Source organism: Odontesthes bonariensis, chromosome 24, assembly GCF_027942865.1.
Source record: "Odontesthes bonariensis isolate fOdoBon6 chromosome 24, fOdoBon6.hap1, whole genome shotgun sequence".
NCBI lineage: Eukaryota > Metazoa > Chordata > Actinopteri > Atheriniformes > Atherinopsidae > Odontesthes > Odontesthes bonariensis.
In genome coordinates this window covers 22,758,239-22,902,417 of record NC_134529.1, presented here as the reverse complement: position 1 = coordinate 22,902,417, position 144,179 = coordinate 22,758,239, and the positions used below count along the sequence as shown (strand labels likewise).

General features: G+C 41.2%; 3 protein-coding genes across 4 annotated transcripts; 1 reads left to right on the top strand and 2 right to left on the bottom strand.

The window, feature by feature from the left end:
• Window positions 1-59,410: 59,410 nt before the first annotated feature.
• Window positions 59,411-82,578, bottom strand: LOC142375676 (uncharacterized). The gene is made up of 5 exons (XM_075459819.1): window positions 82,478-82,578; window positions 81,700-82,370; window positions 80,886-81,035; window positions 80,344-80,424; window positions 59,411-79,739 (listed from the first exon to the last, which is right to left on the bottom strand). Exons 1-5 carry the CDS (start codon window positions 82,576-82,578, stop codon window positions 79,621-79,623), a joined length of 1,122 nt encoding a protein of 373 aa, XP_075315934.1. The 3' UTR covers window positions 59,411-79,620.
• A 4,879-nt stretch (window positions 82,579-87,457) lies between these two features.
• Window positions 87,458-130,903, top strand: vsnl1a (visinin-like 1a). 2 transcript variants are annotated; one of them, XM_075458946.1, is made up of 4 exons: window positions 87,458-87,777; window positions 96,606-96,773; window positions 126,556-126,771; window positions 128,708-130,903. In XM_075458946.1, the coding sequence occupies exons 2-4, from the start codon at window positions 96,612-96,614 to the stop codon at window positions 128,903-128,905; spliced, it is 576 nt and encodes a 191-aa protein (XP_075315061.1). In that variant the 5' UTR covers window positions 87,458-87,777; window positions 96,606-96,611; the 3' UTR covers window positions 128,906-130,903. The 2 variants fall into 2 exon arrangements, with proteins under 2 accessions (XP_075315061.1, XP_075315062.1); XM_075458947.1 differs by lacking the exon at window positions 87,458-87,777 and adding an exon at window positions 90,845-91,585.
• Window positions 130,904-132,813: 1,910 nt separating this feature from the next.
• Window positions 132,814-136,202, bottom strand: sf3b6 (splicing factor 3b, subunit 6). Its single transcript, XM_075458661.1, has 4 exons — window positions 136,073-136,202; window positions 135,264-135,382; window positions 133,576-133,714; window positions 132,814-133,383 (listed from the first exon to the last, which is right to left on the bottom strand). The coding sequence occupies exons 1-4, from the start codon at window positions 136,100-136,102 to the stop codon at window positions 133,294-133,296; spliced, it is 378 nt and encodes a 125-aa protein (XP_075314776.1). The 5' UTR covers window positions 136,103-136,202; the 3' UTR covers window positions 132,814-133,293.
• Between the last annotated feature and the right edge of the window lie 7,977 nt (window positions 136,203-144,179).

Sequence of the window (144,179 nt, the reverse complement as noted above, 5' to 3'; positions counted from 1 at the left end):
CAGTATCTTTGTCGCACCACTGTAGCCCAGGTAAACAAACATTGAACGTGTATGTAAACATAATACGTCCGTCGTGTGTAAAACAGAAGAGAAAAAAAAAGCCTAAGGAGCTTATGTAAGATCCAGATGAGGGAATCGATCACTGTGGCACCATCTTATTAGTGGTATACTGCTTCTGTTTTATGTTTGCAGTTGGAGAGGTAAAATGAAGAAGCTTTAACTCCGAATTAGCTCGATTTGAGTTTTTTATTGGAAAGAACATGATAGCAGGGGCAAGAACATGTTTTTTTTTTTTCCCTTTTCTTATAATGCAATCAATAATATCACATAATATCTTTCATCTCAACTTTGATCAGAGTGGGAAGCTACGCTAATGCATTATGGATTAAGTGCAGTGGCAGAAGAATTGTATAGAGGAACATATAATAAAGAGTGAGAGAGTGAGCGACAAGGTTGTGTATTTAGTCACTGAGTGAGTGGCCGATGCACAGTGAATGAGTAAAATGAAGTGAGAGAGTGAGTCTGTGACATGAATGATAAAGGAGTGAAGTATTTAGTGAATGAATACTGCAATTATTTTGCAATAATGATTCACACGTGTTTGAGTGCGTATTCTCATACGTATATCTGCAAAATCCCTCACTAACAATGTTTTCTTAAAAGATCTGATGTTACTTTCCCTCAACTGCTAGCAAAAAGATAAAAGGCCCATTTGTCAAAGTCTTGTCAGCATAGGTGTATTGCTCAGTGAGATATGTTTGACTGGTATGTTGGAGGATCAGGTTTAACTTTCTAAATTTTGAATGTCTAATGCTTTTTTGTTTGCTTTTTCTTCAATCAGCCGCTGTAGCTCAGGAGGAAGAGAGGTTGCCTGCCAACTGCAAGGTCATTTGCTTGATTGTTGACTTCACCAGACCACATGCTGAATTCTCTCTAGGTAAGCCAATTAGAAAGTATCCTTGGGTAAAACCCTGAACCCCGAGTGGTCTTTGATCCGTTGGTGGATACCGCGATGAAAGAGAAAGGACTGTGTAGCCAGTAGGGCTGTAGAGACTGATGCTGTATGAGTTTGTGTGTGAATCTGGCTTGTATTGTAAAAGATCTTTCAGTGATCAACAAGCCTATTAAAGCGCTATATAACGCAGTCCAGATGACACCAGTTCACAACGAAAGTCTGCACTTACAAGGGAAAGTTTACAAGATCAGTACCAGCCCGAATACATACAGTCCAATTTATTGTTTTTAATCCAATTTCCAATTATTAATCCAATTTCAATCCCGTTCAAAATTACTGTGTAAAAGTTGTCGGGCTAAGGAAGCCAAGAGATCGCACATAATCTTCTCTTAATGATACAGTCACCTTTCCTGAGCATCCGCAGGGTAGTGGGCGACAGTAGAGAGGAAGAATTCTCTTTTAACTTGAAGAGACCTCCAGCAGCACCACACTACTATCACAGACACTCACTGCCTCCTGCAAATGTTTCAAACTAAATGCTTCCATGCCATGATTTTGGCTTTCTGCTGTTATCTCCCAATTTCATCTTGTGTTTCTCAGTCTTTACCTAATGTGTCTGTATCCGGTTTTGCGCCATATTCTGTTGTCCCTTCCTTTGTAACTTTGATGATGACTTTCCCTGTGCATCTTTGGTAATTTTACAAATTTTTTGACCTGTCCTTTTGAATCTTTCCTTTTGAAAGTTATTTTTCACATCTCTTTTGTTGGAGATTGCCTGGACTAACACCTGTGGATTCTCGGCTATATTTTGTTGTTCAGCCAGCTTCTGTTGAACACCTTTTATTAGAATCCATATTATTTACATGTTCATAATTTTTTGGGGTAATTATCTTAGTCCGACTACAATTACAATTGTTGCAGCATCTCCTGTTAGCTACTCTCTGGCCGTTTCTCAATATGCGTACTTGTCTATACTTGCGTACTTGTGTACTTCTGAAACGTCATCACCGAAGGACCAAGTACTGTTTCAATTCAAAGTTCGCATCCAGACAAGTATGCTCCACATTCCCAGATGTGTGCTTGCTCCGCCCATTTTATCGAGTTTGCTTCTGTGGTGACTTGTGTAGACTTCCGATAGCTTGCTATCCCAGAAAGCAGTGCGGCACGAGCGATGAGGACGCTTCCGTTCCAAATGCACAATGAGCGTACTTGTGCTCAGAAGTCCGTACTTCTGACAAGTCCATACTTAGGCCTAAAAAAAAAAAGTTTGGTTCCTGTTGGTTGTCAGTTGATGTCATGGGTAGGTAGGGAATTTATTTTATTTTATTATTATTTGTTTTTTCCAGTGGCAGTTTAATTTTTAATTTTTTTTTTTTATTACAGCAGCAATGGATACTCCCAGCATGTTACACACACACACATTTTATATGAACAAAATATGTAGTCAATACAACCTGGACCATTGGCATTGAAGACATCTCAAGCAATATTTCATAAATAAATCTAATAGTTTAGTTAAAGTGTCACTCTGGTGTTCTGCGACTCATAGCCCTGTTGTCCAACATTACTGCCTGCTATTAGTAGGAAACGTATAATCATTGTTATTTTTAGATCATTATCATAGATCTATCTATAATAGGATAATTCAAGCCATGTTTAACCCATATCGTTTTCCTGAGGGTCTCCCAGTGTTGGGGTGACCCTTTAATCTGATTAAAATCTGACCAAACCGCGGTCTAGATCTCCACAGAACGTCAGAAGTAGCCTAGTGTTTTTGTCTCTCGTGTGTAATTATAAAAAGTGTAATGAAATTGATTTATTTAAGAGGGTAGCACATTTTGATAATCCAATAACACCCTGTCAAATAATGCTCTCCCTTCTCAATGCATTCTTGTAAGACGACTTATCACCTCACTGCCACTGTAGGATGAATGGCAGCATGTTCATAACATTTTCTAATCAATATTTAAGAGGGTAGCACATTTTGATAATCCAATAACACCCTGTCAAATAATGCTCCCGCTTCTCAATGCATTCATGACAATGATGGAGCAGAATAAAGACAGAAGTGTCCCAAATACAAAACTCAAATGGTGAATGACACCTCATTTGTGCATGTTAAGCTAACTGCTTGTTAATGCGATAAGTGTTTTATTACTTTGCATGTCTTCCAAAAGAGAAAATAATCAGACGCAGGTAGCAAAACATTATCGGTGTGAAAACAAAACTTAGAAAATCGGCTCGGCGCATGCGCAAAACCACAAAGTAGCAATTCTCGACAAGTAGGAGAAATCGACTGAACACCGGCTGCTGACACAAATGAACAAGTGCACTGCTTGACTTCTTCAAGGACATTTTCGAAAGATTTCCTACCCAATCTTACAATTTTGTTTGTCATGCTATTGCATGGACAAACAATGGAGACCTCGCATATATCCATCTTTCTCCCGCAACCATATAACACGCGCTACCGATCCAGTCTGCATTCAGATCTCACGTGAAGTCGTTGTTTTCACGAGAGCATGCGCTCATCCTTGTACAGGATGAAGAGGTGCTGTACAAAAACGTAATTATAGTTTGCATTAAAAAAAATGTATTTGTGTTCTTTTTTTTTTTTCTTCCCCAAGCTCATAAAATAATTTGAGTCGCACGTAAATTGACAGGGTCGGTCGGAAACCGGAACCTTAAAGGCCTTATAAGCACGCGAGTACGGACTTGCGTACTTGGGTATTGAGAAACGGCATCTGTAGTACTTTGTTTTAGGTCCTGTCCCTTTTAAGGTACCCCTCCCAAAAAGCCTAGTCTGTTCTGATTGGTCAGCTCGTTTCTGGTGGGGGGCATCTTTGTTTCAAGTTGTGCTAAACTACTGCATTTTGTAAACATGTTTCTTAGTGATGTCATGAAGAAAAGGAAGAGAAACCTGGATGGCAAACAAGATATTTCAGGTTGTTTCAGAGCATTTTGTTGAAGGTTTTAGTAGAAGAGAATAAGTGTGACGGTTCGCTGGTGGGCGGACCCAAATGCTGGAGACGAAACTTGGGAAAAAAATGTTTATTAATAAACAAAACAACTCAATTAAAGGAACTGCTCCGGGCAGGAAGAAACTAAAAACACAGCCTACGGCTGGAAACAAAGTACAACGGAAAGCAAAGTGACAACTGAAAAAGGGAATAGTAGCAACATAAAATCTCTGCAGGTGGCTGGAGGTCGGCACTCACGTAGAGGCGGCAATCTGAAAAAGCCCAGGAGATACAAATCCCTCGACTGGTACAAAAAAAAAAGAATAAACAGGCACAAGGAAAACTTGATACGCTGCCACAGACTGACACATGCAGAAATTATCTAGCAGTGCAGGAGAGTCTCAGGCAGCTTCTTACAGTTTGGGTGATTTGATCAGCTGCAGATGTGCCAGTCTGGGTCCGCCTCCAGCCAACCTTCCGCCCACAGGTGAAAACTAATGAAAGGGAAAAAACACAGAGGGAGAAAGCAACAGAAAAAAACACAGGAGCTAGAGCCATAAGCTCCTTTCATGTGGACTATGGTTTTTAAACTTTGAAGACCTTTCACATGCACTAAAAGATACACTATATTGCCAAAAGTATTTTTCAGAGACAAAATTTCTGATCTTAGATTGTCTCCTTTAACCATTATGGATCCAGTGGCCCCATCAGTCTGCCATGCTGCCTTTAAATGTTTTGAGCCCATGTCTCTAAGTAAACTGACTAAAATTGTTAAACCGTAAAAGCCTTCTTCGTGCCCATCAAACATTATTCCTAGTCGTTTGTTTATAGATGTTTTTGATTGTATTGGTCCCAGCATTGTACAAATGGTGAATGCTTCTCTGATGTCTGGCTGTTTTCCTACTGCTCTGAAACATGGTGTGGTCCATCCGCTCATCAAAAAGAGCAACCTTGATTCAAATGTGCTGTCTAACTTTGACCTATTTCTAAACTGCCGTTTGTGTCTAAAGTCTTAGAGAAAGTTGCCTATGTCCAACTGCAGACTTATCTAAATGAAATTGGTGAAAAGTTTCAGTCTGGTTTTAAATTGCGTCACAGCACTGAAACTGCCTTTTAAAAAGTTTTTAATGACCTTCTTTTAACTGTTGACGTGGGGAAATCGGCAGTCCTTTTGCTTTTAGACTTGTCTGCAGCCTTCGATACTGTGGATCACAGTATCCTTCTGACCCGCCTGGAGACACTTGTTGGCATTAAAGGTACAGCACTCAATTGGTTTCGGTCCTATCTCTCTAATAGGAGTTTTTCTGTAAATCTTGGACGGTACTCCTCCTGTATATCTCCTCTAAACTATGGTGTACCCCAAGGGTCGATATTAGCACCTGTTCTTTTTGCCCTGTACATGCTCCCCCATGGTTCCATTTTTAAAAAGCACAAAGTCCTTTTTCATTGCTTTGCAGACGACGTTCAAATTTATCTGCCTGTAACCACCAATGACAGCCAGTCTGCAGTAAAAATGCTGCAGGATTGTCTTGGGAAGGTACAGGCATGGTTGAAATTGAACTTTCTGAACATAATTAAAGATAAAACTGAGATTCTGGTGTTCGGAAAAAGTTATCCCCTGCATGGACATGACAGTGTAATTGGTCCTCTGTCCTCCTACTGCTGTCCTTTTGTTAGGGATCTGGGTGTGATGGTTGACCCTCTGTTTAAATTTGATAAGCACGGGGGGTCGCTTCCGGTAGCAGAGCCATGTAGACGTGTTTTTGGGGAGCGCCGCTAGAATTGACCCTATGTATATAGTTCACAAATCAATGCAAGGTCAATTGTCGCCAGTCGAGGGATAACGCCATATTTAACCTGCAAGACTACTGTATTTTACTTTAAATTGTCTATTTCTTCAGTTATCTTCAGTTATGTCGGCTTGTGGCAGATCGGCTAAGCCAGCTAACACCCTGATTAGCATGGCTGGCTCGTCCGGACAAGATCCAATACTTCAAGCGATTGCATCTCTGAAACAAGAACTTTTGGCGAAAATCGAAGAGAAAATGGAAGCTCAGACGGCAGACATCACAAGTCAGATGGACCAGGTTAGGGAGGAATTGAGAGCGGGTATGGACAATGTAAATGGGAGAATCGGTGCTTTGGAGCAGCAGTTCCAAGAAGTTGAGGAGGCGGCTAACGAACATTCCACCATAATCGGCACCCTTGAACGTGAAGTCGCAGAGATGAAGAAAGACATAACCAAATTGAAAGCACGAAATGAGGACTTGGAAAATAGATCACGTCGCTGCAATTTGCGGATAATCGGAGTGAAAGAAGGGAGAGAAGATGCCAAGGGGACGGTGAAATATGTGTCTCAGATGCTTGGCGAAATGTTGGAGTTGGAGAGAGCACTCCTGCTAGGCCGAGCACACCGAGCTCTGCGCAACATCGACCAAGGAGATAGTGCACAGGAAAACTTGTCCAGAACTGTCATTCTCCGATGCCACTACTGCCAAGAGAAAGTGGAGATTCTCAATAAGGCGGCGGGGAAACTTCTAAAGATGACCGATGGCGACGACAAAAGCATCTTTCCCGACTACAGCCTGGAGGTTAGCAAGTGCCGAGCCAAGTTCAATGACGTGAAGAAAATGCTGCGAGATGCCAAAATCGCAAAGCTCCGATTTGGCGTTATGTATCCTGCTGAGCTGAAAATTACACTTCCAGGCGGTACGGTAGAAAAATTTCTAGACCCGAATAAAGCCAAGGACTATGTTACTGAGAAAATAATCAATGCTGCAATTATGGCAGCTGAGTAAGAATGCATTTGGTGGGCTGCAGTGGTTTTGTAACAGGTTTGACATGATTAAAGTAGCTACAAGGTTACCCCAAACTGGTGTGATATAAGGACAGTTGAGTGAAATTACACTAATATTGTGGACATTTCTAACGTTATCCTAAATGTGTCAGTTCTAGCGTGAGACATGGTAAGCTTTCTCCCATTCTCTGAATGCTTTTAATCGCATTTGGGACTTATGGAGCATCCTATGCAGAGAAACCGTTTCGTTTCTCTTTGTGTTGTTATTCCACACTGTTCTATTTTTGCTTATTTCTATTATTATTTTCGTTTTTTATGTTTGTGTCCCTCTCCCTCAAACTATTATGTTTTTGCAGTGACTCTTTATAGAAAACAATTGTGGATTACATACCCATGCTATACATTAGAATTCTAACACCCTATGTCATCGCATGATCTGAGTAGTTTGCCCATGGCTGAGCCAAAGACAAGGTTGGTCACATGGAATGTCCGCGGCATTAACCACCCTGTTAAATGCTCTAAAGTATTTGCCTATTTAAGGACAATGTCTGTAGATATAGTATACTTGCAAGAAACTCATTTACGCCTTAAAGACCATGGAAGACTGCATAAGAAGGGCTATTCATGGGTATATCATTCTAAGTTTAATTGCAAATCTCGAGGGGTAGTCATTTTAATACGCACAGGGGTCCAATTCACAGAAAGTGAAGTTATTTCAGACAGAAATAGTAGATTTGTCATAATTAAAGGGAGACTATTTGGTTTGCCAATGGTGTTAGCTAATATATATGCACCTAATTGGGAAGATGCAGGTTTTTTCCAACATTTTTTTTCTCTCCTTCCATCTATGGACTCGCACAAGTTGATACTGGGGGGTGATCTGAATTGTGTTTTGTGTCCAAAATTAGACCGCTCAAATCCTACCACCAAAATGGTTAGTAAGACAACCCAGGTTGTAAACTCTTTCATGCAAGCATATGGAGTTATTGATCCTTGGAGACACCACAACCCACATTCTAAAGTCTATTCTTTTTTCTCACAGGCACACCAATCATATTCCAGGATAGATCATTTTCTGATAGATAATGCATTATTGCCTTTGTTTAGATCAATTACTTATGACGCTATTGTAATCTCAGATCATGGCCCTGTTAATATGGTACTTAGCTTCCCTGGACAAGTTTCAGCTCAGTTAGTTTGGCGCTTAAACCCACGATGGCTTTCAGACGAGGATTTTGTGATATATTTGTCAAATCAGATAGATTTTTTCCTACTGACTAATAACTCCCCTACAGTGAGTAGATGCACACTTTGGGAGACTATGAAAGCTTACATTAGAGGTATGATTATTTCGTATACAGCAAGTGAAAACAAGAAGTATACAGCAAGTGAAAACAAGAAATTATATACACGGCAGAAAGAATTGCAGGACAAAATAAAGGAAATTGATAAACAGCATGCATCTACACCCTCCCCTGAACTTTACAAGGAGAGGCTCTTGTTAAAAACCGAATGTGATATTTCAACAACAAGCCAAATGCAGGACCTGTATGTGCGTTCTCGTAGTGAACATTGTGAGCATGGGGAACGAGCGGGGAAACTGTTAAGTCATCAGCTTAAGAAGTCTGCCTCTGCAAATCAAATTACAGAAACAGCATTGGATGATGGTTCAGTTACATGTGATCAAAGGAAAATTAATGGACAGTTTAAGCAGTTCTATAAAAATGTATATACTGGTGAAACTCTTAATGATGACTCCATAAGCAAGATTTTGGATGGTCTGGAATTTAAAGACATTGAAGAGTTTGACAAGGTGACTTTAGACCGTGCGATAACCCAAGAGGAAATTGTGAAAGTTATAACATGTCTGAAATCAGGTAAAGCTCCAGGACCGGATGGGTTCCCCATTAAGTTCTATAAGAAGTTCTCAGCAAAATTGGCCCCGATTTTATTAGAGGTGTATGAAGAATGTTTTAACAATGAAACTTTACCTCCAACAATGACCCAAGCAATAATATCTGGGCTGCTCAAGAAGGATAAGGATCCTTTACAGTGCGGCTCTTACAGGCCAGTGAGTCTACTGGGATGTGATTACAAAATACTTACCAAAATCTTGGCCTCCAGACTTGAATCTGTTTTACCCAAGTTTATACACACAGATCAGACTGGCTTTGTAATAGGCAGGCATTTGTTCAGCAATTTGCGAAGGTTGTTTAATTTACTGTATTCCTCAGATTCATCACCTGTCCCTGAAGTTCTTCTTTCACTAGACGCGATGAAGGCGTTCGACCGCATAAGCCATAATTACTTGTATAAGGTCCTGGAGAAGTTTGGTTTTGGGTCTATATTTCAAACGTGGGTTAAAATACTGTATGCTGCCCCTCAGGCGGCTGTACGCACTGATAGAGTAGTGTCAGACTATTTCCCCATTGGTAGAGGCACTAGGCAGGGATGCCCACTATCTCCCCTGCTTTTTGACATCGCCATCGAGCCACTTGCTATGGCTATTAGGAGTTCCCCTTTGATCTCAGGGGTTAAAAGAGGGGAGTATATACATAAAGTTTCAATGTATGCAGACGACTCAATGTTTTTTCTTTCAAACCCAAATAGCTCACTGCCTGAAGTATTACGAATAATATCAGATTTTGGACGGATTTCTGGTTATAAAGTGAATCTGACCAAGAGTTTGATTTTTCCTATGAACAAACAGGCTAGTCAGATGTCTTTTGACTCATATCCATTTCAAGTCATACGTGATAGTTTCACTTACTTAGGGGTTACAGTAACAAGTCAATTTAAATATCTCTTTAATAGAAATTTTAAGGCCTTATTGGATGAGACTAAAATGGAGTTGTCTAGGTGGGTAACCTTGCCATTGTCACTGGCAGGGCGAGTGAATTCTGTTAAAATGGCTATCTTACCCAAATTTCTGTTTTTGTTTCAGACACTACCTGTGTTTATTCCTAAGTCATACTTTAAAGAGTTAGACCAGCTGATATCTTCTTTTATATGGAACAAAACTATTCCACAAATCAGGAAAGAGTTTTTACAAATACATAAAAAGGAAGGGGGTTTGGGATTACCAGACTTCATTAATTACTACTGGGCTGCCAATGTACACAAAATCCAGTTCTGGATGTCATCTAGGCCAATGGAAGAACAACCACTGTGGGCATTGATGGAGCATAGTGTGAGTGCCCCTGTGAATTTGGCTGCACTAGTATGTGCCCCAGCACCTCTTAGTAAGAAATATTTGACTACTAATCCAATAGTGAGTGCTACACTTAGAATTTGGTCTCAGTTTAGGTTACATTTTAAGCACACGACTAGCTTACCATCTAGTCCAATAGTAGCAAATCCACTTTTCCCACCATCTTTGTTGGACACAACTTTTCGGAGGTGGAGTGCGGGAGGCTTAGCTTGTGTGAAAGACTTTTTTGTTAATGACACATTTATAACTTTCCAACTAGCAACCCAACAATATTCAATCCAAAATTCACATTTCTTTAGGTATTTACAGGTGAGAGATTATATTAGGAAAAGCTTCCCTTCATTCCCAGACCAGCCAGATAAAGATTGGATTGATGAGTGCCTTCACTATGACCCATCATGGAGGGGATCTGTGTCTAGGTTGTGTCAAATAATCCAAAGTGTCAACACACCTACACTCGACCGTATTAAAGAACAGTGGCAAGAGGAATTGGGAATAGAGATATTGGATGTGAATTGGCAATATGCAATTGAGAGAATACACTCTTCCTCTATATGCGTCAGGCATGGTCTAATGCAGTTTAAGATACTTCATAGGGTTCAATTATCAAGGGCAAGACTGGCAAAGATATACCCTAATACTGATGCAACCTGCCTTAGATGCCACCTGGCTCCAGGAACATTGTTTCACATGTTCTGGTCCTGTTCTAAATTGCGAACATTTTGGTGTGATATTTTTGTTTTGGCCTACTTGAAATTAGAAAGAATGAGGATTGCCTTGAGAGGCTCAGAAAGGAAGTTTTGGAAAGTGTGGCAACCATTTATAGATTATGTGGAAGATCATTTCAGACCTGATATATAGTTCTGGGATGGTGTATAGTAATCACTGCAAACCCCCCCCATTATTTGTTACATTTTTTAGTCTTATCGTTTTTTTTTGTTTTTTTTATATGATTATAATTACTGTTTTTGTCTTGTATTATTTGTTGAGTTTTATTTTGGTATGTGCGTTTGGATCTTTGTTTTTTTCCTGTAATTTCTTAAATGAGGTCCTCACTGTTCGACCTCTTTTGTTAAGCACATTGTGAAGTTTTTGGTGTGTTTGATGTTTGTTTGATGTATCTTCATGGACACTCCCTGAATGTAAAGATTGTAAGTCAACTTTTGACTCATATGGAGACCTGAAAAAACTCAATAAACATAATTTCATTTATAAATTTGATAAGCACATCAGCGCTGTCATCAAGGCCAGCTTTTTCCAGCTGAGGACTCTTGCAAAGATTAAATCTTATCTTCCTCGGGCTGATTTTGAAAGAGCAATCCACGCATTTATAACATTGCGTTTGGATTACTGTAATTCTTTGTATATAGGGTTGGACCAGGGTTCTCTGCAGCGTCTACAGGGCGTCCAAAATGCTGCAGCCCACCTGTTGACCAGAACAAAGAGGCGCGATTCCATCACCCCAGTCTTGTGCAGCCTTCATTGGCTCCCTGTCGGCTTTCGATTGAAATTTAATGTTTTATTGATTGTTTTTAAGTGTTTGAACTCCATGGGCCCGTCTTACTTAAGTGAGCTGCTGCAGGCCTACACTCCACTCAGAGCATTGAGGTCAGCTGACCAGCCCCTGTTGGCTGTTCCCAAAGCCAGGCTGAAGACGAGAGGTGATAGAGCCTTCTCTGTGGCAGCACCAAGACTGTGGAACAGCCTCCCATTGTCTGTCAGGTCCTGTCAGTCTTTAGGCCAGTTCAAATCCAGACTGAAAACATATCTCTTTTCCCTGGCCTTCCACTAGCTGTAATGGAGTTTACCTTGGCTTGCTACTTTTATTGTTACTGTTATTGTTATTTTATTGCTAATTCTATCTCATATTTTATTTTTATCTGTGAAGTTATTCTTATTGCTATTTTATTGATGACTCTCTTAATGTGTGATGCAGTTGCTATTGTGAAGCACTTTGGTCAGCTGAGGTTGTTTTAATGTGCTATATAAATAAATTTTGAATTGAATTGAAAAGTATTCACTCATCTGTCTTTACACGCATATGAACTTAAGTGACATCCCATTCTTAATCCATAGGGTTTAATATGACATCGGCCCACTCTTTGAAGCTATAACAGCTTCAACTTTTCTGAACAAGCTTTCCACAAGGTTTAGGAGTGTGTTTATGGGACTTTTTGACCATTCTTCCAGAAGCGCATTTGTGAGGTCAGACAGTGATGTTGGACGAGAAGGCCTGGCTCCCAGTCGCCGCTCTAATTAATCCCGAAGGTGTTCTATTGGGTTGAGGTCAGGACTCTGTGCAGGCCAGTCAAGTTCTTCCACACCCAACTCACTCATCCATGTCTTTACAGACCTGGCTTTGTGCACTGGTGCGCAGTCATGTTGCAACAGGAAGGGGCCATCCCCAAACTGTTTCCATAAAGTTGGGAGCATGAAATTGTCCAAAATGCTTCGGTATGCTGAAGCATTCAGAGTTCCTTTCACTGGAACTAAGCGGCCAAGCCCAGTTCCTGAAAAACAACCCCACACCATAATCCCACCTCCACCAAACTTTACACTTGGCACAATGCAGTCAGTCAAGTACCGTTTCCCTGTCAACCGCCAAACGTAATTCGAGATACGTAATTCGTCATTCCAGAGAATGCGTCTCCACTGCTCTTAGAGTCCGGTGCCGACGTTCTTTACACCACTGCATCTGACGCTTTGCATTGCACTTGGTGATGTATGGTGTGGATGCAGCTGCTCAGCCATGGAAACCTATTCCATGAAGCGCTCTACGCACTGTTCTTGAGCTAATCTGAAGACCACATGAAGTTTGGAGGTTTGTAGCGATTGAGTCTGCAGAAAGTTGGTGACCTCTGCGCACTACGTGCATCAGCTGACCCCGCTCTCTCATTTTACGTGGCCTTCCACTTTGTTCCCAATCGCTTTCACTTTGTTATAATACCACTCACGGTTGACTGTGGAATATTTAGTAGCGAGGAAATTTCCCGGCTGGACTTGTTGCACAGGTGGCATCCTATCATGGTACCACGCTGGAATTCCCTAAGCTCCTGAGAGCAACCCATTCTTTCAAAAATGTTTGTAGAAGCAATCTGCATGCGTGGATGCCACGATACTGGTAATATAGTGTATTATACAGAGGGGGAAAGGGAAGAAGTTAGCTTTTGTCGTCACACATCCAACCTTGTGCCTGGTGCCCTGCATTGGGATTCTCATTTGAAACTCAATACTCCAGGGAAGAAAGAAGCAATGCCTTTATAAAACATCTTCATAAAGTTAAATGCTAATAGGGATAAAAACAACAAACTTAAGCCAATGCATTTAATTACTGAGATAGAACAGCAGTGTTAAAATGAGACCCACAGGGGAAAAGAGTGCTCAAGTATGACACGACTTCATAATGTAACTAATCCTGAATTGAACAGGACGACAAGAAAACACCCAGCAACAAATAACATCCCAACCGGCGCATCTATTATAAAGCTACTTTGTAAGCGCTTATTTAAGAATTTATGATGGAGGCTGCTGCAGACAGAGTCATGAAATAATTAGTTTAGTTTAGCGACTCAGTTTTTATTTAAAGGGACTGAACAAGTGAGCAACAGAAGCTACAAAACAAATGAGAAAGGAAGTGAGTGGGTGCGCAAGTGTCAAAGCAGCAAGTGAATCATGGACTATCAATGAGCCCTGCAAGTTAAATTCTAGTGTTGACGTGTGAAGAATCAGCTTGCTGCAGCAGCATTTCAAGTTTTGTGTTTGAAATACTTTGCTAATTGAGATGAGATAACCACACACAGTTTGTGCAAACTCTCCCTCTGTGTGTTTAACCCTCCATCCACAAATACAATTCTGTCCTAGCTGTCACAGTCAGAGACAATCTCTCTTGTCATCCATGTTTCCTCTGATGATGCGAGAATGGAGAAGAGAAGAAAGGGAATGAATGAAATGGCAAAAAAAGATTTAAGATGAAAAAGTACAACTGACGGAATAAAGACATGAAAACAAATTGATAGAAGGGACACAGAGAATGGGACTGGGGTGAAAAGAGTCCAATCAAAAGACTGGAAGAAAAAGAGGAGAGACAAATTTTGATGTTTCTGATGCTTCAAGAGGAAGTGGCTCTATTCAACTCCACAGCAGAGAATAATAATAATACAGCACTAAAGTAGCTGCAGAGTGCAAAGTTACATAAGACTGTCATAGATATTTCTTCTCTTTCATTCAGGCCCTGGAAAAGTGCATTCATGCCTCTGTAGCCACTGAAGAGTGAGACATCCAGCAACTCTGAGGAGAATTTCATTCAGTGCTGTGATACATTATTTAAAAATCTTTCAGCGGCACTGTGATGTCACCGTTGTCATCTGAGTATTATAACTCAAGAAAGTAATGAATACAAAATTGACAGGGAGAGCACAATGTTCTTGAGCTGCCGTGATTACTGCCGCCATGCTGTCTTTAAGACCAGCCCTTTGTAGCCACTGATAGGATTTCTCTGTATCAGCCGCTTCATTAATGTGACTGTGGTACATGACGTGCAGAGGCTTATCTTTCCATGGTGGTTATTCCTCAGCTTCACTGGGTTTCGGCTGTTTGAGACACTCAGCAGCTCATCACATCACTGTGGGACATCTTCCTCGTGTATTCCTGAGGCTTACATGTTCACGAGTCATTGGCATCCCTCTTTCCACTTAATGTACAGTCTCAGGGTGCCGGACTTGAGGTAAAACTCTGCTTGAATTGGGAGGAGCTTGTCTTGATATCAGCTTCTGTTTCCTCTTTTGGCCGGGTTACTGTGCCAGTGGGATATTTGATAACTGGTAGGATATATGTGTTGATGGCTCAGACTTTGCTCTTCCAGTTTATGACTCTTCAGGAACTGCCATACTTTGTAGGTAGTTGGTGGTGGCTGACTTCATTGTGGCCTCCTCATGGTGTGACTGTGGGACCCCAAGGTATTTGTAGCTGCCCTGAACAACTGCTATGTTGCCCTATAATGGTACCCTTCACTTGTGATCATCTAGGCTCTCATGCGGCTGCATTCATCTGGTCAGACTTACATTCTGATATCCTTCTGTACGGTGGCTTGCAAAGGTATTCACCCCCCCCCCCCCATGATATTTTTCTGATTTCATTGCCTTACAACCTGGACTTAAAACGGATATTTGTGGGTTTACAACTATTCTCTTTAGGGTCTCTTAGGGTGTGTCTTTATTTGCATGGCACATGTAGCAACTGGTAATTTTGTCCATTCTTAAAAGCCAAACTGCCCTAGTTCCTTTAACTTGGATGGGTTCCTGCTGATGTGCGGTAATATTTAAGTCATGCCATGGATTCTCAACTGGACCAAGGTTTGGTCTTTGGCAAGGCCATTCCAACACATTTAAACGTTTTCTCCCTAAAAACCCCTCAAGTGCTGTCTTAGCAGTACCTTTAGGCTCATTGTCCTCCAGGAGAGTGAACCTCTGTTCCAGGGCTGGACTGGGACCAAAAAAATGGCCTGGGCATTTTTGGCCGTGGCGGCCCACCTTTGAATATTTATACTATCACACAAGTAATCTCATCATTTTCTGTGAAAAATGCAATTAAATCCTTACACAAATGTATTCATTTAAATAAATCTCCTCACCTTACAAAAGCAGTTTTTTCATTAAATCGCTCTTCTCTGCCACTCTGTCAATCACTGTGTCAGTATCAAGGGACACGAGAACATCTTTCTCGGTGGCCATAAACATAAAGGCTTCCAGTTTGCTGGCAGAAAGGCAACTCCTCAGTCTGTGTTTGATGTAGCTGAGGGTTGAAAATGACAGAGGCAGGAATATTAATTCCGTTTTTCTCCGGTTACCTACCAATCCATTTCAGCAAAGCAATGTTTCACTAATATTACATGGGCAACTGTAACCTGTAACACCTGCAAACAATATAGTTATTACAAGCTAAAGTAACACTGAACACTTGCGAGAGTGTGTGAGTGTCATAAACATTAATGACACACTTGATATCTACGACTGATGTCATTGGGTATTTGCAATATCTGCACACCAGTCAAGTTTACATAAGCCTACAAAATGGAATGGCACTAGATACGTTATAGCCTTGCCTACATTAATGATGGTTTAAGTACTGTAATGCTAATGACAGGCGCATGTCACTTTTACACCTTCAAATAAAGTAAATCTACTCATAGCATTAGTTGAAAATAAAGACGCGCACGCGCAGACACACACACACACACACACACACCACAGTCGGTGACCACCTAACCAACAAGGTTGTGCAATAAACAGGCTAGGCTTTTTATTCATGTTCCAGCCTGACTGGATAAAATAAGTAATAATTTCAGCATGATCAATTCCCCCCATACTGATGTAGTGAAGATGTAGGCTACCAGTCGTTTATCTATAAATACCTAATTTAAGTCTCCACGCACACGGAGAGCCCTCAGTCCTCCCATTATAAAAACATTTCGTCATTCTGCTAACATTTCGCCTAACATTAGCCTACTTCTTACCGGGCTGGCTATTCTGACCTCCTCAATCTGTCCCTGGGTCACGTCTGTCTCCTCCTCCACCTCTGAATCCACCTCGATAGCTTCTTCCTCTGTGTTTGGCCTACACTGTTCTACGGAGACACTTGTGCACTGGGGGCTGCTGATGATGTTGATGGCCCTGCACCCGGTGCTGTGGTCGTGGTGGAAGCACTTGCAAACATATCAGTAAGCTTCGCACATTTTGCTGTTTGTAGGCTTTTTAGCCTTTTATCTCGCAGCTTCTGTGCACCACCCTTTCGTTTCTGTTGTTTATCCATTTCGGTTTTTGACTGTTCTCTCCTAGTCCGTTCAGCTCAAATGGTAGGATTGATGACCTGGGTCAACGATGATGGGAGGGGCGGGCCAAAGAGGTGTTGAGAGATTTCATTGGACTAGCCCAATGTCCTTCGAGAAATTCTACCAATGGCCACATTTTGTGTTGCAATTACCATCACGGCAGATAAAATAATAATAATATATTTTTCAAAATAAAATTAGGATGGCCCCGGCCCAAAAACAAGTGTCGGCCCACTGGGCATTGCCCGGTAAGCCCTATACCCAATCCATGCCTGCTCTGTTCCAGTCTAAAATCTGGCAGGTGAGGGTGTGTGTGTGTCTGCAGTTGTGTAGTATACTTATGTGATCTCTTATCCAATAGGTAAACCTAACTGCCGAAGCATTACTCTGGCCAGCAAACAAGATTCAGATTCACCATCATGATATGTGATGAGAAATTAGATAATTTTTTTGTTACACAACACAAGGCTGAATAACAGAATTAGAGACATAGTCTATAGGTCATCGAGATAACAATCAAACAAAAACATCATGACGGTTAGTTGGTTGTATAAGCAGGGAAAGATGGTCCAACACACCACAACGGCTATGTGGGAGGTTTGGAAGCTGCCAAGAAGGTCCAGGTTATTTCTTCCTCTGGGAGGCAAGTGAACATGTTGTTGAAAACTGAGTATAACGGTTCTCTGGTCTGTTTGGCAAAAACTGCCATCTACAGCAAAATACATCCCTTGACAAAAACAATGCTTTGTGCTAATGACCTTGTTGAATACCTTTGGAAAAATCTTTCAGTTTGAGAAATGTGAACAGCAGTATCATACTGTGGAAAAAAATGTTTGACTGTGTTTGAGCACCAACAATCAACCGTGTCTCGAACACACACTGCTCCATTTGTCCATATGAGTCAGGTCTGTTGGACAAAAGGTAAAAAAAGATTGTCAGCAATCACCAGCAAGATGCTTCATGATTGCAGCAAAAAAAATGTGGAGTAGGTCTACAGCAAACGATTATTTATGTTAGCAAGGATTCTCTTGATTATTCCATCAATTAATTGATTAATCAAATAAGTGATAGTTTTTTTTTTTTTATAAAAGAGCAAAAATCAACGAGTCACAAGTGAAAAAAGAAGCTCTCTTAAAGGGGAACTCCGGGGCATTTGAAGCGTGTTTCCATTGCTAGAGGTTGTCAAATAATGATAGTAGGACACAGAGAGGTGCACATCTGCGCTCCCTGTGTGAAGATCGCTCTGTCCGCACAGCATGTCATGCGAGGCTAATACGTGGTGGCTAAGGGGCAAGTGCTAACCCTTCCACGTAAAACAACAACTTGCACACTGCAGAAACGTCACACCACTTTATAAACCATCCGACAATAAAGTCACAAGCCTTACCATCAAAACCATATGCATGGTTCTCACATTACTGGCATGGGGACGTTACAAAACAACTTTATAAACAGCATGTCACTCACCGGCTGGTTGTAGGCTCGCGCATGTGAAAGCCCAGAAGAGTCGATGGAGAATAATCCCATATACAAAACAATTATCTTCTCTAGAAAAACTGCGTTCAAGTATTTAAAACATTACAACAATACATGCCCAGTAATATTCTTGTAATGTTTTAAATACTTGAACGCAGTTTTTCTAGAGAATATAATTGTTTTGTATATGGGATTATTCTCCATTGACTCTTTTGGGCTTTCACATGCGCGAGCCTACAACCAGCCGGTGAGTTACATGCTGTTTATAAAGTTGTTTTGTAACGTCCCCATGCCAGTAATGTGAGAACCATGCATATGGTTTTGATGGTAAGGCTTGTGACTTTATTGTCGGATGGGTTATAAAGTGGTGTGACGTTTCTGCAGTGTGCAAGTTGTTGTTTTACGTGGAAGGGTTAGCGCTTGCCCCTTAGCCACCACGTATTAGCCTCGCATGACATGCTGTGCGGACAGAGCGATCTTCACACAGGGAGCGCAGATGTGCACCTCTCTGTGTCCTACTATCATTATTTGACAACCTCTAGCAATGGAAACACGCTTCAAATGCCCCGGAGTTCCCCTTTAAAACGAACCAGTCATTGGTTACTTTTTCAGAGAATGCTGCAAGTTACTGAACTGTATCTCAAAGGAACAAAACCAATTTGTGCATTTAAGTGCCAAATGACAGCAGTTTTGTTCCTCATTGTTTCCTCTGGTTTCTTCCATCATGCTACAAACGCAGCATGTAGGCATGTTGTGTAACAGTAATAATTGTCCGTGTGAAACAGGGTGACCGCCGAACGTATTTGTGTGAAGTAAACGATGCGTCGAAGCAAACAATTTGCATCACAGATTTTTCTTTTCTTTTCTTAATAAACTATTCGAGTTACTCGAGGAATTGTTTCAGCCCTAATTTAGGAGCTGTTATTATCAGAAAGTTTCTGATTTCATAATATGGATATTCCAAATTTGTTGTTCAGGGGTGCTTTTAATGCTGATTGTACAGGTGCTTCATCTCCTCTTTTACTGGTTAAAACAGTCTGCAACAGCCATTTGAAAAACTTTTGGATTGGTGCAAGATTTCTTTAAAGATATTTCTGTTCCCTCTTTCATCAGTGTTCTTCCAACTGTAAAGCCTCCAGGAGTCTCACAAAGCTTTCTGCACTGCTGCTGTATGCAAAGCAAACAGGACCCAAAAGATTGAAAATTTTATGTGCATTTTCCCATTTTCTGCCACATGAGACCGAGGGATTCTTCTGAGTTTTAAATGAGCAACCTGAATTCAACATGCTCAGTCAGGCTGGAACTTTCCACTGTGGCAAATTTGCAAGCAGCCAAAGCACAGGAGATTTGTTGTGCCCTCGGCCATCCCACACACAGTGTGTGATGCTAAAGTATTGCCATAATAAATTTTTTTTTAAAAAGATGCAGAGCAGAAAACGGTATGCATGAGGAAGAATGTTAGCTTAAGCACAACACGAGCTCACGTTAGCGTGCACAGTTAAACGGGATCTCAGTCATGTTGGTAACACTTAGGTTAAAGAACTTGTCGTACACGGTAGAGTGAGCAGTTCTGTTCAGTTGTGTATGACAGGGATTCACCTCTGAATCCAACACCAGAGCAAAGCTGTAGTTTGGATGTCAGCTCAGCTTGCTGCTAAACTCCCGAATTTTGCTGCTGTCAGTTTTTCACATCTCAGCAGAGTAAATCCATTATAATGATGACAAAGTCAGTGGTAAGATTCTGTTGACATTCTCAGAACATCATCCCTATCTGCAGCCTAAAACTGAATTAAAATGTCAGCTTTTTTTTTCTTTTTTTCTTCTAACCTTTGAGTACTTCCTCCTTTCCTCATAAACAAGCTTGCATGCCTAATGGATCAGCCCAGCTTTTTAATGAAATATTCAAACACACTGGTTAGATAACATGCTCAACATCAACCTTATGTCTGTGAATTATGTATTGGGCCGTACTAAGTGGGTAATCATCTTAGTCTAGCAGATAAACTCGAGAAAGGGGGGGGACTACAAAGCCCCCCCCCCCCCCCTTTTTTTTTTTTTTTTTTGGACACTATTCAAAAGCAGTCCGAGAAATACCAACGACTTTAAAGCTCCCCAATAAACACATCCTAATCCTATCTCAAACTTAATCTTAATTTACAGAAATGGAGATTAATTGTATTATGTTTTTTATTTGATGAAACTTCTGGAATCTAGTAGATAAAATTAATTCTTAATATCAGAAATCAGATCTTCAGGCAACATCTCCACAATATTTTGAAGATTCTGAGTCCACACATTACCAGTCAATTTGCTTACTACCCCCCCCACCCCCCCCCACCCCCCCCACCCCGCCCCCTTTAAAGGAGCATTTTGTAGTTTTGAGTCATCCTGGGAGTGTATAGACATTGTTATTAACCTTGGACAGACTAAGAGATTCTGCAAAATTCAAACTATCTAAGTACAGTATATTCATGATATTATATATTATGTAATATAATCTTTTTTTAAGATATTTTTATTGATTTCACATATAAAAATTACAATTTAACATTGAAAGCTTCAATTTTCTTTTTTTTCTTTCAAACAAACCCTTTCAATCCCCCCAGCCTCCTCTGCCCTCCTCACTACATACAATAAAACGTATATGTAACAATTTGGTTAAATAAGCTACTTTCAGAGATGCATAAACATATGTCCAATCAACATACAATCAAGAGGGGGAAAAAAACAAAGATATAGACATCCTCTAACTGGGCACATATGAGACAGCAGCACCAAAAAAAAAAAATACAAACAAAAACAGTAGAAAAGTTGGTTAGGGAGTAAGATAGTAGGGTCAGATTATACTCTACCAATGCTTAAAGGGGAACTCCGGGGCATTTGAAGCGCGTTTCCATTGCTAGAGGTTGTCAAATACTGATAGTAGGACACAGACAGGTGCAAATCTGCGCTCCCTGTGTGGAGATCGCGCTGTTCGCACAGCGTGTCATGCGAGGCTAATACGTGGTGGCTAAGGGGCAACTGCTAACCCTTCCACGTAAAACAACAACTTGCACACAGCAGAAACGTCACACCACATTATAAACCATCCGACAATAATAATACATGCCCAGTAATATTGTTGTAATGTTTTAAATACTTGAACGCAGTTTTTCTAGAGAATATAATTGTTTTGTATATGGGATTATTCTCCATCGACTCTTTTGGGCTTTCACATGCGCGAGCCTACAACCAGCCGGTGAGTTACATGCTGTTTATAAAGTTGTTTTGTAACGTCCCCATGCCAGTAATGTGAGAACCATGCATATGGTTTTGATGGTAAGGCTTGTGACTTTATTGTCGGATGGTTTATAAAGTGGTGTGACGTTTCTGCTGTGTGCAAGTTGTTGTTTTACGTGGAAGGGTTAGCAGTTGCCCCTTATCCACCACGTATTAGCCTCGCATGACACGCTGTGCGAACAGCGCGATCTCCACACAGGGAGCGCAGATTTGCACCTCACTGTGTCCTACTATCAGTATTTCACAACCTCTAGCAATGGAAACACGCTTCAAATGCCCCGGAGTTCCCCTTTAAGGATCTTCAAGTGTTTTTAAGTTATTTATGTATTCTAGTGCCGAGTTCCTCGTTAATTCAAATTTCTCAGAAGCCCCTCTTACATTGTATTTAATTTTTTCGAGACTAAGAAACATCATGAGGTCTTTAAGCCATGTGGCTGTTGTAGGGGCACGTGGTGATTTCCAGCCCATTAGGATTCTTCTCCTCACAAGTAGGGATGTAAAAGCAATAACATTCTTTGCCCATTTTGTGAACTTCTCATGATTTGGCATTATCCCAAAGACAGCAATTTCTGCACTTGGTGGCAATGTAAAATTGAGAAATTTGGACATATGGTGGAAAACATTAGTCCAATAATCATGGAGACAAGGACAAGACCAAAACATGTGTGTCATCTTAGCTGGAGATAAATTGCATCTATTACATGTATCTCTAATATTGGGATATATCTTGGCTAGTTTAGAGTTGGTGAAGTAGATGCGGTCACTTTAAGTTGTATTAAATTCAGCCTTGCACAAGATGTACTACCATTAACTTTAGTGAGTGCTTCCTTCCAATCATTGTCAGCTATAGGGCTACCCAACTCCTCCTCCCAGTCCCTTTTTATCTTGTCAAGCCCAGTTTCTGTGATTTGGGATATTGAACCATATATTTTTGAGATTAAGCCTTTTTGAAATGTTAAAGATCAAGTCAGCAGCTGTATCAGATGGGGTGTTTGGAAAATCCAAATTCTTCAGCTTAGCAAAGTTGCGGACCTGAAAATAGCGAAAGAGATTGAGATTGAGGAAGGTGAAATCTTTCACAAAGGACCCCATTCCCCCATATAAAATAATAAAATAATTTATCAGCTGCAGTAAAATATGATTTTGGCAAAGAGATTGGTAAACATTGAAAAAGATATAAGAAGCATGGGAGTACGTTCATTTTTAAACAATTTACCCTACCTGCAAGTGTTAAATGTAAGTTCTTCCATCTATCCAAATCTAGTTTGACCTGTTCCATTAAAGGTAGAAAGTTGATTTTAAAAATGGTCTGTAAATGTCCGCAAATATTCACCCCCAAGTACCTAAAACTGCTTCAGGACGTCTTGAAGGGGAGATCACCATCAGTAATGCATGGAGCTGGGTTATTTACTAAGAAGCATTCACTTTTTGAATAGTTTAATTTATACCTAGAAAAGGTTCCAAATCTATTAAGTAGCTCTATTACACGTGGAATTGTGGTTATAGGGTCAGAGACAAACAGTAATAAGTCGTCAGCATAGAGTGACAGGATGTGTTTAGAACCACCTCTAGAAATCCCCTGATTATAGCTGGCTGATTTGAGTGCTATTGACAATGGTTCAATTGCCACAGTAAACAGTAGGGGGCTCAGGGGGCACCCTTGGCGTGTGGACCTGGAGAGTGTGAAGTATTGCGATCTCATTCCATTTGTATTTACTGAAGCTTTGGGGGAAGTGTAAAGTAACTTTAACCCTAATCCCTGATAGGGGACATTTTTGTCCACTTAGGGTGAACTTTCTCCTCTAATTTCACACTGTAGATAGTGATACTCATCATATTTGGTCCAGTTGTGTATTTTTGACTATTTTTTCGAATTTCAAACACACATCATATACAATGCAATTTTTCATTGTGTAAAAAAAAAAAACTCCTTAATTTCTGAAAAGGGACATTTTTGTCCCCTTTTAAAACGACCTAAAAACATCATATATTAATATTTTTTTCCACTTTTTTTTCATAAATCTTTTATTCCACTTCAGTTCTGATCATAACTACCAAGTTTTCAATTATTTAAAAAAAAAAAAACCCTTTACATGCCAATTTGAACTTTTTAGCCCAATTTTGAAGCCTTTAGGTGCCAGTATTTTCAAAATGTGGAATGCAGAGTGGAATTATTGAGTAGGGATAATTAGGGTCTGGGATATGTCAATGATTAGCAACAACATTGATTTTTAGGGATTTTTAATTTTTTTGTTATGCCTGATTTAAAAAAAAAAAACTCCTTCATTTCTGAAAAGGGCCATTTTTGTCCCCTTCTAAAATGATCCCCAAAATACCATATGTTAATATTTTTTCCATTTTTTTTCAGAAATCTTTTCTTCCACTTCAGTTCTGATCATAACCATCAAGTTTTCAATTATTTTCAAAAAATTAACCCTTTAAATACCAGTGTATATGAGGTAAACACCAATTTTCGTTAAAAAACAGACACAAAAACTGCTGTATTTTCAATATATGCAATGCAAAGTGAAATATTCTATGGGGGATTATTAGGTCTGGGATATGTCATTGATGAGCTACAACATCAGTTTTATCAGCTTTTTAGTTTTTCTGCAATGGCAGATTACAGAAACGGCTCCCATAGACATCCATTATAATGAATACAGCATTAGTCTATGGCACACGCACGCACGCACGCACGCACGCACACACACACACACACACACACACACACGGACACCTGTGTGACCCCAGTGATGTTATGAGGTCGTCAGACTGAGAAATAGTTTGGGTTTCTTTGAGGTAACATAATAAAATAATTTAGGTGTCTTTGAGGTAACATGATGAAAGCACCCTCGTTTGTCAACGACAGATCCACGCGCATGAGAATTCGAGAGCTGTGCACATTTCTCACTCTCCTGAAGGTTGGAAGGCATGGCACAAAAATTCAGCGTTGCCCAAGCCGTGGAGAAAGTCCTCAGACCAGGGCACAGCGACTCTCTCTATTCATCCTCCTCTGATGACTCCTCAGATGAAGAATGGGAACTCACCCTACCTCCAGCAGCTCTGATTATAACAGCACGGAGGATGAAACTGATGAGACTGCTGGCCTGGATATTCTGTTGGTGTCAAAAAATGGCAAGATATCCTGGTCTGACAACCACGCCAACACCCTCCGATACCTGCCTGCACCCTGTGCTCGCCCTGGACCGACCACCTACGCATGCGCCCGCATAACCGATGTGAAGCCCACCTGGGATCTTTTTCTGACTGATGAGCTGATGGAGCTGATCATTCAATTCACCAACCTGGAAGGCAGACGCACCACAGAGGCCTGGAGGGACACCGACAAAGGAGAGCTGCAGGCCTTCCTCGGGCCGCTCATCCTCGCCGGGTGCATCACTCACGAGGTGAGAGCACCCTCAGTCTGTGGGATGCACTGGATGGGCCATGTTCAGGCAAACCATGGCACACACAAGATTTGAATCCCTTGTTTGATGACCAGCTGACACGACCCCATCGACAGCGAGAGGGCAAACTGGCTCCGATTGCAGCTCTCTGGGAGAAGTGGGACAGCCGACTCGCCCGCCAAAGAAGTCTGCATCGATGAGCAGCTGAAGGCCTTTCAGGGTCGCTGCGCGTTTTGGCAGTATATCCCCAGCAAACCCCCAAAATATGGCATCAAAGTGTGGGTTGCCTGTGACGTGCGCAGCTCATAGCCTTCCAAACACATCTAAGATATGAATGTGTGGCATGTATGTTGCCACCGCGGGTTCACCCAACACACACTCAGAGACCGTTTCTGAATTCTTAATGGTTTTTTTATTCTCAACACAATGATCGAGGTTCCCAGTGAACGGCAGCAGACGATCGTCGGTCCCTCTGTACTGCTCGTCTGCTACTCCTCCAGTCCTCTGGCTCTCGTTCTCGATCCTCCTCTCCCCCCCCTTGACCAGCACGCTACTGATAAGGGGAGAATGATTAGCCGACGATGTACAGGTGTGCCAATCATCTCCCCTCCCACTGTCCTCTGAGCCCTTCCCACCTCTCCTCTGCACCTGATGCACCACGCCCCCCTCCACATACCTCCACCGCCTGACTTAGGCCGGGGAGCTGTCCGGCCTAACCTACTCCCCCCCCCCCCCACCCCCTTGTGGGAGCGGGACAGGAAGTCGGCCACGACCATCTGCGTCATGGCTGCAAAGCCAGATACCAGTGGGTGATCCGGGCATTAGTATCCTTCATGCGGTGGAGCCACTGGAGGGGAGCATGGTCCGAACAGAGGGTGAATGGGCGTCCCAGCAGGTAGTACCGCAGAGCATCGACCGCCCACCGGATGGCCAGGCACTCCTTCTCCACCGTGCTGTACCTGGCCTCGCTCTCGGACAGTTTCCTGCTGATGTAGAGCACCGGGCGGTCGACACCCCGCACCTGCTGGGACAGCACGGCCCCCAGCCCTCTGTTCGATGCATCAGTCTGCAGAGTAAACGGGAGAGAGAAGTTAGGGGTGTGGAGAAGAGGCTCCCCGCAGAGGGCCTGTTTTACCCTCTCAAGCGACACCTGGCACCGCTCCGTCCACTGGACCGGATCTGAGGCACCCTTTCGGGTGAGGTCGGTCAAGGGGCTGGTCAGCTCGGCGAAGTTGGGAATAAAACGCCGGTAGTAACCGGCCAGCCCCAAAAACCGCCTCACCTCCTTTTTTGTCTTGGGCCTCGGGCAGGCTGCAATCGCTGCTGTCTTGTCGACCTGTGGACGCACCTGCCCTCCGCCCAAGTGGTACCCCAGATACCGTACCTCCCTCCGTCCAACTGCACACTTTTTCGGGTTGGCCGTGAGCCCCGCCTGCCTCAGTGACTCGAGCACTGCGGCCACCTGCTGCACATGCTCCGCCCAGCTGTTGCTATGGATGATAACGTCATCCAGGTAGGCGGCAGCATATGCAGCATGCGGCCGCAGCACCCGGTCCATGAGGCGTTGGAACGTGGCTGGGGCCCCGAACAACACGAACGGAAGTGTCACAAATTGGTACAAACCGTACGGAGTGGCGAAGGCCGATTTTTCCTTAGACTCTGGAGATAGGGGAATTTGCCAGTAGCCTTTGGTCAAATCCAGCGTCGTAAAAAAATTGAGCTGTGCCAAGGCGATCCAGGAGCTCGTCGACCCGGGGCATGGGATAGGCGTCAAACCGTGAAACATCATTCACCTTGCGATAGTCCACACAGAACCGAATAGACCGGATGGGACTACACCAGGCGCTGTTGGACTCTTCTATTACCCCCATTTCCAACATGGCTTTCAATTCCGCCTGAACCACTTTTCTCTTGTGTTCAGGTAACCGATAGGGCCGTGAACGCACCGTCACGCCCGGGTGAGTCTCAACATGGTGTTGAATAAGGCTTGTGCGTCCTGGCAGGGGGGAGAACACATCCGCGAACCGCTGCTGCAACTTGGCTACATCTGTTTTCTGTGACGGAGAGAGGTGGTTTTCACAAAGGAGCGAGGCGGGATTGGTCGATTTTGGCACCTCGGGCCCCAACTCATCTCTCTCTGCAATTGTCGTCACCAGAAAAACAGACTCTGCCTCCCTCCATGCTTTAAGGAGGTTGAGGTGATAAATCCGAGTCGCACCTCCCCTGTCAGATCGCACAAGCTCATAGTCAACGTCACCTACTCGCCGTGTGACCACGAAGGGCCCTTGCCACTTGGCGAGTAATTTTGAGCTGGAAGATGGGAGTAATACAAGCACTTTATCTCCCGGTGAAAATTGTCTCAGCCTCGATCCTCTGTTGTACAGCCGCCGCTGACGTTCCTGGGCCTGGAGCAAATTCTCGCGTGATAACTGACCCAGTGTGTGGAGTTTTGCTCTCAGGTCCAGGACGTACTGCACTTCATTTTTACTGGGGCTCGGACCTTCCTCCCAGCTTTCTTTTACCAGGTCCAAAACCCCCCGTGGTTTCCTGCCAAACAGCAGTTCAAAGGGAGAAAATCCCGTGGAGGCCTGGGGAACCTCGCACACTGCAAACAGCAGAGGATCTAGCCACTTATCCCAATTTGGTTTATCATCGTGCACAAACTTACGGATCATGGACTTCAAAGTCTTATTCAGGCGCTCGACGAGGCCGTCAGTTTGCGGGTGGTACACACTGGTTCGAATAGACTTGATGCCCAATAATCCATAAAGTTCCCTCAGTGTTCGTGACATAAACTGGGTGCCTTGGTCAGTCAGGATCTCTTTCGGGATCCCGACTCGGGAGATAACCTGAAACAGCGCTTGCGCCACACTCTTTGCAGATATGCTACGCAGCGGCACTGCCTCTGGATATCGAGTTGCGTAATCCACGAGGACTAACACAAATCGGTATCCACGTGTGCTCCGGTGAAATGGCCCGATGAGGTCCATCCCGATCCGTTCAAACGGGACCTCGATCAGTGGTAGCGGGCACAACGGCGCTCTCGGGATGGCCGGTTGGTTAACCAACTGGCATTCAGCGCAGGACGCACACCAGCGGCGAACGTCCGCTCTAATGCCAGGCCAATAGAAACGGGCCATTACCCGGTTCAGTGTTTTTTCGTACCCCATATGCCCAGCCATTGGGTTGTAGTGAGCCGCCTGGAAAACCATTTCCCGGCGGCTTTTCGGTACCAGCAACTGGGTAATTATCTCCTCAGTCTGAGTGTCACGACTCACTCGGTATAACCTGTCCCTCCGTAATGAAAAGTGTGGATATGATACCGCTGCGTCAGGGCGCACCATATGACCATCAATTTGTATCACTTGGTCAAAGGCAAAGCGTAGAGTATCATCACGAGACTGTTCAAGTGGAAAATCTTCCATGGAGTCAAACACGGGAACCTGCGGCGCCTCCTGAGGAGGCGCTGCCAGCTCCCCCTCCCCGTCATCAGTGTCGGACAACCTCGCGTCACTGCTGAGCACAGCGCACATATCCCATGTCCCTGTTGGTCGTGAGCGCACCCCCACACACTGCCCCACTAACTTGTCAAACCCCGGCCAATCAGTACCCAGAATAAGAGGGTGCGCCAGGCGGGAGCTAACCGCAGCCTTTACACTATGCTTTTTCCCCTTATAACGAATTTCCACTGACGCAATAGGGTATCTGTGAATATCCCCATGCACACATTTAATATCCACCCAGCTCGCCTCTATCAAACCCCCGGGCCGAATCAGATTCTGGTGAACCATGGACTGCATGCAGCCCGAATCCACCATCGCCTGATGTGTACCCCCCTGAATCCTTACCGGAACGCTGTACGTCCCTCCCGGACCGGCGGAGGGTGCTGCAGGGCCGACAACCCGGATCACCTGACCGACCTCCATGAGTGGGCACTCCCGGCGAAAGTGTCCGGGTCGTCCACACCTCCAGCACTCCTGCACTGCCGCTTGAGGGACCGTCTGTGGGCTGAGGACAGTGTCCGCAGCGCGCTGGCCCTGTGGCGGGAGAAAAGGAGACAGCTGGTTAGACCGAGGAAGCGGGGTGGGTCGGGTGGCTGAGCTGAACAGTGGTCCGGGTGGCTGCGGAGGCCTCCTGCGGGGTGCTGGTGTGGGACGGGCGAACGGCGTCGGCCGAACCTCCTGCGCTAGGTCACGGGCGTGGACAGCCAGGTGGTCCTCCGCCAGCGTGATGGCTGTCGCCAGGTCCGCTGGGCGATGACACCGTACCCAGGCTGAGGTGCCGCTTGGGAGCCCCTCAGTGAACTGCTCCATTACCACCTTCTCCAGCATCAGCTCCTCTCCCGCCGACCCCCCAGGCTGCAGCCACCTGGTTGCTGCGTCCTGTAGCTGCTGGGCGTACATAAACGGCCGGTCGTTGGGCCCCAGCTTTGTCCCCCGGAATCTCTGCCGGTGGTCCTCTGTGGAGAAGCCGAGGCGATCCAGAACAGCCCGCCTCACGTCCCGGTACCGCCCTCGGCTGGAGGCTGGCAGGCAGAGCACCGCCGTCTGTGCCTCCCCTGACAGCAGTGGTAGCAGCCGCACCGCCCACTCCGACGCGGGCCAGCCACACGCCGTCGCTGTCGCCTCAAACATGTCCAGGAATGACTGTGCATCGTCCTCTGCTGTCATTTTGTGCACAGTCATTCCTGAGAACGAGGGGCCCGGTGTGCTCGTCCCCGCCCGGGACAGCATCGCCTCCAGCAGCCGCGTCTGCTTCCCTGCCTCCGTGTGCAGCGCTGCCAGGTGCTGCCTGTTCGCGGCGGCTTGGTCCTGGCTCATCCTCGCGATTTCTGTTAGCATTCCTGCCAACACGTTCACAGGCTGTTCCGGCTCTGTCATCCTGTGTGTCGGGGTTAGTTGGGCGCCAGTGTGGCATGTATGTTGCCACCGCGGGTTCACCCAACACACACTCAGAGACCGTTTCTGAATTCTTAATTATTTTTTTATTCTCAACACAATGATCGAGGTTCCCAGTGAACGGCAGCAGACGATCGTCGGTCCCTCTGTACTGCTCGTCTGCTACTCCTCCAGTCCTCTGGCTCTCGTTCTCGATCCTCCTCCCCCCCCCCTTGAGCGTGCTGGCTACTGATAAGGGGAGAATGATTAGCCGACGATGTACAGGTGTGCCAATCATCTCCCCTCCCACTGTCCTCTGAGCCCTTCCCACCTCTCTTCTGCACCTGATGCACCACGCCCCCCTCCACAGAATGATATGAATGTTTCAGTACGGTCGTACATCGGCCGTTTTACCGATGAAGGGTTTGGGAGTGGCGAGCTTTAGACGCTGTGTTAAAATGTATCGGCCTACGTCGTGGGCTAAAAAGCTAAATAATAATATATATATAATAAGCTAAATTGCTATCTTCAAGTATTGGAATGAAGATCTGCTCAAATGAAAACTCGCCATGGTTGGGACCATTAGAAGGAATAAGCCTGAGTTTCCCCCAGTCCATCTGCAGGCGAGCCACAGACCTGTGCGCTCCTCAACATTGGCCTTCACTGCAACACACACTTTTTGTAATCTGCATATCGCATGTCATATGTGCCGAAGAGGTGGAAAATGTTCTCCTCCTCAGCACAGCGCACAGGGACCCAGTGGTCAGCGAGGATGAGCACCGAAAACCCCAACTAATCCTGGACTGCGCGTGTGTGTGTGCCATAGACTAATGCTGTATTCATTATAATGGATGTCTATGGGAGCCGTTTCTGTAATCTGCCATTGCAGAAAAACTAAAAAGCTGATAAAACTGATGTTGTAGCTCATCAATGACATATGCCAGACCTAATAATCCCCCATAGAATATTTCACTTAGCATTGCATATATTGAAAATACAGCAGTTTTTGTGTCTGTTTTTTAACGAAAATTGGTGTTTACCTCATGTACACTGGTATTTAAAGGGTTAATTTTTTGAAAATAATTGAAAACTTGATGGTTATGATCAGAACTGAAGTGGAAGAAAAGATTTCTGAAAAAAAATGGAAAAAATATTAACATATGGTATTTTGGGGATCATTTTAGAAGGGGACAAAAATGGCCCTTTTCAGAAATGAAGGAGTTTTTTTTTTTTAAATCAGGCATAACAAAAAAATTAAAAATCCCTAAAAATCAATGTTGTTGCTAATCATTGACATATCCCAGACCCTAATTATCCCTACTCAATAATTCCACTCTGCATTCCATATTTTGAAAATACTGGCACCTTAAGGCTTCAAAATTGGGCTAAAAAGTTCAAATTGGCATAAAGGGTTAATTTTTTTGAAAATAATTGAAAACTTGGTAGTTATGATCAGAACTGAAGTGGAATAAAAGATTTATGAAAAAATGTGGAAAAAATATTAATATATGATGTTTTTAGGTAGTTTTAAAAGGGGACAAAAATGTCCCTTTTCAGAAATTAAGGAGTTTTTTTTAAAATCAGGCATAACAAAAAAATTAAAAATCCCTAAAAATCAATGTTGTTGCTGATCATTGACTAATCCCAGACCATAATTATCCCCCCTCAACAATTCCACTTTGCATTCTATATATTGAAAATATAGCAGTTTTTGTGAGTTTTTTTTTTTTACAGAAATTGGCGTTTACGTCATATAAACCAGTATTTAAAGGGTTAAATGTTTGAAAATAATTGAAAACTTGGTAGTTATGATCAGAACTGAAGTGGAATAAAAGATTTATGAAAAAATGTGGAAAAAATATTAATATATGATGTTTTTAGGTAGTTTTAAAAGGGGACAAAAATGTCCCTTTTCAGAAATTAAGGAGTTTTTTTTAAAATCAGGCATAACAAAAAAATTAAAAATCCCTAAAAATCAATGTTGTTGCTGATCATTGACTAATCCCAGACCATAATTATCCCCCCTCAACAATTCCACTTTGCATTCTATATATTGAAAATATAGCAGTTTTTGTGAGTTTTTTTTTTTACAGAAATTGGCGTTTACGTCATATAAACCAGTATTTAAAGGGTTAAATGTTTGAAAATAATTGAAAACTTGGTAGTTATGATCAGAACTGAAGTGGAATAAAAGATTTATGAAAAAAAAGCGGGAAAAAAAAGGGGACAAAAATGTCCCTTTTCAGAAATTAAGTTGTGTTTTAAATCAGGTATGAGGGTTATCCATGATATAAATTTGGGGCCTATACAAAACCTTTCAAGGACATCAAACAGGTACTCCCACTCCACCCTGTCGTACGCCTTCTCCGCGTCAAGTGAGACCACCACTTCTGATATGTCAGTAGGGGCAGGAGATAAAAGTATATTTAGCAGTCGAATATTGGAAAAAGAATGATGATTTTTCATAAATCCTGTCTGATATGATGTCTGGTAAAACAGATTCCAATCTCCTTGCTAGTATTATCATTCAAGTGACTTAAAGACGAAGTCTGTGTGGGGCTTTCGGCTACGCTTACATGCACGGTGATCTACTACAATTAGAGGTGATGGAACGTCTCACTTACTCCACAGTGTCAGACATACTTCAGTCACTGACGTGATTCTGCTCACCTGCAACTATTTTGTTTTAAACAGCAGCTAACTGTAATGTGTTACTAGTGTCACAAGATGGCGGTAATGTACAGTGCTGTTTGCCATTGGAACACGGGTCCAATACAAACTTTACCAACTAAAGCTAGCATCGAATAAGTTTACCATGACTGTGCACTGTTGTTTCAGAGTGAAGCACCTGCCGCACATTTCTTTTCTTTTTCTTAATTGATGGATGAAAAAGTTTGCGACATATACGACATTGTATGACACATTTCGTGCTATATCGACTGCAGTTTTGCATTGCTATAGAATGGGATTACAAAACAAACACGCCTCGTGAAAAGGACGAGTGGCCGTCACAACGCTACACCCTTTCCCTGAGCTATACATACATGTGCATTAGTCGAAAATGGTCAAATAAATTTCCTCTGACTTTGAATATGATTTTTTTTTTTACGTGAACTGCGCATCCCTAATATCTCAACCAGCACTGCTCCTGAACTGAATGTGACATCATCAGTCCAGATGCTGCCAGGCACCCTGATATGTGTGTGTTCACTCGGGAGACTTCAGCCACACCTCTCTTTGCTATTCTTTCAACTTGCCAACAATTGTTCAACCATTTCATCCTATGTATGTTTTCACTCGCTAAATTTACACTGCTACTATCTATTTCTCCTTTAGCTATTAGAATTAGAATCTTCAGTTTTGGCTGTACAGAAATCTCCCTCCAGAGTACCAGCAAATAATTAATTTGAGCATCTGTTTGTTCTCCATTGCCCCCCCCCCCACCCGCCCCCCCCCACCCCGTAAAAAATGCTGCGATTAAACAGCATCCTTGCTCTAGCTCTTTTCCTAAAGTATAGACACAGGAATACTATCTGCCCTCTCGTGTAACATTGTTTATAACAGCAATGCTCCAGCTTGTGTTAACTTTTAGCTTTTATGACTTGCTTTTTAAGCAAGAAAAGCTCGTGCTCGGATGGTGTTGCTGCTCTTCCTCACTACACCTACACTTGCAGTCGATAGCAAAGCGCGCCCTGAAATGAAGTGAGCATCCCTGACTGATGAAAGGCACAGCAGTTAAGTGCAGAGCAAAGGCTGATTTCTGCATCAAATCTAAAGCTATAAAGCTTTGAAGGACCTTCTTTAACGAGTGTATGTGAAAATGGGTTGTCATGACCTATTACTTCTGCTTTAGCAAGTTTTTTTTCATTTGCTGGAGCACACCTGCCAACTTTTATCGTTCGAAAGCACAACACATTTATTTCACCCCTCGAGTTTTTGTGTGGGCATGTCCCTCCACTTCGTTGAGAGTAGGGTGACAAAGCTTTCCTCTCTGGCTCACTTTGAGGTTCAGAACCAAACAAACTGCTCAGTGGGAAACATTCTGTTTTTTTGTTTTTTTTTCTCCCCTTCTTCATTGAGTGTGTTTGCCCTTCTGCTCCTTTGCTGAAAATAAACCACAATCACACAGCGAGGCACGCTTATGATTTTCATATGAGCAGCGGAGGGAAAGAAAAACTGCAGAGGAGAGAAGATGCACTCCTTGTATGTGATGCTATTCAAATGTAGTTGTATTATTTTCATGCCTCACAGCAACGCGTTCAAACACTGCTCTGCTGAATGTAGGAGAAGCACAGAATGAGTGTGTGTATTTGCATCAATTTTTGTGTTTGCTGTTGTGTGATGTAATGGATAGGAAGGTCATAGATGGGACACCGTCGAAGCAGTGGAGGTCAGTCAAGCTGTAACGCTAGTGGGAGAATTCTGCACACGGGAATCTTGTGTTTCTCTTGTTTTCCCGCATCCTGGCATGCATGGAGTAATGGATGCAGGCACTCATGCACCAGCAAACACACACACCCACACACACACACACACACACACACACACACACGCATGCTGTGCGGCTACAGTGAAAATAAATACTGGACTTGCTCACAGCCTCGGGGTCTCAATTGTTACTGGAGGAACTGGATGAGAATGCAGGCGAGGTTTGATAGATTATAATGTTGATCTATTAGATCCATTTGAGAACAGTGCATTTGACTTTCCATTAGGGAATTGGGAAATCTTTGCAATTTCTAATGCAACCCAGAGGGGAGATTTCATTTAGTAGTATCAGTCACGTCTGCTGGCAGCTCAGTTAGTATTTATGACCAATTGTGACTCCATCTGAACAAAAATAAACATAACATGATGTATGGAACAACACCGCCAGCAAAGAGTTTGCACCGCTCACGTTAAACAACAGCTGTGCCAACAACACTTCAGTTAACAACATAGTGAAAAAAATCCTAATAATTTAACATAACTCTATGTTAAAGCCCCCCCCCCCCCCCACACACACACACACACCCCGTTTCTATAAATGTTTCTGTAATCTTTGTTTTTGGTGGCGGACCGCTCTCATAAGTTGGCATTTTTGAATATTTTGCTTTCCGGTCATGCGTATCCAAACAGCTCAGTCAATAAGAATTCAATTCAATTAAGTTTTTTCATATTGCGCCAAATCACAACAAATGTCTTCTCAAGGCCCTTCAGTGATACATGTGCTTTCTTTGTTTGGATAGTGAAACAAAAGACAGCATACAGGCTGATGTAGAGCATGATTTTATTCTCTCCCTTACAAGTTGCCTTACAATATAAATCATATTACATTTATCTAAAAACACAGAATAAACTGCTATACGAATGAACACCACCAACCTTGTCAAAGTGTCAATATTAGAGGCTGAGAATGCTTTAATGTGACCTGCTAATGTTAGCATGTCTGGTTGCGTAAATGCAAGTAAACGTTGCGTTACTTTAAAGTTAAATCATTAGCCACTGAAATCCTTGTCGCAAATATGAAGTCCTTGGGATATCTTCAGTGAAAACATTTAGTTTCTCAGCCTGACATGAATGTGGAAGTGAAGAGGAAGCTAACTATTTGTCTGTGATCTTTAAATTCCAAAGCGTTTTCTGTATAACATGGTCCTGAGATAATATCATGCATGCAGGCATAACACGATATTCAAGACCTAAAAGGGAAGTTTTTCATTGATCTTTTTGTCAATGAAAAAGTCAGTTAGAGATTATCTTTTTATCTTTTCCACTAATTTACTAAGTTTAATGTTGATGAGCTAGTTTGATTAAACTGTTGGGTTAGATTAACTAGTTAGCGCTAATAAATCAAACACCAAAAACCGTCATTTTAGTCATAAAAAAAAACACTTTTTAATTGACCTGTACCTTTACAAGGCAATACCCAAGACTTTTTGATCATTAAACACTTATCAACTAAAGTAATAATAAAAAAAAACTTAATTCTGCACTGAATGGAAAGAATGTGCAATGGGGAAACTGAATAATGGATGAATTGTCTCATTAAATAAAAAAGCTTGTCGCACCATCATGAGGTGTCCCTGTCATAAAGTCAACGTATCATCCACCAGCTCTTTTCTCGCTTCATTTTCTCTTTGTCTGGCTGTAATTACGGACCTAAGCAGTCATTGTTCCCCTGGTGCACCGAGTCTCATCCAAGCCCTCGTTCACATTTCCTCGTCAAATTAGACTGGTGTGTGATTAGATCTGCAGAGTGGCGCTCCACACACTGGCTGTCAGGATCAATCAGAGTGAAGTTTGGCCTTCTCAACATGCACAGCTGTGTTCCCCCCCCACACAAAACGTGTGTTTTACATATGTTTGGAATGTATGGACAGATGGAGGAAAATAGAGGACGAAGAGTAGATGTTGTGAATTGTCCACACCTCCTGTTGAGGGTTATCTGGTGGTCCGAAAGACCCTTTTAGGGGAAAGTTTGCTGCAGAGCTGGCTTCAAATAGAACAGGACTGTCTTACCAAGGTTAGCTGTCAACTGACTGATTCAACTTAGCAACATACTAATAAATGGAAGGTTATAACAGTTCAGTGTTTGTCAAAAGCCACATGGTTTGTTGTATTTTGAGCAGCATGTAAATACATTTTCTGGCATAACCTGCTATGAACAGATTAAGCTTCACTGTATTGACAAGCTAATAACTGTGAGGCTGTTTGGCATGCAGAAAATCAGCCAGACAGTGGATTTCAACAACCTCCTTTGGAGCGAAATGGACTGCCTGTTGGGCTTTTATACCTTAAATTTGTAATGGATTTCAATTTGATAACTCTATCTGAATCTGTGATTAAAATGTGACAGTGACAGCTTTGATTTGACTTGGTAGCCAAATTGAAAATTATAGGCTGCTGATTATCATCAGAGTAAACCGTGGTCTTTACATTTTCTTTTTGAAGAATAAATAAATGTTAATAAAGTGTAAACATAAAAATATTGCTGTCAGTTATATAACCCATAAACTATCAAGCAGACCTAGTAGCAACCGTATACTGAGCATGAAAGCATGAATCAATATGAGATGAAATTTAGGTCTGAGCTTGAGAAAGTAGGCTTGACCAGTGCAATATGTAGAAAGTTATCACATCAAGAGGATCGATTGTGCAAATGAGTCAAAGCACTTATTCAATCTGTGTCAAAACTTTGTTCAAGTCGGATGAAATGAGAAAAAATATTCAGGCCAAACTTTTCAAACTCAAAGTAATAGGAACTGCTGCAGCGTGTTGGAGCTTGATGTTAAGGTAACAAAGTCTTTTCAATGAGCGGTTTGTCTTTGGTCTTGATGGAGGGATCGTACTATAACTGGTCAAAAGTCTGGAAGCATGAAGGATCATTAGTGAAATGTTAGACCTGAAGGTGGATCGGTTTTTCACTGCACTCATTGGTACGAGAGAAGTCTTTACTTTCGGACTAGATGGGAAGCAAAGTGAAATACAAACCTGTGGCCTCACATTGGACTCTAGAATACTTTGGTATTCAGAAGAGTTCATGGTTGACTCACAACTGAAAGCTTCAGAACCACAAACTGCCAAAAATCTCTGCTATCATAAAAGTTCTCACATCTGATGAGCAATTATTAGGTGCATTTGATTAGCAGCACCTGACTGCTACTTACCCTCCTAATTCCCATGGAATCAGTAAAGGTGGACTGACACAGAACTGAAGTTCTCGGTTTGTTACTTGGATGAAAATAAAAACGTTTTGTCCAACCACCCAGTATTCTGGCTTTTTTTTTTATTGTTGAATCACTACTGATAAGGTATAATATGTGATGCTTTCCTGTTCTTGTGTGGTTGCATTTACCTAGTTATAAGACCTGGTCGGACGTTTTTTATTTTGAATACACAAATTCTCAGCATTGAAAGGGGGTGTACTCTCTTTTTATATATTACTATATATTGCCAGCATCAGTGAAAAAAGAATAAAAATGCTCAAAAGGATTTATTTGGTTTTTATTTTGAAAAAAGGTTAAGTGATCGGCTAAAGCGAACCAAAATAATATACACTTATGTTATAATATGATATAATATTCACCAGAGAGCACCCAGTGACAACAGGGGTCTGATCACTCATTAAAAAAAAAGTTCATTTCAGATGAGTAATATGAGACCAAGCTCACTGAAATGCTTTAGCTGCATGATGGGCCAAATTCAGCAGACCAAAAAAAAATAACTAGACTCAAGAATAGTATGAATGTCACTCCAGTATTAGTTCAAGTACACAGGCTTGGGTACATGTGTTGAAACTGAGTAAGGTCTATATTTTGCCCAAATATAGGTCACTCTGAATGTTCCTTAATCTAAATGCAGCTATATATGCCAATGCTCAGCTCACATTGGTCCCAACTCGACACACATCAAACCTAACCAAATCTGGCAACAGCTGCCGGGCGAGAGTCTTTGCTTACTTTGGTGAACTACTACAGAACCGTGAAGTGTTCCAAAAACTCTCCATTCATCTTGTTACCTGTGTGCCCTAAAACAACTGTCTTTTGTAAATCCAACTTTAAAACGTGCCCTTTCCCAGCATGTTCAGGAATTATACCTCAGTCTAAAACTCACACTGTCTGGATCTCTTTCCAAGGCACATTTTAAACGGCTTCCATTCATTTGACCTCTTTAATGACGCACTCTGTTTATTCTGAGCAGACTACGGTAGCAGACATCCAGGAAGCCGACACCTCTGATAAAACTGCTGGCACTTTTATAGTTGATTTAAGTTGGGTGAATAAATGAGTCACATTGTTATCGGTGGTTTGGGGTTTGTTTTGAGCCCCCGCAGCACTAAAGGAGAAATACTGGAAGTGACATTTAACAGAAAAATCTATAGCGTGATGACTCAGTCCTGTTGGGTTGGGAAAGTGGTATTGTATGATATGTACATTCATCTTTTTTTGCTTTTGAAGTACTTTCCAGACAAAAGAGAATTAGCTCTAATTTTGTTTTTAAACATAATTAATTTGTCTCGATGGTTTTAATGAGTGGGCAGCACTCACAGCAAGAGGGTTCCAGGTTTAACTTCCGGCTGGGGCCTTTCTGTTTGCATGTTCTGCCCGTGTATGTGTGGGTTCTCTCTGGGTACTCCGGCTTCCTCCCACTGTCCAAAAACATGCATGTTAGGTTAATTGGTGTCTCTAAATTGTCCCCTAGGAGTAAGTGTGAGCTTGTGTGTGGTTGTTTGTCTCTGAGTGGCCCTGTGATGGACTGGCAACCTGTCCAGGGTGTACCCTGCCTCTCGCCCAATGACAGCTGGGATAGGACCCGACAGCTGGATTAAGCGGGTATAGAAAATGGATGGATGATTTTAAAGAGCTACAAAAGTCTCTTGCAGAGTAGTAAACACCACAAATAGTCGTTGGCTGCTTACAAGTTACTGTAACACACATTACAGGCATATATCTATATTCTTGTACAAGAAACAAGACATAAAATAGATCATACTACCTGAGAGAGTGTTCATCATAGTGATTACAGGCAATAGTGTGAGGCTGTCAGCAGCTCAGACTAAAAAAAGCATCATATCTCCAAGCCTTCATCGGTTTAAGCCATGTTTCATAATCATGTGGAAACAGCCTTGAGCAGCAGTGAACTGACGGTACCTCCACCCCCAACTGTCCTGCCACTCTCCCTCAGCGGGTGGCTTTATCGCTTCAGTTGCCAAAGCACTTTTTCAAAATGTCATTTTCAGAGTCTGATGAAACAAGGGACGAAACAGCTGACCGTGAGCTACTCTTGCTGTGCTTTCTAGGCACAAGAGACTTAGCATGTGAGATCAGAAGCGTTAACAAGAATCCTTCCACCTTTTGGTTTTCCCCTTACTACATTACAAAGGGGGTTTATTAGTCCTGTTACACCCAGCCAACAATCAGCCATTGGGCATATCTGAACATCTCTCTGTTGTCTTTTCAGTGGGTGGGCCACATCACCATTGCCTGGCTTAGTCAATGTCTTTTTTGGCAAACTTACGACTGCCCTTCCACAGTCTGGTTCCACTGGAGGGTGTTTGTTTTTTTTCTTTCCACCAACGCCTTGTGTACGCTCAGGACAGGGAGTTCAATCGAAGACAAATTTTGATTAAGTCTACTGGTTTTCCTAGCCAGGCAGTTTTTGTTAAATCGGCATTCATGAACTGGACTGATTTGGAATTTTTATGAATTTGACTTGATTAGGTTATTATAGTGATATACAATGAGTTGGATTGCAATTTACTTGAACTGGACTCTATCTTTGAAGTGCCTTGAGACGATATTTGTTGTTATTTGGTGATATATAAATAAAAACTCAATAGAATCTAATTTAACTTAATTGAAATTATTGTCTACCTAAAAACACACATCAAGGCAACTATTCAGCTTACCTTTCATCTCCCACAAAGTCCTCATTAATGACAGCAGTACTGCTTATATATGTTGATCATTGCTGAATAACATAATGTGCATATTTGGAGCAAGGGCAGACTGCATTAAAGTGTAACAGTCTTTAAAATGACAGTGTTTGAACCCATTTCCACCACTAAGCCCTCAGTGTTGTTGGCAAAGTAGCAACAGAAATTCAGTCATTATGCTATTTTGATAAATGTAACCGAACGTCATCTGTATTTATGGGACAGTCTGCTGTAGCAACTTGTACCTGAATTCATTCAGAGTTAACCAAGAGTTCCTTGTATACTTGGATGCAAATAATATTAGATGCACACATGGCCAAGGGGTAAAACAGTTGAAAAAAAACAACTTCTTTCATAAACACAGATTTTGTTCACTTGTAAATTCTCAATCACTCAATAATTAAATGACTCATCCATAAAAACTCTATAAAACTATATTTCATCATTCACATTTTCATAATTCGGAGATTTTAGTTTGTGGGACCTCAGAAGACCATCGGAGCTACAGACGTTTTGAAGCTAACACCTAGTGGCCGTCAGTGGTATTGCTTCTGCCTCGACTTCACGTCTGATATCAAATGGCTGCGTATATTTCTCTGCAGTGTATGGTTCCGCTCCAGCTGTTGGAGCAAACTCAAATTTATGCTGAAATTGAAATTGCACATTATAGCTAGAGGAAAACTATTATCAGTAGTTTATGCAACAAATTTGCTTTTGTTTTAGGCCTTAGAATTCCCTGTCCTCTTCCAAACAAAATGCACCACTGAAACAGCCACAGATAACATGAGGCTGTGGGAGTTTAGATTAGAAAATCAAGGGAGCAACTTTAATTTATGAGCATGACCTCAGGTGTACCATAGCAGTAAACACTACCTGCCAATACCACTTGTTCCAGGCTTTGTATTTAGAGAACCCAGCTACATTAATTCATGCAGCAGCTTCATATATTTAGTTTTGAATTCCACTTTTCTGTGGAACAAAGGCCATGAATTTTGGCCCAACACTCGTTTTAAAGGCAGCTCTTTAAAGCCAGAAGGGACAAGAGAAATTACAACACGAGCCTAATCAATATCCATGAAGTCAAGCAAACTTTTCAAGTCTGAGTAAAAACTGAAGGATTTTCTGAGGAGGCCGGCAGCACTGAATCAGGCCGCGAGGCCCCATTAGCTTTAAACATTATTGTGATGCATTATAGCTGTCAGAAGTATGGACTTCGTACTCATTCAGATTATCAAAACCGTTATAGATTCCCCCGCAAAACCATCTTATAAACTTTAAGTCAAGCTAGGTTTAAGGCAAAATGAAATAGATGGATTTTCCTTGCAGATCTAGAAAATTCCAAGGTTTTATTCTCCAGCCTCAATAGATATTCTGTTGGTGAAGGATGGTGATAAAGATGCACGTGTTAATAGGTATTTTCTCCCCCAAAGCAGTGTTTGTTTATCTCTCTCTTTCCTCCAACATGCTGTTGTATGTAATTTTCATGGGGCTCTTATTTTTTTTTTTTTGTACTTGTAGGGCTGTAATGGGGGTGTAGGTGGTCAGTGGTGTAGAAGTGGCTGTGAGGGCTGTTGTTAGCGAGGCAATGGAAATAACCTTTCAAAGCAGCAACAATAGTGGTAAGGTCTTCAGGAGATCATTAATATTCATTGAGCGCAACACATCACGAGCAAAACACAAGGCTAGAGTGGTGGAAAAACAAACGTCCTGAACAGAAATGGAGTCTACGGGAAGTCTACGAAGAGCAGATCTATGCTGGAGCTACAGGCTGCTGGTATTTATTGCAAACGCTACAGATCTTGAGTCGGGCTGAGATTCAGAGGGAGAGAGGATGTCGGAGGTCACAATGCTGTGTTGAGCGCAAATTTACACGTGGGTGAATCACCGGAGGCTTTTCTGTTGTTAGTTGTAAGTTGCTCCCACATAGACATCAGAGGAGAAGCTGCATTTTCTAGAAAAAAAATATTAGTGAGATCTGGTGGGTTTAAAGCAAACTTAAAAAAAATAAATAAAAAAATAAAAAAGCCACCATAGGAATAGCATTCTGCACATGGTAACTGTTTCAAGAGTGTGAAAATTGAATAAAAAGGTTCTGAGTTCCTTTTTGAGGGTCTCACCCTCTGGTACATGCTGTATCTCTGTGTCATGATCTGTGTTGTGTTGATGTTTTTTTATGTCTGTTTTCAATTCTGTTTCTTGTTTGGGTTCTGTCACTTCCTCACTTGTTTCCTCAGCAGCATATTCATCAGCTCCACTCCCTTCACCTGTGTTCACTCATCCTCAGTTACATTTATTCACCAATCACCCTCCTCTGGATTTAAACTCCCAGTTTCCTTCGCTCTTTGCCAGATCCTCACCGTTACCCCCTCCCATGCTCTTCCTAGTTCTTTGTGTCTACTTTTTGTCAGTCTAGTCCATTCCGGTTTTCTCAGCATTTTGATTTTGTTTTCCCGTGTTTTAGTTTTATGTATTTCCAGCTTTGCCTTTATTTAACATAAATAGTTTTGTTTAATTTCTGGCTCTTGGTCAGTGTGTGCACCTGGGCCCTCCTTCCTCGCCTCCACCATCGACACTCTGTAAGTTCTGATAATGAAAAGTTAGTGGTAATGAATTGAATACAAAACTAATTATTTCTTCTCAGCTGTTGACAGAATGGTGCTAGAAGTGTACAGAATAATTATCAGTGACTCAAGTTCACAAAACAAAACATTTCACAAAGCACTTACACAACACTGCAACGATTAAACAAAACAACTTTTTTTCTTCTTCCTGGGGACCCCAGCGGTCGCCGCCCTGCATGTTTGAGATGTTTCCCCGCTGATTCTGATGAAATGGTTCTTCCCAAAACTTTATCCTCAAATTATGCACAAGTCTCTGAATGTCCTTTTAGTTTGACCCAGGTGTATTTCAAGCAGGAAAAGCATAACAATGCAAGGCAGCTACACCTGAGGACACTGTGCTAGACGAAGGCTTTTAAGTGAGCGGCACAGTAAAACTCTACATTCATTCATATATAAATTAAATGACAAAGTAGGTAGATAAATATCGCACAATTTAAAAACACATATCCTCTGTAAGGTTTTTTATCAAACATTATCCTGTTTCAAATTGTAATGTTTCACATCAAAAGTTTCCATTTCACATACAGTGCACAGTAAAAATGAGTACACCCCTGTTGAAAAGTAACATTTTGAACAATATTTTAATACACACACAAGTTATTCTCAAAACGTGCATAGAGTAAGTTTAATACAACATCTGTTCAGCTTACAACAGAAAAGAAAGGTCAATAATATAACTTAAATGACCTATTTGTCCATTTTTGTGAAATTATGCTGGTGCAAAAGTGAGTACACCCCTATGTTAAACTCCCTGAGAATGGGCCGTGTTGGCCCGAAATGTCATGAAATGAAAAGGCATTAAAAGGGAGGTCATCGTTGTGCGTTTCATCCTTGCCTTACATTGAAATTTTACATTTTGAGTCTGCACCAGGCTAAAAGAGACGTGTGTGAGATTTGACTGAAATCCTATGGAGAGTATCATGATCTGCTTCAGTAGTCACAGGACATGGTTCCAGCAATCCATATCCTTAGTTTGTTTGTCTCTGATGACACCAAGATGAACAAATTTGCTTTAGATGGTGTCAAGCATGTGTGGTGGTAAAAAGTGATTTGTACAAAGAAAAGTGCCCCATGCTTAAAGTCAAGCATAGTAGTGGGAGTGACATGGTTTGGGGCTGTATGGATGCCATCAACAGTAGGAAGCTGAATTTCACCAAAAGAAACATGCTTGTCAACATGTACTGTGACTACTGAAGCAGATCATGATACTCTCCATAGGATTTCAGTCAAATCTCACACACGTCTCTTTTAGCCTGGTGCAGACTCAAAATGTAAAATTTCAATGTAAGGCAAGGATGAAACGCACAACGATGACCTCCCTTTTAATGCCTTTTCATTTCATGACATTTCGGGCCAACACGGCCCAATCTCAGGGAGTTTACCATAAGCCCTATTCGGACGGGACTAGTTTAATGGGGGGACCTGGGGTAAAGTAATAATAACCGGGAAATCTAGTCCCGTCCGAACGCGCCATGTCAGTAAAGATAGCGGAGTATGTCGGTAAACTTTGCCGAGAATTCTACCTCCTGTGAAACGGTCCGGAGTATCTACCATAGGTAATACTAATCCCGTGCGAATGCGACCTTCGGTAATAAGTACGGAATATATCGTCACATCCTTTTAAAGAGAGAAACAATTAGGTGTAAAATAGAAAATGACACTTAAGTTTCGTTGTGCAATCCTTTTTTTAAACTATACTTTACATTCAGGTAAAATAAGTATCCTGAGCAAAACTTTTGGTGAACAGTACTTTACATTAAGGTCAAAAATGAATAAATCTTCTGTTCTGTTATACTGTACAATACGTTTTAGTAATACTTATCATTCAGGTAAACAAACAAAAAAGTCTTCTGCGTTTGTATACAATAATTTTGGAGCAGAATGCTTTATATTCAAGAAAACTCCTCCCATGTTAGATGAATATTACAGGGATTTCTTGTCCCGTCCAAATTGGTCATTTCTTCTCCCTGGCGTCGTCTGGTTAACCAACATTACCACACGTCCCCCCATTGAACTAGTCCCGTCCGAATAGGGCTATAGGGGTGTACTCCCTTTTGCACCAGCATAATTTCACAAAAATGGACAAATATGTCATTTAAGTTATTTTATTGACCTTTCTTTTCTGTTGTAAGCTGAACAGATGTTGTATTAAACTTACTCTATGCACGTTTTGGGAATAACTTGTGTGTGTATTAAAATATTGTTCAAAATGTTACTTTTCAACAGGGGTGTACTCATTTTCACTGTGCACTGTACTGAAGTGATGATTAGAACTTCGGTGTCATTAATGCCTTAGCTCAGCAGAAATTCTCATTCAGTGCAGCTTCCCATAAGCTTTGGGACCAGAGGAAACCCACAAAGGGTCATCCCCAGATGGTGATAATACCAATATGTGTAGCTATAATGTGACCCATTGATATTTTGTTTCATTGGCAAAATCGGCTCCGTACCAAACAACTCAGCACAGCTCCTTCCTGCTTTATTTTCTAGGACGGACAGCATCCCTTCAACATGGACGGTATCAAATGTTTATCATTACAGTGTGTGGGAAGAGATGAGATACAATACTTTGATATGTGTATATATGTTTATTACATTATATCGATTTAGCAGATGGTTTTATCCAAAGTGACATACAAGTTAGCAGTCTTGGGGAGTATATCGGAGTTATTAAACTGAATGAGTTTGCAACCGGGTTTTGGTTCAGAAGGGTTTGATTATCTTTCTACAAAGCTCGACTCCAGTAAGCAGAGAAAAAGAGATCAATCTGTAAATCCACACTCGCGGCTCATTGACATGCTCATGTATTCATTAGTCATACACATATGCAATCTGTGCACACAAATGAGATTTCTGTGATTTATGTTGTGAATTGCAACTTTAAAAAGTCTGCTGTGTTTCCAGGTCACTTTGGGGTATTGGCTTGGCTTGCTTGGAACCTCAGCTGAGGTAGTATGAGAAAAATTTAAGCCAGTATCAGTTATTGGGTACCACCTACAATGCAGAATTAATAAACCAAAAAAAAAGTAAGCCAAACCTCACCATGTCATGAAAAAACACAGAAATGAACTACAGCCGTTCAATAATACATACTAATAATCTAATACAATCTAATCCCATTGTTATACAAAGGTTATCTCAAATCTAAGAGATGATAAATGACATTACTTTATTATGAAGATTTGCAATTAAAAAGGGAAATAGAATTTAAAAACTTGAATATATTGCTAACACAGGGTGCTCACACTCGCCCCCGCCCCCACATTTATCCACATGAATCTCAGTAAAGGATGATCCAGTGTATCCTGTGCCAGAGGAGTTCTTGGAGCTCTGTTTTTTTTTTTGTTTTTTTTTTAGCATTTTAAGAATTCGAACAATTCTTATTCTGGATGCTGCTCAGATACTACCCAGTCGTTTCTCTCAGTTTGGAAGGTTCCTAAGCAAATGGAACTATTGACCGGAGCCAAGCTCTACAGGATGAAACGGGAAGTAAAGCTGGCTAGAACACAGAGCAAATCCTAAATAGAGAGATTCACAAAAGAAAAGGACCCAATGAACCCTTTTTTCCATTAAAATACTTAATGAAATGTAACATTTGGAAATGTGTCTGCTCCAAGGCTGTGTACAGTGAAGCAAACACAAGTTTCTATAGTTGTCATAGTTTTTTTTTTCTTCCTTTTTTTTAAATTGACTTGAACTTTTTGAAGGACACTTGTACACTTACGAGTGTGGCAAAAACAGACTGTTCTGAATTTTATTAAAATACAAATACTTTAGACTTTTTTTCCTTCAACAAAGACTCACAAATACAGGCACTCTGCACATCTCTAAGCAGCTAGACTCAAAACTCCCTTTGAGTCATTATGTAGTATCTAACTAAGACACATTAGTCATTGGTATACACTACTGCCGAGTATGAATTTTGCTTTTTCACTTCAGTTTCCGCTGCAGTAACTTCGATTGGAAACAGATGTTTTGATAGCCTGGGAGATTCTTCACTTCAAAAACTTGTCTGCTTTGTTCAGCAATCCTATGCCTGGCATTGAGCTTTTCTGGCTTATCAGGAATGAGAGACACATAATGCACACACACACACACACACACACACACACATACATACACACACACGTGCATTTTCCAGTATGATAAAAGTTCAATTACAGGTTGCCTCTCTTAATGTTCCGAGGAACCTCATGTTCAATGCAGTTGGATGATACCAGTCATTTAATACTACACTGTACCACTGCTGATTATGGGCAGGTTACTTACTGTTCCTCATGTTTGTGCCCTAACTCCATGCAGTGCAACGGGATTGGTTGAAAGTAATTAATTTTTTTTACAACCTAATTTTAGTTTCATTTATTTTCTTTGTCCTCTTTTCTTTTCTTTGCCTCAACCAGGATACAGTGTTTTCATCTTTTGTCCATTTGTTATTCAAGTGGTTTATGTTGACTGTCAGGGGTCCAAATCAGAAATTTGCCTTTCATTGTGAAAATGGGCCACAAATCAGTTCCCACTGAATTGTTATTGGACATTGATGTGATTTCCTTATGGAAAAAATGTCGCCTGCTGACTGTTATGTGATAGTATTCAGTGAAGCGGCTCAGAATGTAGATGAATGCTGGATCAATGTCTAGGTATTATTCCCAGCCTATGCAATCTTGAGAGGCAGACCTAAGGAAAATCTGAAATAATGAACTCAACATTGTAACCTAGAAAGCTGCTGTGGCAAAAAGGTGACTGACTTGAGAATTATGAGCAGGCTGTATAAGACTGACAGATGTTTTCACACCTGATATGTAGATTGATGCCATAAATACTTAACATGAATATTTTTTTTTTATCTTTATTTGGTTCTCCAAAGGTATGTAGTTGAGTAAACATAAATCTGAGCAGGTACCACTCACTGGCAGCTCAGTGCAATATTTCCATGATAAAAAACAAGCACTCCAGAAAAGTGTAAGATTTTCTTGCACTTTTACTTTCTATGTACCATTAAAGAGATGTTCTGTTTTTTCTCTTGGGGTTGGGTGATGGACTTAGCAGTAGTCAGTGTCAAATCCGCAGTAAAGAGCTGTGCCAGTTCCAAGAATCAGAAAGGTTTCCAGATAGGCAAGCCAGGCTAAAAGCATCTCAAAAGGTGGCCGTGAGAGCAGCTATTTTTTTTCGCCTTACGCAGTGGTTTAAGTGAACAATATCCATATTGTGGCTTTGAGTGCAACCTTAGCTCTGCATAGAATAGAATAGAAAAATACTTTATTCATCCCCCAATGGGGGAAATTAAAAAAATTTGGATCACATGGTTGGACAGCCTGGGTCTACATTGCACGGTTCTGTTGCCACAGTGTTTCTTGTGATGTGACAACCAGAACTGCACTGCAACACAGTCACGCTCCATGGTTAAGAAAATGGAGACAAAGTAAATATTGCAGCAACAGTGACCCAGTGTCCATAATAAATCTACAAAATAGTTGTCATTCAAACATCTTTGAAATTTTTGAGGTTTGAATGGTTATAGATGGCTTTTCATTCCCCCTTTTGAGTATCATAAGCTTGATTAGCCCTCCACGATTTGTTTCTAATTCTCCAGAGAGAGACGACTCTGAGTGCTTCACATCGTTAAAAAAAAAAAAAAAAAAAGCAATTTGGTTTAATTTGGACACTGATGCATATGCTGCCCTGAAAACAAGAAGAAAAAAAATGACTGAAATAAAACAAGCTTTTACTTCACAAAGCATGTCCCTGTTTTACATAGATTACATGGGTGACAGAAGTGGATTAGAAAGGACTTTCTATACCAATAAAACAACAACGACGCTGTACATTTTGGGTAACAGTAGCCAATCTGTAGCTAGTCTCACTAGCATGTAGCTGTCAAGCTAACATTTGCTAACACAAGCTAACATAACAAACAAAGACTCCATGGGCTGCAGTAGTTACACAGAATAAATGATCTCCATCAACAGAGTTACAGCAAGAACTCATATTAGTTGCTCTAACTGGGGCAACCTGTGATCACAAATCAAGCATCAATCAGTCATTAGATGACAATCACAGTAATCGTGGCTCCATAAGATGGTGGAACATTCGAGTCAGTCATGGGATTTGTCCATAGAGTAAAGGATGTTTTGTCAAAAGGGAAGTTAAGCGAGCCAAAAACATCTCAAAATTACGCCAGGACTGACCAGAAAACTTTTGTTTCCAAAATTTAACTATGCCAAGTATCTCAGTGACAGTTTGGAATGTGTTTGGAATCAAGGCATGTCACAATCAATGATGTTCCTTAGTTTGTGCTGTAAAATGCACATATAACACCAAGTGATGCTAACAAAAGCTACTTACAGAAACTATTCGCTAAGTATTAAATTTATTAGATGAAAAACTGATGATCCAGTGTTTCCAGAGCACTGACGCTGGAGTAGTCTGTAATTGATGCTGTAATTAGAGGCCTCATTAGCACAACAGATTATATTTCATATGTCATGGTGATTATGAGGCACATTAGGAAACCCATTAATAAATAAGATGCGGTGTCATTAAACTGCAAGGTTAGATACACTTTATAGCAGTTGTTAGTGTTGTGTCAAATGTGAATATTGGCACTAATCAACACTGGGAAGAAATGTAAGCATAAGCCTTTTAAATCTGTACAGTCTGAACTCTTATTTAAACTTCCTCAACAAGATGTTTTTACATTTGAACCAAGTTAGCATAGGCTCAATTTCCAACATAATCACTGATAATCAGAAGCTCATCAGACCAGGATGTGGATATGAAACTAAATGGAAATGTACGAGCGCTGTAGATGAGTATGTTTTTCACAAAGTTTGTTGTCTGGTATCATGCATGCATTAACAACTGAAGGGAAAGTCAGAGGGGGCTTTATTGGAGGTTGAAATGATGAATTAATAGATTTTTCCACATAAATTCTTCCAGTGCTGTTGATAACCACAAGTACACTCTTAAAGCTGCAGTCTGCAAGATTTGTTGCTGTCATACGTAAAGTTCTAATTTTTGGCATTTTAAGAGTTTACATGATCTATCAGAACGCTTGAAGTTGAAAACGGTGACCTCCGTAGTCGCAAAATGCAAGAAATGCTTATTTTTTAACCGAAAAATAAAAAGTTATTCAACTTCCTGTCCCGCCCCTTCAAAACACATGAGAACTCGTGCACGTCTACGTGCACGCCAGATGCGCCTACACGACTCCTCATTCATCAACTCACCTGTCATTTGCGATCATGGAAGACACAGTAAGTAGACTAGCCCGTAATGAAGTTCAATAGTCCAGATAAATAAGCGTGGGGACGAGCCTACCTTGTATCGCGCGTGCACAATCGGTGATTCACAGGCAGCAGAGCCCAGCTCGTAACCTGATTGGTTACCTTTTTCCGGTCTGCAATTTTGTAAACAAACCTGCTGGCTTTGGAGGGACCTAGCGGGACATATAGGGGACCTATATTTAATGTACTACTTTCAGAATCCCCGGACAGTTCCAGGCATTATGCTTGAAAAAGAGTTGCAGACTGCAGCTTTAATATAGTGGTCCCAGAGATTTTTGAGATTGAACAAGTAATGTAGGATCAGAGTTGTTTGCCATGTATGGTCCCATTTTATCCAGACACATCAGTTTTGATTTGCTCACTGTGCATGTGTCAGGAGGAATCACATCAGCCAGGTATTAAGCCTGTCTATTCATTTGATAATCTCTGTGTGTGGTGTTTGAGTTGGACATGCATGAAATGTGTTTCGTGTCGTGCAACAAGGAATGTTACCCGTTGATATTCTGTCAACTTCTTTTTGCATCTTCTACTTCACTAGAACAATGCTAAAAGTGGCAGACTAGCAAAGGGCCACCCATAGCACCTGACATCTCGCTGCAGGATCTGGTGAAATGTTGACGAGAGCACCTGCTGCCAGAAGCTTTGAATGTGAACCAGAGGCATTTTATGCTTTGAGAGGAAAACAAAGGCAGGAAAGAAGTTTGCCCAACCTATTATCATAAATCTTCCCTCGCAGTGTGAACACTTGCTGGCTCATAATTTGCTTTGGTGCCATCCAGTCTCTGTGCTAAAATATGTATGTTCATGCTATATGGGTCTCTGGAAATTTTAGTGAGTGCTTTTGTGTATTTATGCTCCAGGTTATCAATGGAAATACACACTTCAGAAGAGGCTTCTGCATTTCTTATTTATATGTTGCTTGGCGCAGTCAAATTTGGTTTGCTCTACTGAACACTACAGGTTTGTTATGGGATGTTTAAATCATAGCACAGTTCCCTAAACAGTGAAGTATAACATTTTGGAATATCTAACTGGAGGGAGTTTTCATTCCATGCTGTTAACAAATAAAAAGTTAGAGACACATTTCAAGTTTTTGCGTGCATGCGTGTGTGTGTGTGTTTTTCAGAATTGGCCTTTATCGACATATTCACCACAAAGTGAGAGTGTGTATGTCACAACAAGGCAGTGTGTCCGTACAAATAAGCAGACTATCAGACAGATTGTAAACAAGCCAACAGTTTATCCAGATCATTTTAATCATTTTGCCTGAAATGTAATGTGATGGATTTTAACTGCAATGGATGTTTGGCCAACCTGAATGCTTGTTGAAATTTCCCAAATTACACAAATTACAAACACCTGCTCACACTGTTACACTATACCTAAATCTTAGCAAACAAACTGAAGAACGTGTTGTTATTATTTCCAATAGGAATCATGTCCCAAACTCAATACAATCAAGACAAAAAAGGCAGAAATATTTAAGGCTAAAAAGTGAAACCTTCTTGGCAAGTGGCAGCTCCTGAAATGGCCACCAGAAGCTGGTTAAAAAAAAGTCAGTTTCGATAGACCCACATATAAAAATGAAGACCTTAACACCATTTATAAACATGTTTAAACCCATTCTCCTTCTGAGAGTGTAATGTTCTTAAAAAGAAAAAAGTCCACATTCTGCCATAAAGTTTATACGGTCACTTGAGGTGTTTAAACTCAACAATAAACTCGCACAACTGACCGGCATCTTGCTCTAAATAATGATATGATATCCCAGATACTCCCAGAGATTAAAGTAATTTCTGAAGAATTCTCCATTTTCATTTAGTACCTCAGTAGTTTATTTTGACTTTTCCTCCTTGAGGTTTGTTTTCTGGTTCGTACAGTTACTTCTTCTACTGAATTACAACCACAAGGAACATATACAATTCTACTGTCCTTTGGCGAAGTTTATTTGTTTGAAACCAGTCTTGGATAGGTATCTGATCTACATTTATTTTTGTGCCCTCTCAGATTGGCTCATGTTTGCTTTGTTAGTGAGTAGAAAGTGAAAGTGGAAAAATAGCTTTCCTAAGGTGGTCTCGAAAGAGTATGTTTGTAAGTATAGGGACTATACCCCACCTTTCATACAGCTACCTTTTTTTTATCTATCTTTTTCTTTCCTTTTTTAAGATGGTCAAACCATATCTTAAGGCAGTGCTGCCCCTAAACTTTGGTTCAGCCAAAAAAGCTGGTCCGGGGGCAAGTGTACCACTGTACCCAAAGACTGTAAACATTCAGGAACTGAGGAGCCCTGTTGCTGTTGTTTTGAAACCCAAATCTTCTCATTATTGCTTAATATAGGATTTCAGCTGCCCAACAGTATCATCCTCAATGCAAAAATAATCCAAATGACAGATAGTAAACCTTTCACAAGCAGTTCTTTCATAATTTGATATTTATGAATTTATGATTTCACTTTCATGACATCTAGGGCAAACTTTAGATGATCATCCTCCCATTAGTGAGTTCATTGTGAACATAGTTTAGCATTTTAGGAAACAATTTAGAAAGGCATTACTTACTTTGCCTTATTTAGAAAATAAGCAAATATCACTGATTAAATGGTACACATATAAAATATATTTTTTTACATATTTTTTTTTAACTTCAAAATGATGCTGTTACCTAAAAGCAGAGTGACTGCTGTGGCATTATATAACTGAGCATAAAATGCGAATAGAAATTGTGCACAGCAAGGGGACGGGAAGCTGGTAGTTTGTTTGCTGCACATATAAAAGCAAGCAGACAAGGAAGTAAAAACAGTAAAACTCACTGACATTTTGCTTACTAACTGCAATTCAAGAGGTGGAGTGGCTTGTGTTGTTTCAGTCTTATTTTTCCCACTTGAGAGAAAAGTGAGAAAAGGCTCCATCATAAAGGACAAACACTTTTTTTCTTTTACTGGATAAATGACTATTTCTCTCCTCCCACTTAGGTCAGGTCCGGTTCGCCATTAGTCATCAAAACATCAACAGGTGTGAAAGAAAAGCAATGAAAAATACACTTTCTGTTGGCAAAAAGCCACATAATTCATCATCAAATGACATACGATGGCATAATTATAACATTTTTCTTAGAATTTACCATTTCCAAGTGGCCCACAAGAAGCCCAGTGTTCATTACAAGGGAAAACCTGCAAACATATGAATCCTGAGATGAATATAAACCTCTTGCTTTGTCATAATTACCTTCTCACTGTAGTAACACAAGATGCTATGACAATGTGTAAATACACTACTCAATTTCTCTGTTGAAACCTCAACAAAATGCTCTGCATTGAGAATACTTTTCTGTCAATGAAAACCATGATAGCAGAAAAAAAGAAAAATCTAACTCAAACAGACCTTTTTTTCTTTGAGTTGCATTCTTGAACTTGTGCCCAGGCACAGATGTAAATTTGAAGAGTATACAATTAGGGTTGTACCTCTGATATGACTGACGGATTCAGTTTCTGAGCTGACCTTAGTCCATAGAACTCTCTCCCAGAGGACCTTCAACAAAACAGGGGTCTTGGGGCATCTACCTGTACGTGTATGTCAAGGAATATGCACTTTATATATTACTAGGTTTTAGACTTGGAAAAAAACATCGCACAGAGACGTCTTCAGATTCTCTGAATCTTTTGATGGATATCATGTACTTCAGATGATGGAATATTCAAAGTCTTCAAAGAACATTTTTTCTGACATTGTTCCACAATTTATAGATGTATTTTTTGAGCATATTATTGAACATCTGTCCATCTTTACTTCCCAGTTATGTCACTGACGTTTTGCAGATTAAGCTGTTAGTTGCAAAATGTTCTTTCAGCTAAACTCCATAAAATAAAGTCAAATGTGTACATTATGCACTCACGACTGGAAGATTGGAATTCCTTACAATCTCTCCACAGTGTATACAGCCTCAAAAAGCACAGATAACAATTTCTGGGTAGAGAAGCCCAAATACTGCAGAGTTCTGAATTATTTGTGCCTGAATTCTCTGACAGCTGTAGGAATAAATTAACCGTCAGCCTTTCAAGATGAGCGGCTGCTTTCTCCAGATGGGGTGTGGGAACCATGACAACAGTCCTACCTTTGAGGGTTTTTTTTAAATTTTTTTTTAATTTATTTCAAATTTTCAGTTAAAATGTACTCATCTATCCTCTTTCGCTGCCATTATACAATAATAGGGCCTTAATAAAAAAAATTTAAGCTAACATTTTCTTGCATTTTTGTAAGAAAAATGGCACATACAGAGAAAGACAAAGAAAGCAACCATTTAAAAATGACCAGAAAAAGTATTATATATTTGAAGAAGCCTTTTTCAAAATGATCATAGAATAAATGTGTATTATACTGGGATGCTGCAATATAAAGTATTGACACAGAGAAATGAAACATATATAGATGAAAAAATATGAAACTGAATAGGTTTTATTGCTGATGATATCAACTTAAAAGGTCGGACCAAATTAGACAAAGATTGTGATTGCTACATCTTTTTGAAAAAGCCTTTTTTCTCATAAGCTTTAGCAAGGTATTCTCAGCTAGATGAGAAAATTTAAGCCACTACTGACAGCACTCCCATGTTTGTGCCTAAAATGCAGGGCTGATTCTGAAAAGTCAACCGTCCTGGCTCTAATATTTAGCAAAAACAACATGCTAAAGAAACGTGTTGGTTAGCATGTTGATTAGCAATTGGTTTCATATAGTTGGCGCCAAGCTAGCAACTCCCTGCTAAATAAGCTAAGTCTGGTTAAAATAAAAAACACTTAATATCGCCACATGACATAACGCGCCAGTTAGCATATACATGGTGGCATTACGTTACATTTACATTTTGCTGCTCTTTTTTTTTCATAAAATGGTGATTTTTCTTTTCTTTAACTTGTCAAATGCAGTGTCACTAGACAAAACTACCATCCATTTAAAACGATGTCTGTTGTTTCTGTCACTTTTTCTCACCGAGGTGTGTGAAGTAGCCAAATTTAGTGACAAATTTGCTAAGCTGCTATCACTGCACAATAATGGTATTTGTTACAATGTTCAACAATTCTTATGAGAACAAAAAGTACCAGACGAGACTTTTAGCTGCAGCTCTTTGTTCTGCACTTCCCCAATTTCTGTCATCTCAGTTATGTTCTTGAATCCAGGCTATTACTTTATGGCAGTAACAACGAAGTTTGGAGTGTAAAGTCTGTGAACTGTCAGTCCAGGAAACTCTGATATCAAGCAGAAAAGGCCCATTATGTGGCGATCATGTCAGATAGTGGGACCCTCCAAACAAAGTTTAAAGAAAGTTTAAACAAAGTGAACAGGATTCCACATAGTTCTATGTGAAAAGTTTCAAAGTTCTGGCTTTTGAACTTTAAAATCTTACTTTATTTGAAATTGATGTTGAATGCCAGCCATGAGGAAAAAAGGAAACGCTGACATTGGACCGAAAAGAAGTTCCGGTGCAATCTGTTGGTTTCCTTAGCTAGGAAATTGTTTTTGAATTGGCTCTGTATGTAGGCCTATGAATTGGACTAACTTTGAATTTAATTTATTGGATTTGATTGGATTATGATTACAATAAATTTGACTCCAATTGGCTTAAATTGGACTGTATTATTGAAGTGCCTTGAGATGACATTTGTTGTGATTTGGCGCATTACAAAAAAAATTGAATTGAATCTTTTGCAGTTTGCATAGGACCTTGAAAATGACTAATGAATTTATAGGGCTTTGTTCATTTCATATGGTGTGTCGATGTGTGACAATTTTCAGCTTTCAAGTGGCATTCTTCTTGACAAACAAGAAATGACAAAATGGTATGGAGAGATGATGGAGACAGGAGACAATCAGATTTCTCTGGCAAAAAAAGTTCAACACATTATCCTCCTATTGCAGATAGAACAAGTAACTGGAGAACTGAGGTTACACTCGCAAATGTACTTGAAAAATAATTAAATCTATGTTATGTTATATATTATATCAAACATTATATATCATACTTTCATTACACCAAACACACTTATTTGCACAGACTTAAACTCAAGGCGATTGTGTTTCTCTCGGATGGGCTGTGAGCTTACTGACAGCCCTTTGAAGGCCTATGTGGATTTACTGAGGATACTGAAGAGGAGAGAGAGAGCAGAAGAAGGATAGATCAATGGTTAGTCAACCCTAACAAAGAGTTCAAGAGGTGACCTCTGAGTACAAGACAAGAATAACACAAGTAGTCCTAGAGGCCCATTTAGACGAGACAGTTCTGGGGACTATCTGGGGGTATCGACTGGGTAACTCAGGACTTTTTCTCTGGTTGCGTTTGCACTGCAGACAGGATCAGTGAAGTGACATTAAGAATAAGCGGCAGGTGGTAGAAGAGGCAAAAGCACATAATTCCTCCGTCATCGTCAGGTTTCTGGAGCTAAACATTAAGAAAATCAGTTTAGGAAATGTTTCACCAATGTTTGCAAGGTTTTTTGATAAAGTCAAGTCCAGTCTTGCATTTGTACATTAAAGCAATCACCGTACACTCACATTGTACAGACCAGTCACCGCACAGTTACATCACGGATGGTTCCCCGACTGTTGGGAATTAAAAACACCCTGTAAGAGGAGTTCAGTAAACTACAATCGGCCTCAGTTCCTGTGATGCAAACACATTCAAGAGGGGGACTGCCTCCGAAACAACTATGAAATGGTTCCTCTGATCTACACTCTCATCGGTTTCATTCAACCAAGGAGTCTCCTTGTCGTGAAAACACTTCATTAGGCCAGTGTTTAATCACGGGTCATATCTCAAGACCTTTTTGGGTGTGTCCAGCTTTGACTAGGCGATAGTTCTGGGGGTTGTTTCTAATTGTCTAACAAATCATGCAACTGCGAGCATGTTTGCAAAGTTGGACCCATTTAGCACTCCGACGAAGTATCCATCAAAATTCACACAATGGAGATTAATTAATAGTGTCCATGTCATTGATAATGTAAAAATCTATATTATGTGTGCTATATAATATAGATTGCAGCCACATGAATGAGGATTCAGCTGTAATTCATCAAAACAAAGCTGTTTATGTCAGCAAATGGCCAATACTAAAGTTTTCATGTGACAACAGTCTTCTTTTTTTACAACATTCTCTCCATTCTTGACCCGCCTCTCAGTTTAAGCCTCAGCTCTCTTGGTTCAGAAGACAGAGGTTAATACTGCACTGCCCTCCCTCTCTGTCAATCACTCAATTATTCATCAAGCAAGTGCCAAGCTCATCATTTATCTCAGAGCGAGGGACAAATCATACATGACACCCCTCCTCAACAACAAAACCTTAGAGGGGAGACACTTTAACTGTATGACCATAGCTCTCCTCTTCGCTGCTTCCATGTTTGCTGAGCGACAGATGAAATATGCACCTCCGGGCAGGCTCCAGCCAATCCTTATCTCCAAGGCTCCCGAGACTGTGCATTACCATGCTGCAGCAGCATGACTTCATTAAAGTTTCATTGTGTCTTGGAACAAGCTTGGCTGGGGCTTTTAGCTGCCTGCCTGTGTACCACCTCTGACTGAAAGCACAGATGTTTCATGCTCTTTTCTTCTTCGTCACTTTTTCTCTCCTAATTCCCCTCCTCTCTGGTCAAGTCAAGCACTTGTTAAGTAACACAGGGTCCCCCCTGAGACTTGAGTTATAAGTAAAATGGCTTAGTAGACTCCCTTACTCACTTATAGTTGTCTCCTCTGGTATTTGAGCTGTCATTAAGATTTGGAAGGGAAATGTACGGAATGCATGAAGTGGGCTCTTATCTTCACACAGTGAGAAGCCCTTTTTGCCTTAAGATACAGTTGGCCTAAGGCATTCGTCTGAAGCCTCTATTTCATTCGGCTTTAACTAAGTACAACATTATTTCATCCTATCCCAGCTATGTTATGGTAATTGGATGGGTCCACCCTGGACAGGTAGCCCGTCCATCACAGGGCAACATCAGTACTGGAGCTTTATCTGGAACTTCCCTAATGGCTGTGTGTGCAACCAGTCTGTCAATAGGCTTTGAGGGATTTATCTTGTAAATGCAGTCTGGAATCAATGGCTTGAAGGCTTGATTTATAGCAAATGTTTTATAAAAGCTATTTACAATCTTTGTGCATTCGGTCTAAATAGAGTCTTTGTTTCTCTTTTTATCTTCTGAGTCTACAGCGACTACTGACAGGTTCTCAACCAAAGCCGAAGGCCAATCTATCCAAGCCGTATTTCAGCAAACATTTTTACGAGATCACATTCACTGTTTGCAGGGACTCTGAGCCAGGTATCAATCATTTTTCGAGCTGAAAGTATTACTGCTTCACTTGCTCTCTGAGTAATGGTTTCTAAATCTGCAGTAAGTTGAGGCTCAAGAGATTCACAGCTCATTTTTGATTTCTGGGAGATCAACAGTGACACGTTGTATCACATTCTATTGAGGATGCTAATGTACTGCTAACACTACAGAGATGAGTTCAACAACTTCTCCCTCTGCGAATAAACCTTGAATTGGATGTTACATTTCTAGTACATTCAATTCAGTTTTATTTATGTAGCGCCAAATCACAACAAATGTCATCTTGAGGCACTTCAAAGATACAGCCCAATTCAAGCCAATTACCATCCAATTAATTGTAATCCAATCATAATCCAATCAATTCCAATTCATTCCCTTCCAAATTAGTCAAATTCATATAGAGCCAGTTTAAAAAAAAGCCTAGCAAGGGAAACCAACAGATTGCACAGAAACTTATCTTCGGTCCAATCTCCCGTCCTGAGCATGCATGGGGCGACTGTGGAGAAGAAAACCTCCTTTTTAACAGGAATAAACCTCTGGCAGAACCAGGCTCAGGAAGGGCGGCCATCTGCCTCGACCGGCTGGGGTTTGAGAGGACAGAAAAGAGTCGACAACAAGCACCATAACACCAGACGAGGGATACCTGCTGAGACAGAGAAACACAAGTTAATGACAACAATGATGTTATATGTACATGGAGAGTAAAGAGGAAAGTTGCATAAGGTCCCCCAGCAGTCTAGGCCTATAGCAGCATAACTATGGGATGTTTCAAGGTCACCTGAGCCATCCCTAACTATAAGCTTTGTCAAAAAGGGAAGTTTTGAGCCAAATCATAAAGGTAGAAAGGATGTCTGCTTCCTGAACCCAAACTGTCAGCTGGCTCCACAAAGAGGGGCCTGATGACTGAAGGCTCTGCCTCCCATTATACTTTTAGAAACTCTGGGAACCACAAGTAAGCCTGCAGTCTTAGAGCAAAGCGTTCTGTCAGGGAAAATATCCAACGATGAGATCTTTAAGACATGATGGAGCTTGGTCGTTAACTTTAACAGGGAGCCAATGAAGAGAGGATAAAACTGGAGAAATAGGATCTCTCCTGCTAGCTCTCATCAGAATTCTGGCTGCAGCATTTTGGATCAGCTGGCAGCTTTTCAGAGAACTTTTGGGACGGCCCAACAATTCTCTCAGATTTTTGCTGTCTCTTTGGGGAAATTACAGTGATGCTCAGCAAAGGTTAAAGAACACATTCAGTTCCAATAGTTTTTACTGAGTGGCCAAACTAAAATGGCTTCACTCATTTTTTGATAACCAATTGCTTGTTGTTGTGTTATTATGTCATCATGTGTATCAAATTAACACTATAAATCTGATCTAGCTAAAAAAAAAAAAGCCGGGATGAGATTTATTCACTACAAAGTGATTATATATTTCAAACTATATTTCTGTCAATTCACTGGCATCCAACTTCTCCCTGTTTGATGTAATTGCTAGTTTCCCCAGCACTGATTTAAACATACGATATCAGCCTCTGAAAGCACCTGTGTCCTCCACATCTTTTCCAATGATTTTCTCATATTGCTTGCTGTTTAATTAATCAAATCAAATTTATTTGTATAGCACATTTCATGTACAAAACAATTCAAAGTGCTTTACATAAAATAAAAGCATTGCAGCAGGGAGTGGAAGAAGCATTAAAAATACATAAAAGAATATAAAGAGAAACAAATAAAATAATTTAAATGAATTTAAAAACAAGCAACAGTCCAGATAAATTAAAAGATTTCGTGCAGATAATGCCAATTTCTTTGGGATAATTTGAAAAAAACAAAACAGTGTAGTGAGCATCTTAAACATTCTCAAATGTTTTCCCATTCCCTCCTATCTTTTTTGGGGCTTTTTTCTTTTGCGCTCATTGTATGTAGCGTATTGTAGTCCTAAAATACTTTCTTTTTTAAGTCCAGTGCTTTTATACTGGCAATTTATACGTTGATGGAACATGAGTGCAAACAATTATGTGTACTTTAAGAAGACTACTTCTTAAGTATGCATACAAAATACAGTGTACACCTGCAATTTGAATGGATTTCATGCTCCCTCCCACTGTTTTCAAAGTTAGCAGCACTGAATACGTTAAGACACTTTATTTTTGCACTATGATCAAACGGGCTCAAAAGATGAATGTTCGTTTGGTTTTTGATGATGATGGTGGTAGGGAGGACTGCCAAAAAATCTCTCATGTGTGTATAGCTGGGTTGAGACCTGGTGGCTGTGACGAGAATTTAGTTGCATCCATTCTTACACTCATCCAAGCATTCAGTGACCCTGCCTGCTTTATGGATTTCGGGATTCTCATCCTGGAAGAGACTTAAATAATACACCACAGGATACTGTAAATGTGAACAGCTTTTGATTGATTTGCAGTGATCCTTCCCTTTGAGCAGTTGACCAAAGCCAAGCCAGCTAAATGTCCCCCTCAGCAGAATAAAGCCATGGGATCCACTTATTGTTGGTATCAGGGGTTCAATGTTTCACTTTAATTTGTCACCACTCTCTATTATACATATTTCAGTAGAAGCTCATTTGAATTAAACTGTGTGTTCGCTAGTCACACAACAAAGCAGTACTTTACGCCTCATTAACCAGTCACCAGAGACAAAATATGACATAATCATAACTAACAAGCTCAACCCGGCGCCCACATTAACTATTATTGCTTCTGTAAACTAAATGCTATCAAAAACATCCTGCTGAAATTAGAGACATCCATCTTCAAACCACTCTGAGAAGTATTCAGTGGGCAAACACCCATCCACAAACCCTTCTCCGCTCTGGATCAACAGGTAGTTTGTATTGGTTGAACGAGAATGAGAAACTGCGCGATACCACAAGTAAGAGGTGGTTGGAAAGTGAGACAAATGGAGTTAATAAAAGGGTCTGATGTGTCCTGTGAGTGTTTTGAACTGAATATTCAACATTCAGCGGGGCTAATTTTCCAGCAGACAACAACAGCAGTGACACCGGTGTCGTCCCCCTCAGATGAGTGATGACTGTGGGAGGCAAGGAGGAAAAAAGGAGGGAGAAGGAGGAGGAGATGTGCGGGGTTGGTGTGGCACATGGTCTGTTACCATGGCGAGGAGCTCCATGTGGACTTGCAGATCATAAATTAATGGCAGTTTTTCTTGGGCTTTGACATGAAAATTCCTCCCTCCTGTCTCAGGTGCTCCTTTCAGTTCCTGCATTTTGCCTTCCCCAACCTTTCCACCACTTTGTAAGGTGAATTAGTTCAGCCAAATAACAACAACGCTTTTAAGATCAGTGTGATAATGCTCAGTCATGGTGCTCATTTATGTTCACACTGCTGTAACTTGTGCTCAAAGACACAAAGTAGGACCCCGTGCTGTTGGGAGAGACACGTTTTCGGGCTGTTTAAAAGGTACTGGCACGATTGCCATTGCATAATCCGCCTTGATGTGTCTGACATGTTGGTGGCGATGATTTATGGTGGTGAAAAATTCATGCTGATGTTCAGGAGATGAAAGACCTCTGCAGCTGGCTATGAACAAGAGGCAAGAGAGAGAAAGAAGGCAGACCATAAAAGAAAAGACAGCCTTGAATCCTTCAGTATTGTCAACACGCGTCTTTATCTCTGCTGAAAAGCTAATCGCAAATCAGGAGACGTGCAACGTAACAACAACTAAACTTGTTTCTCTGAGCAAACAGATACACAAAACAAATCCTTCAAATCTGCAATTCAAATTAATATTCCAGCTAAAACACATTATTTTTGCCTGGTTCCAGACCTTGAATGGTTGAAGGGCAGTCGATTCTTTTTCGAAGTTCGAACATCTTTTCAAAAGTGAGGAAACTTTGAGCCAAAGGATTATTTTCTGTAAGCACTTCACACCATCCAATAGGGTGTATAAGCAGGCCTTACTCAGGGGGGTTCTTCGCGTTGGTTTGGTGTATATGAGCCCCAAGACAAAAATAAATAAATAAATAACACTCTCACACAAGACTAGAATTCAGAAAAGTTTGGTTATTTATGCCACCACCATCCCTCCTGCCACCCTATGAAGCTTTATTGTTTGTTCGCAGGCCAAACATGTTGCCAGGATAGTTGCTTCAGGTAACCTGAATAACTGTCAGGTGTCTCTGCACAGACACCAAAGGAAACATCGCGTGTATCTTCCAAGTACAGTTCCTTCAGTCTTCCCGCTACAACACTGTACCACATTGATACCTACACAGTGGAGCAGTTAGAAGCTACAGACTGAACACATCTTTATCACACAGTTGTGTGAAAAAGAGAGAAACCCTCCTCCACATCTAAAGTTTAAAATCTAAAGCAAATGTTTGATGAAGATTTGCTGAATAGAAAATTAGATCTACATTGTACTGTGTCCAGGCGTTAAATTATATATTTGTGAGATCGCAGTCTCTCAAGGAATGCATCACTGACCACAGGAGCTCCATTAAAAGGAACAATATAAGCAACTCTAAGCAACTTCTCAGACACTTTGTTGTAAGACATATCTTTTTTTCTTGGTATTTATAGGCATTCAACTGATTATGCCCAGCCAAAGATGTGTTGATGTTAATTTACTCAAGAGAAAGAGATGATTTTTGGATTTTTACCTAAAAAGATTATTTCCTAGGGAAAGGAATAAGGACTTCTCACTCAATGAGTTTTTGTAGAGCTCAAAAAGTTGTTGGAATTGTGTATTCTTTTAGTGTTTTCATGTTTCTCATAGCTCTGAAGAGGTTTTTAATGTTAAAGTCTTTAGAATGTTTCTTCTTTTTGTTCCTTTTTTAATCTTCATGTGATTTCTTTAATCTTCATTTGAAATTCAGAGCGGTTAAGAGGCGATTCTGGTGAGGCAAAGAATAGCTCTCGTGTTATTCCTCAGACGCTGCCTGATGGGCAAAAAAACGTGGAACAAAAATCTCACACACAGACATGAGCATAATTGGAAGAGAGTTTACGAAATGACTGGCTGCAGCCTTGTTCTGGGTGAAGCGCACGTATCCACATAAATGGCTGTTTTTACATCTGAAAATGCTAATTTCTCCCTGGAAGAGGTGGGTGTACACTCTATACCTGTGCAACACCACAGCTCTGGTTATTTTCTCTGCTTGCCATCACCGTGTGCACTGTGGCCACAGTGAGCACGGAGCAATAGACTCTGACGAGCTCTGTGTGGCACGCGTAGGCGCCGCAGTCTCAGTTGAAAGGGGTCAAGGAAACAGCACTGCACATGCACGATCATTCTCCTGCCCTGATACCTGCAGGAAATGTCAACATGGTTGGAAAAGAGGAGGTTTTTAGTCGGTCAGGTCAAATGTAAACCGAGTAAGTTTTTCCTATTCACCCAATAGTGTGATGTGACATGTTTTTATTCCTTTTTCTAGCCTTTTTTTTTTTTTTTATTAAAATGGTAACGTTACTTAAATGCCTACTTTGCTAAAAATCTACTTTTAACTAAGTCCCTGTCCACCTTTTTAACATGTCCATAAGATGTTTATGTGTTACCAGACATATAATGAGCAAAATCAGCCACCGTTGCCATTGGCTGAGGAATTCTGTGTTGAATCTGCAGAGCGCCAGTAAAAGCCTCAGGAAGGAGAGGTCAGGTATATGCTACGCAGAGTTTTTGGAAGAAAATGGCACCAGCCAATCCTGACTATTTATAGATTTTGGACTGTACAGGCAGTCTAGGTAGAGAACGCAGCAGAAGAACTCTAGGCGAGCTGTGGAAGGCTGCATAAAAACAGCTGGGGAACCAGCCTAATCATGGAAGTAGAAGCCTTTTGCTACATGAGATGCTGTGACTAAGCTCCCAGACAAGCTCAGCACTTCAAGAGATGGCAGTTTCTGTAGCAAGCCAGCTTCAGGTCTTACTTGGGCTATGCTAATCCCGGGAACTGGACTACCTCTGGGAGCGCTGAGCAGGCCAGCAGTGCTGAGTTCGCCAGGCTCTTGGCGCTAGCAGCACCTGAAATGTTGAAAGCATAGAAAGTGAATGCAATACCCTCATAATACTTCCGTGTACATATAAGTTTATATTAATCTTGTGACTTTCTTAAAAATCATTCTCTGGTTTAAAGATCTCTTCTTCTTCTTCTTTTTGTTTTTTTAAACGTAAAAACCTGACAAGTCATCACACACTGGATATATAAATTTATGGCTGAATTACACCAACGCTAGCATTGGTTATCGCTTAGCAGACTGCCGTCGGCCAGATGACGGCCATTTACTGAATGAGGAAGAAGAGGGAGAATCGTTTGTTGGGCAATTTCAAAGGCACGAGATGTTTTTCCCCTGATGAAAACTTTGAGAAGGACAATTGGAATTTAGAGATGAGTTTTCAGAGGATTTATAATTATAGGCGTTTAAGGCTTTTATCAATACATTTCATTTTACCATGAAGACATTTCTCAAATGTTTTTGTCTTTATATGTACTTCAAAAGAACCTAACTTGGACATGGAGGGCATGACTTTAAAGTACGAAGTGTTTCATTTGTATGCACATTATACAGTATTTGAAAGAACTGGAGAAGCGGGGCTGTACAACACCTCAGTGATGCCGTGGGCGGGAGATATAAAGGGTTCTTTATAACGCATGAACCTTGAGGGGAACAAAGCACATAGAGATATATATATATATAAAAAAATGCATACACATTTTGATTTGTCTGACCACAGTCAACCAAGGAGAGAAGAGGGAGCTGAGTTAAAATGAGAGAGAAACGAGGGAGAGGTTGGGGTCTCACAATCTAAACCACTTAATAGATTCTTGAGATTTGTTTTGCTGCATTGCAGCAGCGGTTCCCTCATGGCACTCGCTCTGGAAAGGAGGGAGAGTTGTGAAGAAAAAAAACAAAACAACAACATGGCAGTCTAAATTGCTATTCAACTCCCTGAATTAATAGACCCCACACAATGAGATGATTATGGATTTTCTGTTTCCTTGTTCTTATTGGATTGCAATATGGTTATGTTGCTGCCATCCATCATCTTATATTGCCTAATTATTCTTGTAATCTCTTTCTTATTTCATTTCCCCAGGCATTTAATTTCTGTAACCAGATCAAAGCTTTCTACAGTATTAGCCTCTGCGCCAACACGGGCATCAGTTCCAAAAAAACGTCAATATTATTCTGTGAAGGGTGTTCCCTGACTCTCCACGATTTAGACACATTTTCCAACCCACTGTCAACGGATTTGATAGGTCAGCTAACCCCTGCAGAGATGAGTGACACAGATGATTGAGGAGGCGTGTTCCTGGGTCAGCGTATTGACAAAACCTTGTGCGGAGGTCAAACCTTTTTGCATTTTAGTACAGTCCTCAGGACAAGACAGTCTGCATCTCCATCTGTCTAAAATCAAAGTAAACATGGAATAATTAACACAAGATTTTCGAGTGAAAACACATCTCATTCTAAACAAAACACAAACAAGCGCAGAGGCAGATTGTGGTCGTAGGGGAAGTCATGTGCCTGGACTATTTCTTGACAGCTCAACAGTTCCGTTGCCCAGAACTTTTCTATGTCTTTGCAAGTCGCTTCTAATTAAAAAAAGTGATTGCAAATTCGCTATCATTATAAGATTTTCTTGTCATGCACATATATATACATTTGAACCGCTTTTAACTAGGGCTGGGCAACGATTAAAATGTTTAATCTCAAGTCCCGCATCGGACAGCCCTGTGCTGCGTGTTGTTCCCCCTCTCTCTGCCCCCTGCTTCTCTGAACTTTCCTATCCATTAAAGGCACAAAAACCTTTTAATTAAAAAATAAATAAATAAATAAATAAAACATGCGTTAATGCGCGATAAAATATTTATCGGCGTTAAATAATCAATGCGTTAACGCGATAATAACTCGCCCAGCCCTACTTTTTACCCATCCAGGTTGGCACCTGTTGAGCACACACATGCACAGGGTCACACACTCAAAGAGACAGAAGCCATACACTGGAGCGGTAAGCAGCCAATCACAGCGCCCGGGGAGCATGGGGGTATGGGGTCTTGCTCAAGGGTACCTCAGCCATGGCAAGGAGGTGGACTGACACCCCTCCAGCTGTCAGTTTCACCAATTTTTGAGAGGCGAGAGTGGGAATCGAACTGCCAACTTTCCGGTTACTGGACAACCCACCAAGACTGTGGAGAATGTAGTTAGCGCACCGTTTGAAGACATGTTGAAAAAGACCAAAAAGCTCCTCACCATCATTGGCTGTGTTGACACAACATTAGTCCTTTTATATGTCGATGACTGTAATGCTGCGGCCTCCCGGTGAATTTCTGCCATTACGTGTACATGTACAAAGAGCAGCAAGCGAGAGCATCCAGCCGTGTTTGGTCATGACTGGTGTGGAACATGACTGTGGACATTGGTGTTTGGTGTAGTGAGTGAGGTGAGGGGGCGGGGGGTTTAATGTGGAATTAGAATTAGTCTTCAGGATCGATGTACTATAAACAATTTTAGTGACAACACCGTCTGGCTCCCTCTGCTCCAAAGTGGAAATAAATACACCTAATTAAGTACCAGAAGGAGCACTGACTCAAAGTCCCCCAACGACACAAATTAAAACAGAGCCACAGATAATGTGTAGAGCAGCTCTGAGCAAATCAAACATTACTGATCAAAATCAATGCCGCTGCGCTGTGGAGTGTATGTTTCTTAAGTGACCTACTTCAAGCACCTCCACATATTCATTGATACTACTGAAACGGAAAAGGCAAGCTTGCCTTTAACATGGCTCACAAAGCGACACTGATGTCGGTGAGAAATGTCACCTGCCTCAGCTGGTAATTACAAGCCACATGTCATGTCAGCCAATCAGGCATCAGCTGGAGATGTTAGAAAACACTTTTACACTCAGCCACTCTACTTACCGGATAAATGTCTGTCCTTAAAGGATGGGATTTTCTTTACCTGTTCACTTTTGTTGTCATATGAACCATAACTCACATAAATTCAGAAATGTGAAAAAGAAAGTACACCCTCTTTAAGTTCATAGTTTTTACACATTTGGAAATAAAATCGTCTGGTCCGTAGCAGATCTTAGAATAAGGTAAACACAACATCAGATAACCAAATTCACATGATAAATTATACTGTCACTCTTTATCAAAATGCAAGGCAACATTCAGAAGCAGTACGGGAAAAACTAAGTACATCCCATGATTCAAGAGCTTACAAAAGCACTTTCAGCAGCAATAACTCACAGTAATTGTTTTCTGTATCTTTTCAGTCTCTAACTTTGTTTGTGAAGGAAACTATCTCAGTTCATTCTCTGGTTCAGATGGCCTCCTGTTTAACTCTAGAATACTTTGGTATACAGAGGAGTTCATGGTCGACTCAATAACTGCAAGATGCTCGGGTCCTGTGGCTGCAAAACAAGCCCAAATCATCATGCCTCCACCACCGTGCTTGACAGTTGGGGTGAGGTGTTTGTGCTGATGTCTTTTTTTTGTTTAACCTAGCATGTTGCTTTGTATTTTGACCAGACATCTCCACTTTGGCCTCAAAGGACATTGATCCAGAAGTTCTGTGGTTTCTGCTGTCAAGTTCTTTTTAGAAGGAAGATGTTTTCTCCTAGCAACCCTTCCAAACAAGCCATCGTTGTTCAGTGTTTTCTGACTGGACTGTCATCAACTTTAACATTTAACATATTTACTGATACCTGTAAAGTCTGAGACGTATCTCTTTGGGTTATTAGAGACGGTAAGAGTTGGTGAAGGATCAATTCATTCAGTGCATTTGATTTGCCGCATCTAGCTGCTAAATAACATTCTTGATTCCTGTGGAAGCAGTAAGGGTGCATTTAGTTTGTCCCACACTAATTCTGCTTTTGGGCTTAGTTTTTGGTGAAACAAATAATTACAGGGTGTGATACGTCACGTGCGGTTGTTCGTCTGAGTTTGTATTTTCCTCATTTTATGACATAATAGGAACCAGATATCCCAATACATATGACATTAGAATTGAACATGGTGAACTTGAGGCTATGTCTCACAAAACTGTGTAGAACATTCTTTCCTCTCTATGTTGGTAGTACTGTTGTTTTTCAACTGCAACTCTCTGAAAATAAACCTTATTTGTGCAAGACCTTTTGTCTGTTCCGGTGATCAAGAGCACAGGATAACGACGGCTCATTTTTTTTAATCACATGTGATGACAATGCGACATGGGCCAACGTGCATCATACCAGGACCGTGAAATTGAAGTAACTATAGTTCAATCATTATTGCACCATCGTTTAAATGTTCTTTATTAAGTCAAAGTGTCTTTTATGATTTCTGCTTTGACTTGGCAAAGGCAAAGCATCTGATAATACACTGACTGGTGTTTAAAGAACACATTAAACACAACGGCATGATGTGTTTCGCATTCGTGGAGGTTTCTCCTCTGTTGGCACGGGGAATCGTTGTTTGGTGCTATTCTGATTGTTGTGTTAGTCCTTGTTGTGGTGGACCCGAAGAAGCGTCTGACGGAAAATATTCTGTTGTTTGAGGATTATTTTGTGGGTGTGCAATTGTGCAATCCCCAGTATCAGATTGTTCCTACAAAGCCTCCAGCTGAACAGGTTGTATACCATAGGTTATTTGTTATCCCTAAATATGGCTCATTATGGTCCTGTAAAAGTATAACCCCTACAAGTGGCAGAAGGGATATAACTCATGTGACCGTTTCCATATTAGAACTAAAGTCATTCTCAAGTTGTTCATTTGAGAAACCTCAAAGTCCTCATAAGGAGGAAGGTGGTTGGACAGAGCAGCTTAAAACCATTGGCCTTTGTGTGGCGTGCAATGTAGACCAACACACATTCTGTTAATAACACAACACTTCACTACAACATTTTTGTATTACTTTAAGGCGACAGTCACCCACATGGAAGCCGTTTTGTTTGTTGTCGTCACTGTCTGCTTTGCTGTAGAAAACAACATCACTTGGTTCGGGCTATAGATCCAAAACTTGTTGGGCAGTGTCCGAAAACAATAACAGTTACAGCTAAACATTATTTGTTTTGCAACACGACTGTACCAACGTAGACGCTAACTTAATCCCTCTCGTGCACGGTGAGGTCGTAATTATTGACCACATCCGCCTTGCATGAACAAATGCAACCTAAGCTCGTTTCGAGGACATTCTCAACGGATCAGCTGCTGCTGCCCCAACAGGTGGCTACAAAGGAGATATGCAACATCTTGCTCCAATTATTGAATGACCCTCGTTTCCTCAAGAAGTAGAGTCTGCTCTGTCCCTTCTTGTAAACGGCATCATTGTTGTATTTCAGTTCCAGTCCAGTCTGTTGTCCAGGTGAATGCAGGGGTCTCTGTAGTCCTACACCACCTCATATCGGAGAATCTTAATCAGTCCGTAGATTGGTGGCATGGATCAGTGACGTCAGTCCGATTCCCGATTATTGAATGATGTCAAAATTTGGACACTAATACCTACTGTGTACTGGATCAGACTGATCCCAACTCTAACGAAAAGTAAACTAGTGCTCAATGTAAAGTTATTATCTATTTGTCAAGCAAGGATTCAGTGAATGAGACGCATTCGGATCATAATACGGACTTAACAAAATGTTAAACAATAATGTCGAGGAAAAAAAGGATCTTAAAGAGAAAACAACCGTATGTCATATTCAGTTATAATTTGAATTCAGAACAAATACTATAATCTCCCCCGTCACAGCTGCAAACAGGATAAAAAAGGCTTGTGTGGTAATGATCAAAAAACGTCCAGATATCCTTCACCAGAAATGAGGTGTGTGTCTGGCATGTTTATGAGGTCGGACCCAAAGCCTTTTCAAAAGAGCATCCGCTTGGGAAAAAATAATGCTTCACAGTGTCTGAGGAGAAAACTCATAAATACGTTCAGAAGCAGAGAAGAAAACAACATGTCTTCTGTCTTTCCTTGCACCTTTAAGCTTCCTCTCAGCAGCATCAGTTCACTTGTGAACCAAACTACAATAAACAGCGCAACTGTCATTTGACCGATACTGTGAGATGGCAGCCATGAAATATTGGAGAAGAATGTCTTGGATATACCCACAGCGGCCGTGAGTGAGGTTCAGAGAGCAGTTTAGGAAAAACGTACATTTTTTTAGTTTAATAGTCACAGATTTTTAACCTTAATCAGTTTTTAAAAAAGAGGCAACGATTGTCCCATTAAAAAAGTATTAATTAAAAAATGTTTTTAATCAAGTCTACAGGAGTTAGTCTAAAACAGACTCACTCACCAGATTGCGACCCTGACTCTTTTAGTCCAGAGTTCTCTTTTAATATAATCTAATATTAGTGGCTCATAAGAAGAGTGTCTGTTTTTACACAGATTAACAGCCCACACTGCAGTCGCCTAAGAGGAGGGGACAAATTCCCTGAGAGTCCTCTGCAGATTAATGCCCTCTCCCATCATGCCTGCGGGGTTAGCTGAGAGCCAGACAGCGATTACTCATTGGGTGCGGTGAATTTATGACAGCCCCTCATTTTCGTGTCAGCTCAGAGACTGCGCTTACACACACTTTGAATATTTCTTACTTAAATCAGCCAACAGGAACGTGTTAGAAAATATGTAGTGATTCTGCAGAATCTGCAGCAATCAAAGACATGCATTTGACATTCATGACACCATGAATATTTTGAAATTTGCATACTTGAATAGCAATACGTTGTATTTAGCGTCAAAGCAGAACACTGGAGACAGCTGGGATACAAAAGGCCAGTGTTTAGAGTGTGGGAGGAATAAAATGGTGCTGCAGCATGCAAGTAATGAAGTACCATAATGGAATTATGAGAGATTTTGTTGTTTATTCAGGCCATAACTAAATGGCCCCGCCTACGTTCTTTTAGCTGATAGGCCCTGGCACCTGATTCGGGTACCACAGAACACTCATCTGGACTTCACCTCACCAAAATAACCACCTAACTCATCGTTCTGCAGCAGATTTTACTGATGCCCACAACGGCGCTTGATGTTATCGACACAAATGGTGACCTCAAAGAGCACGGAAAAATGTGTCCTGCACTAGCTTAGAACACAGAAAGCCAAAACACTGGGAGGCATCAGCCATCACTCAGTTTATCCAAAACTTACTGTAGGTCTCATTTTTGAAACAGCATTTACAGGCTCTAATGGAACCAGCAGAAAGTGTACACTGAAGGTACTTCAAAGTATCAGTTTCAGCAGCCGGATAAAGTGGACTTGACTATTGCACCATTTTTTAGAGACAGTTACATTAGCTGAACTAACAAAGAAGTGTAAGGAAAGCCACACTGAATGGACTGACTGATCGGCCCTATGTCACAGAAAAACGTGAAACCGTCACGTCACAGAAAAATGTGCATTTGTGGTGATGAAGAATAGTTTTTTAAATAGCCACCCAGCACAACTTTTAAGGTAACGTATTTCAATAGAACATCTGGTTCTTGTAAAAAGCCTGTTTTGTGTGTTAAGCTGTGGGCTGGGCAGCTAATTATAAGAAATGATTTTTACCTGCGATACACGATAGTTATTGTTGATCTAGAATGGTACCACACTAGTGGTAGCCGGCTACAGTAGCTCTGGACATATTTTGTGTCCGTCTTTGCAGCTTTTTGAGATTTTTAAATTAGCTTTTTTCCCCTTAAAAACTGATTTTTTTTTTTAGCCAGAAATGCCAGAAAATGCCTAAAATACAGATGAATTGAATAAGGGAGATGTCTAGGATGTAGAGGAGGAACAAAAAATAGAAAAAGGAAATTTTAAATCATCATCCAAATGTGGATTTTTTTTGCCTTTGAAATATGATGCCACAGTCAATAGGCGACTTTTTTTGCAAAATGACACCGTTTTACTCAACAAGAAAACCCAGCAAAAATCATGTTTGCGGACACAATAAAGTTTACGCGACTTTTTCCCTTGAAATTGTTTACTGATTACTGTTGTTGTCACAGTATAGAAGCATGGGAGGGGATTCTACTCTACTATGATAGGAAGTAAAATGTCCTCTTATGCTTCTAAGTATCAGGCTTTTTCCAGTTGACCTCACAGAAAAAAACCAACTGACAAACAATTAAGCAGGCAGCAAATTAGTGCCACGGTGAGCAGTCAATTGGGCATCTTTATAGCTTTGGATTTTTTGGACTTCCTGTTCATTTGACTTTTTTACAAACGAGATGCATGCTCTCCTTTGAGGTTATTCTCTGGCATAATCAGCTTCTACTTCTGTCATTTCTGGGTCAAAGAGTGAAGCGGGAACTGTACAGCATCAACGGAATACCTAGGTTAATTCTGGCGTTTTTCCATGCACGGCACGGCACAATATGTTACGGCTTGCTTCTCTTGTTTTTGTATGCAGGTATCACCATGTAATTTGATACTAATGGATATTCAATATTGATATAGATAGATCCTTGTTTCATGAAGTTGTTTTAAAGTCCTGCTGACAATTTCCAAATATAATCACGGTCATCTCATTTGCGTGCACGGATCGCACACTGTGTGCATGACCAGAGGCTAATGATAATAACGAGCAATGTTATTAACCGTAAGGATGCATTTTTTTTCTCTTTTCACTGGAGATGAGCTTCAACTCCCACTCCTCTTTATTCCTGCCTTGTAAGTGGCTTTGTATAAATGCATATGCTAAATAAGTGCAATGTGATAAATAAACATCTAGAAGATTTCTCCCCCTTGTGTCGCTAAAGCTTCCTTCACATATTGAGGGGCTACTGTGGAAAAATAAGTATGGAAGAGCTAGGCAGAGTTACACACTATCTTACTATTCAATTCCCAAAACGGTTAAGTTATAAACACATTACTCACATTGCCACCTTCTGAAGAGGGAAGGGTCAGGGCATTTGCATTGAGAATATTTGCATTTAGAACTATTTTATTTGGGGACTGAAGAATACATTTTAGAATATTCTTACAAAGGAAACCTTTGCAGGTGAATCTGAGCCAGTTTACTAATGAGCAGCCAGGCTTAGAAAGACCAACTTTGGATGATGAACTACTTCATTTAACATCCTGCATTAGCCAAAACAAACAATCAAAACAAAAATATTAAAATAAAGTCCTCACATGACAATGATTTGTTAGAAATACTTTAACATAAAGAACAACTGTGTGTGGGTTGGACCACATGCATAATGGGTTTCTAAAACCGAAAAGGCAGCAGAGGCACAAATGTGTGTTTGACTTTGACAAACGTACCCACAGAGCCAAGTTGCTGACAATTCTGTGTACAAACCCTTTGAAATACCTCAGGACAGGTGCCCAAGTCATCCAACAAACCTCTCTGCTGGATCCAGCCTGTGTCATGACTCAGCTGGGAGCCTAACACTACTGTTTGCTGCTCTCAGACAGGTCTCCTGTCCAGTCACCGAAAATCCAATTAGAGCTTTTCAGGTGTCAGCAAAACCATAAGGCAACACGTCATCACGCCAGACTGTGAAATCTTCTTATTGTCCCTTTCTTCCGGCCTGTTCCTCGTCATTTTTCTCAGTAGAGTGGCGAGTATTGTGCGAGCAGACCACAGGGAAACATCACCGGAATACATTTTGGGGTTTTCAAAAATAGTTTGGCCGCTGTTCCCATGCTCTTTGTCAGACTTTGTCAGAGTAGTGTGCACTTACAGCACGACAAAAGCAATGCCACGGATTTCTAAGGACCAAAACATTTAGTTCCACTTACTTTCATGGCTCCACACACCAGCACTGAACAACAGCAGAGTGCGTAATATTAGTGCACAAGTCGATCATCTCTTTCTGCTACTGTGGCCCTGTGATTGCTATTGATCCGAAAAAGGGGCAGGAAATAGACGTGCTTGACGGAGTGTGTGGGTGAGTATACAAGCAGTGTTGTAGTGTATGTTAGGCAAGCTGTTAGATGATGATGCTCTGCTTATTTGTTTTGGAAAGATGCTCCAGTCTGTGTTTGAAAGCACAGCTTCTTTGTATTCTAAAAGACAAGCTAGCCACTGCACTGAGAACATCACCAACTATGTAAACAACTTTCTGACAGTGGCCGACATGGGAGAGTGTTCTAGAGGAGACGGTGGAAAGTGGAAGATCGAGCTGTTGCACAGAAGGAGCAAGCTTTGATGTCATCTTTGATATTTTTCTCGTCACTTTCTGCATCATTAATTTCACTTTCAATTCTATCTACATGTGTTCTTGGCCACAAAAGAAGAAGAAGAGATTCACACCCACATATCAACTGCTCTGGCTAACTGTTGAAATATTTAAGGCAAATCAGCTGATGTTCATGTCCTCCAGCAGCTTTCTAAGCACGGGCGTTTGCTGGATTTTTCTGCACAGAGGAAAGAAAATATTCAAAGTGCATAAAGAAAGGAAATGGTGTGAATTCACTGAACGCATAACAGTATTATTTGGTGCCTCCTGCTGGGTTAATAGCCATCCTCTATTCTGCAAAATGAAAACAAACAAATTTGTGCATGCCTAATTGAGTTAATCATAGTGGAGGGGATCAAAAGAACAGCCAGGTTTCGTCTCTAGTTTTGTTTTCGGGATGCTGGGTTATGCCTGAAACTCATCATTTTTGGTAAATAAATTATACAACGAAGCTTTTTAGAGGCGATTGAGAGTAGTTTTGTAAAGACTAAGCTGTAATGTCTTTTTCATTTTACACAGAAAGGAAGCATTTTAATTTTCGAAGAAACCTGTAATCGAAGGGAAAAAAAACACACAAAAGAAAAGCTCTGCATGGACTGCTTTTTCTGAACATTTTGATAACATATCAGTCAAAATAGGAAGTCATTTTACCTTCTTTAGATGACAAAATGGAATACACCTATTCAGTTAGCAGAATAACAGGAACAAGGCTAATCACTTTCCATTCCAGCACATCTTAACAGTTTTGCATTGTGCCGTTTATCTGCTCGACTACATGCAAACGCAGCTGAAAATTCGAAACTTGGATGCCTCATTTGCTCTGTGTGGCTTGCATCATTCATCAGCTGCGACCTCTAGATGTGTGAAGAGGATTTGTTTCAAAACAAAGGACACAAAGGCATTAAGCGGGCATTTGGTGGCTACCTATGGGATATTGTGACAAAAAACTGCAATGAAAACCACAGCTCGACAAAATGTCCCCCAGCTGACGGCCGTTAACGTGCTGCTCACTTCAGTTAAGTTTCATTTCATTCTATTCATATCAAATGTTTGTACCAAAAATGGAACAGTTAAGGAAGTTAATGTTTTTACATATGATGAGGTATAAAAAAAGATTATTTTTTTTCTTTAGCTGAAGCAGTTGGTGTTGAAAGTCTCCCTTTAATTCCTCGAACAATCTGCAGGCCAAATACACTTTTAAAACATAAGACTTCTCACATAGATGGCACCGTGTGTCAATGGCTTATCATTCTGTCATTTCGAAATGTGGCAATTAAGTAGTCGTGCACGGGCGACACACTTCAATGCGTTTCAAGTGAGGTGTGACGAAAACTGTAAAATTACTGTCCCGCATGGAATCAATAAGCAACAGTAACAGATTAAATACTTTTCCAGGAAGCGGAGACGGAAATGCGGTCTCATTAAAGACAATGAATGGAGCATGAAGTTGTTAGAGTGATCGTTATTAATGCAGTTGCTTAGCAGCTGTAGGAATAGAGCTCGTCATTACCGACAGCAGACTGGAATGTGTCAATATATATGCGTTTACAGCCCAAGTCTGGCAACAAATCAGCAAAACAAACTGGGCAAAAACCGCTCAGACAAGCCAAACACTGACAGAGTCATTATCACCTACGAAAAAAAAAAAAAATCTAATTCAGCGCCCAAAGCTTTCCCAAACTGTACCTGATTAAGAGGCAGATTGAATGTGCAGCGTCAGAACCCAATTATTTTTGGAAAGCCATACTGTGGGACGGTTTCTGTCTGATTTGCACTTGCCTGTCTGCCAGCTGATGCACCCTGCCCACAGAAACTAAATGCATCCAAAACCTCTATTTACCGGCGCAAACGTCCACCTGTTTTCACTCAGAGATATGATCGCGACAGGGAGAAAAAACAAAAACACATCTTTAAATAAAATCCTGCAAAGCAATGACCTTAGAGAAGCAACTGTTGATGCCCAGTTTGAAAGAATTTGGAGTCCATCTCTCTGCATTGAGAGAAATTATTCACAAAATAAATACCAATCTTCCCTGAGATGGACATTACAGCAAGCTCCGCCAAAACCCAAGAGCTACAGCTCAGACTCTACAGGCCTCAGTTGGCCTGTTAAATGTTAAAGTTCATGACAGTACAATTAGAAAAAGTGTGGCTTGTTAGGAAGGGCTGCAGGAGAAAGCCTCTTCTTTCCAGACGAACATTACAGCACAGCTTAGGTTTGTGAGGTCTCATCTGAACAAACCACAAGACGTCTGGAACGATATCCTACTGCATAGCAGCACATTTTGTGGAAACCAAACACAGCATATCAGCACAAACGGCTCATGCCAACTGTCAAGCACGGTGGTGGAGGGCTGATGATTTGGGTATGTTTTGTAGCCACAGAACGTGGACACCTTCCAGTCATTGAGTCCACGATAATCTCCTCTGTATTACTGTTGAACGGTATACCGATACTAGAAAGGTATCATGATACCCTGACGCAAAAAACGATGCAATACGTTCTTTTTTTAGTATCGATACTTCTCTTAAAATAACGTTCTGTCATGACTCAGCTGGGATCCCAACACTACTGTCTGCCGCGCCAAGTCTGTCATTCTCTGGCCACACTCCATGCACGCAGGGGCAGGGGCAGGGGCAGGGGCAGGGGCAGGGGCAGGGGCAGGGGCTAATGGGCATGCCTAACTTGCTTTCCTCCTCAGCTCGCGCACTCAGCTACACCCAGCAGCAGGTGAGCAGTGAGTGAGGGAGAGAGTATCGAGCGAGCGAGCCATCGCGACAACCATGCAAGAGTCTTAACGCTAGAGATGGCGACAAGTTCGGAAGCTCCTGACGACCGTCCCCGGCTTGTAAACAAAAAAGATGGGAGAATAGTGAGGGCAAGCCAACAGACACACTGAATCTGGTGTGCAAGTCATGCTACAAAGGAGTGCAGACGAAGGGACGGAACACGTCTAACATGGCAAAGCACCTCGCTGACAGACATCCCCTGCTTTACAAAGAATTCAAAGACCGACAGGTTAGCGAATGTGACTGAAGTCACCATTAGCCCTACACGAACAGCCCCTTTCTTATCGAACTTATAACTTGCAAACGCTATTTAATATTCTATCAGTTCTGGTAATGTCATGGCATATATGCCGTTTTGTTAATAATTATTTCTAGGTGGACATTTCAAATAAGTGACATATTGCAGAAGTTCAGAGGTTGTATTTGGGATTTTATTGTTCATGAGGAAAACATTTTGTTTTGTTAAAGCATGTTGAGTAGCTATTTATTTTGGCAATTATATTTTTTTAATTATTTATTCTAAGTGTAAAGGTTGAAATACTTCACTGCAATTCTCTGACGTACGTTTGTCCACCATAGTGTAATGGCATAGGTCTATACCATGTAGTGGCAAGTTTTGTTTAAAATAAAATAGTATTTTAAATGTGTAAGTCAGTCATTAATGTGTTCACTGTTTAAATGTTGATATTGGACAGAAAGGTAGCTTGTTAAGCAAAAGCCAATATGCTCACAGAAGAGATTGTGCTCATACTCATACCGAGCTGGACCATTATTTATCTCTTTTCCAGATTTTTTTTTAGATTTTCACTGTGGTATCGGTTCAGTATTGAGCATCGAGGTATTTATGGCAGTTATCATATCGAAGTCAAAATTTTGGTATCGGAACAACACTACTCTGTATACCAAAGTATTCTAGAGTCAAATGTGGGACAACGAAAGCTTGGCTGAAACTGGATCATCAACAGGACGATTGTCCACAGCAGCAAATCTACAACGGGAAGAAAAGAATCGAGGCGTTGCGATGGTCCAGTAAAAGTCCAGACCTCAACCTGATTTGAATGCTGTGGAGGGACCTTAAGAAAGATATAAATAAAAGCCAGCAAATTAACTCTGAACTGAACAAAAGCAGAGCTGTAGAAAAAAGAAGGGGCTAAAATTCCTCCACAACAAGCCATTGTTGCTAACTGTAGATACGGCTGCTATTAAATCATGTTAGTGCCTACAGCCGATACAACCAAAATCAATACAGTCTCTCTCAAACTGACCTGCCTGAAAACCAGCTAAGCCTTTAGTTTGTAAAATTTCTCATAACAGCAATATTTAAAATGTGTGATTATGTTATTCATAATCGGTTTATCAATATTAAGTGTTATCTTGTGCTCTAGTAATAACAGGAAGTCACAGAACCTATTTTGTGCATGTGTGCACTGAAAACACATTTAATTGTACATGCATCATTACAACCTTTACTGGAAGAGTGAATGAAATCAGCAGAAGGAGTCTTGCCAACGCACAGTAAAAAAAAAAAAAAAAAAAACGCTTTTGCCACTGCAATGGCCAAGGATCGGTGTAAAAACCCCAGCTATCCTCCCACTTAACTGCTCAAGGATACGTTGAATACACGTGAAGTCGTGAACCCATTTAATGGTGAAAGCAACCGAACACACAAATAACACACGCAGCTTATTCACCCCGACGCCCACACATTCCAGGAACACTATGCAATACTGTGTCAACACACCAACAGTACATACAAAGACAAAGTTTATGTAACAAACCTCAATGAATTATTACTAAGAGTGTCTCTTGTGGAGGCTACAGTAAATAAATGGAAATATAAAATGTGCAGACAGTCTGCAACTGAAAGCAATACAACTGTACAATATATATCATTTCAAACCACAATCATGGAATATATTAATTCAATAAATATTATTTAGAAATAAATAGATCCGTCTATGTATGAATATTTGGGGAAAAGGTGCAAACGAGAACTTTTCTTTTTTTTTTTTTTTTCCACCACAGATTTAAAAACATGGACAGAAAATAACAACAAATCTTCTCGGTGAGCAATCGGCAGCAAACTGTGATTATATTGGAACCGCCCACGAGGAAATGTAAATGTGTGATGTGAAAAGAGCCATTTTGAGCAGTGAAGTAAGAAAGCAGAACTACTCCTAAAAACTGACTTAAAACCCAAATACAGTTCTGTCAACAGATGTCAGGAAATAACAGTTATTCGACATCAGAACACACGAGCGCGCGTCACCTCAGCCTTCCGTGCTTATTTGTAGGGGTGCGAGCGGTGCAGGTGTTTGGTCTTGGCTCTTTTGGAAAGTCCGACTCGGATTGGACGTGTGCATGTTTTCAGAGGCTCCAGTCTCCTCGGCTGCTCTGGTGGTCCTAAACAAACAGAGGAACACAAATCCAACATTGTACACAGCTGTCCCCTTCTGCCTGCCAGAGCTTTCAGGCAGATGAAGGCATGGAAGGAAAAGAAATGTGAACACAGCCCTTCTTATGCTTACAGCTATTTTTTTCTTCTTTTTTTTTTTTTTTTTTTTTTAAAAAAGCGAAAAGCCTAACATGATGTTTCTAAATGTGCGGACAGCGTAGCCATGGCATTGGAATGATTTTGTCCCTCAAACTGAACACACTGCAGCCTAATACGGGCAGGTTGTTGGACTGATTCCTGTTAAATATTTAGAGGCCACCCCACTTTGCTGTCAGCAGACACACTTGGGTTCTGAATGAAAAGGAAGACCAACAGAGGAAGAAGAAAGAAAAGCTAAAACTAGACGAAGAGGAGTGTGTGTCTCAATATACTTCAGCGGTTGTACTGTTTAGCTCTTTTTGATATTTTGGCTGCTTTTGAAAGCTTTTAATATCACTACATAGAAGCAAGATATAAAGCAAAAACAGATTAATAGCAAAGACATTACGGCCGATCGTAGAAGATCGACCGTTTTCTCAACAAAATGTTAACAGAGTTTGAAATGAAACTCACTTTGCACCAGCTGTTCCAACAGAGGAAGACACATGAAGGAGGGAGACCATGTTTTCCCTTTCTGATGCATGTCCCGAGGCTCTGAAAGCAACACACTGACAGTGAGGAATGACTAGCTCCGTCTTATTTGCTCTGTTTGGCCTTAAGCGCTGATTTTACTTTCATTAAGTTGTTCCTCTTCCCCTGCAGCTTATTGAGGAAGTTAAAAAAAAAAAAAAAAAGAATATTTGAACCTTTTGTCAGAGTAAGCCATTTTATGAGACAAATCGATTAAAGTAATTGTGTCTCCTCACCTGAACAAACCAAGCTGACCTTTTTCAAGTCCATCAATCAACACTGTAAATAAACTATGCAAGACTGAAAACAAATAATATAAGATGAATACACGAGCAGGTAATTCAATTTTTGTTGTCATGTTATTGTTTAAAACTGCTTTTGAAGAAAGCAAAAGAGGTTGGGCAAAAGAGGTTTTCTCGAAATGGATGGATAGTTGGGGATGCCGACACTTTTTCGGGACAGTAGAAAAGAACTTAAGACGGAACCTCTGTCTTTCTCTGCCGTGTCCTTGGATGCTTCCCAGCTCGGGTATCTGTCAAGGGGCACTTCCTGTTCGCCCGCACTCCTGACAGCAGTAAGAGAAACCACTGGATCCCCTCCACACATTTCCATGCTGTGATCTTCATCCGCTTCGTCTAAAAATAGGAAGGAAAACAATCTATTTTTACGCGGCGCCAAAAGCGCAGCATCACAAAAGAGAGCACCGTCTGGTCCAAGAGTCTTTGATTTAACAGTCTGCACTAGACTCAGCCATCTAACTCTGTTTCTAAATTCTTGCTCGGTGTATAAATAGCAAATAACAAGACGCAACACCTAAATAGCTTTTCAGCATTTGCCAATGTGAAGAGGTAGGAGCCTGAAGTCTGCAGACTATGACAAAAATGAAGCAGAAACAAAGTAAATGCTCCAGAAGATTAACTGCTCATCTATTTTCTGGACATTTGATGAGGGATCTGGAAAATCTCTACAAGAAGTGTAGAGTGAAAGTCACAGTGAGGGTGTCAGGGAACCAGCAGAGATTCTCTGGAGGGAAGCACATATTCTTCAGGACAATTTAGTATCAACATCTGTGTCTATTGCAGTGTGGTTTGGGGCAATTGGACTAAATAAATGCATTCTACTTACACTTTTTCAGGTATGGATGAATCAATTTGCATGGTCCTGGAAATTATCTAAGGGTGCTTAGCTGTACCACATGTACACCAACAACACTAAAGCTTTTATCAGAATGTGTTCGACTGATGTCAGTTCATATTTTACACATTGTGGGCCTATTGATGAATAACATGGTATAGCTACCTGTGTTTCTGTGTCCCAGCTCTGGACTGCTGAGGTGCTCTGTGCATGTTGACGTTTTGGCCGTAAACGTTTCGGGTACATCACAGCACCGCTCCGGTGAAGGTGGGCTACTGTCGCTTGCGGCATCGCTTCTACTGATATCAAAAAACAAGTTCAGCTCTTTCAAGACCCTGTTGAACTGTTCCTTCATTTCAAACTCAGAGCTGTAGTTCGGATCAGACGAAGAACCGTCGCTCTCGTAGGGAACAGCAGAACACACTGGCTCTGAGTGTAATTCATCGCGTGTGTGTTCAGAGGGATCACAGGCTGATCCGCAGCTAGGCTGTTGCTCTGGCCGCCTGACATCTGCTGCGGGGATAAAGTTTGGGACTTCATTACAAGTGGAGTCGCTGCTAACAAATCCATTTGGCATGTCGGTGTGACGTTCAGATCTTTCCACCTCCTCCTCGTCCTCTTCGTCTCCTCCCTCCACCCCCTCCTCCCCTGGTATTTTGCCTTGACTGTCACTCTCTGCCATGGGCATGTGGTGTCGAAGTTGTTGCTGGGGTGATTTCAACAGTCTGGGCGAGCTGGTGAGGACAGGCAAGCTGCCCAGGCCAGCAGCATCATCGTAGTCATCATCCGGGGAGAGCTGGATCTTTTCAAAAGTGTCAAACCCCTCCGGCACATGGCTGCGGAGTGTGAGGGCAGATGGGAGAAATCTGTCACTACTCTTTAGTTCTGGGGACTTGTGGGGAGCTTTTTGTGAATGAATTAGATTCTGCTTACACGGCACAACCGCATCGCTCGAAGGCTGAAGCTGACCTTCAGTTTCAGCCGTGGACGTATCCTCTCTGTGTCGGTGATCAGAGAAACAACCAAGACTTTGTTCTTGGTCATCTCCACAAAAAGTCAGTCTGCTCCCCTCCGTCCATCCACTGATGCCTTCATCATCTTTGTGCTCACTTTGTTTCTGCACAGCCACCTCAGATTTTGCAGGAATCTCTGAATTTTCCCATCCAGTTTCCACGTGTTCTCTTCCCTTTCCCTCTTTTCTTTCACTGGCAACATTCTTCTCACAAATATCAGCACAAAGTGGTTCCTCACACCAAGACTCAGGCTGGCTTTCGAGTTTAGCATCAATCCAGTTATATCCTTTGTCGCATTTTTGTCTTTCTGCCTCTCTCTGATCATCAATGAAGCGGTCTTCTTTGTCTCGTTCATTTTGTAACTGAAGTTTTTCCCCAGAATTTATTGCATTTTCTAAGCCGCCCTGTTCCTCACTTTCCATTTCTTCCAGAAAATTCATGGACGTATCCTCTCTGTGTCGGTGATCAGAGAAAAAACCAAGACTTTGTTCTTGGTCATCTCCACAAAAAGTCAGTCTGCTCCCCTCCGTCCATCCACTGATGCCTTCATCATCTTTCTGCTCACTTTGTTTCTGCACAGCCACCTCAGATTTTGCTTGAATTTCTGAATTGTCCCATCCAGTTTCCACGTGTTCTCTTCCCTTTCCCTCTTTTCTTTCAGTGGCAACATTCTTCTCACAAATATCAACACAAAGTGGTTCCTCACACCAAGACTCAGGCTGGCTTCCGAGTTTAGCATCAATCCAGTTAAATCCTTTGTCGCATTTTTGTCTTTCTCCCTCTCTCTGGTCATCAATGTCTTCTTTGCCTCGTTCATTTTGTAACTGAAGTTTTTCCTCAGAATTTATTGCATTTTCTAAGCCGCCCTGTTCCTCACTTTCCATTTCTTTCAGAAAATTCATAACTTCCTCGCTTTCTTCTATCTCAGTTGTCTCTTCCACTCTGTCGGTTTCGGTCTGTGAGCATCCCACCTGCTGCGCCTTCGTGTGGTCGGTGCTGGCAGGAAAACAGCTGGATTGACTCTGCTCTTTCAGCTGGTGTCCGTCAGCATCATGGCTTTCTTGTACTCTATCATCCCCAGCAGGAAGGGGCTTTGTGGGGCTGCTCCTGCTGGAACTGGATTCCAATTGAAAGTTGCCTTCATTGACAGTCACGTCGCACGTTTCGTCGGAACAAGCCTGTGATTCTGCGTATGACTGACTGAGCATTTCATTTTTATCTTTGCACTGCTGTGTTCTGCTTTGCTGATTAAACTCAGCGGTCGTGTCTGGGGATGAATCCCTCTGTGATGTTATGACATCAGAACAAAGTGGAAGAGGTGCTTCCATCTTGCAGACTTTTTCTGATGGAGATAATTCTACGCCTGCAGTGCAGTCTGAGCTATGCCGCACCCTTTCGGTTTCACTCCTGATTGCAGGGTCAGTTACACTGAAAGGGTCGGCATCATTATATCCTTCAGCAGGCTCTTGACTGATTCTTTCAGGCATTGGAATCTCTTCTGTGTGAGCAGGCCCACTGTCGTTATCAACTTCAAAACTCCCATTTTGAACTACAATATTTGTGTTAAACAGCATATTGTTGGAAAGAAGTGATTCCTCGTCCCATTTGTCAGCAGGAGGGATGAGGTTTTTGCTTAAGCCATTAACACTAACTTGGTCTTTTATTTCTTCCTCACTAATCAGTAGTTCTAACATATTCTCTTCCATTTTTGTTCCACCTTCTGCAAAGTTTCCAGATGAGTCCTCCTCAGGGTGTGAGTTGAGTGGTTTAAAGTCTGCATAATCCCTGAAAGATACAGGACGCTCCCTTTCTGCCTCACTGAAAAAGAAATTCTCAATAAAATCAAGCTCCTCGCTCCTCTGATTAGCCTCCACAACTTCAGCAAATTGGCTCCATGCATTGCAGGGACCTGTGACATGTACTGCATCTTTATAAGTGTAATCAGACTGACATCTGACCTCCTCATCCTCACCGTTTCCAGGGGAAAGACGGCAGTTATCAGGAACTTTGTCCGTGAGTGGCTCCCCCAGCTGCCTGCAGTCAATAAAACCGGGTGTGTTCGTGCTGGCTGGAGGGAGGGACCCACATGTACCACCATTCAGAAATAGACTGAGCTGGTCTGTTTCAGTAGCTGGAGGCTGCTCACTGCTCATCAGAAGTACTGGGTGTCTCTCAGGACTGATAAAACACACTTCAGATGATCCTGCGTGTGCGCCATTACTGTCTGAAGTAGTCACGTCAGCAGCACTGTCCTGTGATTGGACATAAGGTTTTGCACCATGAAAATCTTCACGTTCTGCTGTGCCACTCGGGCCCTCAGTCTCCATCAGGTTACTTGGTGGCAGGTAGCTGGTTGTTTTCTGAGGTGTCGAAGGCTCTGAAGAGTTGAGCCTGCTGTTCCCGGTGAAGCCATCTGTCACAGTACAATCTATCCGTGGTCGTTTTGGGGAGTGTGGGGAAGAAAGCTCCCTCTCTGTCCGTGGACTGACATCGCCTCGTGTGATTCTATCCATCCTCTTTTTCAAATCAACAAAACCTAAAGAAAAAACAGATTGAGAGCGTGAACAGTGCTGACTGACCCAAAGCTAGACTGCTAAAATCAACAGGTTTACTCATCAAAAAGCAATCATACACATTTTTTTATGGCATTACTGGAGAAGCATCTGAAATCAAAGAAATCTTTGTTTACCATAATGGTCTTTTATAAGCAGCCATTTTGTTTTTGTCATAACAGGATAACTAATGTACTTGCAGCTTTAACATAAACTCTGTTGGCATCCTGGCAGGCGGTTCAGTGACATGGCTTACAGTTGGAAGCTATAATTGTATTACATGTTGCAGCATAAAATCCAAAAACTGAAGACAAAAGCACACTGACGGATTGTGTTATCAAAGTGAGTTTCTTTCTTTTCATGCTATAAAGCAGCAGCGTTGTTATTAACAGGATGAAATTTGCTGCTTCTAAAAAAAGACGAACCACTCCGCAGTACAACAAAAATGATATGCAAGTAAAAAAACACGATGTTTTTGTTATCATTTCGATGAGGCAAGTTAATGTTTGCAAAAGCGTTTTTAGTATAATGTTTTATGGATAGTAGAAACCAACGTAGAGCTAAGTGGGAATGCAGTTTGTTTACTGGGGGCAAAAGGAAGCTCGCAAGAAAAAGAACACCCAAATACATGGTGATGGGGCTGCTTTTTTCTGCTTCTGATACTGGACTCACAATTTCTCAGAGCAGGACTTTTAACAGGACAGCAACATGGGACACACGACAAGTGTTGAAAAGGGAAATGAGTTCTGAACCAAATCCCACTAAAAACATTTAAAAGAGCCAAAATCAGCCATTGTCTCTAAGCTATCACTGCATGTGACAGTTGTATGTTGGAACCAAATTCACAATGCAGACGTTCTCTTTAACTTATATGAGCGTTTTTTGAGTAAGAAAAATGTTTAAAAAAAACAGTTTCAGCAATGGAAAAGGTAACTAAAACTACCAGCCGATCTGTCTAGGGCACATAGGCCTATTGTATGTTTTTTTTTATTTATTTATTATTATTTAAGGTGAGACACTGCAAGCAAAATCTTCACTACAGTAGCACTTGCACACATCAACCTTTCCAGTTGAACTCATGCATGTATTACTAAGATTTTTTTCCATGGGGTTTCGTTCCAATCTCATTCATAGCTTACATCAAAGAACACTTTATCCCAAAAATATGATGGAAGCTGATCATTTTCGGTTTCTAAATTTTGAAGCAATAAAGAGAGATATTCACAACCACCTCTGTAAAAAAAAAAAAAAAAAAATGCTACTCTGACATGTCAAACTAAATGCAACAAGAATTTTGAAGCTGACTTCAGACAGTGTTTTTACCCTGAAAATGCATGCAAATGAACACTCATGGCTGTAGTACCTAATTTGCATATCTAAACAGAACATTTCAGAAAACTTTCAATACAAAAGATAATTGTAATATCTTTGTAATAAACTTGGAAAAATTTAATGGTGATACCTGAGCTATAATTTGTACCATATTCACCTTTAGTGTCTCACTTTAAATACACGAAAGCCCTTAACCAATAACTAATTATTATTAATCTATTAATTAATTATTAAGCAATAACTATAGGCATCTCATCAACATACCAAATAATGTTTTTTTTTTTTTTTATGAACATACTTTCAATGGTTTGTTCACAGGGACAATAGACAATAGACTAACTGCTTTTGTTAGCTTTGATTACATGACATCTTAAACTATAGCCTGCTAGCTGGCATTTAAAAAGAAAGAAACAACATAGAAATGACTTGCTTGTTTGGAGATGGGAATTTGTTGCATGCTTTTTCTTAAACCTCAATATATCATATTTTTGTGACTTGGTCTTTCCTTTATATTTCTTCTTTGGGGTAAAAGTTATCTCGGGCTAAATACGATAGCAAGCTCAGAGAATTGTACTAGCAAACTCAGAAAATGCCATTTTAAATCGCCCTCGACACATTAGCTTACATGTAAAGTTAGTGATAGTAACCTGTCCAGTCATTCTGTTCGAAGTCAACCTTATATCTACTTTACTTACCTTCTAAACGAACTGTTTTAGTTTCTTTGGAATTAACTCTGACTCTTCCTGGATTAGCTAGCGAATAAGTGATACTTCGTGATTTTTTTTCCCCTGCCTCTCAATAAATGGCGCGAAAGTATGGCGGTGCAGCTGGGTGAAACGTAACTAGTGGTTTAGGAAGGCCATTTTATAAGAAAAAAGAGAACCACTAGTTTATTTGGTTTGTGGCACTGGGGGGGACACCGCAAAATTAACGTTAGTCATGAATACGTGGGTACAACAGTTCGTGTTTGTACTTTCTGCCTTTCTTCTCTGGTTTGCTGACACACAGCGAACAGCCACACGTGCGAGGAGCGAGTGAGACAGAAAGGCACACGCGCACCCTCCCAGTATCTGCCTCCTCCTCTCAGAACATCAGCAGCAGCACTCTGTGTTCGGCAGCATCATCCTACGGACCTGCGCCGCTTACTTTCAGACTTTTCTCCGGCAAACAGCAGACAGAAAGAGACATTAGAAACTAAACAAAAACGCAGGGCAAACCCAAATCCTCTCGTGGCTCAACAGAGAGAGCGCCTCAGACATTTGTTTCTCCGTCCTCGCAGGGTTTGTGTGACCACTCCAGACACCAGACCACCGGACCTCTCTCGTTGACTTCGCACGCTCGCAAAGGTAGGAGGGATGCTTTTGTGTTTTATGTTGATTGAGGCGTAAGAAAAGAAAAAAAAAACATGTATTCTCTTGCACGTTATCCTCTCAGTGTTGTATGTATACCAGCATGATGCAACCTGGTGCGTCATCCTTCTAATTTCCAGAGTGATTCATTGATTTATTGGCGCATTAAGTCAATGTTAATGAGACGCAAATAGGAAATAACGACACATCCACTTTGTCAGCACAGCTGTTTGATTTAACCCTGGTGACATTTTAATTTTTTTATTCTTGCCGTTTGGCACACACACGCGCACACAACAGATAAACATGGTTGTGTCATGCTTAAATTTACTCTTGCAGCTTACGCGAGCGCGCGCGCACATCAGGCAGCATCAGAAGTATAGAGGTAACAAGCAAAAGTCACGGCTGCTTTATATAATCTCCCCTATCATTGCAGCTGTGTGAATTTTCTCAGTCATAATTGTCACTTGCGTGGGGCGGATGGTGTGACAGGGCACGAGGTGGTGTGGTGTATCCTAGTGTAGCTAGTTTTGTAACTGGTGCTGATGTTGCGATGGTGTGCGCGCGTGCGTGTGTATTTGGGAGAGGGAGAGTTGGGGGGACTGTGGTGTGGCTCTCTAACCCATCCTTAGTGGGAGGCTACCTTTTTTGCAAATCAAAGCAGACACATCCAAACCACCAACCCCCTCCATCACTGTTGCACCCCCACCTCTATTCACATACACCCACACACACATTTCCACACAATAAGGGCAGCAGGATTAGGCTGAAATCTAACAGATTTTCCTGAATTAATACCTCAGACTGCTTTGTTTCGTCTGGCGTTGCTTTGCTTCACCAGGACTCTGCCTTCCTCTCAAGGTCAGCCCCTGTTGGCAAATGCTGGTAAAGGGATGGTGTTATGTAACAGCCTATTGCATGGCTCAGAGGGGGCTCTGCTGGCTGTTATGCCACTGAAAAAAAAATCCCGATTTTGACAATCTATCTTTGTGCCAGTCCACACCTGCCAGCTGATCGGTCTGACGTTTTTTTCTTTTCTTCTTTTTTCTTTCCTCTCTTTTCCTCTGACAAGGCTCCAGTGGACCATGGGACGGGGCTATGACTCAGGTTTAGAGTCAGCGTGGTGCTCTGCTCCGCACTGCAAAGTGACCCAACGTGTCTTGTCCCATACCTGGCCCCACTCATTTCTCTCGCTAAAACAAAGCACTAGACATCTGCTGATGATGAACCAGCGCTATGCGTCTTCTTTTTATGCTTTTTGAATTTTTGCTGTGGTAGATGTGAGTAGCTGGTGGCAAAAATTAAGAGCGAACATGCAGGCTTGGGGTGCGTTCACAGTGTATTTGTCTCAAATCTGAGCGTCTTTTCTCTCATTGACGGAGAGAGCGTATCAGAAAAAGCTTGAGAATGTAAAATAAATTTTAGCGACATTACTTTTGCACTCTTTGCGGAGAGCTCTGTTCTACAGTGTAACATAGAAATATGATTTTTATTCCACAAGGTTGACGAGAAACCGAACAAGAAAGACGAGGGAGTGACGGGGCTCATAGGCAGCTCTGAAAAATGATTGTTAGGAGAAGAGCTTATTGGAAATGACAGGTACCATATGGGAGTTGAGCATTATCAGATATTTAAGGTATATGGGCTGCTTTAATGCAGCCAGTCAGTTCCAGACACAAAGCAAAGGTGCTTGCAAATATGTGCTGGATGTTTTGGAGTTGCTCCACCCATCAAAGGTTGTGCAGTAGCAGGCTTCATACAAAACGAGCCATGTGGGCAGTATGAGATGAGAAAGGGTGACGTATATGTGCACCGCAAATTATAGACTCAAGATAAATCCTTTCCCAGAAAGTTGAATTAATGGGTTTTCATTACCAAATCAGTTTTGCATTGATTCATACACCCAAGTTATAGTTCAGCATGGCACGAGAAAATGTGAGGCTGCACGCTGACAGCACAGATGCAGAATCAGCTCTGCTGCTCGCTGAATGAATGATAACAGGCAGAGCAATGAGTAGCAGTTGTGTTATGATGCAGCGTGAGCTTTCGTAAGCACACTGTGAACGTGGTGGTGACGATCGGGCCACGCGGCGTCATCTTGGAAGTCGTTATCTTTCATTATAAATGTATTCGTTCCCCAGGGATTTGGTATCTTGTGTTGTAATTCTGGGCTTCTTTGTTCTCGGAGAGCCTTAACGACGGCGCTGCTGTCCCGGGATGCAGAGTGCACCCGTATGAACAAACTCAGTTATGTAAACGTGCGTGTCCAACATGCAGTCTGAAAGGCTGCGGTAATTCTACACGGGAACACAAGCTCGCGCAGTCATACTGCACATTCAGTGCCTTGCAGAAGTCTTCGAGCCATTCTTCATTTCTTTATATATCAGCAGGAAAGCTGGAAACAGGTGCAGGGGTCATAATAACTGAAACGTGTGTTCTTATTGAAATGCAAAAATAGAAGAATAGATTTTGTACAGTTTCAACAAGCTTGAAAGTCCGTACTGACATACTTTTTGGAATTTCTTGAAATAGTCTTCGGGAATGGTTCTCCAGGCTTCTGGAAGGACATCCCAAAGCTCCTCTTTGGATGTCGGCTGCCTTTTGTCCCGTTTTCTGTCAAGATGATCCCACACTGCCTGAATAATGTTGACGTCGCTGGCTCTGGGGGAGGATTCATCCCTCCTTAAGACCTGTTGCCACTGATTTTCAGCCCACTCCTTGTGTCACTTGGCATACCTCAGCCTTTTCTCCCCATTTCCCTTCCTTAAGAATGGCCTTCTGACAGCTACCCTTCCACGGAGACCATTTCTGATGAGGCTTCAGCGAACAGGAGATGGATCAAATGAAGCTCCAGATGGATCTCTGTGGTCAGGTGTCAAGTCTCTGCTGCACATTTCTTCCCATGTATCATTTTCAGATTCTGTTTATCTTCTGTCAACATTTTTGATTTTTTTTTTTTTTTTTTTTGGCCTGTCAGTTTGTCTTTTGCTCTCCACTTGTCCAGATTTCAGCTAATAGCTCTTTGGGAATCGCCCTGTTGGGTGCAAAAACGCTGTTTAATACCTGTCAAAACGTGTTATCTTTGGCCTTCTTTAGATAGATGGATCCAACTGAAGAGCTGGAAACAAATGATGTGGCTTTGTAACGGGCTGCCAGTAACAAAGCATGAAAAGCCAAAGTCCAAAGAAAACCTGTGGAACTCTAGGGCACTTTAAAAGAGCACAAGACAGTCTGGCTCCTTGGAAGCAAAATATAAGAAATGAGAAAAATCACATATATTTGCTTTCTATTGAACAAGCTCTCTCGCCTGCACACACACAGGACATGATGGCGAGGCTGTAACGTGTCTCCTGTTCGCGTTTCTCTCATGACACGTGTGTCTCCCGCTGCAGCTGCTGATTTCGGCCTCGGCCCGTCTTGATACAGAGCAGCGTTGGCAACTTAATGTCAGAGCGCATTGCGTCGTCACTTCCCTCGCAGCACTGAGACATTTGTTATACGTTACGGATCGCCAAACACAGAGCAAGGCTAGTTTTCAGTTCACGCCAGTCTGCTTTAGCCTGTAACTATATGCCTGTCGTGGTTGGCATGAGACGCCTCTCTGTGCACGGCTGTTTCGCCTTTAGGGACCAGGGGGGATTTTGTTAGCCTTTTATTCATTTATTCTGATATTTTTGGGATCTGTAACTTGAAGACTGACGGTTCAAGACACGACATTTCAAAACCAGAGATCTGAGAGATGTGGTTGCATAAATGGTGTGTATGGCTCTCTGAAGAAAAGGAGTGAAAAGAAAAAAGATTTCAGGTAAGAATATTTTTTACCTGGTGAGTGAGAATGTGTCAGCGTTTGGCTCCCTGATATAGAAAACACTTGTTTTGAAAGCAAGATAAGTCAATATTAGCCACGTGCTTGTATTCCGAAGGCAACAAAAATGAGTTACACTGTTGCTAAATGACTGTATTCATTACTGATAAATTCCCCAAGCACCAGTTTAGTTGATTTTCACACAGAAATGGCAGTTGATGGATCTCAGGGTCAATTATGAATGATGAAATTGCACTCCTTCCTCTGCTTTTCATAAGCAAGTGCACTTAAGATACCCAGGGGGGGTCACGTTAACACAGAGCCTGTTTTTTTTTGAGCTACTAAAAAGCTCCTATTTGGGAGGTGCATTCTTTTTTTAATCTAATCTAATCTCTGTCTTCACATTGCATAATTTGTGCTATCATTGCCAGATAGAGTACTGTGTCCTCGCAAACAGGCCATGGTAGAGATGGCCCGTGTCTTGCTCAGGGACACTTCCGCAGGGGAAGGCGTTTGCAATACACTTTAATGCACCAACTGACTATCAGTTCATGAAATGGCTCTCATGATAGCCACGATATTTTAATTTGTGTGTTAGTTTTCTGTAGCAGAGTAAAATAGATCAGGGTTTGTGTCAAGATGATCAAACATCCTTAGCTCATTAAACTAATGAGTAATCCTTCTGCCAGGATTGTACGTATAGGCTCAAAAATGCTCCTTATTTCTCGTTCGTTAATCAAAGATTCCCCAGCTGTGGCATTTATCAGTGAGCATTCACCTTGTGGGTTCGCTTCATTGAGCTCAGCTGATAGCGAAGGCATCTTTCCAACATATGCATCGCTTTCGTTGGACTGCTGTGATTGTGCTCTTGATCCCTCTCTGCTTTGATTTTCCTTCCCCCAGATGGGATTTTTTATTTTATTTTATTTTTTTATAATATCGTGTCTTACTAATTTAATTGGATTTTGTTTTCTCATTACCCTGAATAACCAGCGTTTCCCACACCGTCCCTGCAGCAAATTCATTTGTGATAAGTTAATTTTTAATTTTTTAATTTTTTTTGTCCTTGCTCATTTTGATCACAGGCCCAATTAGTCATTGCGTAACTCGAGTTTCAGTTAAGTACATAATTAATTCAGAGTTCCTCTGTGAACTCGGGTCACGGTGAGCCTGGCTACAAGTTACAACAACTTTGAAATTGGATTTCAGGGCAAGGTAAATTTATCTTTCCTAGACAAATGGCTGCCAGAATGTGGTTCAGAGAATGTCGGAGCTGCTCCACAAGGTCTTCACAAAATGAGAAATTATTTTATTCAATTTTAATTATAAATAACTTTTCTGATCTGATGTGACACTCTCTTCAGTATTCTGAATCATGCAACTGTGCTGTTGCTGCACACACGCACAAACACGCACACACACAAGCTTGTGCAACTATCTTGACTGCACTGACTTCCAATTGATTTAGGGGCACACGATCTGTGTCTCGCTCACACGCAAGAAGGATTTTGGCTATTCGAGTAATGCAGACAGGCTTGTATGACATCCTACAAAGAACAAACAGTGCGCTAGGCTTTAGAGATGACCAGAAAGAGGACAAACTGCCAAAACTAAAGAGCAAAGAAGCGTGGGTTAGAAGCACAAACAGACAAGACAATCCTCATTTTACTGAGTACTTAGTTTCGCTTAACTACAAAGTTATCTTTTTAGTTATCCACTCTTGACTTCTGTCTTCTCCACAGCAGAGCAAAGCTAAATCAGCACCAACACAAGTGTAGAGTAGCCCACACCTTAGATTGTTCCACGTATTTCTGAGACTGCCCCCAAGTGGCAGCAACATGCTATAACACGTGGACGTGTGTTTACAATAGAGTATGGCAACCCGACCGAAGCCCGACGGGCCCGGTCGGAACCCGCCGGGCCGGGCCGGACTCGGACAAAAAATTAGAATGTCTTGTCGGACTCGGGTCGGGCTCGAAAGCAAGCAGACATCGTGAAAATTATAAACAGCCAGAGGACAGGTTTCAGTTCATTGCAAACGTCAGTTTTTGTGATAAACATAAATAATTGAATATGCATAAATGAAAATGTTGGTAGGCTATTCATGCCTCATGCCGTGCAGCATGCATCTGTGTGCATCTGTGGTCTGTGCATGCTCGGTGCGCACACACGCATATCGAACATTCGAACAACTTTACATTAAACACGTGCGATCAATGCAGCCGAGCTCAGTTGGCTGGAAGCGCTATGGAGGACATTAAAAGAAAAATAGCTTCTGGAGAACTGAAAGTCACGTTGGTCACTGGTCTCGGGCTTCCGGCGGGCTCGGACACAAATATTTTAATTAATCTCGGGCTCGGACGGAAAAATCCGGCCCGAGCCAGGCTCTAGTTTACAAAGCAACCACGCAGAGTGGTTGCAGAGCCATGTAACTCAAATCTTAACCCCAATCATTATCAGTTCCTGCCTAGCCTTAGGCCACAGCTCTAACCCTAAAGCAGGACCCCAGAAATGACGTTCTAACTCATTAAAGGGATAGTTCGCCTCTTTTGACATGAAGCTGTATGACATCCCATATTAGCAATATCATTTATTAAATTTGACTTACCCCCTACTGCATCCTGTGAGCCGAGTTCCAGCCGAGTTTTGGCGTTGACAAAGGTAGTCCAGCTAGTTGGCTGGGGCTTAAAAAATAAAGCGTTTTGATTCTCAAAACAATATGCTTTCAAAAGAGTAATACATTTGGATCACAAAATCGTTGTCCAGAAAAAGTCAGACCTCACAATCGCTATTTTCTCTCTACCTTCATATCAATGCGTGCAGCCACCTGACGATAGCCGCACCTGTTACGGTGTTTACTGCTCGGTCTGCACTTTGGTCTGCACGGTTTACACAGCCCGTAGTGATACGAAGGTAGAGAGAAAATAGCGCCAAGGGATTGTGAGGTCTGACTTTTTCTGGATGAACGATTTTGTGATGCAAATGTATTACTCTTTTGAACGCATATTGTTTTGAGAAGCAAAATTCTTTATTTTTTAAGCCACAGCCAACTAGCCGGACTACCTTCGTCAACGCCAAAACGAGGCTGGAACTCGGCTCACAGTACGCAGCAGGGGGTAAGTCAAATTTATGATCTTGCTAATATGGGATGTCATACAGCTTCATGTCAAAAGAGGTGAACTATCCCTTTAAGGCTTAGTTTTGGTCGTTGTAGGGAAAGTGGTCCCCACAAGGTGAGTGATTATTTCAGAGAAGGTCCCAGTGAGGCGATTAAAACAATGCAGACACACGTTTCGAGACAACAAAACAAAAAAAACAAGAAAAGAAAAGAAACTCGTCTTCCATTCACATTCAAGGCCTGTTTAAGAATACGGATCCTGTTTGAAACACACTTCCTACAGCTAGAAGCCTCCAAGCAGTTTGGAGTTTTGGGAGGACCCTTGATGATTTATTGATGAAAAGATTGAAACCACTGTCATGGCTTTAAGCACACTACTCAAGATTGTAGTTCTTTATCATACTAGTGGCTATTTTGTACCAATGATGTATATTCATTTTACCACAATATGAAGCGGAAACTTCTAGAGGCCCCCTTGAGATAACTTCGCAGAATAAGTATTGACTTTAGTTCTCTGGCAGAATTACGTTTCAGCCTCTGATATACTGTAGCTGCAAGCGGGGACAGTGTTGGAAACTCGCCTGGATGCTGTCAAGCAGGTTTATGACAAAATGACATCCAGGGTGTAATAGTTAGCTGAAAAGCATTTTCCGTGCTATGCGGCAACCAAGGAAAAGTCAATAGATGATCAATAAGCAGTCTTGGATACCTTAAGAGCGTGAAGTGTGATTGATATCTCACAGTAGCGGATTTGCTGTTTGGCAGCCAACATAAGGGTTGGACGTTGTAGCGTCTTAACAAGGTTATGTGATACAATTTAGATTCAAAATAATCTACAAAAATGATGCACTTCTGATTTTAAGTGAATTTCAGGTTGGTTTTTCCCAAAATATTGACATCAATGGACACCAACCGTGCAAAATTCGAATGCTTTTTCTTCATCAAATGAGCATATGATGAGGCGCTCTTACAGTACATTACAGCAACACCTGCTCACCCCCAGGCCTGCAGAGAGTGGCTGGCACCACACCACACACTTACTGTTGGTCTCTTCACGCTGAAGAGGTCTAATGGAGCATCTCAGCAGAGAGTAGGAGGAGAAATGTTTTAAAACTCTAACCATGTTTTTCCAATTTCTGATAATCTGACTAATGAAGGCCATACAGCCGAAGCATAAGCACCGTGAAGATAGGAACAGAGGCAGCCGTGTGCATGAATCAGCAGTGGGGAAATTGAACAATAAACGAGACATACTTGAGTTTTTCTGAAAAAAATCTCTGTGGGCCAATCAGTTTAAGACGGAATTAGTGCCCTCTCCAAAAGCCAGAGTTTAATTCTCAGTGACATATTGACTATGTGGAAAGTAAGAAGTTAAAGGCGAGAATAGGTTATAGAAAATTGTTTAATTGGAGATTGCTTTGCACATTTTCTCATACCAAATGACTATTTGTATGTCATTTTACCAGCTTAAAAATCTGTATATATTGCACACCTAAAAGGTATTTCCAGCTTTAAAAAAAGTTAACCTGACATTTTCTTAATAAATGAAATGTAAAAAAAAGGAGATGAAAGAAGGTTGATTCTCAGTTATCCAGGCCATGATAGTCCTACGGACCTGAACACGTTAATAGGCTTATAAATGAGATGGGAATAAATTAAAAGGACAAAGAAAATTAGAACAAGCCGTAACTCAAATAAACAACTAAAAAATAAACTGAAGCTGATTACAACATGTGTAACATGTGCCATTGCTTCATATTAGAGTAAATTTGTTTAAAATGCATGAATCCGTGGTTTCACTGCTGAACGTGCAACAGACACTTCTTTGTGTTCTGCATCACTTGAAAGATCCTGAACATCAACAGTTTTTGTGGGCTTGACCTGTGCCGTCCCTTTTCTCAGGAAAAAATGGGGAAACAGAACAGCAAGCTGACCCCTGAAGTGATGGAGGATCTGGTGAAGAACACGGAGTTTAACGAGCACGAGCTGAAGCAGTGGTACAAGGGATTCCTGAAGGACTGTCCCACCGGCCGGCTCAACCTGGATGAGTTCCAGCAGCTGTATGTCAAGGTGTGGCTCCACTGACTCACTTTCAGACTCAGCATGCAGAATATACAGGACCCAGAGTACTGCCAAGAGCTTGGCAAAACACTGGGCTCCGATAGAATTAAGAAAAAATAGTGCAGCAGGAAAAGAACATAGCAGAAAGAGTTCAATCGATCAAAGGAAAGGTTGCTAGACGGTAAAGAGAAAATGCTTCAGAAAAGATCTGCTGTGGCAGTTGTCAACACGTTCTGATAGTTGCTAATTTGCACGAGAAGCCTACATTTTTGATTTTGTGTATATAAGACACAACATAACATACGGGTATACTTAAAAACGGTGATTATTATAAGTTAAAAAGAGATTCCTTCAAAATGTTTTACACCCAAGTTAGATACGTTTTTTCAGAGCAGCATTATTGACACTATCTCATGTCAACTAAACCATTGCTTTTATTTCTACAGTCCACATTTTTCGTTTTATTTTTCATTTTAGTTATGAAATGAGTTGAGATAAATCTATTTGATGAGGAGATCCCATCATTTACAGCCACGAGGGTATTATTTATTAAGTTAAGGCCACATTGTACAGGGATGGGTCAAATTTAGTCAGTTTAGTACATTTCATTGGGTTTGGACTAGGGATGTGTATTTCAAGTAATAATATGATTTAAATTCACTGGGAATTATTTGATAATTTTTTATTGTGATCAACACTGTAATACACCATCTTCCTTCTCTGGACCTGCAGCAGAGAGGGAGAGCGTGTTTTATGCTCAGAGTATTTAAGGTTTATTCAAAAGATTGCCACATTTTTCTCCAGGTGCTTTTCTTGATTTAAAAAAAAATAAAAATAATTAATTATGTCGTTGAACCACAAGCCATCAAACCTACCTCCCATCCATCACAGTGGACTGAAATGGTATTGATAGAGTTTGACTTAAGAGGAGAGGGGCCGATATAAAGACGAGAATGGAAGTGCTGAATGGAGCTCTACAGTATAGAGAATTTCACTTTAATGTAATTTTGAATAGTTAAAACATTAAGAAATAAATATCTGAATGGGAAGCCAAACAAATTGTTGGGGAAGTTTTGCTCAAAAACTATAAGAGTTATCATGAAGGAGCTGGCAATGGGCTGTTAGCTTACGCATGTATATGTGTTTCCTGTAAAAACAGAAGTTAGGGGGCCCAATCACTGCCCAGAAACCCCAGCATGCTCTGATTAGTCAGCTCTAGAGGCCTGATCAGGCTCCTCCAATCATTTTGCATCAGCTATTCTCATAATTTAGAATCCAAATATGATCCACATGCCCCCAAGCGCAGGTTGTATCATCGACATTTTTACATTTTCCAGGAAATGCCAAACTAATGCCAAAATACCACAAGGCCAGATGGTGTATAGTGCTTGTCAAAACATTTAAAAATCAAATTTGACTTCATTGGGACCTTTCAGATATCTTGCTCCCACCTTTAAACAAACTTTTTTGGTTATTTGTGTAGTTTCAAGAGTATGGGTGGTTTTATTTGGCAGAAAGTTGCTAATAAGGCTGCTTCACTGAAAAGGTCAATTTTAGCTTATTTTCAAAAATGAAAAAAACATAAATATAGAACCTATAAAAAGGACTCTTACAAGGAAAACATTCAGGTGTATTAATAATGCAGCGTAACAACAGCTGCTGTAGTCATAAGAGGAGGCATCAGAATCATCTATTGGCTAATTGTTGATTTTTAAAAGACTAACACAACGCAGTTAGTTTTAAAAGTGTCGGTCACATGAATACACTTCATCTCATGAATTATCTCAAGAAGAGCTGAAACGCATTCACCTTTTGCTGGCTTTTAGCAGGCCCACGCTCCCATTCGCTTCCCCTGTATCTGGGCAGAAAACCAACAGAGAGGCTGACATCAGAGGCACTCAGATGATTATCTTCTCATGTTAATATGTATCCTTATAGCATCTCATTACCTCTGATGGAGAAGTGGGAATTTATTCCATGATTTACTCATTTAGCCGTGTGAAAGAGGGATTAGCACATTCACAGAAACAGGGATAATCTAAGAGTGAAACTAATACTGTGATAACAATTGTCCAAATATAGGCATGAACTGGGGTTGCGTTTACTACCATTACTCTTGGTGCTCTTTGCTGCTAAATATGAGCCATCAACAGAGTGTTCTTGGCTCAAAGTGATTTTGCATCTCTGACCCGGTGAACATTTGCAATTTGAATGAACATTTGCACATGTGATGGACCCTTGTGAGAACCTGTACCCTGACTTGACTTTGATGGTGAAACTGGGGTAAAGCAACATCAAATTTAAGGGAGACACCATTGACATTTGAAAAATTCTTACCAAAAAGCTCAACTCAAAAGACATACTTTACACAAACTGTTAGCATAACGAATGAAGCGTAGTTTTGCCCTATCATGCTGTTACATCAGGCTTAACTCAGCATCTTGTGTTGAATGTTTTAACTCCCGGAGAGGCCTCATAGAATACGCAGTAATCTTTTATCCATGGTGGCAGGAAATGCTTTATGACCAGAGGGAGGCTGTCGTTGCATAAGGCACGTCTGGACATATAGGTCACGGGTGCACTTCCTCTAAATGCCATCGGAGCTCATGCATCAGATGAGACCGGTTGAGAAGAAAAAGAAACCCATCAGAAATAAGCGGTATTTTGGCAATAGAGGAAAAAGAAATCTCAAGAAAACACATTTGTCAGCACCATAAATTTTTCATCTGAACCAATGGTTCCATTGAAAAGCACCAAAATCTTTAGGAAATTGAGTTCCGTGTATAAAAAAAAGAGTTATTAGCAAAAAAATGTGCTTCCTGAAATCTTGTTACTCGGGCACGAGGAGCAGTGGAAGGAGAATCACAAAAAGGGGCAACGCGTCTCACATCTTGTAGGCTTGGGGGGGGTAAAACCTTTTATTGATGCATTCTATTGTGTTTCTAGGCAACAGTGTATCAGTGATAGGGCTTTATTTAAATCCAGAGGGCTGACAAATGGAAAAATGGTCTCCTGCGACCTCACATTAGCGGGACAGATTGTTCCTGTGAAGAGTGATTGCGTGTGTGTTTCTGGTACCGTGTGTTTGCGTGGTGATGGGGGGTGGGGGGGTGTCCATATGTTTGGTAGGAGGGTGATGGAGACAGTATAGCCTGTTTGCGTCGGCAGAAAGCGGGAAACAGAAAGGGGCAAAGGTGAGAAAAGTAAGCTCGATAAAGAAAGTGTGGACTTGACTAGAGTTATTGGAGTCATGCAGTGATAGCAAATGCATATATGAGTGTGTGTGTGAGACTGCATTCACAACATAGGCAGTGCGCTCAGATCTTCATATTTCGCACCTCTGACACTTGTCCAGAAGCTCCCCCCGCCATGGTGCTAAATGCAGTGTTATTTCCACACCCCTGCTCTCCTAGAGTTAATGTTACTGTTTAGTTTGGACATAGAAATGCTATTTCTTCTCTCTATATCCCCCCAGGCTTTCCTCTTTTCCCTGCCCCTTTGCTCACAGTCTTCGTTATTTCCTTAAACAGTCACGTGAAAAAGAAAAAAAAAAGCTCCTTCAATTCTTTTTTTAAATTTTTTTTATCTGGACATAATAACAATAATTTGAAAAAAAAATATCGGGTCCATCTCGATCACAGTACCATCTTCGGTGAAAACCAAACACCTCATACCAACTGTCGAGCACGGTAGTGGAAGGATGATGATTTGGGCTTGTTTTTCAGCCCCAGGACCTGGGCATCTTGCAGTGATTTAGTTGACCGTGAGATTCTCTGAAATACTAAAGTATTCTAGAGTGAAATGTGAGGTCATCTGTTTGACAGCTAAATCTAAACACCCCATCAAATCTACAACAGAGCGGCAGAAGAAAGAAACCTACAACCCTCAATGTACTGAAACGGTGTTGTAAAGATGAGTGGACCAATATTCTTCCACAGTAATGTAAAGACTAACAACATATACAGACAACAATGACTTCAAATGATTTCAACCAGCAAAAGCTGGTTGAAATCTATGAAGGCTATGAAATCATGGGATGAATCGAGTTTTTCACACACAGCTTCTGTATTTTGGTTAGTTTTTGTTAAACGAATAATGACGCAGTGTTATCATGTTGTTGCTTTTCTGAGGCTTTATTTATTCTATATTAAGACCTGTTAGGGGCCGGATGATTTAAAAAAAAAAAATTATGTGTGAAACTGTGGAATTGAAAGAGGGTGCACAGATTTCGTTAAATCAACGGATATTTTGATTATTTCAAAGGAATTATAGCACTTTTTAAATGTCCAGTAATATGCTGCAATCAATGGGAAGGGCATGCTCAAATGCACATTTAGTGGTTAAGAAATCAGTATCATGAATAGTTGCATGCGTCTTGAGTCTTGAGACGATTTGCCAAATGCATAGCTGGTAAGTTTGGATTTTTTTTCCTCCCCAAACATCTGTTCACTGAAGAGATGAATGGATCAGGGGAGGCTTGAATTGAAACCGTAGACCAAGGCTTCTCAGGTCAGTTTATGGACTAATAACCTATTAGAAATCTGTCAAGACTCTTTTGCAAACCTTTAAATCGGACAAGAGAGCTCCCCGATTGTGGCAAATGTATTGAACTGAACTGAACTCGTCACATGCTTAGACTATTTCAATTTGTTTGTGACTTTACATATAGCATAAGAATTATTTCCCTGGCTCAGAGGTTGTTGGAAGCTGACTTAAAACAATTGCGAATATAATCACTCAGCTTAGTCAAAAGATTCGGAGTGCTGATGCCTTGTTTTTGTCTGTTTTTTTTCTAAGAACAGTGTCAGCGCTCATAAATCCCGACCAAACTGTCCATGAACATTAAAGTGACTTTTGTTTCCCAGTAGATTCTCGCATTTATCGGTGTGGCTGATGCCAGACTGTGATTTTAGAAATGGAAGAGGGCCCTCTGTGCCAATTCACACTCCAGCGCTTGCACGGGGTGAGAAATTTCTCATCCCCGACACGCGGGCTGCTCCACGAGCCATGTGTAACAGCACAACGACACTCCCTGAAATGCTAAGGCGATTGATTTTATGACTGGATTTGTTTTATCTCGACGATGATCTGTACACATGCGCAACATCTATTCTTTTTGCTTTAGAACAAGGAAATAAGATTTTACGTGAGACTTTGCCTATCTGTTGTGGGTCTGTTTATATGCTGTCTGGGTCTGTGTTGGTTGACGGCAACATGAAATGAGTCCCGTTGGTGTCCTGCCAGTTGGTCTATTGTGATGACGTAGCATTTCAGTGTCAGCACTTCGTTTTAGCTTCTGTCACAAACAGCAGCCGTCTGTCTCAGCCTCTTCCACTCATCTTACTCTGTGTGGAAAACACCTGCATGGAGATGGAATAACAACAAACAATTTGAGATGCCATCCAGATCTCCAGTATGGAGTTGCTGTCAAGGTTTTGTGGTCTTTAAAAGCTAGGGGTTGTACTTGCAATGTCATTGGACTCCAGATTGGGGAATACATTTTTACACACTGCTTGGAAGGATACAGTAGAAGTCCTCGCTGTAGATGGAAAGCATTGTTGTGAGACCAGCCCGCACTCAAACACAGGCGCTGACCTGAATATAGATGTTTGGACCGGATTCCGCTCTGCTGCGTCTCGCTTGCACAGCCTCAAGGCTTTTGTTGTCGACGGGTGTGGTGCGAGAGCACGTGCCCACATCCCTGCGTGTCCACCTCTGACTGGGAGACTCCCCGTGGTCTCCCCCGAACAGACAGATCACAGGGCAGAGCGATAGGAAGGTAAATGGAGCGGCAGAGGGACACTGACATCATCTGGCCAACAGCCCGCTTCTTTGAGGAAACATATGGCGCCTAATCACAGGAGATGAAGGACAGACAGAAAAGATAGATGCAGCATCAGACTGACATGGAACATTATCTGCGAAAGCCTGCTTTTCCTAGGAGGACTGATTTGGAAACTTTGTGTGTCATTTAGACAGACGTGACATATGGTGTAGGCGGCCCTCAGGTGACACTTTGTTCTTACGCAAACAAAAAACTCAAATGTATTGTTATATATTGACAGCTAGACAGATTAGAGATAAGTGATACCCATATGGTAATAAGGTTTGATATCTTAAAACATAGCAAAAAACATGGGAATTTTTGGCTTGAATTCAACATACATGAGCAGTAATTCTTGGAAATAAAGAGCAAACTAAAGGTTGAATGCAGCAGACGAGTTGCTGCCAGTTGAAGTTGTTTGCACCAATATATCTCTGCGCTTCAGCTGTACAGCTGTTCACTTCTGCATGCACATCCCATTACTGATATAAAACAAATAAATATCTTAAAATATTCATACAATAATAACTCCTTTTTTGGGAACCTCTAAGTGGCCTTATTACGACATGTTCTAATATCTTAACTTGGACTGTCTCTTTGAAGTGTCTTGGGATGATGTTTGTTGGGATTTGGCGCTATACAAATGAAACTGAATTGAACTGAATTGGATTCTTACAAAAATAAGCCAGTTGTATCAACAAACGGCACATGCACTCCACTGGCACTGCAAAGTCGACCATGTTGCGTTGTCTTGTTTCTGCAGTGGCTCCGTATGGACGAACCAAACCCTGAACTGTTCTGTCTCCACAGAACTGTAAATATTGTGTTTTCGTTTCTTTTAACAGTCACTTTAGATTCGACTGCAGGCTTGAAAGGGGAGATTGAGATTAAGATCCGATTTATTGGTCATGCATACACACGAAATTTGTCCTCCGCTTTTAACCCATCCAGGTTGGCACCTGTTGACACACACATGCACATGCACAGGGTCACACACTCAGAGACAGATGCCAACCTGGAGCGGTGGGGAGCCAGGAAATGCCCGGGGAGCATGGGGGGTATGGTGCCTTGCTCAAGGGCACCTCAGCCGTGACAAGGAGGTGGACTGACAGTTATCAGTTCCACCAATCTTTTTTTGAGTGGCAATTATTGGACAACCACTGAGCCACGGCCGCCAGATGAAGGAGTATTCAGCTGGCTCTGATCTGAAACTTTACTATGAGATGTCTGAATTTCACACACTGCTCCTTTTAAACCAGCTTACCAAGAAATTAGAAAATACCATGCACTTTGATGTAGCTGCAAGCTGTATTTGGGGTTCAGCGTAATTTCGATGCTCTGGATTGGTGTCATTAGTGTTTATGCTTGACCTAACTTTACACTCCACTGTATATTTGATTGTCTACTGACACTACTCGAGTTTGTGTTCACTAACAAAGCAAATCTAAAGTGATCTTTTATAGAACCAAAACAAAAGAACAAATAACAAAAAGAACAAAAGATGGAACAAAAAAAAGCAAATACACTAGGTTCATGGTGCCAAAAGAGGGTGGCAGTATAGGCGGCATGGCTAATGGTTGTAATTCAGTGGATAAAATAGACATCTAAAATACCTAACGGAAGAAAACAACAATGACTGTGGTGGATACCTTCTAAATGCAACGTAAAATGGCAATAAAAGCCCATTCGCTTTTGTAGCATTTTCTTTTTTTCGCAACATCACTCTCACACCTGCTGGTGCTCTGCTGCTATTTAAATGGACTCACATTACCACAAGCTTCTCAAAAGTCATGTTTAAGAGCGGCGCTGCACAGAGGCTCCCGAACATGAATTATTATTGTTGAATGAATTATTTTATTTTTGGTATAAAAGTCCTTGCAGGGGTTCAGTTGGAGGTTCAATGCAACAGGACTTATTTATTCATCAAAACTCAGGAAAAACTCTTCCTGTTACTGGATCCTGACGGCTCATACAAATAACTGATCATTAGAAGAAACACAATAATACAGCAGTTTCAATACAGTGTACATTATCTGATACAGATCCAGCAAAGTTCAATATATGTATCGAGCAGAACAATGTACAAACCACGGAGCATTCCAAAGCCTGTTCATTTGTCGCTCTTCCTCTTTCTCACATTCTTTCTTTCCACTCCACATATTTCCCCTTTTTCCAGCTCCGTCTTTGCCCATTCCCTCCCTCCCTCACCTCCTCTCCCCCCCGTCCAAGAAGGCTTGTGGCTGCCATGCTCTAAAAATAGCTTTTGTCATCTCAGAAGCTCTGATGCCAGTCTTGATCGTTGCCACAACAAAGCCTCTCTCTTTCTCACACACACACACACACACACAGAAACACAGCCCGAAAGCTGCGTTTGATGGATCCTGAAAGGCAAAAAAAGGCCACACTTTGTGTTGACGTGTAAAAAAGAAAATCTATTTGTGGGGCGCATTCTGTACAAATATAGAAACAGCTCTGATTCTGCTCGCGTTTAAAGATATATATATATATATATATATATATATATATATTTTTTTTTTTAATTTATTTTTTTATTTTTTTAAATGAGCTCATACAATCAGGGTAAATGATGTTGATAAACTGCGGTCAGAATGATTCACGAGTCGGCAATGTTTAGAAAGCACACAGGGAGGAGCATCTGACACTCAATCAGCAGGCTGTAATTTCCACATAGACAAACACAATTTTTTCTGCCTCGAAATTTCATAACAGAAAATTGGTGTTAATTTTGGAAAGTGCCTGTGTCAGTGTTTGCAGATGAGATACACCCAAAGTAGGCAATAATGGAAGATACAGACACGTAAATACGATCAGAGAGGCCGAAAGTCAGACGGAGAGAATATTTACATGGACGCAGAGAATGGACAGATGGCTGGATTTATGAAAATGAATTGCCTTTGACTTCTCTGCTGCTCCTTGGCCTCTGTACCATGCCCTCCCTTTGGACTGTGAGGAGGTAATTGAATTATTCAGCAAATTTCAGTGAGTTTCACCTCTGCTGTGGAGGCGTGAGAGCAGGGAAGAGGGAGTTAGGGAGTGCCAGTAGATGCACAACAGGGAGATAATAGGGTCTATTCAGCGGGGAAATCATAGTCTGACTGAGCTGCTGTGTATTACCATTAGCACATCCCCTGTTATGGCTGAACAGTGGACAAGGCTACTGGTCTCACAGTGCAGGTTTTAAAACCCATGGTGCAGAGGAGTGGCAGCGAGAGTGACTTCCAACCGGTTGACAAGAGTTCAAGCCACCGTGTCAGAGCGTTCCCCTATGAGAGAGGCACTGAATCCCTATCAGTCTGCCCTCCCACCTTCATGTTGATGGAGACAAATCACAGCTGCAGTTTCCCGTTTTTTTCACGTGTTGATGGATAACTTGAAATAATATCATTGCTCAGTAAAATTAAATATCAGTACTGTTAACATGATAACGCTGGATCTCTTGCATGGTTCTTAATGTGGCCCTTTCTTTGCTTTTTTGAAGCATGTTGATGAATCAGGACAGCTCACCAGGCAAAGAGTTACGGTTTAATATATTCTGTGAGACTGCTGTCCCAATTCAGTCGAAGTTTATTTGGACCCTGCCAAGGGAAAAGGAACTAGTAATGGGTATGATTAGAATTATATTTGATGGAATTATCCAAAGCGGATGCATAAAGTATTTTTCTATTCTATTCTATAAAGTGATTTTGCTTATCGATACTATTCTTCATAATTTGGTGCCGGATATGACACTTAAGTCCCAATCACAGTAGTAGATCAACTCATTTGTGTTCCTCAAAAAATGTACGCTTTGAATTTTGGCTCAAACACTTGCAGCTAAAATGGCATGAATAAAATAGCTTGGGTAAATGGCTATCTGTGAATATGTTAACCTTGTCCATATCTGCGCCCGCCGGCAGCTGACACTGTCTGGCTCCGCTGTGCAGCAGCGAAGACTAATGCCGGGGCAATGACACATTTGAACCAGAGATGAGAAAGGAAAATCATGCCAGGTTGCGTGCAACTGTACGTTTCAAAATGGTAATATTTTCCCTTTCTTTCGCTTTTTTTTCCAGCTTCTGTAGCTTTCAGCCATATTAGAAATGGAGCGGGGTATTTTTCTCCAGCTCGGCAGCTCCTGGCACGCTCAGTCACCCAAACACCTGCGTTCCCAGAGACTAACCACTCGGGTACAATAATTGTGAATAAAAGTGGGACAGAGAGAGACGAAGAGAGAGATTTTCCAGTGTTCTGTGTTGGACATATGGGCTGTCTGACCTCCCCTTTTTTTAGATTGTAGGTGGCACTCTGCGGGGTCAAAGCAGAAATCCCCAGGTATTGCATCAGTGCCTTCTCGTTATTTGTCTTGTAACACATTTTATGGACTCGTTAACAAGGTTTAAAAATTGAGTTCGAGTTGTTTTAGATGGTAATTATCTTATTTGTTCATCTTAGGCCCGCTTTGGAGAAGCTTTTAGCTTAGCTCCCCTGTTAGAATCCCTCCCTGTTTCTGCAAACTAAGAGCACTTAGCACTGGCTACTGCAGGTAAGGCACTGACTGCCCATAAGTACTTCACTCAACCGCACTTGGAAAAACTGAAATAGCCTTTGTAAATCCCATGAACCAAGATTATTTTCACAATACAACAAGGAAAACATATCGAATGTTGAAAGTGAGACATATCACTATATCATGAAAAATATTAGCTCATCTTGAATATGATAGTAACTGCACGTCTCACAAGTTGGGAAAAGGGCATGTTCACCACTGTGTAGCATCCTCTCTTCTTTAGATAGCAGGCTGGGATAACTCAGGGAACTGAGTAAACCAGAGAGGAATGTTGTCCTATTTTTTGTCTGATATGGGATTCTAGCTGCTGAATACTCCAGGATCTTCTTTGTAATATTTTGTGTTTCATGCTTTTAACTGGTGAAGGTACCCAGACTCCTCTGCTACGGACCTACGCTGTTGTAATAGATGTGGGATGTAGCTTAGGAATGTCTTGTTGAAATATGCAAGTTAGAAAAAAAAGTATATGACAAAGATTTTGTCTGGGTGTGAGCGTCCGTCGTTCTAAACGTTCTACAAACGTTTCAGCACCGATGATGTCTTTCTAGATGTGCAGGCTGCCAGTTCCATACGCACTAATGCATCCACTTACCATACAGGCTTTAGAACTGAGCTCTGCTGTCTGGCCAGATAGTCCCTCTCCTTTAGTTGTTGTTTGACCACAGAATAGTTTTCTACTTTGCCTCAGTCCATTTATCAAACTATGAACCCATGAAGATGGCAGCATTTCCGGATCACGTTCACATATGGCTTTGTCTTTACCTGATAGAGCTTTAATCTGCATTTGTGGATGGGACGGCAAACTGTGTTCACAGACAAGGATTTCTTAAGCCCATGTGGGGATTTCCGTGACAGAATTTTGCCTGTTCTTAATGCAGCGCTGCCTGAGGGACAGAAGATTAGGTACATCTAGTACTGATTTTTGTCGATTGCAGACAGAGATGTCTCCAAATTCTTGGAATCTTTTGTTAATATTATAATGTGAACATGAAGGGATATTCAAAAGTTTTTTGCAACTCAATGTTGGAAAAATTACTCTGAAATTTGCTCTGTAATTTGTAAGCTTGATATACGGTTGCCGTTAACTACGCACATGCATGTTTATTGTGGCTGCCTCGCATTAACTGCGTTCATTTGGTGCGTCGGTTGTGCACGTCCTCAGAGACTAACGTAACGCGCATGCAAGCTGCAATATGTGGGTAGGGGGGTGTGTAAGCTTCTATGTTTTGTATCGTTAATATCTAGCGCCTTGCTTAGTTTGGGGGCCTCCCTACGATGCCGCCGCTGTCGCTTTATTTGTCGTGATCTTGAGATGAAACGCTGACATTTATATTTTCACAGTTTGTAGCTCTCGTTATTAAATTCAATTCAATTTAAAAATACTTTATTTATCCCAGAGGGAAATTAAATGTTGATGTAACTCAATTAAATCAAGGAGTTATTATAGATGCTGATGGCTGTGGGCAGGAAAGATCTCCTGTAGCGGTCCGTTTTGCATCCAAACTGAAGAAGCCTTTGACTGAAGAGACTTTGTTTTCCGATAACAGTCTCATGGAGAGGATGTTCAGGGTTGTCCATAATTCTCTTGATTTTATGCAAAATCCTTCTTTGCATTATTGTCTCCAGAGGTTTCACAGTCGTCCCCAGAACAGAACCAGCCTTCCTTATCAGGTTGTTGAGTCTTTTTAGGTCCCTGGTTCTGATGCTGCTGCCCCAACAGATGACGCAAGAGGAAATGACGCTCTCAACAACAGACTTGTAGAAGATCTGCAACATCTTGTTGCAAACCTTGAAGGACCTTAGCTTCCTCAAGAAGTACAGTCTGCTCTGTCCTTTCTTGTAGATGGCTTCACTGTTGTGTCTCCAGTCCCGTCTGTTGTCCAGATGAACACCAAGGTATTTATATTCCTCAACCACCTCCACTTCTTCTCCCATGATGGAAACAGGGTTTGATCTGACCCTGTTTCTCCTGAAATCTACAATCATCTCCTTTGTTTTGTTAACATTCAAGATGAGATGATTGTTCCCACACCATGCCACAAAGCGGTCCACCAGCTCTCTGTACTCAGCTTCTTGTCCATCTCTGATACACTCGACAACTGCAGAGTCATCTGAATATTTCTGTAGATGACAGGAGTCTGACTTGTACTGGAAGTCTGAAGTGTACAGAGTGAAAAGGAATGGTGAGAGTACAGTCCCCTGTGGTGCTCCTGTGCTGCTGATCACCTGGTTAGACACACAATTCTTCAGTCTGACAAACTGTGGTCTGTTTGTCAGGTAGTCATTAATCCAGGTGATTGTTGAGGCCTCCACCTGAGTCTTCTGGAGTTTCAGACGAAGCAGATCAGGCTGAATTGTGTTAAATGCACTGGAGAAATCAAAGAACATGATCCTCACAGTGCTGCCTGTTTTGTCCAGATGACAGTGGGTTTGTTGAAGCAGGTGTATGATAGCGTCTTCAACTCCAACTCCATGGCGATAAGCAAACTGCAGGGGGTCCTGATATGTGCTGGTTTGCTTACACAGGTGGGTCAAGAGGAGTCTCTCCAGGACCTTCATGATGTGGGATGTCAGGGCAACAGGTCTGTAGTCATTGATGTCTGAAGGGTGAGTTTTCTTTGGTACCGGAACCAGACAGGATGTCTTCCACAACAGTGGTACCTTCTCTTGGATCAAGCTAAGGTTGAAAAGGTGTTGCAGAATCCCACAGAGCTGCTCTGCACAGGCCTTCAGGACTTGGGGGCTGACACCATCTGGACCTACAGCCTTGTTCCGGTTCAGTCTCTCCAACTGCCTCTTCACCTGACTTCTAGAAACAGAAAAGTGGGAGGGGGAGGCAAAGGGGACAGCAGCATCTCCTGATTGGGTTGAAGACAAACTAGTGGAAGCAGAAGAATCCATGACTGAGGTGGAGGTGGAGATGTTACAGGAAAGCTGTGGGTCAGAGGAGGGTGGGATGTCTCTTTGGCTGGGAACAGGAGGGGAGGATAGTGAGCTTGTTCCTGAACTGAACCTGTTGAAGAATGTGTTCAGCTCATTTGCTCTGTCCAGACTTCCATCCATCCGATCCTCCCTCTGTTTGAGGCCTGTGATCTTCTTCATTCCTGACCACACATCTCTGATATTGTTCCTCTGCAGTTTACTCTCAAGCTTCTTTCTATACACCTCCTTGCTCTCTCTGATCTTGACTTTGAGCTGCTTCTGTATACTCCTCAGTAACTCCCTGTCTCGCTCCCTAAAGGCTCTTTTTTTCTTGTTCAATAGTTCCTTTAGCTCACTGGTGATCCAGGGTTTGTTATTAGGGAAGCATCTCACTGTTCTGGTGGGGATGGTGTTGTCCACACAGAAGTTTATATAGTCAGTCACACACTCAGTCATGGCATTACTGTCCTCTCCATGTGGCTTACAAAGAGAAATTCAATTGGTTGCATCAAAACAACCCTGTAAGGCTTCTTCAGCTTTATGTGACCACTTTCTAACAGTCCTTTTTGTGACAGGTAGTCTCTGGACAAGGGGTTTATATGCCGAACAGAGAAAAACAAGGTTGTGATCTGATTTACCCAGGGGAGGTCTTGATTTGGAAATGTATGAATCCTTGACATTTGTGTAAAACAAATCCAATGTCTTGTTTTCTCTGGTAGAGCAGCTGACAAACTGTTGAAAAGTTGGCAGTGTAGCAGAGAGTGAGGCATGATTAAAATCACCAGATATTGCCACAAAAGAATTGGGGTGTTGTGTCTTCCATCGGCATCAGAGGCAGGAGTCCTCACCGACCCAGCTGTCCAATTAGAATAACCAAACATGACTTTTGGACTGAGTGAAAGCATTCTTAAACTGAGGGATAAGAGAACAGGGCCATTGTGGAAGAGAAACCATCAGAGCCAAAGGCTTTGTTCTGCCACGGAATGACACAAACAGCATTACAGTTCATGTCGTGCTTCAGATTGTGGCGTAATTGTATCCGTCAGAGCTGAACAGTTGAGGAGGACATTAGTTAAATTTTGCAAATCCATTTGTGCTTCTGTTGAGTGTGCCTCAATCAGCAGCATCTGAATTTTATTCCCCATGAGTACATAGTGGAAGATAAACAGTAGATTTTTCAGAACATAGTTGCGACATTTAATTATGGAGGCTAATCTGAACATATTGAAATAGCTGACTGCTGTGATAACTGAGATGAGATTAAGAGAATAAACACCCATAGAACCATACAGCATAGAGCTAGAGCTTTGCGATCATATAGACTACACATGCCATCATTTTAGTATGGAAGAGTGCAAACTAGAGTAATATGATACAATTTTAAGATTTATCGAGCCAGGGCTTCATTTGTTTCATGTCAAGGTAAAAATATCCTTTCTAAGACTGGGCAGATGCACATTGCAGCATGACTACAGTATAATGAAGAAATACACCAGAGAGCACAAATAATCATCCTTTTACCTGCACACACCTGTCACCATCATCACAGCACACTGAGCATGTGAAAACCTTTTTAAGAAAACTAAGGGTGGTGATATATTTGTGCATTACGCTGGTTGTTTCAGGGATTTCCTCACCATTTCAGCTAAACTCAAACAGCTCTTCCACCACCGTCTACAAATACAATCATATCGTTATATTTGTAGTGAATAAGTGGGGTTTAAAACATCACTGTATATATAGTCAAAGGCGCTAAATTTAAGGGCATGCTAAGCAAAATTATTCTAGAGAATAACCTATTGGCTGATAGCAAACGAATCCCTCTCATTCCTGTCTAATAGAAATGTGTGGCGGTTTATTTTTCTGCAGAGAATCAGCCCTCCGTTTTATTATTATTTCTTTATATTTTACTGAGGTCGGATGTTTTTCAGCTGCAGGTTTTTTTGGCGGCGGGTGTGAGGACACCAACCAACCAACAATGAAGATGTCGAATTTAGTGTAGTGCAGGTGTTAGGGCCATAAAATCACACAGCAGTCCGTTTATGTCATCACACGCTCAATCACACTTTGTTGGGACAACTTTGAGTTTGGCAAAAATTCTGTGGTGGCAGTAGCTTCCCCTGAGGTCGTGTGGAAGCGTAGACGTGTTTATTTGTGCTTGGGAAGGAAACCGGTGCCAAAGAATGGTCTGTTACAATTTATTCCTTTGTTGTTTGTTCAGACTTTAATCTGCCTCTGGTTTCTTCAAATAACATTGTTGTTATGCTGCTGTTAATACGATATTAAATATATGAAGTAGGGCTGGGCAATGATTAAAATTTTTAATCTAATTAATCACATGATTTCCCTGATTAGTCACGATTAATCGCATTTGTAACCAAAATCCAAAAATGAATTAAAAAGTAGTGTATAGCTTTTAGCATTTAGTTTTATTTTAAATGTGCTGCCATATAAATGAAAGTGCCATAACATTTGTTGTGCAAACACACTTTTAACATCAGCATTTTTATGTAGTTTTTATTTAGAAGCCTCGCTCCACTGTCTGTTTCCTTGAATGACTTGCTGGTATCAGTTGTGTGTTTTGCCTTTTAGTGATATTTTAGACTGGAACTACTACGGTGATAAGACAATTCTACTTGGCTGTAAATGCAGGAGTTTTTTTTTAAATTTCTTATGAAATACGTGCTTTTAAGTTGAAACAAGTAAAACAGGAAGTAGCGCCGGTTAGCTCCGTGATCTTCACACAGAGACCGAGGAGCACCTGTAACGATGACGCTACAGATAGCAACAGACTTTTACAATAATAAAATAAATAATAAAACCTGCGTTAATGCGCGATAAAATATTTATCGGCGTTAAATAATTAACAACTTAACGCGATAATAACGAGTTAACTCACCCAGCCCTAATATGAAGCAAACTAAACAATAAACACAGCATCTTTTTTATTTTGAATTGATTTAAAAGTTGAAAACAGCGTGATGAGAGAGGTCAAGTTTGAAATGCTGCTTTTACAAAGGATGAATGCCATTTACTTCAAGCAAACAGGGGGAACACAGTGACAGAGAGCTGAGGGGTACCTCAGAAGTGCTGTTCCAGCATCAGCTGGGCTGCAACCCATCGAAACAATTTTTTTCTCGACAATTCAGTTTTGCGGAATCAAATCTACCGGGCCATTTGACAATTGTCAGATTACCATCCTGAGCCTGCATCTGGGTAACAAAGCACAAAAACAACACTGATGCTGCTGCCTGCTACTCTTGGCCACCGACTGAACCGAGCAGAAACAGAAAGATGAGTGCAAGTGGCAGGAGAGCAAGATTTGGCACTCATGGGGAAGTACTGCTGACTGCCTGTGGAAAAAGTCACAAGATTTATAGCCAAGTGCTTTTTTTATTGTAACGGAAGGGTCTAAAACATTGCAAAATGTTGCAGTTTATACGAGTTGAGCTGAATCTTGGCATTTACTACCATGAGTAAGACAGATAACAGGCACACAATCTGATTCATTCACGGTAATAAACTTGGACAATAATCTATGATACTTGTAAAAAAAAAAAAAAAAAAAAAAAAAAAAGTAAACCTTCAGGGTTTTTAATTCAGTGTAAGCTGAGACAATACACCAGCCCCACCAGTTGCAGTCACCAGTCACAATCTGGTAAGGATTTGCACATTTGCTCATCTATTAGCATGTGTGGTGAGTGTAGCTCTGTATTCAAAGAGTGCGTCGCTAACAGCATGCACACCAACTGTGGAGGTGTTGGTGCATATGATCATCTGTGAGGGTGATACACAACAAATTGCAAAAGGGTAAAGAATGCAGAAATAAACAATATGTATTTATTATTTGTCTTTAAACGATGAATCCAACAGAGAAGCGACAGAGACCCGAGCACTTTATTATCCCGCTGACAAACTTGAGGAGGAAAGAAGATGGCTTCTACAGTCCCATGAGAAAGAAAGTGGACCCTTTTATGGTTTTTAGAAAATCAGGACATAATGATAATGATAATGAATACAACCTCAGATGAAAAATAGCCATAACATTATTTATTAAACAACAACGAAAAAAATGAAAGAATGAATGTGATATAAAATAAGAACACCCCATGATTCATTAACACGTCAAACCACCTTTAGCAACAATAACTTGAAGTAATCATTCTTTGGATAACATTATCACTGTCTCATATTGTTGCAGAAGAATTTTGGCCCTCTCATCTTGACAGCGTTGCTTCAGTTCATTGAGGTCTGCAGCATTGGTTTATGTACAGCCCTCTTAAGATCTCACCACAGCATTTCAATCAGTTTGAGGTCTGGACTGTGACCGGAACATTGCCACCCACTGATTCTTTTCTGTTATAGCCATTTTGTTGTAGATTTGCTGCTGTTGTTTGGGGTCATCGTCCTGTTGCACGACCCGGTTTTAGCCAAGCTTTAGCACACATTTGACTCCAGAATACTTGGGTGCACAGATGAGTTTGTGGTGGACTCAATGACTGCAAGGTGCCCAGGTCCTGTGGCTGCAAAACAAGCCCAAATTATCACCGCACCACCAACGTGCTTGACAGTTGGTATGAGATGTTTGTGCAAATGTCCACATGTGGTACTCTGTGTTATAACCAAACACCTTCACTTTGGTTTAGTCTGTCTGAAGGACATTGCTCCAGAAGTCTTGTAGTTTGTTCAGATGCAACGTTACAATCCAAAGCCATGCCGCCATCTTCTTTTAAGGGAAAAGAGGCTTTCTCCTGCATAGCTCCAAACAAGCCATACTCTTCATCTTTTTCTAAATATACTGTCTTGAACTTTAACATTTAGCATGCTAGCTGAGGCCTGTAGAGTCTGAGATGTAGCTCTTTTTATTTTTTTGCAGTTGCAGGGGGGCTCGCACAGATGATGATCAATTAAGTGAATTTGATCAGCAGCGCATCAGTGCTACTTACCTTATCAACTCCTTAGTTTGTGCATTTTGACTTGGTTTTTGTTCAATAACAGCATGGTGTCATATATTATGTGCCCTTATTCATCTGAGGTTGTTTTTCCATAGATTGAAGCTTTTTATGATCTTTGGATATGTAAAACCTTCAAATCTGAAGAGGGCTCACTTTCTCTTTCAAATTACTGAAGTAAAAAAAACAAAAAAAACAGCGAAATCAGAGCACTGGTAGCCAGCCAGCAAAGCTATAAGGTGGGTAATGCAGTTGCTTTAAAAATGGGCCACAGACTTGTCTGTTACTCTTTGGTCTCCACGTGATGGGATTTGCTGCCTGCTTTATGTTTTAATGCACCTCAGGCTCACAATACACGTTGAAAATAAAAAAAGACTCGCATATGGGGGAGATTATTTAAGCCATTCGGGCGTCTTGTTTGTGCTTCGGCTCCGTCTGAACGTAGCTGCAGCAGGGAGCACAAACGCACCAACGTTTGCATGCAGTTTTAGAGATGGGACCTTTCTCACGCGTGCACAGACACAGACGTGATTGAGCGGTTATGAATAATGAATTCCCGCTCGGGGAGGAGAAGTCAAAGAGGTTCGATGAATCATGTGAAATGGAGGCACAATCTGAGTAATGAAGCATACTGTAGACATCCAGAGAAGACTCAAAGGAGGTTGCGTGCCGTGTTTTGTCATGTGGTATATCCTCACTGTCTCGGTTCCTCACACTACATCTCAATGTTACCTCACTGCCATATTGCTCCTTTGTTTTGTTTTGTTTTTTTTTGTTTTTCATTCCTCCGCTTTGCCGCTGTCTTTTGGCCGCGGCTGAGCTGGAGGTGCTTGCGGGCCTCCTTTCTAGAAGGCGACTTCAAAATTAAAACGAGTCTGCAGGTTTATCTGACAAGCACTTAAGAGACGAACCATTCCCGACACACCACTGGCGAGGAGAGATAAGCAAGAAGGTTCTTACTTTTTTTTCTCTGTTGTTCTGCCTCACTTTAAATTGCGTCACATGGATCAGAGGGTAGCCCTTAGGTCCACCTGCCAAACCTAGCGGCCAACGGTGAATCAGTCTCTGCTTCCGGACATCCTTGGCTGCTTTTCCGATTCTTATTTAGATCAATCAGAAATGAGAAAGCATAAGAAAAGTGGCCTCGGTGGAATGCGCCGGGCATGTCATTTTACATGATGATAAATACCTTTTTTCTTTTTTTTTTTTTTTTTAATCCTATGTCAATAACAGAGTGAGCAGTTCTGATTGGGATTATTGTAATTTTTCTGCGTGGGAAGCCTCCTCCACTAATTTCTACCTCAGTGCCAATAACTGCTCTCTCTTCTCCATCCCCTACTGCATGAAATATGCCTTCACACTCAATAGTGCCATCTGCTGTTGTGCTGTCATGTACACTCCTCAGTGCAGAGTTAGTGCTGCCAGATGGGTGTTTTGTAACCATAGATAACCAGGGTCAGAGACGGGTCCGTGCCAAATTCCTCTTAAATCACATGCTTGCATGACTGGGAGCATTTGAGGAATCTGTTTAAACCAAGTCCTCTGTGTCACACAGATATGCAGGAGCATCTCGTCAGGCCTCAGAAGCAGGTTAAATGTTCTGTTTGATCAATCTATGGTTTGCATGTGATGTCAAAGCTAGTGCTAATTAGAGTTAGTGGGTGGGATTTAAGTTTCTATAAAGGGCTCACTCCTCTTGAAAGCCCCTTTAAGCAAAAATCCTCAAGACTGAAGCTATATTTGCCACACAGACACAAAGACAAGAAAAAGGTCAGACGGTATGTATTTTAAAGTCGACATATTAGGAAACAAATCCATTTTTTTGTGCTCAAAAGATATATTTGGGTATTTGAAGTTACATCAGACTCAGAAACTCTGATATAACACAGTGCTGTCATTGTTTGCAGCCACCTTGGTCTGATAATATCTCCATCAGTGAGATGTTCAGCTCTGTAGGGCAGTGGTCCCCAACCCCCGGGCCCCAGACCGGTACCGGTCCGTGGGTCGTTTGGTACCGGGCAACACAGAAAGATTTTTATTAAGAAGTTTTATTTATTATTTTTTATTTATTATCGGAGTCTGAACAATGTTTTATTTTGAAAAATTACCAAATTCTCTCCGTTACATCCGTCTATGACTCACTCTTGACACGTGTCAAGATACTTGTCTCGGTCACGTGATAAATTAATGCTAATATTAAACCCACAAGCCAGCAAAATGGGTAAAAAATGGATGTCTTTGGAAAGTTTCTTTGCAAAGGGGAAAAGGCCCAGTGCGGAGACAAAAGAAGAGCCTATGACCACCAAGAAAAAGAAACCTGAATTTAACAGACAATACCAGAAGACCTACTTGAAATATGGATTTATCACGACAGGTGATTCCGACGCACCAAGCCCACTCTCCATAATATGTGGCGACCAGTTCTCACCTTAAAGGCCGGTCCATGAAAATATTGTCTGACATTAAACTGGTCCGTGGCGCAAAAACGGTTGAGGACCGCTGCTGTAGGGCACTGTAAAGTCACAGACCCGGTTCAGAGAAGAATTATCCGACTTCTTGTTGTTCTGAGTTCCAATTTGTCATTGAATACACAGCAGTCACTCAACTTCAGTTTTGAATACCAATTACCCCCTTCCATTCATTTTCTATATTAATCCAACTCGGGGTCGAGGGGGGGCTGGACCCTATCCTAGCTGTCATTGGGCGACAGCTAGTTAATCTGTTCAGGTACACCCTGAACAGATTACCAGTCCAACCAATCGCCTCCTCCCCAAACAAATCCTAATTACATGCCAGTGAAACTTTGTTCATATAAGCAACAGTTTTTAATGTTTGCTTCTAAAAACACAGAGTGATGGACCTCTATGTGAGCGAGGAGTTACGACATAATATTTGATTGACTTATTAGACTTGCCAGCTGGCCATTAGCTTAGTTTAGCTTCCCTTTCTGCGGTGCAGTAGTTTCAAAACCTGACCCAGGTCACCAAATCTGACAAATTGTGCCTAAAGCACGGTATACACTGTGCAAGTCTCTACTATCCTGGATGAAATATGACCAACGTGAAAGAATCAATGTCCTATCTTTGATTTTGGTAAAAAATGACAAGCCAGAAGTCATGTCTGTATGATGTGTGCTCCAGCTCAGAAAATGACTGCACCAAGAAAGACTCAACATGGATAGAAATATAGGAGGAACTACAACATCTAAGGGAATCACAAACCAGCAAACGCATTGATACACACTGTAGAAAACAGGGCAGTCATATTTCAGTGTGTGTGCTTATCAAACCTGGTTTTCTGGTTTGCTGCGTGTGCTAGTGTGAGCTTGCTGGCTGGGTATCGTATGCTCCGTCATACAGTAAAAACGTGCTTCAAAGGGTTATTGAGTGTAATTTGTTTCTAAACGTATGTTTGCATGGTCGCACAGAGCTGTACCATTGTTCTGAAATAAGACGCACCCCACTGAAATGAGGGTTGGTGTGGTGTCAAGTGGCTCACTTCACCCATTAAAACCATCAGCTATGAACAGAGATGTAAAGTCAGGGTTAACTAAATGATTTTTTTTTTCTGTCTCTCTGTAGTAATTTGATTAAAGTGTGTCTCAAAAATGCCATTAAAACCTCAGGAAAATCGGGTCTGCTTGTGAAAATAGGGCATAATGTCTCCAGCACAGTGGCCAGTGGTAGATGGCTTCACGCACAATGTTTCATTGGCATGAACTTCACAGATATCTGAGTCACTTCTTCCAGATTCACACCAACTTCCTGCTAAAAGCAAACTGATTTACCCTCCTTAAAATGAAAAATCCTCAACACCGGCCAGCTTGATTTGGCAGCTCTAGTGATTACCATGGTAACAGCAAATGTGGTTTAATAATACATCAAACATTATTTGGGCAGCTTTGTCAGACACGCAGCAGCAGCAACTAGTGTATGTGTTTACAACGAGGCCAAACTCCTGTTGTTTAACAGAAGAAAGTCAGTTGATGGTAACTGCAGGGTCTTGCACAGTCTGGCTGCACCCTACTGTGAAGAGTAAACAAGGTTTCTGGTACTGATTAGAGAAAATGATGGTTGTACAGCATTGCACATATGCATCACACATTAATAGGCGATCCATCTTCGGAATGGCCTCTTTCTCCATGAATGAAAGTGTGTATTCGGAGAAGAATTTGAATGAAAGTTTAACGTTAAAACAAAACCAAACAAATCTATTATTTCAATATCTCAATCAACATAATGTGTGAAAGATTCTTGTCAAAGAGCCTATCGATACACTGTTAGTAAATCGTGGTCGAAACATTCTCATGAACAAAGAACTCCTAACTTTAGAGGCTTTGGTCATACTAATAGACACACAAATGAAAGTAACAAGAGGATGATTAAACACATATTAAGCAGAGCAATTGTGTGATTATATGTTTGTGAATGTGTGTGTGTGGGTTCGCCCGGTCTGTGTGGACCCTGGAGGCTTGGAAGCAGCAGCCGCCACAGATTTGCTCTGGCTCCATTTCTGTTGCTTCCTGGCATGTCATTGCAGTTTATGTAAGAGCACATGCAGACATCGTTTCTCTCAGTCAGACACGCGCACACACAACCAGAGACTCACACTGGATTATATACATTTTCCCTCCCTTTCTCCCTCTCAAGCCCTTGTGCTCTGCTCCATGATGCAGTATCTATTTGGTGCTTTGACAAAGCTGCGGGGTAAACAGCCATGTGCAGGGACCGCCACTCCTTTACGGCCAAGGTTTACGAGTTTGCTTCTCCAAATAAGCCGTTGCTGCATCTGACAATATTAGCAAAGCGATGCTTGAAACATAAGGCATTATTTACTCAGCTCTCTGTGTAATTCCACCACAGTGTAATTATGGAGACCATAAGAGACAAGTCAAAGCTTAAGTCTAATCTGTAGTTGTCTGCTAGGGAGATGACTAGATAATAGCACATCTGCTCGGTACTGCAGGATCCTTTAGAAAATGTTTCATTCGGAACTAATCCTGCAGGTCGCGGTAACATTTATTCAAGGGGCGTAATGATATTGAATCATTTCTGTTGCTTAGTGAGAGAGGGAATCCAAGGACAAGAAGTATTTAGAATGTGCTCAATGCATATATTTGTGTGTTTGCGTGCACTCGTGGTTTCAGTGTGTGTTCTCTGCACATGGAAGCAGCAGGTGGAACAATATGGAGCCAGATAGATTTTTGGACTCAGTTGATGTAAAACTGAGGAACATACGTCATAACATGGCATCGACTTGGCAGCAGTCCAGAACAGGCTCTATGGAACAGTGAATGCATGAATGATCAGATATAAGGTCATTTACTGGGAGTGCATGTGTGTGTATGTGGTTTTCTGTTAGTGTAGGCCTGCAGTCCATTGACCTTCATTTCTGCTCCCTTTGTCAGATGTAATTGATAATGTATATAAGTTATACATATATATATATATATATATATATTAAAGCTGCTGTCGGCAGGTTTTCAAAATTCCCAGTCTAAAGTCGAAAAATTCTAACTGATACAACTTTCAGGTCCCTCCCCCTCTGTGGACGAGGTTGTGCACGTGAGTTCACACCAGTGTGCCCGCACACAAGCTGGGGGCAGACTCACGCTCAGCATGGAAGATGTGGTTGGTGACTGTTCTGCTCAGATAATAGATCAATAGTAAACCTAACGTGATTGGTTAAAAACAGCCGGGAGCGCTCGATATTTGCAAGCACGATTACAGGCTTTAGAGGGAGCTACAGAATTCGGGATTTTTCCTAAACAGCCTATTTAATATTCTACTTCCAGAATCCCATGACAGTTCAAGCTAATATGACTAAAAAAAAGTTGCCGACGGCAGCTTTAATTTATTCATATACAAACATAGACCTAATGTTAGACTTTAAAGTAAGATTGAAAAGCTTAGAAAAAAATAATATTGCACTTTAGTTACACATTAAGGCCACTAGAGGGCACTCTAGATTGATTGGGGGAAGGGGGGGTTCACTGAGGTGCTAAGCCACTTAGGTTTATCAAAGGCTGGCTGCTAAAGGTCTCAGACAGTAGAATTTAAAAAGCTGGAACGTTGCTCAGGAAGGACTAAGTCAATAAATGTAGTCATTATGATGTTAAGAGCTTAATCATTCCATATGGGAGGTGTATGCTCGTCTTCCTTCTGAAAATGAATCCATGATTACATGGATATTAGATTAGGTTTTACAGAGTTTTTTTTCTTCTTTTTTTTCTTCTTCCCAATCCAATTAGGTTTCCGGTATTTCTCTCCAGCTCCAACCTTTTTATCAAATATGGTCACTTGCTGCCCCAAAAACCCGAGATGACGATGGCCAAAGGCCAGACTCAATGTATCAAAATGTTGGCTCACAAATCAGCGGTGGACTCGTGGTGCCTGAGTTCACTCATGTTCAGTCAACCTCATCTCACTGTGGTAGCTACATTGGTCCACAGCTCAATACGTCGCAGTTTCATTTTAAAGACTCAACAATGGCACAGTGATGACTTTATCACTAATCGGTCCCATAGAGAGAATAAGCTTACGTCTCTCTTACATCTTTACGTTGATGTTCAACGTCTTCATTCATTTAGCGAAGCAATGACGTTCATGCTCCACCTCTTAGTGCATTTCCCTAGATCGTGATCGTCCCTAGATCGCATTCCGCATCTCACTACGTATGTCTTCACGTCCACCTTACATGTCTTACGCTTGTAAGGGGGAAAGGGAATTTTGCCACCTCACAATCTGGGTTGTGATGATACAATGTTTTTTAGATGGAAGCAAAAGTTCCTTTTACACATTTTCCTAAGTAACTAAGCTGGCTCCATGTGTGATCTTAACTCAACGTCCACTAAATATCTTTTTTCCCGAGCTCACCACTGTATCTTGCGGTCCTACTCTGTGGAACAATTTTTCTCAGTTGTCATGGAGATTAATGTATTCTAATTAAAAAGCTCAGGAGATGCCAATCGGACATTTACATAACTGATCAAAATGATAGATATCGACATAAAGTAATTAGTGAAGTAGCTGATAATGTTATCAAGAAATCAATAGAAATTTTTATTAATTCCTTATTGATGGTCCAAGAAATTTGTAAATCTGATTGCAGGATGTGTCGGTTCTTTGAAAAACGCCTTCAAACTGCATCAGTGAGGATTCTGAAGAGAGTTAGAATGAGCCTTAAAATAGTTAGTGTGCTTTCTGATCACTCTAAAACTAAAAATAACTGTTTTGTTTCTTAGATAACATTAATCCAGTAAAGGCAGTTCCCAAACTGCAACAGAATGGCAGTGTAGTAAATACATCCTAATTGCCTTCAAGTCACAACCCACATGCTCCTAGCTCGGAGCTTTTAAGCTGCAATACGTCTGTCCAGCTTAACTGTTATCTGTAGTTCTGGCAGTGCGTGTGGATCAAAAATGCTCTTACACCGAAGTTATTTTCTAATCAAACCGAAGTGATTTGTTGCCTGTAACTGATGAGCTCAGTGGAGGCTTGCTGTTGAATCACCTCTTTGTGCTGTTTCACACTGTTTTGAGCTGTAAATTCAGCCGTTACATGAACTTGCAGTCAGTCACTCTTCTGTTCGTGTGAAACGGCCTTCAGTTGAGTGTGTCCAGGGAAGCGTCCCTCTCTTTTGCATTTTCATTTTCTCTTGCTGCCTTTCTTGTCTTTCTTTTTCCTTATTTCTCCCCCCCCCCCCCCCCCTTTCCCCTCCCCTCTCATTGGCCTTCCCTCTCTTAGCTTCTGGAACCAACACCAGTGCCAGCTTGCAGGCCGGCTATGAAGGCTTTAATGTTCCATTTAACAGCCTCGTGTTTTGGGGTTATCTGTGTGATGCGTGTGTGTGTGAGGAGCTTGGATGTAGGGGCAGAGTAGCTGTTAGACATAATATCTCTTGCCATACACTCTCCCACACACAAACACGGTGGCATTAGCCCAAATTAAACCCCATGTGCCTGCCTGCCTGGTCCCACAGTGGACAGAAGCAGTCTGGCGTTCAGCCTGTGCTTTGATGTCTGAATCCAAACAGCCATATCAAAAGGCCATGAAAGTAAATAGGGGCCAGATCAGGGAAGAGCTAAAACTTACTGGAAATGTAAACAGCCTAATATCTGTGGCTGTTAAGCCCTCACTGGGTCCTTTTGGTTGCTAAATGGCAACAGTGTGCCATCTAGTGAGCGTTTAGCTTATTATATCCACAGCGGTTGCTGCTTTTTGTCTTTCGCTCCACTTTTTTTCTACATAACAAAAGGGTTTCATAACTTGCCAGATTGTTAAGGCGCTGCAGAGGCTTTCTCTCCCCCTCCCATCACTTAAACATTTCTCCCGCATCACTTCCCTGACACTTTTCCCTCTCCTTTCTCACTTTTCCTTCCTTCGTGTTCTCACATCGCTCTGCCCGTCCACGTGCCTCCTGCCACTCCACCGGGGCCGGGCAGATGAACTGCGGCAGGGCCACACGGGGGCGGGGGAGGCGGCTTTCATGAGAAGGAAGCCACATCACATTTGTGCAGAAAGTGTCCTGTGCATCCTAACAGCTTCACGCTGGTCCTCCGAGTCCCGAGGGGCCTCCCTGCTTAAATTAGATCGGTCTCTCCGCAGCAGACGGATTAGATAGGGACCTGGACCAGAGGTCTGGGCTGTATCTCTGCCATGTTCCGTTTGTCACTTTCTCTGTCACGCTCATTTTAGACTGCCTTTCCATTTCGTCTTCAATGCTTTCAGTCTCTCCTCCTGTCTTTGCTCGTTGGCACTCACCTCCCCCACATCGCTTTGCCTTCTGTCATTACTTCTCTTAACTTCTCACTGCAGTCTGATCAGTTTGCTACTGCAGCAGAATTCACATGGATAATTCGCCCATCTGCAGTGGGAGGGATCTCATTGCAGATGGGCCGTGATGCAGGCTTAACTGACTTAAACTGTCTCAGCCTTTCATAACTATCCTCAACCTTTCTTCTCTGTTTCTTTCCTACCTCATCTGTCTTTTGTTTACCTTCCATCTACTGCAGTCTTCTTTGCTATCAGGATGGTACCCCCCCTGTTGAGACTCCAGACATTTTGCGCATGCAGGAGGTGTTACTTTCAGGAGAGGGCAAGGGAGCATCCTCACCTTTTACTGTGTGTGATGAGACCGTCTGTCACACATGGACAAGGACACTGTGGGGAGTAATCGTGCCTGAAGCAAAAGTACATGGGTTCGATGGCATGGTGCATAAACTAAAGCAGATCTTGTTTTTCTGTTTTAGAGATTACAGTTGCTCTGATTCGGGGTTTTTTTTCTTTAATCAGTGCAGTGGATTTGCAAATACTGATGTGATACCACCGTTATCTATAGTACTTAAACGCCACATCTTTTTGCACATTGAGATGTACTGCCCCAACTCCATTGTTGTGATTTCTGCTCACCACTCTTATCCAGATTATCTACAGTTGTGAAGTGCAATGACAAACTTTCGAAAACCCACTATACCTGCTAATGTCAGATATATGAATAACAACTGTCTAGTTAAAAAAAATAATTGAGAAATCAGCTATTTTTTCACACACAGTGTGGTTTGCTCCGATTAAACAGGTGTACAAAAGCCTACTTCTGAATAAATGCATGAGCCACCTCAACTTCCAAAGTGATGCACCATAATGATTTTTAATTCACTGTTTAGTCCAATTCAGTTTTATTTATAAAGTGCCAAATCACAACAAATGACATCTCGAGTAGGGCTGTAGCGATACCCTAATCTCACGATACGATACAATACATGATATTCAGCCTACGGTACGATACGATTCGATACGGTTCGATACGATTCTATACACTTACATCATTTTCTGGGGGGGAAAAAGGGACAGTGTGATTTGACATGAATCGTCGCTGATTGGACTGGTGCTCCAACCTTTAAACCGGAAGAACAACACAGCCAGACAAACAGAAACAAACGAACATGTCACAAACGTCAGAGCTATGCACTTTATTCAATATTTTTATGAACTAATTTATCACTGTTTTGTATAATGTGACCCCCTGGCATTGTATTGTATTACCTTAATGTTCTGTGTTTTCACAAATTGTAACGTCTGACTTTTCAATAAAGTTTACTTTAAAAAAAAAAATGTTTTAATCGATACTCGCGGCTGCAAAATCAATACTTTATCGGGAAACGAAATATCAATATATATCGCAGGATCGATAAAATTGCTCAGCCCTAATCTCGAGGCACTTAAGACTCAGTCCAACTCGAGCCAATTGCAATCCAATTAGTTGTAATATGATCACAATCAAATCTAATAAGCAGCAAAATTAGCAACCCCATTTGCGGTTGGCGGTTGATGCGCCAAGCTGGAGCTTAGTGGGTTTTTTTTACAGGCACTGCATTAACCTCTAAACCTGTGTTCGTGCAGGGATGGCATGGACAGCTTGGCCTGTCAACACAATAGAGGAAAGTTAAGTTTTAGACATAACTGATCGATAGTGTTTTCTTGCAGTGTTTTGCCTTGATTTTAGTGACTCACTTCTGGGGCCCCACTGCCCTGTTGATTCATTTTATTGTGTCTGGATGTTAAAGGCAACAACGCGTGTTTTGTATCTCAATATATATCGTCGTCTGCATGCTGGCATCCTCTCTGTCCCTGAGATACTTTCAGACCAACAGCGTCTGCGAGTACGTTAAGAATTTTCTACCAAACACTCCAGTTATTGGAGCAATTAAAATTCAGGTCAGGCTGCAGCAGGAAATGAAAGAGATCAGCAAAGTGATTACAAAATATTAGAAGTTAATAGTAGGACAGTGAGGTTATGGGGTCAGGCAAACCAAAAAGACTCTATACTGCCAAATTTCTGTAAATCGACTAAACAGTCATTTTAGCCTCAAGGTGACACCCACATATGCAATATGTTTAAAAACCAATTAATCTAGTTTTAAGCGATATGAATTTATTCGATAGCCAACCTGTGTACGGGCGCAGCAGCGAAATGCCGCTGTGTAGAGCTCTGACGGAAACGTCCATGTAACTGGAGGACCCATATCCAAGTCAAATAGGTTTATGTGTGAACTCATAGCAGCAGAGACCTTGACCTTCCCGATTAGAGGCTCACGGGAAAAGACAGCCTCACTCTCGGGGATCAATGAATACTGGAATGTAATTGTTTTTGCCCGTTCTAGAAAGAAAATTCCCATTTATCTCCATGGATAAACATGGATGTAAACAGTTTGAAAGGACAAATTATGTTTTAGGTGGATATACATCCCTACAGAATAGATGGTTGCGTGAAACCAGATCAATACTGGATCAGACTGGGAAATCGAACTTAATTAAATCCCTTTAGACAATCAGTGTCTTTACTGTTTGTAAATGCAAATTATTCTTTGTCATTATGTACCAAAGTAACACCATTTGTTTTCATCATTCTGACACATACAAATGGCTGAAAGATGTATTGGGGAAACAGGACCCAAGGCTGCAATTCGAAATTACTCAAGAAAGACATAAAAATTTCATAAAATGTACTTTTGCTGTTTCCTTACAGTTCTTCCCTTACGGCGATGCATCCAAGTTCGCCCAACACGCCTTCAGGACCTTCGACAAGAACGGCGATGGCACCATCGACTTCAGAGAGTTCATTTGTGCACTTTCCATCACATCACGGGGCAGCTTCGAGCAGAAACTCAACTGGGCCTTCAACATGTACGACCTGGACGGAGACGGCAAGATCACGCGGGTGGAGATGCTGGAGATCATCGAGGTATCACAGCAAAGTCGAAGGGATTTGCCCTGCTAAGAATTAGCTGAGAGAATTAAAGCGCTCACATCTGAACACTGCACATGAAGCGAGAAGATGTAGACGCCAGCTTACAATGACTGAATGTATCTATAGAATAAAGTTATCTTTTTGGATCTTGTTTCCTTTGGATAAAGCAAGGCGAATATATATATATATATATATATATATATATATATATATATGTATATATATATATATATATATATATGTGTGTATATATGTATATATATATATATATATATATATGTGTATATATATATATATATATATATGTGTGTATATATATATATATATATATATATATATGTGTGTATATATATATATATATATATATATATATGTGTGTATATATATATATATATATATATATGTGTATATATATATATATATATATATATGTGTGTATATATGTATATATGTATATATATGTATATATATATATATATGAAAAGATTCTTCTGTACCTAACTCTTACAGCACAGATTATTTAGCCTCCAGGGCCTGTTAAGGCACCAGTCATTTGGAAATTCAAATAAAATGCAACAAAGGGGTAAACAGAATGTTTGGAGCATACCCATCTGGACACTTTAATACTCAAAAAAGCCAGGAAGCAGCAACATATCTCTCTGTGTTGCTGGTACATCCAAGTCAAAGCAAACCTTATGTCTTTTGTTTGATCAGGAATGAGTACAGGTCGAACTGATTGTCATAGTTGTGGTCTATCATGTTGATTTCTGACCTGGCTCATGGATAACATGAGAGATATAGAAGTGATTTCTCCTAAAATATACAGTAACTCTTCAGGTATATTCAGCATTTGATAAATGATGTCCACATATAGCCTCTGGCTTAACATGTCAGATTTTCAAACTGTTCTGTCATGTGGGAGGACATCAAGTCCAAGTCGCAATTATTTTGCACCCTCGGCTTGATGTTCAGTCCCTACTGTAAATCATCCCAACAGCATGATGCAGTATAGAGAAAGACAGATGCAGAAACATACATGGTTGAATAGTTGTTTCCAGAGTGCTCAGAATCTCAGGCATGGGGTAAAGGTTTACCGGTGCAGAGACCGGACCTGAACCCATCATGTGTCTCTGGAGGGACCCTAGCGATTTTTAAAAAGGCTGCACAGTGACTATCACATCTGGTTGTGTTTGAAGTTTTGCAGTAAGAATAGGAGAAAGAGGTAATTCAAAAGTAGATGTGAGCCTGCCAATGCCGTGTACAGGAGTACTAACATTATCAGTCTGAAGTACATTGTTAGAGGGGGTGGATGCGTACATGATGTTCTTCTGCTCCTCTTCTTCTTCGGTATGTTGGTTTCTGAATGGAGATGAATCCAGTTGCATGTGTAGTCTGTGTGTTCCGGCCACGTGGTTGAGAATATTTGGGCAGCACGTGGTCAGCTGCTGAGGGGCGCGGTGAGGATGAGGAAATTTACAGAGCAGAAATCCAAAAGGGTCACGATTCACCTACTTTTGCCAGCTGTCCAAATTGCCATCTGGTGTGTATTTAAGGTGTTTAATAAATGCCATTATAAATGCCAGCAGGCAATAACTAAAGGCTAATAGGTGTTGAATAAGCGCCACCTTACATGACACTTTTCTAATGCCAGGTGGCACTATTTAACACCTACAAATGAAAGGGACCCTCTCGGTTCTCCATACACACAGGCCTTGCAGCCAAGCAGATGTGCAAAGCATGAATTCTGTTGGAGTGAAGTGTCTGAATACTGAAATAGTTTAATTAAGTCAAGAAGCTCCAACAATTAGATTTGGCGCGGCAGAGTTAGTCGAGTTTGTAGAATCTTGTTGACAAACAGCTCTCACCTTGGTGCAGGTGTGTTTGTTTACCTAACGAAGGAACTGAGGAGTACCTCTATCCCTCCCTCCAGGCAATCTACAAGATGGTTGGCACAGTGATCATGATGAAAATGAACGAGGACGGCCTGACGCCTCAGCAGAGGGTGGACAAGATCTTTTCCAAGATGGATAAGAACAACGACGACCAGATCTCGCTGGACGAGTTCAAAGAGGCGGCTAAAAGCGACCCGTCCATCGTATTACTGCTGCAGTGTGACCTCCAGAAATAGGCCGAAGTGCGAGCGGAGCGCGCCAACGGACTGCACAGAAAGAATTTCATGTTCCATTCAGTTTGCAGCTATTTCCACTGAAAAAAAAAAATGCTTGGACTACCTTTCAATGGATCTGCTTCTTGTGTTTGAAACACTTGTGTGCATGAGAATGTTATTTGCTATAAAAAAAAAAAAGATCTACACACGACATACGACAGTGTGCGGGTGCGCACTCACACCACAGACTCGCATACAGACACGCACACAATCTCACTACGCATAAACACCTCGCACAGATATATAGATATATAAATATGAATATATTCAAATTATTTAAAGATCAACTGCCAAAATGTGAAGTGTGCAAAATATTTTCCATACAGTTTCATTCTACTGGAGCTTGCGCATCAGTGATGTGCTACGTTGAATTTGCCGCTACCCTATTTATTGTTCCGAGTTTACCGATGCTAGCTGTATGTGTTTCATAATATTGAGTAACGTCAACCGAACCAAGTTCCTAAAATAACGTACCCGACTCCACCAAGACACACTATCCATCTTGTCTGATATTAGCTCGAGAAGAGATGGATCAGCGTTTGTCCAACTTTTCCTCCTGAAACATGCTTGTACCATCACTAAGTACTATAAACGTAGTTAATTTGCATGCCTTTAGGTTCTGCCTTAAAGATCTAATTTTCATCCCGGCGACTGAGACAAGAGAGCCTTATCAACACAGTGTAGTGACTCACGGGGAGAAGATTTTTACTCACTGGGGAGAAAATAAAAAATAATCACAACGCAGTAGGTCCTCCTACAAGTTATTGTCATATGGGATGTACATTTTGTGATCTGTTGACACGTCTTTCTTTTGACTGCTTTAACTGTGGGAGCATGTTTCCTTGTAGATTAGCTGTGCTATACGTTGCTACGAAATAAATCCCTGCCCCGTGTGCGTTCAGCCGCACTATCTCATCACAAATTAGCAGACCGCGGACGACTGCGGCTTATAAAACAGAGATAAATTGGCATACTTTTTTTCAAGCGAGCAGGCCTGAGGCCAGTGAGATCGTTTAAATCAAGATTCCTTGATGAAAGCAAAAGCTGGAGCTAAGATTAGAAAAGAGAAGGAAAAAGGTGTTCAGAAATAGTTGGAAGACCTATAGGTTTTATGCTACTATCGCATCCACATTTAATTCCAAATAGCTCACAGGTTGCATATCATTACATTGAGTTTAATGGAGCTTTCTTAAGAGTCTTGGAGTGTTCAAGAAAAAAAATCTGAGATAAGTCTGTAACTTTTTTGTTTGTCTTTGATGGAAGTAAATGAGTGCTAAACTAATGAGAGTAGCAGTGGATGGCATTTCATCACACACTCTGAACACTAAAGGACAGTCCCTGGTGTAAAATCTTGCGTTTAGTAGGTTGGACAATTCGCCCTCCTAAATCCTTCAAAGTACTTCTCTTTTACCAATCAGTCAGTCTTTTTGTACTTTTTTACTCCCCTCTCTCACACGTTACACATGTACTGATGCAAACCAAATGTAGAGAAGTCCAATGAAGTGTGGTACCTCCGAAGAGTGTCTTGGGAGCAACCGCTTGTATCCCTAAATAGTTTTGCCTGGCCCTGACATATTCCAAACTGCTTGAATATTACCAGTGTTTTGTGAGCTATTGGGAGGATGGGAAAGATGGGACATGTCATAATACACAGTACTGCAATAAAGCCACATCGTACCAGTCCATCATCATTATCCCTCAGCAGTATGTATTGTCGCTGTCAAGTTTCTAATCTCAACTTCTTTACATGAACATCTTTGGGCCAAATCATGTTTCTAATTACTAACTCTGTTATTACTATTTCTGCTATTTCAAGATACCAAATGTAAGCAATGGCGACCGTGTACAAGGATTCTTTTGTAGCATGTATTGTGTCCCTGACGACATGGCTGCACTACTCCCTGTGTTGTGATTTAATCTAATAAAAGGAACTCTATGGGCTGTTGTCTCGTCTGATAACTCGACAAACCTTCTTCTCAAGCCCCGCAACCCTGTGCGACTAGCTCAAGCACCTCTTCATCATGAGCGGTTCCATCTTCCTAACTTGAGCTTAAAGCTAATGTTAGCTAACACAAGGTGGAAAATCGGTGGACGTTAGTCCATTTCATTGTTCCGGGCCTTTTGCCATTCCAGCATACTTTTATCCAACTACACTGACCTCTTTCAGGTGGCAACCAATACTTTGAACTAATTCTCATTTTGAACTGTCAACCAAATTTTTGACTGGCTATACAAACTTGAGGTTAACGGTTTGAATGTGTATTCTTTATTTCGGTTTAACCATTGCAAGCGATAACTACAGTGCACAAAAAATAAATGAATAAATCAAACTGTGTTTGAACAGTCAGTGGATTCAAATCAGACCAGAATCAAATGAAAGAATTTGAATCACAGATTGATCAGACTTGCCTTGATTTTGTCACAAGTCACCCCCCCCTCACATGTGCCTGTATAGACTCATGACTCATACATCTGCACATGCTTTTCATTACACAGTGGATAGTGTCCTGGGGCATCACCTCCTAGGCCTGGAGAGTCTGCGGTGCTACTTGGCAGCCCTGGATACTGTGAAAAATAAAGTTAAGTTGGATTCAGGTCTCGGGCTCATGAGCAAGTGGCATCATTGCCTTCGTCAACCAGGAATTGCCAACGACCGTGGCCACATGAGGGTGGGTATTGTTGTGAACCTAGAGGAAAGTCATGGCCCCCTGCAGCAGCGTAAAGTCTGATGATGGGGGGACTGAGCAGCTGTCAGGGAGCACACGAAGGTTTGTGCAACCCTGTGAAGATATACCTCCTGAGACTGCCAAATGAGTTGTGTTGGATGACATTGCAGTCAGCATCAGGTTCACCACGGCCTCTCCAAATTCTTTCACACCTGTCGCATTTGCTCAGTGTGAACAGAACAGGGTGCCAACAGCCAGAGCTGCCAATTCTAGTCTTTTCTTAATGCTAATTGAGCAGCAAGATGCTGGGGATGCGGGCACAGGCCACACCAGAAGATGTCTGGCATCCATGCCACCTGTCTGTCTCTTAACAGTTTGGTCTGAAACATGCGCAGGTGTAGCCTGCTGGAGATCATGTCGTAAGGCTGTAGCAGTGCCAGCACCATAAAAACATTCCCTTTTTGGGGCGACTGTCACGCTGTTGACTCTCCTGTCCACATGCTGCTGATTTCATTTGTACCAAACCTTATGAAACCGATTCAGAAACACTGATGCATCATTCCTGGACAGATTGATATCACAGAAAACTGCTTTTTATGAGATGTATATTCAAACCATTTAGCCATACCTTCCTTATTCACAAGTCCATTACCAATTACCCACCCCCACCCTATTGTTTACTCAACATCTCTACTTAGGAGTATATATACCAAAAGCTTGTATTGAAAAGTGAGCTACTTTTTACCACAGGTCAGTATCCCTAAAATAATGCTCATGTACAACCACCAGATGTCCCAATTGAGACGTATTCTTCTTTTTGTTAAAAATCTGTACAAGGATGGTTTTACTCGTACATTATTTCTCTGGTGACATCTTTATTTACCATATGGACAGAAACAGAAGTAGGTGGGAACACGGTAACGTTACACAGAAAGACTTTTCTGTGCAAATGCCTGCAGCAGTTACTCAGGAATCATTAGCGCCACCCCTCTGCCTGCAGCAGGCTCATTGATGCTGGCGTCCATACACAAAGGTGGCCACGGTAGGGAATGTGTCACAACCAGCGGTTCAGGCAAACTAAGGACTGGGTGACCCCTTAACCCTTGTGGAAATGTGGAACATGCACAGCCTATTGAAGCACTGGGTTCACACAGAGGACAGCGCTTTCAAGTCATATCTACTAAATAAAAATAGGATGCAAGATTTTAAAAAGAGCATTTATTTGACAGAAATTAGATTCTTTACAAGGGCGATGGACATCAACTTAAGCTCCTGTCTCACACTGTGGACCACGGATAACTTTAAATTAAAAGTTTGTAGATAAAGAAACATGTTGCAGAGAGTTAAGATTATCATCATGTCGCTATCCTGTTTTCTGCTGAAGAGTTTGTTTTTACTCTCAATCATTTTGACAGAATACAAAAAAAAAGAAAAAAGAAGGCAACGTCCTCATCTGAAGGAATCAGACTGACAGGCAAATTTAGAGAAAATTTTTTCTCTCTGCACTGGCCTGACATCAGATGCTGCCAGTTTAACCAGACTCTGTACGTATTTTATAATGCAACAACACAAAAAGAAGATATTATCAATAAATGTGTTGGGAAATCATTACAAGCATAAACCAAGCAAGTTTTTACAGATCAAGAAAAATCGAAGGTGGAAAGGCTGGAGGTATCCGGGACGCTACTTTGGAGGGTCTGTGTTGATACCGTATTTCTCTTTTAAAAGCTTCAGCTGCTCCTCTTTCTTCTTTGTGTCCATTTTCTGGAAAGCCTGAAAAAAAAAAAAAAAAAAAGTTGTTATGAGTTGAGAAGAAATGCTTCATTTATTTCACTTTCAATCACACGAGAGAAAACGCACTTCATTCTCTGAATAAATACAACTTTAATCTTTCCAGAGGAATGTTTTCTCTGCCTTTCGATCTGACCGTGACATTCTAACGTCTGCTGTAGCGCTCATACGTACTCTGTTTGCATTGTAGTAGAGAACCACCAGGTAACGGTTGCACACGTTGAAGCCTGACAAGTGGTCGCAGGCGTTCTTGGCGTCGAAGATGTCTTCGTACACAACGTATGCTGTTCCTCTCGATTCGGGTGTGTTCCCTCTGCAAAAATAAAACAAAAATCTGTGGGTGTTTGTTTGACAGAATATTCTTTGTTCTGAGCTCCCTCGGCTTCGTTTTCGCTGATCAGACCTTTACTCTGACCTTTACTCTCGTTTGTGCTGCCATTCTGTCACAAACTTCTCAAGAGGGAGTCTTCTTTTTAAAGGAATCATTCCCATTAGACGGTGAGTTTTTGAGTGGCGTTGCTCAGTGCAGCTAACAAACTTTCCATGTTTGTTTCGGTGGATGTGTTACTCTGAGCAGCCGCAACACTGATTTCTTATCGCCCATTCATGAGCTACAATGGACTCCTACAACATTAAAGATGAGTATTGGTCACACAATTTGACTGCACTGAGATGTTTTCTGGCTTCAACTCTGAAGGAAACTCAAGCTTTAGAATGCAAGTTCGCTTTTACCTGATAAAATTAAATAACATCAATCTATGTCAACTTCTACCGACTCTCCCTGGGACTGCGTCTCAGGTTTGGCTCCACAGTTAGTTAGATGAGTTTTAAAACACTGATGGCTTACCTCCACTGATGATGGCTCCATGAGGTTCCATTGATTCCTTGGCTAATTAAAATGAATAGGAATAAAAGCTACTACGACTTGCACTTGCATGAAGAGTGGCAGTCACATTAATGCACACACCAATATCGCAACTACTCATTAAGGCAAAAACACTACTACACTTTTTAAAACACGACTGCTTCGCTATCATTCGAAATAGATAACAAGGTAGCAAATGTAAGCTGACTTGCATTGTAAAGCTTGGCTTTACTTCAAAGTTACAACCACAAAGACAAATATATGACCAACACTCACGGATTAAATCTTATAGGAACCTGCCATAGCTACTTAACGGGTGATGACAGCTCAGAGTTACAACCGCTCAGACAGTGTTCACCAAAATAAACCTGGAAAGTTGGTTAGCTGCACCGAGCAGCCACTCAAACACTCACGAGCCAAAGAGATGAAACCCCTAAAAATAACTCTAGCGCCCGAGACGTTGGTGCCAGAACTTCAAACGAAGTCGGACGGCTCAAAGGAGAGAGCTATCAGAGCAACTGGACAGATGACAGTCAGAACAATTAGCAGTGATTAATGACAACGAGGATAAAAATCAAAGTATAAATTGTCAAACAAAGAAAAGACAGATTTTTGAAAATCCAACATTTTACCTTTGAGATTACTTTTATTTTTCATCCGTGAGGCTTATTTGACCTCAAAAATCTCTTTTGGTTTTCATATTTAAAAGGTTGCATTTGATCATTCTGACACAAATCTGGTTCCATACTACCGATGCATCCATCCACATGTGCCTCACGCTGTTCTTGTCTTTCATGTGTGTTTCAGTTTGTGGTCAATACCAGAAACTATACACCGAAAGTATGTGGATTTAGGTTTTATAGCAGTTGGTACTACCCACTCATTCACACACACGTATTTCCTTACAAATATAGGCTACCAGCTACTCCAAATACAAACAAGCTTTCTTAAACTTGAAGTGAGTTATATATGTAAACCCTCAAAGCGGTAAACTTACGTTCGGATTTGACGTATTGGACCGTACTTTCCAAAGATGTCATACATCTCCTCGGCTGTGATCTTATAAGGCAGGTTCCTCACATACAGGATTCTGTTCACCTCCGGAGGTAATCGGATCTGCAGCACACATCAAGAAAAACACAGTTAAACATAAAGGACAGTTTATAGGCTAGAGGTTACAAGAAATGATGATGCAAATAAATAAAACACAAACAATATATCTGTTAGTGGTTACCTAACCCCCCCAAAAAAATTACTTTGGGATATTTAACTTTTGTAATGTAAGAATTAACTAATGTTAAAGGTTGGATATGATTAATTCTTGTATGTCAGAGGCCGTTGACAACTACTTCTAAATTCAACAGAAGTATTGTATTTACACAAAAATAACAAAACGTAGTCTATCTTAATTAAGAGGCCCAACAAGACCACATTTCACACAGGTTATTGTTTAATATACATCATCTCAGAAACAGAACGGGTTTTACTGCCTAAACAAAACTCAAACTCTGCTTTATTTATAAGAGCAAGTGCTTTATAAAGACGGTGCATCCCGAAGATTTTAACAGAGCAAGAACACAACACGAAAAGGCACATTTGATAAATAGCAAACGAACAACAACAACGACAAAAAAAGCAAAAATTAGGCAAGTTTCAAATAGGACATTGTAGCTGTTTTCAAAACGCTAGCATGCTAACAGATAACTGTATGCTAATTCTAGGAGACGCCACTTTGGAGCCATACCGAGCTTTTATCAGTATGATACGCTCATTGCGTAATATACCAGTAAACCGATTTCAACTTACATTGGCACGTTTTGCTGCTTGCATAGCCATGATGAGTGTTAAATTTGTGTAGATGGGCCCACTGAACAACAAACACGCAGCCTCCTGAAGCTTCCCTCTTCACCTCAAAATGGCATCCGTCGATACGTCGACCCCTTGTGACGAACTTCCGGCTTCCGACAAACTACAGCATAGTGCTGCCCCCTTGTGGTCTTCAAGGATCTAACAGTGGGCAAGAATAATGCGAAACCCGAATTAAAGTGGGTAATTTTTTTGGTTTTGCGGGACAGGTTTTAGGTTGATAAACACCATGTGACACCAGTTCATCCAATATATTCAAGAGGGCAGCTTCTGCAACTTATGCAACATAGCATTATCTTGTCATCTTCTCACATCCTCAGTGGCAGAGATAATGAATGTGAATCTTTAAAGATTAATACTGATTGTTGAGGCTGTGAGTGTTTTCTGTGTGGAGGTCTCTTGCACACAATGAGTGCTGATTTTACTTCTTGTTTGATGGTTTCAAAAAGAAAAGTTGCATAACCTTTAATGCCATTAAGTGTTCGACAATGATAAAACCTCACGCCACTGCCTGGCTCTGTGATGAAAAATTCTAAGCTTTATAAATACTCAGGATAGGCTCCAGCCCCCCCGCGACCCGACTGACGGACTAAGCCGGTATAGAAAAAAGGGTGGATGGATAAATACTCAGACTCATTACAACTTAACCCAAGAATCAGCTGCCATTGACTTCCTCAATCAGCTTCCTAACCCACTGAAAGTTTAAAGCTCACAATGGAGAAGAAGGCTGCAAGAACACACACACACATACATACATATATATATATATATATATATATATATATATATATATATATATATATATATATATATATATATATATATATGTAAATAACCGCACAAAGCAACAACACTCTATGGCCGAAACAGTGTTTGTGTAATAGAAAGACTCTGGTGAAATAACTCCTGAGGCAACACTTCCCTCACCCCAACCTCACCAGAGGGCTTTTAGCATAAACATACTACAGCAGACATTAAGTCACTTTGAGACAAAAGGGTAACAACAATAGTGGGTTAAAATGTTTCTTTTTACAAATGTTCTTATTCTCATTTGTTGTAGTTATACGGCCTCATCCATACTATGTGTCTATTTCTAGACCAGGAGAAACTCTTAGATCCAAGGACTCAGGTCAGCTGGTCCAGTCCTGAGTCCAGACTAAACATGGACAAGCAGCATTTAGCTGTTATGCTGCAAACAAGTGGAACAAAGATTGGAGATTAAACTTTTACCAAATGTAGATTTTTAAATCCAGGTTAAAAACATTTCTTTTCTCATGTGTCTATGCATGAAATCTGCACGATATCTTTTCATTTATCTGGACTGTTGCTTGTTTTTAAATTAATTTAAATTATTTTATTTGTTTCTCTTTATATTCTTTTATGTATTTTTAATGCCTCTTACACTCCCTGTTGCAATGCTTTTATTTTATGTGAAGCACTTTGTATTGTTTTGTACATGAAATGTGCAATACAAATAAATTTGATTTGATTTGATTCTACTGTATTTCCAAGAAAATTTGTGTTTTTACTTTAAAAATGGCGTATTGTGCTGGATGATCTGGGTGTTAAGCGACTGGCTGGTTCAGTTATAAAAATAAAACACTCAAAGATGGCTCCTGCGTGATGACAAATAGCTGTAAAGCCACTGCAGAGTTGTTGTCAGGTTTCTGGCAAGGTGAAATTAATTATCTGATATGTCTTTTCATTGTCTTATATTAATTTATTAAACCGTTACTTTTTACATACACCTTCTGTCTTGCTATTTTCTTCGGATATTTCTAAAAAAAATAAAATCATTGGGTCCTTTTCGCACATAAATGTGTACTAAAGTGAGGGCACAGGAAAAAAAAAAAAGTTTAATTTATGCTTTTAGTTGAAGTCGGTAGTTCCGGGTCGGGAGTGACGGGGGAAAAAAAGGAAAAAAAAAAAAAAACGTTCCTCACGCGCGTCGTGTGGTGTTAGGTTAGCTAACTTTTGCCAACAGTTTCCAACGTCGGTTTGCTGTGTAGTGTGATTTCGAAGCCACATCAACATACTGTGGATAGGTGCTAAAAGTTTAATGTGATACAACAGAAAAAGCTCCGAGCAAAACTCCTTACTGTGCTAGCATTAGTTGCTCATTTAAAAACCGTAAAGTTTCGGCGGTTGGGACGACGTTAGCATCTCTGCCGGTGGATTATCTGAGCTGAAGTTCAGTTGGCTAACCTGGTCTTTGTGTCTTAAGTTATCATCACCGCAAGTGTAAGAAGACTCAGCAGGGCCGCGAACAATAAAAGGGTGAGTTAGTCATTTGAGGTTGAATACTGTAAAAATCGTTGAACATGAAGCTACATTACAATTAAAATGCTAATCAGACCTTTATTCACACCTGCAGCGTAACTGCCAATTCATTGGAGTGATTTAGAATGCCTTGGTATTAAACCCTAGCTAAGACTGAATGGCGTATTAGCTATTAGCATTAAAAACCGACGTGTAGACCTTACATCGACTGAAAAACTCATTAGTATTAATTGTGTAAACAATCAAACTAATTCCAGAGAAAAACTACCCGCTAAGACTTCGGTTTGCAGGGTGTATAACTACGGAAGAGTATTAAGGGCCAGGCATAAGAAAAAATAGTAATATTTTGCCAGTCGAGATTGAAGTCCACATGTCGAGAATAAAGTCGAAATGTCGAGAATAAAGTCCACATGTCGAGAATAAAGTCCACATGTCGAGAATAGTCGAATTTTCGAGAAAAAAGTCAACTCCTCTGGTCCATCATCTAATTACTTTATTTTCGACATTTTGACTTTAATCTCGACATGTCGACTTTATTCTCGACAGGCAAAATATAAATATTTTTTCTTATGCCTGGCCCTAATACTCTTCCGTAGTATAACAGTTGTGTTTACCTAAAAAAAAAAGAAAAAGGAAAGATAGCTCATCGGATGTAGACTGTTCGGAAGTTTACAGCAGTGTTATGAAGGGCAGTTATGTTATTTTTGTTTTGCTGAGTTCATTCAGATAAGTTAAAAACGGGAATAAAAGCACAGTTTGACATTGGAGATGGTCCGCGCGCTTTCCACACCCCTCCCCACGCCATACTGATAGTTTACTAAGTAATTTTGCCACTCCAACAAATGGACAGTAAATAGGTTTGAATAATGTCACCAATGGTTAAAATGTATATGTGTAGTAAAATATTGAAATTCTGTGCCACTTTGAAGCCTTCAAACGAGTGTGAGTTTGAGGTAGAGATACATTTTCCTCATGTTACCAAATTTAGTGTTCAAAAGTGTGTTTGCAATAAAGAGTGTGACGAAAATATATTTTCTGCTTGTTTAGTTATTCAGCTCAGTAGTACAGTTCCATTTCAGCGGTCTGAGTCTGTGTAAAGAGACACGTTAGCCCCTATAGTTTTTTCGAGTAGATTTTTATCCATTTAGCAAACTCTTTTATTCTAAAGTAACTTTCGAGGCGGTAATGTTGGGAAAAGTGTTTTGCCAAAACACCTGAACATGTTGAAATGGTAAATTCGGGGATCATTGCTTCATCCCTCCATGTGAAGGACGGCCATCGTACCTGAGCTACACATCAGGAGAGCACTTGCCTGTAACAGGCATATCTCAGTTGTAGTGTTTAGGAGCTAAAAGATCATTTCAGCTGTGAAAAAATAAATGGAGATGAAAGTTTTGAACGTTTTATCGTTGTAAAACACATCTGTGTTATGACTGCTGCTATGATATATATATATATATATATATATATATATATATATATATATATAAAATACAATATTTGTTGTTCACATGAAAGCTTTTCTTGACTGTTGATATAGACTTTGATATCCAGAGTTCTGAAATGGCAGTGCAGTTACAGAGGAAAGCGAGGAGGATAAAAATTAATTTTGTGCTAAAATGTATAATGATTAGCTAAAGTATTCCACTGTTTTTGTTTTTAAAGTTCCCTTCAGTAAAAGTCACGGTTTTAACCTTGTGTACAGTGTCTTGCAGAAGCATTCATCGCCCTTGCCGTTCTTCATATATTGTTGCCTTACAACCTGGAGTTAAAATGAGTATTCGGGGAGGTTTTATCATTTGATTTACACATCATGCTAACAACCTTGAAAATGTAAAATATTTGTTATTAAGCAAACATGAACAATACCTGAAACAAATAAACGAACAGGGGTAAAAAACTAGAAAAATTGAGTATGCATAACTAATCTCGACACTTTGGGTAGTGAGAGGTTTGGGTTTGCGTTACACAGCGTTTTTCCTTGACTACCAAAAAGTTAAATTTAATCTGAGCAGAGGACCTTCTTTCATGTTTAGGGAGTCCCCCACATGTCTTTGGTATAACTAAACAAGCTTTTTATTCTATCTTCTTTTGAAAAATGCCTCTTTTTCTATCCACTCTTCTGTAAATCCCAGCTCTGTGGAGCTTCTAATGGTCCTGTGGAGCCTCCCTGCTCATTCAGGGTTACCGTTGGTCTCGTGTTGCCTTTCTGATTAATGCCCTCCTTGCGTGGTCTGTGATTTTTGGTGCACAGCGCTCTCTTCGCAGGTTTGTTGTGGTGTCGTCTTTCCGTTTTGTGACGATAAATTCAATGATGCTATGACGAGAGATTTTCGGTTTAAAGTCTAATGTTAGTCCCTTCTTTTAGATGAAACATTGTGTTATTTCTGTTGGCTAAACTACTGTTCATTGTCAAACATTTACTTTTAGTTTTAAATGCTGCACATACAGGAACTCGGGACCATCGCCCTCAGTTCCTATAACCATTTTAGCTCCTTCTCCAAGGCTGGGTCTTTTCTGGGTTCTATAGGAACACATCTGACGTAGGTGTTTGGTGGTTGGTAGCTACGCCCCTTGTCATGTTGTCACGGCTGAAATATTTACTCATACGACACTGACACAAGCGGCGCGTGTTTAATAAGTTAACCCTTTAGGCGCCAAGATTGTTTTTTGAAAATACTGGATTTTGACATTAATATTTCAAAAGCTGGTGGCTGAAAGGGGGTTAAAGATAGATGCCTACTGTACATTAGAAAAATGTTGCCCATGATCCATAGTTTATGTGGGGTATGAAATTATTGATCTAATTTGCATATTATGACGTCATCAGGTGGCAGCCATTTTGAATCTCATTATGTTCAGGAAATATTGGAATTGAGTGATTATGAACTTGTTTTTTTAAAACTTTTTTTTCTTTTTGTCTATTTATCATCATCTATAATGATCAGGGAACAGGAAAGCAACAATAAAACAGAATAATGTAGTAAAATATTACTATATCATCATTACCATATAGTAGGAAAACACATGCGAAAAGTTGCCTATATTTTTTCAGGAAATGGTGGATATTGACTTGATGTTTGAACTTATTTTCATTTTTCTGTCTTTTACCATCATTCATAAGGAGGAAACCAACAATAAAACAGGAGAAAGTGGTAAAATACTGTCATCATTAGGCTACCATAGGGTAGGAAAACACATGCAAGAAGTGGAAGACATTGTATTGATTTTTTTTTTTTTTTTTTTTTAACCTGTTCAACCTTATTCATAATGATCAGGAATGAGGAATACAATAATAAAACAAGTGGTAAAATGTCAGGATCATTGCGCTGGCGGATAGGCGCGCCGCGGCACCGGGGGCTGGATGGAGAGAGCGCATGCTAAAGATACCAGACCCACTTCTCCCACCCCTGATTCCTCGACCAACACCTCTACGGACACTGCGACCGCGTTCCCCACTACCACCCACTCCATTGAGGTTGGATAACGGCACCGAATGAGTTGGAGTGTGTGTGTGTGTGCTTGGAGAACAGCCTCGCTTCGCATGCCGGCACCATTGCCTTCGGAAGTTTCACCGTGGGAAGCATGAGTGCTCGTCCAATCCTCCTCCTCACGAGGTAAAAACTCTCCTTCGGAGTCGGAATCGGCAAATAGCATGCTCAATACTTCCGCACGGTTCAACTTCTTACAAGCCATGGTGTTAAAAACTCACTAATAGTTAGCTGACAATAAAAATTCGACTCGCACGTCTCTACAGAAAAGCTCTGAATAACTGCTTCCGTGTCTGAGCTAGCGCGGCTTTTTTGCACTGCCTTATAAAAACACTGAACTACAAAATGACGTGAGCTTGGTCTTGTTTGAAAGGGTAACATGTTTGCCAACTAGTGGTAGGAGGACTGAACACCTTAAAGCCCGTTTATTTTATCTACAGACTGTTTTGTTTATGCTGACGTAATGTCGCAATTCTGCGACTTTGGCGGTTAGAGGGTTAAAGCCCGTTTATTTTATCTACAGACTGTTTTGTTTATGCTGACGTAATGTCGCAATTCTGCGACTTTGGCGGTTAGAGGGTTAAACTTACACGTCGTCTCCTTTGTCTGCGGCGCTCTGCTCTCCTTCCTTCATGAAACAAAGAAGTATCGCCTGCGCTCGATCCTGACCCTCTCTGTGTGTTCTTCCGGCCTCGATGTTAGACGCCCGATGTGATCGTCCATGATTAATATTACCATCATGCAGACCATGAACACGGTGACCTCCAAGCTCGCCATATTAGCTTCTTTGTGGTGTTTTGTTTTGTTGTTGAATGTGGCGCTAAAGTAACACGGCATTGTCGCAGACTGGTTGCGCCGCATCAGTCTCGACTCATGCAAAATAAATGCAAAATGAAGCCGTTCCCCTGGGGAAGGACAGTTCTCAGAACGGAATTCGAGGAGGACTGTTCTTAGAACTGCTCTGTCCGAATGCGGCTACTGTAACAATCTAGAATGACTAGAGGACTGGGCAGAGGTAACTTTGCATTGCAGTCAAGAAACGTCGTCGTTAGTATTAGTTTGTGGTTAAAGGCAAAAAACCACAACAACAAAAAAAAAAAAACTCGATGAATTATTTCTCTAATACTTATGTTTCTCTTGTCTGAAGTTCAGTTGAACTGTACCCAGTTAGTAAAACAGTACTTTCAAAAAGTGGTTCCGTACACACGCAGTCTTTTGCTAACTCTTGGACATTACCCCTGAAATATAAAGTTTATCCACTGGGCTCTTATAATCTCTGAGGCTGGTGTTAGGCCAAGTTAGTGGGGTTTTTTTCTTCTTTTTTTTCCTCTCTGTAATATGTCCCCTTTAAAATGATAGAGTTTTGTTGTTGTTGATGACCATTTAGTAGCCTAAATCTGATCAAGTAACACCATTAAGTGACCTTCATTTTAATTAGGTATTTGATAGTGATGCTCCGATCAGCATTTTTTGGACCGATCACCAAAATCATGATCTGCCCGATTGCCGATCACGGAAGGAATCGGACATTTCCATGCCTTTCATCTAGCAGAGAGTGCACCATTTATAGAAATTAAACCGCCAGAGGTAGCTGGGGACATGTAGAACAAGAATCTGGTGGAGTTTGCAGAAAACAATTGTTTTTTTTAATTTTCTATTAATATTTTAATCTGCCCATATACATCATCCATTGGGTATGATTTCAGCATCAGATTATTAAACAATGATGCAGTGAAATGACTTGAAAATCACCACAGAGGTAGCTGGGGACATGTAGAACAAGAATCTGGTGGAGTCGGCATAGAACATTTTGATTTGGTTCTAAAGGAAGTTTTCAAATATGACTATACAGAAATGAGTTTGATTCTGAATATGCTTCAATAATTTTGTTCTATCATTTTGTTTTAATCATTAAAAAGAATGTAGTAAAAAAACAACCAAGTAATGACAGGTGTATGTATTCCAACAAATGAAAATCACTTCGATATAGATTTCTGAGTTTACGGGGTGCACTTGAATGCACCATAAATCCGCTCACACGCTTTACCGTACGACGCGATGTAAACGGGCACTCGATTTTCAAGTGTAGCTAGCGCGACCGTGCCTCTCCGAAGCGCAGATGGCGTGACCGCAGTAAGTTTCACATCTTTCTGACACACTTTGAAGAAATTCCAGACAGGAGAGGTCATGTTGTCGAGATGCACTGTAGAGGTTTTGCCTGTTCGGTTTTGTACACACGTCCCGTACCACATTAGAAAGTGGTTGCTAGTAATTTA

Excerpts from the sequence above, each read along its gene's own strand:
- LOC142375676 (XM_075459819.1), bottom strand. The coding sequence starts at position 82,578 with ATGACCAAGAACAAAGTCTTGGTTGTTTCTCTGATCACCGACACAGAG. Across the intron at positions 81,036-81,699 it reads GCTGGGACACAGAAACACAG|ACGAAGCGGATGAAGATCAC; the intron begins GTAGCTATACCA and ends TCCTATTTTTAG. Across the intron at positions 80,425-80,885 it reads CACGGCAGAGAAAGACAGAG|AGCCTCGGGACATGCATCAG; the intron begins GTTCCGTCTTAA and ends TGTTGCTTTCAG.
- vsnl1a (XM_075458946.1), top strand. The coding sequence starts at position 96,612 with ATGGGGAAACAGAACAGCAAGCTGACCCCTGAAGTGATGGAGGATCTG. Across the intron at positions 96,774-126,555 it reads TCCAGCAGCTGTATGTCAAG|TTCTTCCCTTACGGCGATGC; the intron begins GTGTGGCTCCAC and ends GTTTCCTTACAG. Across the intron at positions 126,772-128,707 it reads AGATGCTGGAGATCATCGAG|GCAATCTACAAGATGGTTGG; the intron begins GTATCACAGCAA and ends CCCTCCCTCCAG.
- sf3b6 (XM_075458661.1), bottom strand. The coding sequence starts at position 136,102 with ATGGCTATGCAAGCAGCAAAACGTGCCAAT. Across the intron at positions 133,715-135,263 it reads CCAATACGTCAAATCCGAAC|AGGGAACACACCCGAATCGA; the intron begins GTAAGTTTACCG and ends TTATTTTTGCAG. Across the intron at positions 133,384-133,575 it reads TCTACTACAATGCAAACAGA|GCTTTCCAGAAAATGGACAC; the intron begins GTACGTATGAGC and ends TTTTTTTTTCAG.